Genomic DNA, 143,335 nt, shown 5'->3' with positions numbered 1-143,335 from the left:
AAAGGATTTCCAAACACAGAATTGCAGAATTGGAAGGGACTTTGAGGATTGTCTAGTCCAACACCCTGCAATCCAGGAATATGTAGCGGCCCTAAACATGGATCGAACTTGCAATCTTGGCAACATCAGCACCACAACCTAACCAACTAAGCTATGTGTGATGTCTTACAGACATTTTGATACATATATCATGAAAGCAGTAAAGACTGATCCACCAACCTTGGTCTGACCTCAGCCTTCATCCTGCCTTCTTACAACCAGTCCAGAGAATGGCACTGCCTGCAAGACTCTTTCTCCTTAGTCTCAGTGTTGCCCTTATGGAACTCAGCGGGGAGGGGAAGGGCATGTTGACAGAGAAATCCACCACCGCAAGAACCCAGTCTGCCCTGTTGGAGGGGGGTGGGATGAGCAGTGACTGGTGTATGCCCCAAGATTGGGCATTTGGAGAGTGGCAAGGGGGGGGGGTAAACTTTTGCTAGCCAAGGATCCCGCTAAGACAGTCCAGCTACATACTGCATCAGGCCTGATCTGAATTTTTCTGCTGTGCCAGCCTGGAGCTGGCACAGCAAAAAATTAATAATAATGGATTTCCTCCCTTCTGCCTTGTCCAGCACAAGTGGGGTTGGGAATGAGGGGGCTTCAGCTGTAGTGATGGTGCTGGCTCCACCTCTCAGTTAAGTCCTGCTGTTGCCTGCCAGGGTTTGGGTTGCTTTGTTCCTACATTACACATAAAGCGAAATTCAAATTCTGAGTCATGTGATAAGCACAATAATAAACCACAACTATTTATTTTATTCTATTTTAAAGGAGGAAAACTTGATCTTCCTAGCATCTTTAAAATTAGCGTGCCATTTATGAATGTGAGTTTTTATAGACTACAGTTCACTTTGTCAGATGCTGACATTGGCTGAATGATAGCAAGCATGTAAGAGCAGTTGCTGAGCAGTCACCATTCCCCCCCCCAACCCCAACCAGCTGCCCTTATACTGTATACTTTCTGTTGTTCGATCTATGTTAGCATCTGATTAAATGGACTCTATTAAAGCTCATGATTTTAAAATAAAATAGGTTAATCTTTACAATGCCAACAAGCATAACGTAAGGGCTGGTTTTCATCCTCATATGGCAACATCAAACTCCTTCCAAACAAAACTAAATTACATGTGAATTAAACCTAACAAAGGCATTTAAACCAAAGCACATATTGCTCACAAGGATACCTCATTTTCATTTTCAACATCACCACTTCAAGGGAACTCTTTAGGTCCACTTGATATCAATGATTCATATGCTATATATGTATTGTATTGTATTGTATTGTACTGCATTGCATTGCATTGCATTGCATTGCATTGCATTGTACTGTATTGTATTGTGTGTGGATTGATATACTGTAGATATATACATAGTCGCTTTGAGTTCTTGTTTTGTAAAAAAAAAGTGACTAAGTCCAAGAAATAGGATGATGATGTTGATGATGATGATATACAAGAGCTGTCAAATGTTGTACCACCCAATACGTGTTAGCACAATGTGTAGGATCATAATAAAGGACAGCCTCACTAAAGCCACCATTGGTCTAAAACAGGCTACAATGGTCTAAAGCAGCAGCAGGGGATGGGGAAAGAGGGTTAATAGTGCAGGAATAAGTGAGGTGTGGGTAAGAATGAATATATTCAGATCAGGGGCAGGGGGCCAATACAGTAAAGTATATTTGTATGCGGGAGATGCATATGAGCATGTGCACATATCCTCAACTATGCGCAGGTAGTTAGGAATATGCAAATATTAATAAATGCATTGAACTAATATATTTTCTACCTTGCAGCTGGTACTGCAGTTCTTACCCTATCTTTGTAGTGCTCTTTATTACCAGAGTAATAACAAGGTCAGTCACTGCAAGTTAATTCACTGAAGCTGAATATTAAGAGCAAAACTTACTCCTGTTCAAACAATGTATATTCTCTTCTCCAATTCAGTTGGTCAGAAAAGTCAGAAACTACCAGAAGTAAATTTGCATTGCTTCCCTTTGTTAATGTGAAAGGCATGGCAACAATACCAGTTGAGTTTGGTTGTTTGCCAGTCATTATCTTGGCCTGAAATATTAGTTTGGGAATGAATGTCTCTACCAGTTGCTAAGCTACGCAGAAGTATTCTGAGAAGAATTTTGCACACTGATTGAAGGAAAACGCCTCCTTCTGGGGTCCTTGATCGCAATGTGACTACATATTTCATGTTAATTTTGCAGAAGGGAAGTAATGGACTTGATCAGAGCGAGCAAAGAGTGACCTAAAAGATGTTCATGGGTTAAAATGGTAAAATTATTGTCTTCTGCTATGAAAAAGCCATCTGAGAACTGCAATTTTATACATGCTCATTTGGGAGTAAGTTGTACTGAACTCAGTGAAATTTACTTCTAACTAAATATTACATAGGTGAAGGCTGCAAAGCAGTGAATATTAGAGTGTCCCATGGGAGTACCTATGCCCAGATGTAAAACTGGATACTAATTACACTTGCTATAATTAGTATACTTGTTGTAAGACAAACCTTGGCACATAAGTGCTGGAGTAGCTTTCAACAGTGGCACTCTGGAGGGGAGTTGCTCTACTAGCTACGTACTTCAATGTGTGGCACGGAAAGCCTCAAGTAAATGATCAAAACTGAATGAATTGCAGTGTTCTCAGAGGAGGTATAGAAGGGGGGGGGGCTGAAATAAAAACTCAAAGATTATGTGTGGGAATCTATCACTCACGAGCAACTGCACATCGGATTCGGCAGCAGGGCAGGGGGAAAGAGGATTTAAACCTTTGACTCACTCCGTTTCTGCTCCAGATCAATTTTTCCATGCATCTGATTCTGCAGCAGGAAAGGAGGTTGTATTGATCAATATCACATCCTTGCACACACACGATTTACAATGTAAGCAACAAAAGTCCCATTAAAATGAATGGGATCTCTGTGTCTGTGTGTGTGTGTGTGTGCGCACGCACGCACGCACGCATGCAATGCAAATTGTTGGTGTTGGGTCCCCAATCTAGACTGGGGCCACAAAAGAGAGAAAATGGTTAAAGCCGTGTTTGCCAAAGCAATCTTCTAAGTATTCAGTCCCATTAAGGAACATCAACTGACTATATGACAGATTTCTAGCATTCCTTTATTTATTTTTTTAAAAGCAACATATACTAATTTTCTTTATAAAATAAAGCAGCGTACACACACACACACACACACACACACACAAATGTAAAATGCATAAAATATAGCAAACTACTCCAAATTACTAAAATCAATTGTATACAATAAAACCAAGAACATGATAAAATAATTCAGCATTGAAACAGGGATGCTGAACTTTAATCCATACTAAAAAGCTCAGCAAAATGAAAAGTTCTTTGCAGTCTGTCTGAAGCTTAAGATAGAATGAACCAGCCAGGCTTTCCTAGGGAGAGTCCTACAACTTGAGTATCATAATAGAAAAAAATCTGTATTGTGTCCAATGCATTATGCTTCTGTAGTGTTGTACAGGAGAAAGAGCTCCTTCATATATCTTACTGAAATATTAAGGGCTTTGCAGTTATGAACCAATATTTTGAATAGCATCTGGAAATGAGCTGGACATCAGTGCAAATAACATGGGAAGGCAACAGAAACAAAATAAAAAACGTCTCAGAAAATGGAAAAAAAAATATGAGAGAAAATATAGCAAATAGCAATGAGGTTCCCAAGGAAGACCTACATTTGCATCCACCCAGATTTGTCCTTTGAAGTCAAGCCTCCATGCAGCTTATATTTCCCAGGCAAAATGGCACCTTCTGGAGAAGGAACTACAACTCCCCACCCCCCACCCCAATGCAAGGGTGCAATGGGTCTCTTAAGGAAGATGTATGGATGAAGGCTACAACTACAGGGTCTGCTATCATGCTTTAGTGTTGAGTATTATCAAATCCACCTCCTTACATTGTCTGGTTGTAAGCTGAAGCAATAGGAGTGGCTGGGGAAACCCAGCCAGATCGGCGGGGTATAAATAATACACAAACCCAGCATAGAGCAGTGAGGGTCTATTACTAGAGGACATTCTATTTACCCAGGACTAGTGTGGAAGGAATTTGCCATCTGCTTCAGGGTCCATCCCTGAAATTTCACAGCTCCTCCCAAATGTTACCCACTCCAGAGTTTGAAAATCACTGTAACTTCAGCAACAGGATTGCTGTTTCTATATGATTGATTCCCACCCTGTTTTGGTGATATAGGACATAGGTTGGATGACATCAGAGGGGCATTTTACTTAGACAATTCCATACATCATACATTCTATAGATTATGCTTTTCTCTCCTTGTATTATATGATTACCTCCCTTTTCTGTGGTATAATGTATTTCCACATTTATTTCTTTAAACTTGGAGACATCACCTTGCTGACAAAGGTCCGTATAGTTAAAGCTATGGTTTTCCCAGTAGTGATGTATGGAAGTGAGGGCTGGACCATAAAGAAGGCTGATCGCCGAAGAATTGATGCTTTTGAATTATGGTGCTGGAGGAGACTCTTGAGAGTCCCATGGCCTGCAAGAAGATGAAACCTATCCATTCTGAAGGAAATCAGCCCTGAGTACTCACTGGAAGGACAGATCCTGAAGCTGAGGCTCCAATACTTTGGCCACCTCATGAGAAGGGAAGACTCATGGGAAAAGACCCTGATGTTGGGAAAGATTGAGGGCACAAGGAGAAGGGGACGACAGAGGACGAGATGGTTGGACAGTGTTCTTGAAGCTACCAGCATGAGTTTGACCAAACTGCGGGAGGCAGTGGAAGACAGGAGCGCCTGGCGTGCTCTGGTCCATGGGGTCACGAAGAGTCGGACACGACTAAACGACTAAACAACAACAACAACCTTTGGGTGACAAGTGACTAATAAGTTAAATTTAAAAAACTTACAATAACCAGCTCTGCCACCCATGAGAGCATCAGCAGTGACAAGTGAAGTAAACAGTGAATGAACTACCGGTAACTTTTTTGACCCTGTGGGATCACAATATGAAATCTGATACATCCAGAGACAAATAGTTTATGCACAGAACCTGGAAAATGAATTTTGCAGACACAAAGATTATCTGCTTCTTTGTGTCACAGATGATTTAAACATTATTCATGGGAATTCTTTTTATTTATTGTCTGCAGATACAACATGATTTATTGAAGCAAAGCGGACTATCATTTTGTTTTGCTTTTGCAGGACACATAGGATTTCCCTGCTTGTTAAAACTGATGAGAGAAAGACCACAAGATTCCATGAAACTGAATTTTAAAGAGCCGCTGAGAAACAGCACTTTACAGAGTTTGCCAAGAGCATCCCATGGATCAAAGCCATTAGATTAAGATACGTTTGTCCATCGGTTGTCACTATAATGAAAAGATGTATCATCAGCCAACAAATGGGGAGTTTAAAGTTGCTTGTGCAACAGGAGTCTTCTAACTTCAGGTTTGAGTATCAGTCTACAGAAAATAGTTCTTGACTGGAGATCGCTCATCCAAGAAGAAAAGCTTAACATTGTCTAGGCTGAGTTCCCAGATGATGAGATTTCCAGATCTTGAGATCTCTTTATCAATGGCAGCATTGATTCCAATGACATTTCAATTATGAATGGTGTTTTTATTTTATTTTTGCTATAATAATTTATTTGTTCCCATTTTTGTTCTATTATTCTTAGAATGATTTTAAAGAAAGAAATCATCTGGGTGATAAATTTAGCTAGTTAGGAAGTATGCATCTAATAATATACTTTTTTCCATAACACATGCAGCAGACTGGTAATTCTTGTCCAAAAATGTCACCTGTTTCTCGGACAGGGCCAAACTGTACATTAGGTTAAATGCACGATGAATACTTTTAATACTTTACCAGGATACGACTGTGTTCTCAAACTAGTCTAGCTTTTTACTCAGTAAGTGAGCAGTAACTCTGAACTCTAAGGATATGGGGTATGTTGATTTGGAAAATATTAAGCAAAAAACAAGATTGTGTGAACTTTTATGGCTCTTCTACAGCAAAGAAAATAAGAAATCTGCTTTCCTTTTCTTCATCTTTATAATTTTGATAAATTTGCAAATACTGGTTTAGTAAATATTGTCTAATGGATTCAGATATGTCTCACCTGCTTGGTGACTCCTGTAGGTCTGGTTGGGTTGGACATGCATGTGTGACCTGGCCCCCTACAACATTTTATTTTATTTTTAAATAAACTGTCTTCTCAGAAAACAAAAACAAAACAACCCATCAAATTGGCATGCAACAAAATATGCAATGCAATAAAACATCAAGTACCATGAAAACAACACAAAACAATCATAAAAAGACTGGCTGATCTTGAAAATCCGTAAAACAACAACAATCCCGCAATAGGCCTATCAGTATAAAAAAAGTATTCAAGAGACATCTGAAAATAAGTAGCAAGGATACCTGCTAGAAGAGTACTCTACAACGTGGAAACAACAAGACTAAATGAACAACTTCTGGTTGGAGCCAGATGGGCTTCTAAAACACAGAGGACAGCTATTAGCACTCCTCCGGATGATCTCAGTGGTTGAGCTGAGATATAAGGGCTTACGTCCTTAAGGTATCATTGATACAAGGTGTTCAGGGCTTTGTGTGTTAGTGCAAGAGCCTTGAACCTAGCCAGGTAGGACATAAGCAGGCTATGCAGATATCTTAGCAGAAGTGTCACTTGCCATCTGCCTTCATCAGTGGTCTAGTCACTGCATTCTGCACTAGCTGGAGCTTCTGGACCAGGCCAAAGGACAACTCCATACAGAGTGCACTGCAGAAACCTAGTCTTGAGATTAACAATGCAGGGATTACTCTGGCTGGGCTATCACAGTTCAGGAACATCCATAGCTGGCATAACACTCCTAAGCATTCCTAGTCACAAAGGTCCCCTGGGCTCTTCTCTGCCAGAACCTCTGCATTCAGGATTGCGACACGGCTTTTCTGGAACTCCCTCTTGACTGAGTTCAGGCAGCGCCCCCGTTGAACTTCAGCCACTTGACACAGACCTTTTGATTCTAATGGACATTTTAATGAGTTTTCTTTTTGACTACTATATGCTTTTTCTTATGCTCAGAAACTTTGGTGATTATTAGTTGGAATCCATCTGTCTCAGGAGATAATGGAAGAGTGTGATTTTGGGAGAGATGTCAAACCATTGGAGAGTTACAGCACCTGCTGTGGCTGTAGAGACTGATACAAAAGAAACATGTTTTGTTACAGCTTGGGTGGATGAAGGCACTGGTTTATGCTGATGCATGTGTACCTTGGTGTTTCCTCTTTTTGTGCTCCTCCCAGTGGTCGTTCCTCCTCTGGTCACTGCTGTGGATACATGACCTGATTGTCTCCAAGTGCTGTGCTCATCTGCAATGGATTCCCACACAGTGGGGATAACGTTATCAGCCTTCATGACACATTTGCAGACATCTTCGTAACAAAGAGTTGATCTGCCAGTGGGCCAGACAACAATACAATACCAGAAATATTCCAGCAAAAAGGGGGGGTGCCCTCACCTGCATTCTCAAAGTTAGGCTCTCCAAGGAGAGACATACTTTGGCATAGCCCTTTCAGGGACAACCCAATGGGGTTGGCCAGCCAGTGGTGGCCCACTGGGACACAGTATCTCTGTTTTTACGGTGATACCTATTGATATTGCAAGGACGCGGGTGGCATTGTGGGTTAAACCACATAGCCTAGGACTTGCCGATCAGAAGGTCAGCGGTTCGAATCCCTGTGACAGGGTGAGTTCCCGTTGCTCGGTCCAGGCTCCTGCCAACCCACCTGTTCGAAAGAACATCAAAGTGCAAGTAGATAAATAGGTACCACTCTGGTGGGAAGGTAAACAGTGTTTCCATGTGCTGCTCTGGTTCGCCAGAAGCGGCTTAGTCATGCTGGCCACATGACCCAGAAGCTGTACGCCGGCTCCCTCGGCCAATAAAGCGAGATGAGCGCCACAACCCCAGAGTCGGTCACGACTGGACCTAATGGTCAGGGGTCCCTTTACCTTTACCTTTTATTGATATTGCATTTAAACAAACAAACCAAAACTCTTGTACCAATTCTTGGCCCATTGCAAAGAACAGTTTTAAGGCAATTAGAGTTTTAGATAGTTTCAGGCCCTCATTCCCTTCCATTGCTATGATGACTATGGCTACAGAGCAAGCCTTGACCAGCACTGACCAGCACACGATAACCCATTTTGTGTGTGTATGTTTTGTTCTGTTTTAAAGTAACACTTCAGAAGACAGAAGCTGCTTTGTTGCCTTTTGACCTAAAGTGTCTCCTGACTCTTGAGCTTTCATAATCTATGGTAAATTTCCTGCCTACCTGCCACAGACATCTGATTGCTGCTTTTCCACACATCAGAAATGTAATGAAATTCCTGCCCTGAATAACTGACAATATGATGGTGGTGAAACAGAGGAAGAGAACAAGCTATTGTTGAGGCTGGAAGTGTCTGCAGCCAAGAATAACAAGGATCCCTCTGGTGCCACTTCTTTCATCAACATTCTTATTCCTTTCTATTGTATGCCACTGTGCCAGGAATGTATTATGAACTGAAAGCAACCAAATAACAAATATATATATGGAGAGAGAGAGAGCGCGCTCACCAACTCAAACTTCCAAATGTCAGGCGAAGCTTTCCTCTGATGACACATGTGAACAAAGAATAAAACAAGACACTCTATAACAATGTCTATATACTGCTCTCCCCCCCCCCACTTAAAAATGGTTTTCACCAAAGCATCTAACAATCTTAAAAGGTTTCATGTGTCAGCCTTTATACAAATGTAAAATTTAATTTCAAACTTCATTTAATCCTAAGAATCGATCGCAAGCTGCCATCACAAGCCTATTTCTCAGGGAGATATTAGCTTAGTAATGACCTTCCAACGCACAAGAAACTAAAGAGACTGTGAGAGCTTGTTTGATCTTCACCCAGACAGTCTGAGACAGAAAATTCCCATCCATTCTTAACAGAAACAAGAGCAGGCTTTTTTCTTCAGATGTATTTTAAAGCACAAAGCAGAGTTGATTAGGCCTTTCCACAGTTTCTCAAGTACTAGAAGTCAATAAATAACAGCAATCCATATTTGTTCCTAAAAGTGGAATGTTTAAGCTTTCAAGTTCAACTTATATAGCCAGCTAATTCACTTGTTCTGAATCTTTGAAGTGCACACTCTTGTGCCCAGCTGTCCTCTTTGCTGAATTGAACAGGGAAGCCATTAAGGTCAGGAAGCTCTCTGGTTGCACCAGAACACTGACAAGGAACTGTTGGATCATGGTGATTCTGTGTCTCTAACCATTACACTGGGGAAAGAAAGCATATTTTTGCTTTCCATTGGCTGAATTGCGGAACTTTTAACTGGCCCTAGACCTAACTGGCTCTGTTAAACATGGGTAAGAATTTCCTTGGCCAAATTAATAAAGAGCATGATAATGGCAAAGCTGACTCACCCACCTGTTGCTTTCAGGCGATGAAAGAAAGGATGAAGTCTCAAGCTGAAGAAGATGCTGTTGCTGGTTTATAAAAATGCCCAAGAACTACACATCTAGTGATAGGTAGGGTCTATATGCGATGCATCTTGTATTGCCTAAATTGTCCCTCTCAAAATAATGCAAAAATCCTTTTTTTTTTTTTCTAGTTTAGGGCATGCCTAGGTTAGCTAAGTAGAAAAGGCATGGCAGGGTTGACAGGCATGACATGGAAGGTAGAGAAAAAGCTAAGGAAGAAAAGCAGAGTAGGTAACTGGAAGGGGAACTGAAAGAGTTTGTAGGTGCTTTATGCCAGCACTGTATACCTGCTACGAGCTCTGCTTAGCAAGCAACCAGGTCTCTAGTTAGTCACAAAATCTTTAAAAACTTCCCAGCTCTGTCTGCTTATTCATATTTTTGTGGACAAGCTCTCTGCAAAGAAACCAAATGAAACAAGCCCCCGACTTTCAATAAACTGGGTGGGTACAAACATATAGACTGGTTTTGATTTATGCTCAGTAATACATGTTTGCATCTGTGTAGTGTCATACAGGACACTTGTGGTAGAAGCCACATCTCAGTGCTGGGGAAAAGGAAGCCAGACAGTGTGACTCTGTGTGTGAATGTAAGAGTGCTGGTTACAGTCACAGCCTATGTGAGTGCAAAAGCTTTCAGTGGGGCTTGCTTCCACGTAAGCGTACACAGGATTGCCATCACCCCACCACTGTCAGATTCTCAGCAGTTGTGCTTAACTTTGCAAAGAAGTCATTTTCATTTGTCCACGGCATCATTTGCAAAGATGGCAGCAACTGTTGAGGTGTGCACCAGGGTGAGGGGAGGACACAGAAGTAGCTTCTCTTTCTTCTTCAACTTGGACTACTGGTCACCATTATGTGCAGTTGAATTAAAATCAATGTGGCTTACTTTCCAGTAAACTTACATAGGGCAAAGGTCATACTCATGTACACAGCAATAAGACTCATTGGCATCCAATGGAAGTTACCTCCAAGTAAACATGTGCAGGGTTGCATGAGCCTCTATCATCACTAGAGAGACAGGAGATTTTGGGTGAGAAGGTTGGAGAGGGAGAAAGAAGAACAGAGTTTACCATGCATTGCAAAATCCCAAAACATGCAAGGAGTTCTTATGCAAATGAAGACACTTCCTTCACCTGCTGGAAAGAGTTACAGCTTATTATTTATAATTTATCTCGGCTACAGAAACTTCTAATAAAGTTTTTCATTTCATAGTCATGGAATGAACATGAAGCTACACAGGAGTCTAACAATTCCCAGGTGTACATTCAAAGTTCACAGGATATAAGAAGAGTGCAATTTTCTTGGTAGGCTTTTGTTAGCTTCCTTTCCATAGCCTCCATGCGAAAAGTGACTGACAAAAGAATGGAAAACTTGACAGCAGGGCAAAATATCTGATTTATTTATTTGCTGGTTCTTTGTTGAAACATGAATAGATTTGATAAAAGAGGAAACATTGCAGAAGACAAAAAGGCAGGTTTTATTTGATTTATACACCACCGTTCAACAGGTTCCCTGGGCATATTACAAAAGGATAAAAATTATAATAAAGCACAGCAATATAAATGAACCGTATCAAAGAAGTCAACACAATTAAAAAGAAACACCAAGCAGTAGAAGAGCATAAAACTAGGACTGTACATCAAATTTGGGGCTTGATCTATAACTTTGGAGTGGCCTTGATCTGACTCAACCTGGACTCAGGCCATGAACTCAATCTGAGGTCTTGCACAGTGTTTAATTAGGGTTTTAAACTGTAATTAAATATGTGGTCGAGGGAGCAGGGAAGAGATGCATGCAGGCAGAAGTAGATTCAGTCCTCATTCCTCCTTTCCTTGCCACCTGACCACCTTCCTTTTGACAGGGCTGGGTGGCTTTAAGTGGACCCAATTGAACCCAGGGATTCCCACACTGTCTCCAGCTGATTATCAGTTCAGCTGGGGATCCAGTATTTGGCTGGAGCCCAAGCACAGTCCAACTTAAAACCAGTCTGGGTCTAAGGTTATAAGGAAATAAGCTTTCTGAGCCACTGATCTTGAGAGAATAAAGTAAACAAAGAATGAAAGCATTATACATACTTATTGAAGATTCTGAAAGAAAAATCTGACCTCCAAAACATGCACACTGGAATATCGTGTCATACCAGTTACAAAAATTATGCCATTTATTTATTTGCAGATCCAGAAAAAAGTCTTGCTTTGCACTTAGTTATCATCTCAAAGATTAACAACTTTTTATATGTATACATTTATAAACTTTCATGAACCCATCCCTACTTTAGGTGCTGCTATGAGGTGGGTTTTTTTATGTTTAACCTTAGTATCTTCTAACACATCTAATTTCACAATGACTTGTTGTACAATGTCTTGTTTACAAACACAAACCACATTTTAAGAAGGTTTTTCACATGAGGACATTCAATCATAGGTTAATTTAATATGCTGTAAGCTATTTTCTTCAAGAAATGTGCGATAGATGGCAGATACTCAAACCTAGGGCCAGGAGAGGGCACCACCATCTGTGTTCTCGGACCTTTACAACATCATTACTGGCTCATAATGCTAGAGAAAAGAAGTTATGGGGCATCATGCACAGTGGCTAATATTTAGATATTACTCATATTGCCATTTAAAATGGTTCCTATGCATGCCAAGTCTAGCCTGAAGCAAGTTTTTATGATGTTGGTTATAAACTCCTGAAAAACTAGATTTATATTGGAAATGCTAACAATCTGAACTCATATTGGACACAGCTGCTGCTACTGCCAGACCTGCCAGTTATCCAAGTTTCACATAGAAATGACTTACTATTTGCAAGGAAGTCACAGGAATTTTAGAGACAGATGGTGGCTATTTATTGGGTTGGGTGGTTATTAAGTGCTACAACAACTATTAAATGCTACCTACTTCTGTTCAAACGGGGAACACAGGCTCAATTCTGAATTCGCACCATATTACTCTTCATATAACCCTGGGGCTTCTTAGCATGATTAAAGGAAACACAACCCTATAAAACATTAGCCTTACCATATCTCTGCAAGTCTCTTTGAAGAGACTATTCCATATATTTATCTTCTACATAAATGAATGAGAAAGGCTTGCATTTGCCATTTTAAGCAAAAAAAGAGGGGAATATATACTCCTTGTAACTACCGCTCAGGGATATATCTAAAACACACTTCTTAAATGTTCACAAATTGGCATGGGCTGTATGGATACATGGCTTGTAACTAGTAATGCCACAGTATTCCTGTGATCCTAGTACAATCACATTTTATTGGGGATGAATGACTCTTTCAATTTTGACTTCTCATTTTATCTATCATAGCTTCAAATTGCCCCATTTCTACACCACTGTATGAACTCAAAATTTTAAAAAAATCCTGAAAATGTGTGTGCCTTTCTGTGTGCATTTCCTCCTAACATATACATTTTTGCAACTGCAAATGCATCATATTTTTACTATTATTCTTAATTTCGTGCACACTTTCCCATAATATACATGCACATTCTTTGGTTGGAGAAATACAATAGAAAATTCAGACAACTGTGAATTTCAAAGGATAGCTGGGTTTCAGATTGTGCATTGGTTCAGGAAGTGCAAATTAGGTAGGTTGGCTTTCAGATGTGAACTGAATAAGTTCCTCTTCTATCCCTGCATTCTACTCAGCACTAGCAAGAGATGCAAAAGTTGAAGGAGAAAATTGCATTTTCCCAGGGTCAGCATATTGAGATTTAAGCAATGAGAAAATGTGATTTCCTTGCAGCAATAGCCTTTCCCTGGATAAGGGCAGCTGTCTTCTTTATGAGTCCCACCAGTGCCAGGATTTCCACTTGCACAATGGGGCTTTCCTCCTTCAATATGCACCCCCATGTCTGCCCCAAATCAGCCCCCAAGGGTTGAGGGAACTCTTAAAACAGGTTTAGGAGGCACATGGCAGAGGAGAGGGCGAGAATGCACAAGCAGAATTCCTTGCACTGATGGAATGTTTACCTTAGCACAATGCTGAATTACACCCATCATATTAAAAAGATGGTCTCGGCTGAGGTGCCAGGCAGTTCATGCATTCAAGTCATGTACTCATGCAGTGTGGAAAGTCTCTAGAAAAAAACCTTGTCCTTGGGGGGTGGAGGTGGGCATTCCCATGTTTACTCCCTGAGGCTAAGCCATGAAGAGTGAACAGTTAATACGGGATCCTACCACCCATTCAAGCCAATGGATGGTCAAGGATGGACTGAAGTTCCCAGCCATCTGGACTGGAAGGACCTGAAGTGGTGAGACAGTGTACACAATCCCCCAAATTAGAGCCATCTGGACCTGACCTAACACAGAGAACATATATCTTCTTATTCTCATTCTTATTAATCCCACATGTCTACAAGCCAGTGTTTTCTGCATTCTTTCACAATGGTGTTTCATTTCAGTTGAAAGATTTTACCTTTGCTGCTCCCGTTATAAATGAGCAAATGTCCTCTCCAACTCACAAAGAATCAATCAGGTTCTCTCCAAATGTCCCTTGAATTATCATTTTGGGAGATGGACATGGGAATCTGACAGCAGGTTCACATAAATCATAGATCGTTTGATTGTTTATGCTGCAGATCTCTGAAAACAGATCCACCTTTTCCAACCTCAGATCTAGAAACTATTCTAGCCCTATGTGCTGAATTTCCACAAACATCCAGTGTTGGCAGGGCTCCTTTAACCCAGCAGAAATTATTTGGATCTTGAAGATGTCAGTTCTACTTCTACTGACAGAATGGAAGATATTCACAAGCAAATATGGTATTCAAGCAAGCAGTTCTTGGCAATTGAAAATATCAGATATTGTCTTATTGCGCTTTTATAAATTCCTTTTCCATAAAGCTTCCAAATGACTGGATGGAAAAAAACAAGAACCCACTTTTGTTAATAGCATGGGAAAGAGGTCTTGAAATATCAAAGCTGCTAGTGAAACAATATATATTTTCCAGATATACTGCATCAAATGAGACAGGATGACTACAAAACCCAGGACATAAATGTGGGGCACCTTTGGGGTATATATGGAAAAATTCTGCTCCATTCTGTCATTAAAACTGAAGAATTATAGTTATCGCCGATATTAAAAAGAAAACTCTAGCAGTTTCAGTGGCTACAGAACTCCCACCCAGGTTTCTGCAGAAAGTTAGAAATATTTTACTACAAAGGTTTTATAGGGCATGCCTGGATGGGTCCCCTCATTCCTTTTTCAAATGAAATTGGGGAAAAAGAGAAGGGGGAAGAAATAGATAGCGCAGTGTGTTACTGGATATTATGACAGCCGGCAAAACAAGGGTCTTAGGGAAGAGTTGGTACATGCACCAAGGGAGATAGTTTGGGCAGCCAAAGATATGTTAGACAGAGTTAAATGTCCTGGTTTTGAATACATCTCAGCCAAACTGGAAGTGGTGATATGAATATTGTTATGCAGTTTTACTTTTTACTTTATTTACATTATTAATTATTCAACTGATTTGTCGTAAGTTTTTTATTCAGCTCGTGTACACCAGAGAGCAATGTAATATTGTGGTGAGCTACAAATTAGGAAGCCCTGGTTCAAATGGGATCTTTGCCATTGGCTTTTTTATGCTGCAATTCCATGCATGCCATCTCAAACAGAAGTAAGACCAACTGACTTCAGTGGTACTTATTATAAGTACAGTGGTACCTCGGGTTACAGACGCTTCAGGTTACAGACTCCGCTACCCACAAATAGTACCTCAGGTTAAGAACTTTGCTTCAGGATGAAAACAGAAAACACGCAGTGGCGGCAGTGGGAGGCCACATTAGCTAAAGTGGTGCTTCAGGTTATGAACAGTTTCAGGTTAAGAACGGACCTCCGGAACGAATTAAGTTCTTAACCCGAGGTACCACTGTTAATGTGTATACTGGATTGCAGTCTAAGGTACATATACTAACAAAGGAATCCTAAGGATAGAAAGCTGGCAGAACTTGCAGTGGCCGAACTTAAGCTGACATGTTACCCCTATTTCAAACTCTGTTCTGGAGCCAATGGCGGAGGAAGAGGAGTGGGGGGTGAACGCACCGCCCCCGGCAGCACGATCCCAGTGGGGTGCCATCGCGACTGCCCCTCTGCCCACGCTGGGTGCCCCACCCCCAAGATGTGCAGGCACCCCACCCCCCCTGCTCTCCGCCCCCCCCCCAGTGCCACTGACTAGAGCACTCTAAAAGGTGTTGCTCCAACACTATTTAGGGGGGAAATGACATTTCAGTTCCGCAGATGACCACAATGACATATTTTCAGTCTTAAACTTCATTTCCCTCATTTGTAATTGGGGACCCTCCAAACGGTGGTGATGCGGGTGGCGCTGTGGTCTAAACCACAGAGCTTAGGGCTTGCCAATCAGAAAGTCAGTGGTTCGAATCCCCGCGACAGGGTGAGCTCCCATTGCTCGGTCCCAGCTCCTGCCAACCTAGCAGTTAGAAAGCACGTCAAAGTGCAAGTAGATAAATAGGTACTGCTCCGGCGGGAAGGTAAACGGCGTTTCCGTGCGCTGCTCTGATTCGCCACATGACCCAGAAGCTGTCTGCGGACAAACGCCAGCTCCCTCGACCAGTAAAGCGAGATGAGTGCTGCAACCCCATAGTTGTCCGCGACTGGACTTAACAGTCAGGGGTCCCTTTATCTTTAAGCTTACCAAGGAATGTGGGCACCCATGTATATGGAATTAACTCATTTCTTATATTATGCTACTTTTTGCAAATGTAACAAATCCTGGCCAGTCTTAAGAGTCAAGGCTGCTTGAAACATTACTCATTTGACCCATGTAAAGGCACCATAAATAATTTCTTTGATGAAAAAAAAATGTCTATTTGCAAGTCAGACATTCTTTCTGGCTTGTTGATATTCCAAGTCTGACTGGCAAATAGACATGGATATAAATCCTGCCAGCATTTTGTTTATACCACTCCATACCGGCAGCATTCTTTTGCATAAAGGTAACAGAACAGCTAACAAGAAGAACTGGAAAATTTTGAAAGGTGGCACAACTATGGTATCCTAGCCTTTAGTCTGAAGGCTCATCACAATGTAAGCTTGCTGAAGCTAAGCAGGTCTGCACCTGATTGGGATATTGCCTGAGGAAACCTATACAGATGTGTGTGAGTCCCATGTGAGAAATGTGGGATGACAGTCACAACTGCAACCATGAGGAATGGGCAAGCAGTCTGTAACTTTCCCTCCCCTCCAAAATCAATGGGGCCCTTTGAACGTTTGTGTGTTCCTGTGGTTAGAGCAAATTTGGTAGCAGCAAATTGAAAATTTGTATTTTAAAAAAGGATGAGAGAGCCCCTCACCATTTAGGTAACTGATATTGCTAGTCTTATTTAGACCCAAGAATCATGGGACTGAACTAAAAATTCAGCAATTTCCAGCAACAGTGGTGGATCTTGGGGGTCTCAAATTTCAGCAGTGTCCAAAATTTGGCTCCCCTTCTGCCTTTCAGGCTCCATTGTAAATCGTTGTTGTGGCATCCTTGAGGCTCCACACCCAGTGCGACCAAACCAGTCGTGCTCCCCTAATCCACCTCTGCCAGCAGGAAAGCAGGCGGTCATGGAGACCAATTAGGGCTCTCACGTCTTCTTTGTAGCCTCATGCCAACTGGTGCCACTGTTACCTTTGCTATGGAGAGTTCTTCCTCTTGGGGAGGGGAATGCAGCTAGCAGAGGGCTTGGAGATGGGAGTCAAATTGAGGTAGGGGTAACAGACCTAATGAAGCCTTATGGGTTGCATAGGTACAGGTTTTGCTTCAGAAAGGATGGCAAATCCTAAATAACAGAGCCTAGCGGGAAGCAAGGGAAATTGGGCAAAGCAAAATTAAAAGGGTATAAGTGGAGGGCAGTGCAAGTTCACAGGGAGGGGAGAATTCATGAGAAGCTGAGGAGAATCTCTCACATCCTTTGCTTGTTAAAAAAAAAAGTTCTGAAAGGGGCCACTTCATGGAATCCAACTTCTTCCTCACCTGACCGAAGACCTAATTCCAAGCTTTTAACAATTAATCTGATGCTATCTTTATAAGAAGATTCGGCTATTAACAGGCTCAGGGAACTACAAGATCCTTCCCTGATAGATTAATAGACCAGGCAAGTTCAGACTTGTCCTAGTGGTAATACACATTCACTGAATCGAGTTGCCAATAAACATCTGGAGGCACTGATACTGTCTGGGGTTATGAGAAACATAAACCAGAAGTAAGCAGTAGTTAGTCACATGCATCTTGACCTATTAGAAACTGAAGCAACTTTGGCCACTGAAAGGCACAAATTTATAGAGGATTTTATGTAACTCTGACAACTTAATATATTCCTAACTCTACATGACAGGCCCTCCAAATACATATTAGAAACAGCTTCTCTTGACGCAATATTGTAGAAGAAAGAGTTAAAGCTAAGTTAGTTTCTTTAATCTGCAGGACATGACTACATAAGGATTTAATGTGAAGTACATATTAAATAAACAACCTTAGGTAATACAGCTTAATTTTAGAACTTCCCTCCGTGCTAAAGATGATGTTGAGACATTGCTTCTTCTCCAGAAGCCTCTTACAGTTTCTTTGTGGCTTGTTTCTTTCAAAGCCATAGCGGAGTGACTTTACCTTCCAGCACCACAAACTGAAACTGATCGTATTTAAAACTTTATATATTAAGAATGGAAAAAGCAGACAAAAGCAGCAGGCTTTTGAATCTACACATACTTTATAGAAGCTAATCCAGATGGTTCAAATTATCAAATGATGTAAATTGGTATAATCCTTAGTGGGATTGTTCTACTGAAAATGCACATTCTAAAACAGAACGAGCTTTCTATTGTAGATTATTATTTTTAAAAAAATGAAGATAAACTTATTGAAACCATACTGTCCTAAAATAGTCTGGCAGCTTACATTTACTGATAATTTATGATCATATACATTTTTTACTTAGGAACAGCGCATTCCTTTTTTTATTTCTGACTCTGGGAGTGACAGCTAGTATCCTATATAATACCTAGGACCTGGGCTCGTCTACTATATAAATTATACACTAGTATTAGACTGTAACGAATTGCTGTTGGAACATACTTGGCAGGAATGTATAATTAAATTTTATTGCCTTTGCTAAAAAGCATCTATACCTGATTTACAAACTCTTTAGATCACAGTTAAGGTTGGTTTATTTATTATAGGTTGCATATTTAAACTCTGTGTAGGATATAGTCCTATTTGGCCCACATGTATGAACATACTTTTGTTTTCATTAGTCTTTAACTGTGATTATTTCACAACTGTATATCCAATAATAAAAATGTAATAATATATTAATGCAATGCACATTGGTAAAACAGGAGCAGAGAGGGTGGCTGTTGGATTGCAAGTATCAAAATGTTGCCGTTTTGGTTTTAACATATTGTGCTCTGCCAGCACACAGCAGTTGCTTCTACTCGTACCCAATGTGGGACTTTGTTAACTTCACAGGCTGAATGAGTTTCTCTTTGTAACTGGGATCCCTGGGTGCCAGTCCTGTTCGCTACAGCTACTCCGCTGCTCCCAATAATTTCCTTGCATCCAAGATAATGAAAATATGTCATTCATTGCAATATTGTATTTATTTTGATGGTTCTGGAGTACTGCTTGCATGTACTGTATGCCTTATAAAGGTAAAGGGACCCCTGACTATTAGGTCCAGTTGTGACCGACTCTGGGGTTGCGGCGCTCATCTCGCATTATTGGCTGAGAGAGCCGGCGTACAGCTTCTGGGTCATGTGGCCAGCATGACTAAGCCGCTTCTGGCGAACCAGAGCAGTGCATGGAAATGCCGTTTACCTTCCCACCGGAGTGGTACCTATTTATCTACTTGCACTCTGACGTGCTTTTGAACTGCTAGGTTGGCAGGAGCTGGGACCGAATGACGGGAGCTCACCCCGTCGCGGGGATTCGAACCGCCGACCTTCTGATCGGCAAGTCCTAGGCCCTGTGGTTTAACCCACAGCACCACCCGTGTCCCTGTATGCCTTGTAGTAGCGAGTATATTGTGACGAACACATTTGTTGCACTCTGCTTGCCATATATTGTGTCTTTGTGTACTGGCTTGAACCCCTCTCCCCACCCCTATTTGTGTATGTTCCTATACAGCGGGTTCCTTATTTTTGTGCTTCAAGATTTTGTTTAAAGCAGACCTCACCAACCTGGTGTCATCTAGATGTTTTGGAATGACAACTCTCATCAGCATGTGACGACAGTTCCAGTCCAAAACATCTGGAGGGCACCAGGTTGGAGAGGCTGGTTTACAGAGTAATTAGTAGGACTGGACTCATACCCAGTGGAGCTTCAGACACTTGATTCAGAGGGAACTCAAATGAAATGATTCAGCCTGGCACTCAATCCTTTAATTCTCCTTTCTTACCCAAAATTACCTGGTGGCAGGTAGGGGGCTCCATTAGACCCTGGAACAGAGATGGGCAAAGCTGGAAGTTTTCTATGAGGCTTTGGAGCAGCATCTTCCGCTTCCTCTAATTAGCCTTAAGGTAAAGATAAAGGGACCTCTGACCATTAGGTCCAGTCGTGGCCGACTCTGGGGTTGCAGCGCTCATCTCGCTTGATTGGTCGAGGGAGCCGGCGTACAGCTTCTGGGTCATGTGGCAAGCATGACTGCGCCGCTTCTGACAAACCAGAGCAGTGCACGGAAACGCCATTTACCTTCCCGCCGGAGTGGTACCTATTTATCTACTTGCACTTTGACGTGCTTTCGAACTGCTAGGTTGGCAGCAGCAGGGACTGAGCAATGGGAGCTTACCCCATCGCAGGGATTCGAACCGCCAACCTTCTGATCGGCAAGTCCTAGGCTCTGTGGTTTAACCCACAGCGCCACCCGCGTCCCTTCTAACTAGCCTTACTAGTCAACAATTTTTCACTGGTCTTGCTGGCCAATCCAAGAACTGCAGTTGCCAGTGTCCCTGAAAAGAGCAATTCCACAATCTGTGACTTCTATTGTCACCTCAGCAATCTTAAGGGGCAATGATGGCCAACAAAGCAGTGAGGCGAGATTTCATACAAAGGGCCAAACTGTACTACATAGTCTGAGATTTGATCTTGGCTTAAATCAGGGCTTCCCGCCAGGGGGAACTCACAGGAACTCACTTCCGGCTCCTCTCAAGTTATGGGACCTCTCAGGTGAGCCCCATTGAACGAGGGAGGTGTTCATGGTGAGTTCCGGCATCTCTTTTTCTAGAAAATAGCACTGGCTTAAATACATTTTAGCAACTCCATAGCAAACCCAGAGTTTCTCACTTCAGACATTAACAGGGAACTCTGGATTGAACAAAGCAGGACTAGAATTGCCAAAGCTTAATTATTTACTTGTTTTACATCCTGCCTTTTCACCAAAGAGGTTATGGTGGTTTCCCTGGTTTCCCTAACCTCACAACAACTCTGTGAGGTAGATTAGTCTGACAGATAGTAACTGGCCCAAGGTCACCCAGGGAACTTCAGGACCCAAAGGAGAGCAAGGTTCACACACGCACACACCAATCCTAGTATGTGAAAAGAGCTGGGGAGCAGCAAAGACGGGTGAGGGCAGTGTGTGTTGGTGGAAAAGCTCACACAAAACCATAGTTTACCAAGTCAGCTTTGTTAAGCGCAAGAGAGCCCACTGAGCTGAACTTGACGTGGGGGGGGGGGGGACTTCTACCATGCCCCCTCCTTTTTCCTTTGCTTCGAAACATTCCCCCTGTTTGGTTAAGGAAGCTAAACCGAGTGGCCATTCTAACAGTTGATTTCTAAAAAGGAAGATGCGAGGGTACATGGAAGCTCCTAACCTCCGATGCGGGGAGGGTGGGATCGCGGAGGGAGAAAATGCACTCTGCCTACGCACAGAGACACAGCGCTCCTGTGCAGCTTCAGAAACCGCAGCAGCAGCAGTCAGCGGTGGAACCCTCGGCCCAACAACGCGCTGGCAAGAGCCTTATCATCCGCAGCTCTTTCCTCCTTTACAGCACCTGTTCTTACGCGGCCAGTTGGCAGCCGTCGAGAAAGAGGGAGCGCGCACAGGAGTCCAGCAGCTCGCTTGAACTTTGCACGACTTTTCGGTTGCTGGTGCTGCCGCCGCCGCCTGCTGAACAAGAGCGAACGTCACCCTGAGCCGCAGCCGGGCACGCCTGACTGACTGGCCGCTCCTGCCTGGGCTTCCTGCGCGCTCCTGCTGCTGCTGTTGCGGCGGCGGCCCTTCCTGCAGTGGCGGCGGGAGGCGGGGGGAGGATTCCTTCTCACCACAACCACCTTTTCCCGCCAGACCTGGAGAAGGAGGAGGAGGAGGAGGCGACAGCGGGGCAGGTTGGGGCCGCCAACTGCGAGTGGAGGGGAAGAAAGGAGGATCTTTGGATAGCTCGAAGGAGACTCCAGAACTGGCCTGTGATAAGACCATAGAAGGCTCTGTGAGGAGGAGAGTTGGCGCGAGAAGGGAGGGCGCGCAAGAATTCGGGGTGGAGCAGACCAAGACGCCGCGCGCGCGCTCGTGTGTGCGCGTGTGTGTGACAGAAAGTAGCTCTGAGGTTAAAAGAAAGAAAGAAAAAGGTTGCTTTTCAGGGGTCTCTCGCGTTTTTTTCAACTCCTTCCAAGCAAAACTTCTAGGGCGCAAAACTGAAACCAGGTGCTGCTCCTTGGGAAAGGCGAGCGGGGAGCCTGGAGTGAGTTTGCTCGCTCGCTCGCTCGCTTCCTCGCTTATCCTCCTTCTCTCCTCCCTCCCCCCTTCCCTGCCTGCCTGGGTCGTGGCTTGCTGCTCACTTTTATTTTCCTTTCCCACCCATTCCGAGCCTCCGCCCCCTCCCTCCTTCTCCTCAGGAGCGATGAGGGGGAATGGCAGAAACACGTGAAGGCGAGGAGAGAAAAAAACCCGGGACTCCCAGCCAGGGGGTGAAAGAAGCTGGCTCGCCTGGCAGCGTCGTGGCTGCTTAGTCGCGGGGAGAGAGAAAGAGAAGCCGAGAAGGTGGTGTGTGTGTGTGTGTGTGGTGTCCCCCTCCCCGCTTCCTTTCCTCCCAAAGGGAGCTCTTTTCCCCACCCCTTCCCCTCGGTTTCTTGGGTAGTTTCTTGTTCCCGAAGCTGACAGGTGCTCCTCCGATCCAGCAGTGCCTTCTGGCGCCCCCTTTTCTTCTTCTTCTTCTGCTTCCCCCAGCAACTATTTTCCAGGATTGTTGCGTCCTCCTTGGGAAGCTGATTTGTGAACCTTAGAAGAAGGAGGAAAAGAAGAAGAAGGGTGGGGGTTGAACCCTGGAGACGCGGAGGGGAAAAGGCTGCCGAGGGAGAGCAAAGTTTTGGATGGGATTATGTGGAAACTACCCCGCTCTTCTCGGCTGCTCGAGCAGGCTCAGTGCTGCTGCTGCTCCTTTCTCGCCAGCGCTGCAGGCTTCGCGGGCTGGTGGAGGTGGTGAAAAGGACCTGATCTCTCGGCAAGTGCCTGGCTTGCGTTGTGTGCCTGCGAAGAGCTTCAACCCCCCCAGCCTGCCAAATGCTCCTCTTCGGGTTCTTCTTGCTGACATCTGCCCTGGTCAGCCCAAGACAGGGAGCCCAAGGCGAGTCGAACCTCAGCAGCAAGTTCCAGTTCTCCAGCGCCAAGGAGCAAAACGGTAAGGAAACCCCCACATCACCCGAGATCTCTCTCTCTCTTTTGCGTGCGTGTTTTTGTTGTGTCTAGAGAGAAGGCATAATAAAAGTGTAGTTGCAGCGAGCAACACACGCTGGGGGAGAAGGAGGAGTCGCCGGGGCAGGGAGGTTTTTGTTGGTTTTTTGCATTCCCTTCTTCTTGCTGCTTCTGCAAAAAAGAAAAAAAGAGCCTCAGGGGTTGGGCTGTCGTGGAGCGGCTGGGTGACAACTTTTTAAAGGGCGCCTGTGTTTTCACGCTGGAAACAAGAAGCCCTCCCTACTGTTTCCAGCGAGGCTGTAAAGATCTCCTTTGAAACTCGCACACTGGGAGGGAAAACATCGCCCTATGCCAGAGTGAGCCTGGAAAGACTGAAGCCAAAATGAATGAGACTTGGCAGGTCTGACTTCACGGCGTGTTTGTCACTCCAGGAAACTTGTCAACCTCGTTAACTAGAGCAGGATAGGTAAAAAGGGCACCAATTAAGCGCTCGAGAAGATAGGGAACTTATTAACTCTTCCTCCCTCCCTTCCTCCCTCCTTGAAAGTGCTCTCTGTGAATTGGTTGGTGTGCCTGTTCTAATTACCTTTTTTTTTGCACACACACCCCAATATGCCTCTGTATAGTGTGGGTTACTGGAGAATGACCTCTCCCTTTGCACGTGCTGGAAACAAGCTAATCTGCTGCATAGGAAATGAGAGTAACTTTTTTAAGCTTTCAAGTGTACCTGAAATGTTTAGAAAACTCTCAAATGCAAGTTCCTCTGGGCTGGGGTTGAGCAGACCTGGAGAAAGGCTCCTTTCATAGAGAGGGGCAGCTTCAGTGTGTGTAATTTGCTTAGCCTCCGAACTCCATATGATTTACATTATTCAGATTTTTGAAGGCCTTCCCCCCTTGATCTTCTATTACAAAGCCATTTAAAGGAATACTTTGCAAACAGAAATGTTATATGCCATATGAAACCACACCACGAATGTAGGCTGCCTAAATTTAGGCTATTAAACACCCTGTTTTCCAGTGGTGTGTGCTAATGTAAGGGGAAAATGTTTTAGTAGTTTCCTTGCTAGCTAGAAAGATGTGATTTCATCAGGATGCAAACTAGCCAAACAGGCATCAGTAAGGAGGGCGGGGGGGGGGGGAGATCTTAAACTTGCAGTAGGAAAAAGTGAATGTAGTATTGAATGACATATCAGCTTTGAAGATGTCAGTGCAGACCAGTGAAAATCCCTTGTGTTCCTTGAACATTGGTCTTCCTCCATATATATTGCGTGAGGGATTTTTTGTTACAAAGTTAACAGAGAACCAAATAGTCCCCCACTGTTATATGAATTTGTAGAATGTGCCTTGCACTATTAAATTCAGCAAGAGGGATTCGTATTGCTGTTGGTTTCTAATGTGATGACATATGGCACCTGCATAGCGCTAGAGCTACTGATCAAAGAACAGCCCAGGGATCAGAGTGACTGCAGAGGGCCATGGGAATGTGATCAAAAGAGTCCGAAGCCCAACTCTACATCCACAGGAAACGGATCACACCAAGCTTTGTATTTGAAGCTAAGGAAAGCATCTACCTTTCATGACAATAGAGATTTCTTCACTTTCATTGCCCTCCAGTTCGTCTGTGGGGTGGAGGTTTCAGGGTTTCACAGGATTCTGTGATAACCAAAGAACAGAAAACCTATATTATACTGTGATTCTGCTAACCATTCCAGTGGGAACATTTCCTCAACAGCTTTAGCTTTGTGGAAGAATGAACATGGTGGCTGATGTTCCTTGTGGATTGCACTACCTCTGTAATCACATGGGATGTGGGCTGAAGAGATCAAAATTACCCTTTCATCCTTAGTTGGTTAAATGTGTAAACTGTATTTCCCCTAGGAGTTTGGTGATGAATACCTCCACATCTTGTCTTTTCTGCCGAAGGAGGCAATTTCAATAAGGTCCCTTAAAGATATATTTGTATGACAATATGCCTGAGTTTAATAATAACAACAATACTTTTATAATTTATACCCCGCCCATCTGGCTGGGTTTCCCCAGCCACTCTGGGCTGCTTACAGCACATATAAGAACATAGTAAAATGTTAAACATTAAAAAAATTCCCATTCCAGGGCTGTCTTCAGTTGTCTTCCAAAAGTTGTGTAGTTCTTTATCACCTTGACATCTGATGGGAGGGCATTCTACAGTGAGGGTGCCACTACTGAGAAGACCCTGTGCCTGGTACCCTGTAACTTCACTTCTCGCAGTGATGAAACTGCCAGAAGACCCTCAGAGCAGGACTTCAGAGTTTGGGCTGAGTGATGGGGGTGGAAATGCTCCTCCAGGTATACTGGGTCAGGGCCGTTTAGTGTTTCAAAGGTCAGCTCAACACTTTGAATTGTGCTCGGAAATGTACTGCGAGCCAATGTAGGTCTTTCAGGACCAGTGTTATATGATCTCGCTATTTGCCGTCTCAGGAGTCTCCCCAGCCCAACTAGCCAACACTTTGAATTGTGCTCGGAAACATACTGGGAGCCAGTGGAGATCCTTTAGGACCAGTGTTATATGATCCCAGTGGCTGTTCCCAGTCACCAGTCTAGCTGCCGCATTCTGGATTAGTTGTATTTTCCAAATCAGCTTCAAAGGTAGCCCCATGTAGAGTGCATTGCAGGAGTCCAAGCAGGAGATAACCAGAAAATGCACCACTCTGGTGAGACAGACAGCAGGCAGGTAGGGTCTCAGCCAGCATATCAGTTGGAGCAGGTAGATAGGTGCCCTGGACACAGAATTGACCTGTGCCTCTATGGACAACTGTGAGTACAAAATTACTCCCAGGCTGCACACCTGGTCCTTCAGGAGCACAGTTTCCGCATTCGTGACCAGGGAGTCTCTGACTCCCACCTGTCCCCTATCCCCCCCCAAAAAAAATCCATCCTCCAACTGCTTCCAAAAATTCACACAGGACATTTATTTGGGGATCACAGGGTGGTTTACAATATTAAAACACAAAAATGCACAACATAGTAACAGACAAATACAATACCCCCCTTTAAAAGAGGGGCATTGTTTAATTAACCAAAGGCCTAGAAGAAGAGGACTGTTTTTGCCTGGCACCTACATAAAGATATGTAACAAAGGTGACAGGCGAGCTTCTCTGGGGAGAGCATTCCACAAACATGGAGCCGCCACAGAAAAGGCCCAATCTCATGTTGCTGCTCTTGGGCGAGGCATACGATAAAAGGCCTCAGATGACGATTGAAGAGTCTGGGTTGGTTCGTATGTAAACTTGTAAGCAAAATAATAGAGAAATTACTAGAATAGTAGCACTTTCTATAGTATACTTCCTAGAGTTTTGATAGTTGTATTTTTTACTTCAGTACCCAAGTTCCACCTGGCATGGAATGAGGTATACTAGTGGCATCACTGGGTCTTAAGTGAACCTTAAGTAAATAAATGAACCACAAAACACCCCTTTTTGTAATTATACTGTCTTAAGTCTGTTTATATATCTGAACTGCAGGCTACGTTGATTTATAGTCTCTACTTTGGTAGTGCAGCATGGATTGTAATGTAAAAATTAGCCTAAACCTCCACTTAACGTTCTCATCACATTATTTATTATTTATTAACCCATTCATTCTGGTTGGACTATTTTAACTTACCATAATTAGAGTGAATTTTGCACCCTCCTGCGACTTAAAACTCTTTGTGCCTGTTAGATTAAGCTACCTGAAGCAAGTAAAACTGCTTGAAGTTGCCATTGTAATGTAGCTGTTCTCATGGCATTATTACATATACCGTCATAATAACAGTACAATCAAGGGTGTGTGTTTTTTTTTGGGGGGGGGGGTGTCTGCTAGCTTGATAGCATGTTTTACTTCGAAGCATGTTCTACTGAGTTCAATGGGATTCATTTCCAAGAAAGTGCGCATAGGATTGCAGTGTCAGTCTGATCCTAATTCTATACATTTGTTCTCTAAGGGAACATAGGATATTGCATTGTATCTGGTCAGATATTTGCCTATCCAGCCTAGTATGTGGACTGGCATTGAATTTTATGGTTTAGGGTTTCAAGTCTTTCACATCACCTGCTATCAGATACTTTTAACTGGAGATGCCAGAAATTGCCCTGGAGGCTTTTGAATGCGATGCATATGTTCTACCACTGCCTCCTAAATTGTGGCCACTGTCTATTACAGGGGTCAGCAAACTTACTGCGCCTTGGGCTGGTGTCTTGAGCATGTGCCCATACGCATGCACACACACTATTTCCGGTGCAGTTCTGGGTTGGAGGAGCACCGGAAATAGCTTATGCACATGTGCATGGGCCTCCTCTGACCCGGATGTGTATCAGAAATAATGCTTGCGCATGTGCACAAGCTATTTTCAGTGCTCCTTCGACCTGGAAGTGGGCAGCCGTGCAGCGTAGCGCCGGTAAGAGCGGGTGGCAGTAGTGGGCAGTGGGAGTCACCGCAGGCCGGATAAACGAGTCCCTCGGGCCTTATCCAGCCCACGAGCCTTAGTTTGGGGACCCCTGGTCTATTACATAACAATATATTATATGGTTCTTTAGACTAGCCATTACATCATGTCAACTGCTACAAGTCCCTCTGACTTTTAACCAGTGAAATGGCTGCAGTAAATGTTGCTCCAGATTTTCAAATTCTATTTTTGTTCTAAACTTTCTACCTGTATATTAAATAAGGGCACTTGAGTGCCTTTGAGGAATCAGGTCCTTGCTTCAAGTATCTAAATCATTACTGTAATATTACTTTCAAAGCCTTGCATTACACATAAAGAAAAATATTTTTCATAGCAACTTCCAAGTCTGGTGTTCTTCCCCTTCTCCCTCCATATAATTAGCTGTGTTATGAGAAGCATGCATTTTCCATTGCCTCCCAGGAATTCAAACTGATAGGTGTTTTGAGGTCAGTAAAGCTGGGTTTCCTTATAAAAGAAATACAGTATAGCTTTATTGTGGGAACCTTATCTTTTGCAACAAATGATGCACTAATTGGGAGCCACAAACAAGAAGAAAACATTTATGTGAAATTTTACATATCAGAACTTTTATTGCTTTCAGCTCAAACATTTTGATCATTCAGTTTCTGCTTAAAGTATCACAATATTGATAGGGAACTTCATGATTTTGAAATACAAATTTAAAATATCTGAAGTAAGTTATTCCTTAAATATCTTAAAAGAGAAGTCTGCCTGAGCAGGTCATCAGGTTTATAACCATTGTGCTGTTTCTGTTGCTACTGTTTAAATCATATCCATCATGAGAGATTCAAGTGTGAGGCTATAAATCAAACTAAATTGAGCAGTTGTAAGTTCCATTGATTCCAATAGAAGATCGCTAAACAGAATATTAACACTTCCGATAGAAACCAATAAGGCTTACATGTGGGTACCTTGGAATGGAACATGTCCTTGGTCACTAAGGGACTCTCTCCAGGTTAGAATGAATGAACGGATAAATGTGTTAAGAAGAGAGACTGGATTACTTAAAGCAGTTTATTTGATATTTTCACTGCCACTTCTTATCTTTGTCCTGCTTGGCAGGGGGTTGGACTCGATGGCCCTTGTGGTCTATTCCAACTCTATGATTCTATGATCCTCATACTGGGCAGAAAAATCATGACTATAGCCTAGAGGCCACACATACACATAATGCTAAACTATGGTTTAGTGTTGTGTGGACAAGTCAAAATGAAGCATTATGCTTGCACACTCTGCCTTCTGTTTCCACCCACACAACGAGAAGGAGGACTTCAGAAGAGATTGGTTTTACTTTTACAGGTTCCGGGGTAATGGTTAATGTAAACCAGCAATCCTGGTTTACAACAAACTGGTTAGTTCAACAAGCTTACTTCATAACTCATGCTTTGGAGCTGGCTTGTTATGAAACTTGCAAGAGTATTTTTTAAACTGGGGTCCCTGGTTTGAAATAGCAACCATGGATTTGTAAAAATGAAACTACTGTCAAGGTCCTCCTTTGCTTGGGTTCATTCTTGCTTGCCCATGTAATGCTAAACCATGATTCAACATTATTTGTGAACGTGGCCATTTTCTTTTCACTGAGTTATGAAAAAAATACCTAACAATTTCTACCCAGTAGGAAAGTACACAGGTATTTTGTATCATCCAGTCAAGTTTTTACGCATTCCTTTTCTTTTCTAAAAGAAATTTAAAACTAAATTAACAATGGTTAATAATCCGTACATGGAAAGTGTTCAGTGGAACACTTTGTTTCCTAGAACTGAACGAAAAGTTATTGGGCAAAAGTTTTTCTTTTTCTTGAAAATCCTCATTGCTCACATTTTCACTGCCTTTTGTTGCCTGTTTGTGATCCTGGCATTATTCTAACATTGTGTGCGATGCTGTTTTTCCCCCTACATTTTTTCTCAAATGCCAGCAGGAAACATTGTTGCAGCACTGATAATGATTGCAAACACCATCATTTGTAGCCCAAAGTCGTTACTTTGTTCTGTTGCATCTTCTTGACTCATCAAGAGAAAATGGTGTCAACCAGCAAGAGGGAGAACTATTGGCATGACAACAAGGCCACACAACATACATTTATAGCACTTGGAAAGCATTCCCCACCCCCAAAACTCCTGAAATTGTATTTTACTTCTCTGAGAACTACAGTTTCCAGCACCTTTAAGCTACAGTTCCCCAGATTCTTGGGTAGTGGGGGTAGGGAAACGTGCTTTCAGTATGTTTTTAATGTATGGTATATACACAGCCTAAGTGTAGCAAACACTTTAGCTCTGTTTTCAGTGCTCTCCCCTTAAAAAAAAAAAGTTCAAACAGCGTATAACATTTTTTTGTAATTCACAAGTTGGCTGATAAAGTTGGAGGCCATTTCAGCTGATCCCTAATTAATACATTAAAGTATGCATATCAGCAATGACTAGCTAGCTGTTCCTTCTGGATAGAGTAGAAATCTTGTTGAAAAGAGCTAGTGAACTTGGAGAGTAAGAATGAAAGTGTATCTCTCCGTTTAATGATAACTTTTTATACCTACATTGAGGTTAGTTGGTGAATGGTCACTGACTCTAGTATATCATCAAAAACTTCAAACCAGGGAAAGAGCAATGCATTCTTTGTTTATCATATCCATTCAAAGAAACGTAATGGAATAAAAATGTAAGGAATGTAGTTGTTGAAAGTTGAATGCTAACTAAGAGCACTATAAGCACTGTAAATCCACATCTTGCCAACAACGTCAGTGATTCATAGTGGGTGGCATGCTCCTCATTCTATGTTCATAAAGAGATTGGAATATGTCGTGTCAAAAGAAGAATAAATAGTGCAAAACTTAGGCTGCATACACACCACACTTTTAGAGCGCGACCCCCTAACAAACCACAGTGCTCAGGAGGGGAAATCTGCTTTGAATGTGCTTCAAAGGTACAGTTTGTATGCAGCCCTATAGTTCTCTTCATTCTTGCTTTTCTGACCAGCTCAATACATTTTGTTGCACCATCTATAAAATATTTTACAGGAGGTCGTGTTTTTACTTGGCTAAATCTACAGAAAATGCTTAGCGATGCAGTATATTGTTATACAAGGCAAATGTTAAATTCTTTATTAATTTGGCAGTCCGGTCAGTATTATTACTATAGTGAGTCACTGGTCTTACAAGAAAAGGGGCAGGGAGCCTCTAGGACCAGTAACTAGTGTGGCACACTCTAGATGTTGTTAGACTACAGCTCATATCCCTGACATATTTCTGGTGGTGGTGGAAGTTGTAATTCTACAGTTAATGAAGGGTATGATATTATTCAGAAATAATTCAGTAGCCACACCACAAAATGCATTTTTCACAAGGAGGAAGTAAATTGATACCTTGGGCTTGTTATTACTCCATTTTCTAGGGTGGCATTTTTAGAGGAGAGAGAAAGAGAGAGGAACTCTGGGAAAGGATAGAGTGAATCCTAGTTTTATAATCTGATTATATCATAATGGTTGCAGAGCATCAGGCTCCATCTTTCATTTCCCCAGCTTTGCTTTTAATTGGGATTATTTGCTTGCTCCAGATACTAAGTGTAGATATTATTATTATTATTTATTGAACTTATATACCGCCCTATACCTGGAGGTATAGATCCTGAGAAAGCATTTACCAGCAAAGTAACTGGCTCTGCTTCATCTGTCTCCACACCTTTGGAATTAGTGTTGACATTTCACAAGCAAAAGTAAACCTTCATTTTCCATTGTGTTTACTTCCCAGAACAGGTAAAATCATTGTCATGATTATTCTAGGGGAAGTTTTGTTGAAGACTGATCATAAACATCACATTGAAACACCATTAATAAACAAGGGCAATAAAAATGCTAATCTTTCATCATTGCAAATGCTTTCAATATCATCATTTGTGGACAATGAAGAGCCAGACTATATGTTGCACTACAGCCACATTTAACATTAATAATAATAATAATAATAATAATAATAATAATAATAATAATAATAAAAAAATTTATTTATACCCCACCCTCCCCAGCCAAAGCTGGGCTCAGGGCGGCTAACAACAATCAAAATAATCCAACATTCTAAAAACCTTTCATTATAAAAATTAATTGAAATCAAATTGATGGCAACCATTAAGCAAGATTCTGTGCAGATTGCCAGAGGAGGGGGTCAGGCTGCACCCTGACCAAAGGCCTGGTGGAACAGCTCTGTCTTACAGGCCCTGCGGAAAGATGTCAGGTCCTGCAGGGCCCTAGTCTCTTGTGACAGAGCGTTCCACCAGATTGGAGCCACAGCCGAGAAAGCCCTGGCTCTAGTTGAGGCCAGCCTAACCTCTCTGAGGCCTGGGACCTTCAGGATGTTTTTATTTGCAGACTGTAGGTTTCTCTGTGGGGCATACCAGGAGAGGCGGTCCCGTAGGTACGAGGGTCCAATAATTAGCCCAATAATCCCTCTTACTGCAAAGCATGTTCATGAATGTGCAATGTGTAGTCTCTAGATATATTTGTACAACACTTCCCCAAATGATCCTTTGTGGTTAAATCTCTCTGGCAGCTCTGTTTATGGACAGAGGACATGGAGGACCACATAGTTTCTTGGGATTAAAGTGTGACAAATGCAAGAGGGGATGGTGCGACCACATTTGAAATGCATCTTTTGTTTCTTGGTCATCAATAGTTTTAAGTGTGTACTTTGGTTAGGTACAATTATTCGGATGTACTAAAATAGTTTTGCTACACCCATATTCAGTAAGATCATGTTTAGAATCAAATCATTCATAGAAATTGCTTTTCTTAACTCTCTCCTAAGAAACAATGCATTCTACCAGTTTCTTGGCACACCTAACAAGACAGCTCTTGGGTGATCTCTTACACTGATGTAATTTCATTGAAGTCAAAAGAGAGAAGTTTATAATGTGAGTGTATTGTTTCCTAAATTAGTATGGATTGCATTCTCAGTGGCTTCAATCCAGTGAAGTCTGGGATATGAGCCGGGAAGGAGTGTACTGATTTTCGCTTCCTGGCAGCCTAACAAGTCTAATGAAATGCTGCTCTGGAGGCTTCTCTGACCTTTGGGTGGCTTTAACAGGGACTGCCATTAAATGGAGAGCTGAATCCCCCCATCCCACCTAACATGGGCATTTGAATTCCAGACATAGGATTTCAACGGAAAGTAGCCCCCAGTAGATATGATGAATTCTATGAATGACAAAGCACAGGAAATGTTTTGTGTGTGTTTCTGTATGGTGTTTTCATCTACAAAATACCAAAAACCATGTGCAAGCATTGTTCCAAACATTTCACCAGTGGTGGTGAATTTATATGAGGCCACTTCCATCAGGAAAGAGCTTGTTCAACTTGCTTGTGGTTATGGACCTCATTCAAACACTCTAAAACAAAATAAAAGGAATGGATGCAATAACTTCTTTATGGAAAAACTATAAAAAGTTGCAGGGTTGTGTAAACAAATTGGGTCATTTACTAGACGTTTAAGTGATGGATATGAAATCCAAACTCAAGAGTCTGGGTTATTTTACAGCTATCTTGATTATATTTCACCTGTAAAATGAGGCATGACATAATTTTCTTTTAGTCATTTTATTTAGATGAAGAGTGACAAACTGCATTATTATGAAATTGTGGTAATATTTCATTTCCCATTGTGCTAAAACGTAACTATTGTGGCAAACATATTAGTCATTTTCTTGAGGCTTTCTTTAACAGTTCTAAAGAGATAAATTATGGGAGGATTATGAATTCCAGGAAGAAAGGGGAGGGTTGACCCTAAACTGAAGCCTTGGTTTTGAGATGTGGATTATGATTCAGTAGACAGTAGCTATTCAGTTCATGGGATTCTCTTTGGAATGAGAATCACCTTTGATTAGAAGAAATTTCTTAGAATTGGAAGACCAAATATAGCACATACACAGTCATGTTCTAGAAGTCTGTTCAATTCTTCAGCCAGGCACCCGGGCCCCTGCAGTGATGGGGGTGGGGAGATTGATGCTCCTCTCATGCTATCCTGGCTGCGTTACCAGCGCTGGGCAGGACCACGACCAGGGGTGGCCCCACTAACTAATCAGTGACAGTAGGGGCCTGGCCATGGGGAATTTAAACCACGGCATGGCTGGGCCCCCCTCCTCTCTTGCCCTTCACTGTATCTCCTAAACCCACCCACCCTCTTTTTTAATGCTTTGCTATGACATGACTTTGCTATGGACAAATGTCAGCTGCCACATTGTTGGGGCCAGGTAGGAATTAATTCCACTTGACAAATTGGCACCATCCATTTGGTTTTTGCTTACCTTGTGACAACCGTCACAACTTTGTGAGGTTAGGCATTGGGTAAGTGTTTGAATGGAGGGGAGGTTGTAGCCTCCGCCTGCCCCTTCTCATTAAGGGTATCCTGTTAAAGGGATCCGGGGGTGTGGATTCTGTCTGATGCCCAAACATGGGCTAGGGCCATGCCCCAACCTCAACGGGGACCTCTCACAGTGCCCCTATTTGATGTAAGTCATAGGGCTCCCCCTATTGGTGGTTTACCCTTAGATTGACTCCCTGCAGACAGACAGGAGTCGAGATATAGCCTGGCTTCACCCAATGCCTAAACCAAACCACTCACATCTGTAACCAATAAATTTATGGCCTATTTGAACCCATAAACCTAATACTCATGTCTGTGTGTTTATTATCCACGAGGGGACTGTGGGTCACAGGGCCCTGGCATTCAAGCACTCAGACTTGCAATGATTAGTAGAAAAATTGTGTCAATAAGCTATTGAATATTTGATAATAGCGGTTGATTGACCTAGAGTTAAATGCTTTATCTCAGTGTTCTTCCCTTGTTTTTTACTTTAACGCTGTTGCCATTTGTGAACAGTCTTCTTTTAATACTATGGCAATTCGGCTGCCTTGCTTTCTATTCATGTGCCAGATTATAAAGCAGGGAAGGTACACCTGGAGCCTTCCAGATGTTCTGGGCTCCATTTCCAGCTGCAGTCTTCCACAGGTTTGCCATCACTGTCAAAGACTATTTTAATACCCTTCCTTGACTTTGTACCAGAACGATTCTCCTTCTGTGGGAACTTTATTCTCCTGAAATTATTGACCTGAAAAAAGTAGGCTGCATAAGTATTTGCTAAACTGGTGAACTAGTTAAACTGAAGCAATTTGTTTGCTTAATGAACACTAACTCAAAGAGTCATTAAAAGTGTCTGAAAACATATCCCCTTGACATCATCAGGAGTAAATAAGGATGTTAGTTGATGGAAAAGTAAACTGAAAATAGAGTAAAGGCCTTCCTGGGAAGCCTTAAAGAGCAAGGTTGGTGAGGAGTGGAGAGTTCTGTAAAGTTAAGCAGAATTGTGGCTGAAAATGACTGAAAGAACATTGTCATTTGTAGCACCCTAGGTCTCCTACCTTATCTGGCCACAACATGTATTAAATGTATTCAAGAATAAAGAGAGTATAATGAGAAATGTATTTGAATTCAGTGTTTAGTTTCTAGATTGGTATGTTGTAACACTGTAAATTAGTCAAGAGGGGAAAACAAGGCCTTGACAACAAGCAAAGTGAGGAATTTATTGTGCCTGCACAAAGTTGGAAAATAAGCCATTTATGACTGATGGCTTAGTAATATCAGAAAGCTGACATACAGAGTTACACTTTCTGAGAAAGCGAAGCAAAATCTCAAATGCTCGGAAAAAGTGTTATGCAATATGTTTTGGTTTTTGTAAAAAAGTTTTGCCTTGTAACACCCAACCACATCTAGAGAGTAATTATCAGGAAGCGGGGAAGGAGGAATCAAACATTTAGTCTCTAGGACAGTAAAAAGGTAAAGGTACCCCTGCCCGTACGGGCCAGTCTTGACAGACTCTAGGGTTGTGCGCCCATCTCACTTAAGAGGCCGGGGGCCAGCGCTGTCCAGAGACACTTCTGGGTCACGTGGCCAGCGTGACATCGCTGCTCTGGCGAGCCAGAGCCGCACACGGAAACGCCGTTTACCTTCCCGCTAGTAAGCGGTCCCTATTTATCTACTTGCACCCGGGGGTGCTTTCAAACTGCTGGGTTGGCAGGCGCTGGGACCGAGCAACGGGAGCGCACCCCGCTGCGGGGATTCGAACCGCCGACCTTTCGATCGGCAAGCCCTAGGCGCTGAGGCTTTTACCCACAGCGCCACCCGCGTCCCATCTCTAGGACAGTAGTAACCAACAATTAAATGAGAAATCTCATTTCTGGTACATTGACTTTTTTATCATGTTCCTTTGGCCCATGCTCTGTTATGCTCAGGCCATTTGGTTCCAGGATGCAGTGAATTGGGCTATTTGCAAATGGTGTGGTAGGATGGATTTTAAAAAACCAACACATTAGCTTTATTGGCGGAACATGATTTTTAGTATGATTTTTCTTAGTTTTCTTACTTAACAAACACACACAAAAAATTAACAAAAATGATAAAGTGATAGCATAAAGAAAAACATTCATAATTCCATAAATCCGTAAATTCTTGCAAGAAAACTTACACTACCGTAGTCTTAGTTCCCATTTACTTATCTTTCTCAATAGACTTCCATTTTCCTCAAAGCGGGGCTATCTTATCATTTTGTTATATTGCTTCTTTGACCATTTTCTCATTTCTTTTATTTTCTGAATGCTATACTTACAATCTTTCTTGTAATTTGTGAAAACCTAATTGAAGCATGTCCAGGTTTTGACTTGAGAACACAGTTTTTTAAAGATATTCTTTATAGGTTTCTCACTCCTTTTTTTAATTTTTAGTTTGGCTGTCTCCTAATTGTCTTTGCCATTTTTGCCAGTTCAAGATATTCAAATAATTTATCCTGCCATTCCTCTTTTGTTGGTCCTAATTCTCCTTTCCATTTCCTAGCAATTAATATTCTTGCTGCAGTTGAGATATATAAGAATATTCTCCTTTTTTCATTTGGGATATCTGAGTCTAAGATGCCCAAGAGGAAGGCTTCTGGTTTCTTTATGAAGGTTTGCTTGAACATTTTTTTCAGTTCCTCATAAACAATATCCCAAAAACTCTTACATTTTTTGTAGCCCCACCACATATGAAACAGTGTCCGATCTGCCTGTTTACACCTCCAGCAAATGTTAGATTTTGTTATATATATGTTGGCCAGTTTACTGGGAGTTATATACCACCTACAGAACTATCTTCACTAAATTTTCCTTTAGTGTATAACAGGCCATAAATTTCCATTCTTTATTCCATAATCTTTCCCATGCCAATAATTGGATATTTTTTACCAAAATCTTTTGCCCAGTTAATCATTACTTCTTTCACCTCTTCATCTTTTACCTCCCACTCTAAAAGAAGCCTGTACATTCTGGATATTACTCTTTTCTTATTTTGTATTAATTCTTTGTCTATTTTTTATTCTTCCGTTGCAAAACCCTTTTTCCTGTCTATCTTAAAAACCTAATTTAATTGATGATATTGTAGCCAGCCTGTTAGGAGATGGAATGTGATTTTTAGTCCTCCTGTTGTCTCTCTAATAGGCAATTTTGTTGGTTCGCCATGAAAGAAGCTGGCTTCAAAGTTTTTCGATATGTTTTCAAGGGTTCAGTGGAATCAGACAGGATGCTAATGGGGCAGATTTATGTTCCTTAGGAGGCATTATCAACAAACAAGGGGGAGCTGCCTTATGACCTTGATGTAGTTCCCCTTCTTACCTCAAGATAAGCAGAGCTTATAAGGCAGCTTCTATTCAACTTTCATAAACCTTGCGTTCAACTTTTGCCTTCCTAATGGGATGGACCCTACCTTTTCAGGCTTTGAAAGCCCACTGACTCCTTCACAGACTTGCAGTAGCAAAAAGAGAGAGAAGCTAATGCAGTTCTAGGTTGCATCAACAGTAGTGTCCAGATAAAGAGAAGTAATAGTATCACTCTATTCTGCTTTGAATGATATTGACAAGCTGGAACATCTGCAAAGGAGATTATGAACAGTCTGGAAACCAAGCCATATGAGGAACGGTTGAAGGAGTTTGGTAGTTTTCTCTGAGTGTTTTTGGAAAATGCATTAGGAAAATGTGCTGGCTTTAATGAAGATATTCCAAACTTGGATTTAGCCTAGGTAGCTCCTCTTCTATTGCTCACCTTCTTGTCTGCCATCTTCCTTCCTTCTTTTCCCTCCCTCCTTCCCTCCCTCCCTTTATTTTCCCAAACTTTCCAAACTCGCAGCTGGAGAAGGTGTAGCAAGGGGAAACTGCAGAAGCCAAGGGCTGTGTCTTAAAGTTTACAGTGAGGACTTTTTTTTAGTGTGGTTGAATGTCAACAGGAATTCTAGAAATTGTAGTTTTTATTAGTAAATGAGTCAGGAAGAATAGAAACTGCGTTTCCCAGAGTTTGCAATGCAGGCTTTGAGCATGCTCAAAAAACTTAATTGCAGAGTGAGAAACTGCTTAGAAAACAGTGCTCTGCTTAACTGTGGCACACGCTGATGTCTCCTAGTCACTGAGTCAGGAGGGAAAAAACCCGACATTTACCAGAGGTTGGGGTTATTTTTTGGTCTTTCAACATTTACCAGAGTTGATGTCATCCCCCAGCTTTAGCCTAAGCTGCTGTTTTCTCTCTCCCTGCTCCCCCCCCCACTCCAACTTGGTACGTGTCTGAAAGTGGAAAAGATGGTAGCAACAGGGCGGAGCAACTGGAATATGAGAACTTTGATAATGAGCCATTCTAAACTGTGGCAAAATATTTTATTGGTCTTGACTTGGCTCTTAATAATTGAAGGAATACCAAACCAGAATAGTTCATTTCCATTCCTCCATTTCCATTCTTCATCCCTAGTAATTGTGGGGACATAATATCTTTGTATCAGTTTCACTTTTCCTTTTTAAAAGCTCTCGCACAAATTTATTAAATTGCTTTTTGAATGCACTTTAACAAATAAATTTGGTTCTACGGAAACATCAGGAATTCATTTCAAAAACAGATCTGCCCACCTCTCTCTAGATCAGGGGTCTGCAACCTTTAAGACAAAAAGAGCCACTTGGACCCGTTTCCGAAGAAAAAAAACTGGGAGCCGCAAAACTCGTCATTATAAAAATAACTTTTTTGTCACTTTTTTTATTATTTCTTTGTTTGACCCCTCAGAATTACTCCTCCTCATAGAAATAAATGTTAAATTAACAAGTTACCTTTTTGTGTGTGTGTGTGTGTTCTTCACTCCCCTTCAAAACAGTGATCAGCGTACATGCCCCCTTTCAATGCAGTGACCAGCGTACATGCCCCTTACAATGCAGCGGGCGAGCGGGAAGGTGACGTGGGGACAGTGCGTGACTAACGCCGCACCGCCCCCATGTGACGCCACAGCCAGTACAGCGCCTGCCACAGTGGGGAGTGTCGGGGCGCACAATGCGCCTCCTCCCCTCGCTAGTATCCGCCCTGGAGCCGCGGCAAAGGTGTAAAAGAGCCACATGCGGCTCCGGAGCCACGGGTTGCAGACCCCTGCTCTAGATTATGGCTTGTATCATTCTCTAGTAATGTACAGTGGCTTACTTAGCACATCCATGCTAAACCATTGTTTAGCGATATGGGCATAAACAGGATAGAGCCACTGTGAGTCACATGCTTCTCCCTTCTTCTGTGTAGGCTGTGAAGCTGGCTTGTTTAACCAATCGGTTTGTTTTAAATCATGGTCTCTGGATTGTGCATAATAACAAGCCAATTTTTATAGAAAGTGAAACTAAGCTCCACTGTAATTTCACTTGTATTGCGTATGTGGGAGGAGAAGACCATGGTAGAGAGCAAAGAAGTCTGAGGCTCATAGAGGCTTCTTCCTGCTGATGCATGTAGCATTAAACCATGGTTTATAATTGCATGTAGCATTAAACCATGGTTTATCATTGCATACAAACATGGCCAGTGAAGGTCAGATATATCTCTAGTGGGCAAAGCTGCACTCCCACATAATAATTTACTGCAACTCAAGTATTAGAATTTCTGATCAACATGTTTTAAACAGTATGCTTACATTTTGTTAGAATTAAAGTGGCATGATATGAAAACACAAGTTGATAAAATACTAATCTGTGTGGATACGTTATAAATTTATTATTTTTGACCTTGTCTGCTTTCCCTTGCTTTTTCTGGCTTATTTTCAAGAGGGCATATGAGCACAAAAGAATGGCATGTATTTATATATTTGTAAATTCTCCCTTTCTTTCCACTTGCGAAACATGCACATTGACCTTTTATGGTCAGTATTGGAGTGTTCCCCTCTATATTTGTGGTGGTTACTGATGAAACCAGATCAAGTATGCTGTTTAATTTAATTTAATTGGTATTTTTTCATGAATGTAACATAAAATGTAAAAAAGACTAGGAGCAGTATTAAAATTTCTCCTGTTATCTTCCTTCCTGCTTGAATAGAGTTTGCTCTCACAACGAGCATATTCTAAAAATAAGGCTCTGGTTCTTTGTTGCTGCTTATTTGAGTTGAATCATTGTTTCTATTTCTAAAAATAGGATCTAGACAGAACTTGACTATATTTCTTCTCCTTTACAAATTGCATGGATACTTTTTCAGAAGTACAACTTTTGGTTTATTATGTTGTGTGTATCTGTACAGCAATATTTAAAAAATAGCTGTATTAGGAGCATTACTAACTTATGATAAAGATAAGAATTAGGTCTAATTAGTGGTTTTAGGGCTAATTTGCACACTAATGCCTACATATGAAGGCTGCTAAAAACAGTCCTCTGCGCTGACCTCTATATATGGCTATGTAAGAACTGGCAGCCTGGTGGTAAAATGGGAAGCTGGCAATATGTCAAACAGTATGCCAAGATGGTAAGTTCAAAACCCAGTTTGTCTCCCACCCTACCCCAGAATAAGAACATGAGACACTTAAGTTGAGTGAAGAGCTCAAAGCTTTATTAACACCATAACTGCAACTCATGCAGAAAAACATGGCCTGTTACCTCTGGAGGCCTCTTACCTCAGCCATCAACATTTCTGAAGAAACCCACCTGGCTCAGCCAGCCAAATTGAGAACTGCCTCTTCACAAGTGTGAACTGGGGAGGCACTGCTGGCCCATCCTGCTTGTGCTGCCTGATGTTTAATGAAGGGAATTAGGTGGCTCCCAAGGGTTAGTACCCTCCCACTTTCCTCAAGCTGGCTAGCAGTGGTACAGGTTGGTGACAGTCCTTCACTAACTACCTATTTCTTGGGTGCCTGCCATGGCACTCCAGTCAACCTTCTAACACCTAACTCCATGTCCTGCTACCTATGATCCAAAAGACCAGATTAACAAATGTCATCATATAATGCATGAGGCAGAAAAATAGGACCCCTGGTAGCTTATCAGGAGCTTGACAATTCCTTTTTAGCCTTCCCTAGGAACAACACAGCTGAAGCCCATACTGTCTGCAGCCCACAACTGATGAGGGAGAGGCAGCAACATGCCCAGTCATCACCTCCTTGACTGACAGACTGACACCATAATCTCCCCTCAGCATGATCCCCGTTCTGAGCTCAGGGAGTAGCTAATATGTTCTTATATGCAGGGACTGACATTTTGCCATAGTATTGAATTGCTCATGCTAAGCTACATTAAGTTTTGGGTTTAACAAACCACATTGGAATCCTTTTGACATCTTGTGTCAGCTGACTCTTAAGTGAGTTGGTAGCTGCAGTACCATTATCTTAAAATCTGCAGTACTGCAGCTGAAGTTCAACAGAGAACATGGATGAAATCTCGGCTGAAATCAAGATATACTATGTCTGCAGCATTCCCCTGCTCTACCCAGCTACTAACTGTTAAAAAAGAAGATAAAGTTGGTCTGGCATAACATGTTCTTGAGAAACCCATGCTGGTACTTTGTAATTTCAGCATTCTTTTCTGATTGCTGCACAACATCTTCCATATGGAAAGTTCTCTTTCCATTATGCTGCTTGTGTTTTATTGAGTGACAACAATGCAACTTTTCAAGAAAGTTGTTTTCTTTTATCATTGCTGTTTTACTGATTTGTTTAGCTGTCTAGTTTTGATCTTCTGTTGGTTGTATTATTATTATTTTGAATAATTTAATTAGAATTGGTTTATCAGCAGATGGTTTTAGCTTCCTTGAGAATCATTCATTGGGAAGATGGGATATACAGGCAACTGTCAGCTTAGGCTGGAGATACATTCCAGGGGTAGCGCTTAAAGCAAAAATCATGTAAAGTCAAAACACATTAGTTCCAAGGGTGGGTGGGATTGCCAAAGACCCCCCCCCCAAGATGCCTGCTCCCTTTTTATTTATTTATGTTTTTGCCAAGTGCATAAAGCTGAATGTGGATAAGCTGCAAATAACCTGTAGATAATTTAATGACTCAGTGAATATGTATTCAATTATATCTATTTTCTTCTTGTATTGGCCTTTATTTTGTACAAAGTTATTCTAAAAGGTAGACTGTATGTCATTAATTGAAATGGTTAAATACAGTGGTACCTCTAGTTACGAACTTAATTCATTCCGGAAGTCCGTTCTGAACCTGAAACTGTTCTTAACTAGAGGCGTGCTTTTGCTAATGGGGCTTCTTGCTGCCGCTGCGCTGCCGGCACATGATTTCTGTTCTCATCCTGGGGCAAAGTTCTCAACTCGAGGTAGGTCTTCCAGGTTAGCGGAGTTTGTAACCTGAAGCGTTTGTAACCAGAGGTGTCTGTAACTCGAGGTACCACTGTATATGTATTAGGCTACCAGGAATGTTTTGAGAAAACGTTAATTCTCCTTAATTGTAGAAGAGGAAGAGGAAGGCATGCCAACACATTTGTTCTGCAGCTTTAGGCAACTCTCAAAAGTAAAGTCTGTCATGCATTTAGATCAGCCTCTTTGCATTTGTGAATAGATAAAAAATAAAATAACACAGCAAATATTTCAAAGAATATAATTTTGTGGGTTTGGGTCAAGAAGTGAGGTATGTATTAAACACATGAAGCAGGCAATGTGACCCGGGCTAATTGCAAGCCAAGCCAACTAAACATGTGTTTGGCTGAATCTTACATTTCTAGCAGGATTCTTAAGTTGCTGTTGTAGCAGGAATAAGTTCAGTTGCTTTTATATCAAAGGATATAAAACAAATGCCCCCCCCCCATTTGTTTACATAGATTTGACAGTCTAGCAGTATTTTTGCAGAAGCTAGGAGTAATAATATTATAAAGAGAGCACTTGATTAAAGTTGTAAAATGCCTGTTTCCAGGGCATATAGCTAGGGATAAACTGATATTTCCCAATCCATTCCATTAGTGTTGTGTAGCTTTGCTCCATCCAGAATTCCGCTCTTGCCTGTCCTCCAGAATAATTTTTTTAAATTTTAAAATTAATTTTGTAGTTGGTGGATGCATAGTTTGCTCTCAGGTCAAGACTTTTCTTTTTTTCTGTTAGGTTATCTATGGATATGATATGATACCAAGATAAACTTTTCTTGAAGCATTTTAATATATGTGTGCTTTGGTGACCTATATGGAAGGGAAAACTGGTGAAGGAAAAATATAGCATATTGTGTATGTGCCAATTGCAAAACTAGCTAATTATATAACTAATCCTGCTGAGAAAATGCATTTGTATCTGTCTGTTAATAAATCAGTTACAGAGCCTGCTTGAAAAGGCAGTTAACTAGGTGAGAAGGCAGCAGGGATCTTAAAGGTTTCAAAAAGATAAAGGATTAGTGGGTGGCTAGCTGCAATTTGTATAAAAGGAAAGACTTTGCAGATATGCAGTGTTAGAGAGAACATATGATAATCCTTTAATTTACTAATGGCTGCTTTTCCTTTGCAACGGTAATAAAACAATGTGGGGATATTAAAATCGGATATAAAACAGACAGCCATGCTTAGTTTATACAAGTTCAAAGAAGTGACTCTGGGTATTTTCTGTGGTTCAATTATATTCACAAAATATGGCAATAGAGAGACAAATGCAGCATTAGCTGGAGGAAACATGATGTATCCTGTAACTGCTTCATCACTGTTCTTTGCCAGCATTCTCCCTGTAACAATCTCTAAAACTGGCCTGGTGGCGGTGGTGTGTGCATGTACATACAATGGAAGGTAACTTGAGCACGTCTTGAACCCTTCATAAGCCCCAAAGGCCCTGGAGGGGTGGAATTTGAAATGTATTAAATATATACATAGTGTGAATATTTGCAGCTTAAAAAAAATGCTTTGCTGTGTGAAGGACTGATTGATTCAGGTCCCAGACACTTATTGATGGAAAATACCTTAGTAATTTGGTAATACTTCCACTTCTCTTACAGCAATATTCTTTATGAAACATATTGGATTGAAGCCAATGTTGTATAAGCGTTCTGATTTCTCAATGGGACTTCCTCTTCCTCTCCTCCCATCTGCCTCCCCTGTGCTTTGCTTGGAAGAAAAAAACTTAAATCTCTTCTGGAGCATCCCCAACCCTCCCGACCAAATGTTGGGGGCACACAGGTGGCTACATGGGGGAGAAGAGGAAGGTCCTACTGTGTCAGTGGAGCTGCTCCACGTAAACATGGACACCAAAGGTTTTTCCAGGGAAGAGGGGAGGGGGAAGTGAGTACAAAGCCCAGAGTTCATTCACCAAATGTCAAAATGTGACAGAGCATATGCTTCATCCCATAAAAATAACTTATAATTTGTCAATGACAAGTGCTACTGGGACTGTGCTCATGTTGATGATGTTCCTGCATGCTGTTAAGGTTTCAGACACTGCAAATCCTTTGGGCAGACGGGCAGGTCACATTAGCTAGGAAACAACGATCATATGCATTTGGGCAGCAATAACAAGAAATGCACATGCGAAGTCCTCAAAGAAACATTTAGCTGCTAGATGTTAAAATCTAGGATACACAAGCATTCTCAGCAGCATGAGCTTTTTCCATGTACAGGATCAGCAAGGCAGGTGGTGAGAGTTGTGTCAGGGAGAATAGTTTTAGATTTGTTGGGTAAAATGGAATATTTTGGCATAAGCTGAGCCTATATAAAAGGGTAGGCTCAACATTAACCAAAATGGAATTAGGCCGTTGATGCCTTAATGTTAGCAAGAGTTGTAGAGCAGCTTGACCTTTGAAGAAAAGGAGCTGGGAAGCATCCAGTTTGGTATGAATCATCCCTAAGGATGAAGATTTATTTATAACATTTATATGTATGTCAGAGAAACTGATAAATTGCCTGTTAAAGGAGCAACACCAAACTCTTTTCACACTTGTAAGACAACATTATTTTAGTGTGGCAGCACCTACACTTTCAAAAACACGTGCCAGTTTATATCAGGCAGATACCTTTGCTATGTTCTTTTTGGCACCTGCCTAAAACATTTTTGTTTAGACAAGCCTATGCACACTCATAGACATTGACCTGCTTTAATTCCTTTTACTGCTGTTTTTAATGGCATTTTAGATGCTTGAAATTGTTTTAGCTGTTTTTATTGATAATTCTAATATTCTAATTATTTTAAACTGCTTAGATGTTTTCTTACCATTAAGTTCTACTTAACCTTTGTTAAATAAAATGAATATATATGGTCTTCATCAAAACACCACAGTTTACAACACAGAATATAATAAACAATATATGTCAATTCAAAACATAGTATCTATATGGTACAAACAAAACAATTATTTAAATACAAGTCATAATAATAAGTAATATGTAGTAATAAATAATATGCAATACATAATGAACATAATGAATCCATATGATGCTGCAATATCAACATTATACACAATGTCATCCCAGAAATAAGTTCCATAATGCTTGTAAAATACAAAGTCATAATTTATTACCTAATTTTCTTGGGTGCAAGATTAAAACATGATGCATATTTAACTACAGCAATGTCCTGAAAAATAAGGGAGGAAAATCAGCAAGAGGATACATAAAATACAGAAGCAGTGTACTTTCCTTTATAGTATACAAAGCTAGCTATTAACACCTGTCACCCTGGAAATGACAGGCCCTCCCATCTCTCACTTGGGAGGGTTCCTTTACTCTCCTAGGCACACCCTGAAAGATGTCCCCTTCCCCACCTCACAATGTCTTTCTACCATCTATCTGTCACTTTCCTATGGGCCCCCTAATGGCATCCCAGAAGAAGAGGCACTGAAGTAGCAATTCCCTGTGATGACTCCCCCTCAAGGTTACCCACTCCCCGGCATTGACCCATCACTGCCTGCAGCTTGCCCAGCTTCTCCCTTTCCATCCTGAAACACCCTGAGTGTGGGTAGAGACCAGTTTGCTTGCCTCTATGTAGGAGCACTCCTGCCAACCTAGCAGTTCAAAAGCACATCAAAGTGCAAGTAGATAAATAGGTACTGCTATGGCAGAGAGGTAAACGGCGTTTCCGTGTGCTGCTCTGGTTCGCCAGAAGTGGCTTAGTCATGCTGGCCACATGACCCGGAAGCTGTACGCCGGCTCCCTCGGCCAATAAATCAAGATGAGCGCCGCAATCCCAAAGTCGGCCACAACTGGACCTAATGGTCAGGGGTCCCTTTACCTTTACCCTTATGTAGGAGCAACTATTTAATACTGCCCCATGCACCAGATTACTAGCATGAATTAGAATAGAAAGTTAAGTGGTCATAGAAAATAGCTTCTGTTATAAAGGACAGTGAGTAAGGTGTCTGGCGTTTGTTTTGCTTGATAACCCAGCTAACACACCTTTCCCCTTGCTCCCAAGATTGTTCATTGTCATCGCTTACAGCTTACCTGGCTTCATCTCTCCCCATCCTGAATCACACCAGGTAGGGTCAAGCTGGCCTACCTCTGTGCAACAGCAGCTAATTAACACTGTTAGTGAACCAAGTAGCTGGTACATTTGTGCAAAGAAAAAAAATTCTTGCACCATGGATGTAAAATACTCTACTACATTCAAATGGAACTGTGGTGAAACTTGTCAGCACTATAGGGCATGATACTGGGTCAAAGGGCCCAAAGAGCTATAGCCAGAAAATGCATGTGACAAAGATATTTGGAGAGAGAGCAATTGTTAGTTCAAATGATAATGCTTGAAATATTTTGTGCTAGGATGGGAGATCTGGATATTCTGGACACAGTCCTTAAAGATAGGACAGAGATCTGTAAGCTGAGAGTAGCTTTGGTTGTCAAATAAGTAATAGAATTAAATAAACTAGAAATTTTAAGGTGTCCAGACTCCTTCACAGAATTTTGTGTGGTAGGTAATGCCAGGCCCAGAAAGTAAATAAGCGCTAAAAGAGTCTGCAAGTCTGTTGTGCAAACGGAACTGCAGCAATGAATGCAGACGTTGTGCACCTGTAATTCAAGTATAAAACCTACATTGGCAATATTGGTTTTACAAATGATTCATTCTCTTTCTGCATTTTATTAATGTTCAAAGATGCACACAAATAGCTTACAAGAGGCTCAAAGGCTATTAGTGTCATGGTTGAAAACACGATACAATTGAACACCAATTGCAAGAACAGCAGCTATGTTTGTGTCTGTAACGATTGCCAGTAGGTTTTTATAATTATTTTAGCACTACCTTAAAACTTGTGATACATAAATTCTGCTTTTTTTTGTTTATAGTTGGCATGTGTGGTATATCTTTGTATGTTAAATGTTACACAAAAACAAATATGAAACTGATTTTTTAAATAAATAAATAAATAAATAAATAAAGCAAGCTTATATCAACCCCTGAAGGAACTGAATTCTCAGTTTGCAGATAATGTATGTAACTTTTTAAATCAAAATAATTGCTCTGATAGTAATGAAACAATAGGAATTAACAGTGGTAATTCTTCATTAATAATATGTAGTTTTGCTTTTGAATAATGTATCTTGTTTAACAGAGGTGTGATTATAGTGTATTTAAAGTAATGGTGATTATGTTTTCATTTCTCAATTGACTTCAGTTCTCCCTATTTATTGCTCAGTTTCATTATCTGTCTTTTTAATGGTCCTAACAGTGTTGTTGCTTGGATGAGAATACACCAGTGAAATGCTGTATAATACATAATCTTTATAGCATAAATTACAACATGAAGTTATATGTAGCTGTATTTTATTTCATAACTGGGTTTGTTCTTAAGAACATTTATTAGTTGAAATTACTCTAACAATATTTCTTCTGAGCATTTTACAAAATGAGTAAAAGAAGCCACCCACATTTTTCAGTTAAGGCTGCAAAATACTTGCTTGTTGGGGAGAGAAAGAGAGAGAAATCAGTTTTTGGCTTTGAAACTATTATTGGGTTTTTCCTGGAGCTGGAAATAGGAAAGGCCTCTGAAAACTGAATGTTTTTGTCTTAAGAATGGAATTAAAAACAAATGAAGAGCTTACCCTTTCAGCTACTAACTTATTTTGATCACTTTGGTGTACTTAGGGAGCTGGAGAAATGGCTCTTTTCAGACATGAAACTCCCAAAGTCTCTGAGGTTGTCAAGAAAACTCTGAGTGTGTTAATTTTTGGAGGTGACATTGGTGCAGTATAATAGCCTTGGTAGCATAATATGATTATTTAGATCTCTCTGCACAGGGAAATTTTCTTTCCAACAATTATTGTACTCTATTGTGTAACAAAGAGCCTTGAAAGGTCTTTTTTTGTATTACAGTGGTACCTCAGGTTAACTTAATTCGTTCCAGAGATCCGTTCTTAACCTGAAACTGTTCTTAACCTGAAGCACCACTTTAGCTAACGGGGCATCCTGCTGCCGCTGCGCCACCGGAGCCTGATTTCTGTACTTATCCTGAAGCAAAGTTCTTAACCTGAAGCACTATTTCTGGGTTAGCGGAGTGTGTAACCTGAAGCATATGTAACCTGAAGCGTATGTAACCCGAGGTACCACTGTACTGTTGTGGCTAGGTCACATTCCTACATTTGGAATGTTAGATTGTTTAGTGTTTTGATTGCCCAGTGCTTTGCACTTGAAATAGAAAAGCATTTTTGTACATTTTAATGCTGAGTAATATTTTGATGATCTGCATCTTCAGCTTACATACTTCAGAGTCTGAGACTTTTCAGAACTATTTATGATATGTTAATATGTTGTAGCTGATATATAAACTTGAAAAAGCCGAAATTTCTGCAAGAAACATGGACAGTTGCTCCATCCCTGAAACAAAACGAAGACTGAGAAGAGGGTACTTTGTCATAGATGCAGTCCTACTAGGGTACATTTCCATCATCACTACCATAATGATTGCATAAGCATTGAGCCAATTGGGCCATACACCATATATTGTTCTTTCCCTACAAGTCTTCCTGCCCTTTCTCCTTTGGCTTCACTTTAGATTCACAAAATAACAAGGAGAATAAATCTATAAATTCTTTGCTCCATGTCTTATCCTTAGTCACTGGGAGAAGATTGTCTCCAAGTGGTCAGTGGGATGGGCAGCTCTTGAGCTTTCTTTACACTACCTCCAGGCTGCTTCTACCAAGCTGGAGATATTTGGCAAGTCACTGGTGCTACTAAGGCTGCAGCTGCAGGAATGCTACACTGGAGGGGTAAAAACAACCAAGGTTGAGGTGGCAGATGGGCAAGTTATGCTGGCTGGGGAGTGGCAGACATTTCAGGAACCTGCAGGGCCAGCAGCAGAGAGCACATTCCCTGTTAGGCAGCTTCAGGCAGCTGAACCAAAACACCCAGTTATGACCCAGGTACCCCCTGAGAATCCCATGACCTCAAGAGAAAGAGACTCACCATCTGATGCCACAGGAGATGTCTCCACTGATGGAGCAAGAACCTATGGCACTGGGATTGGCAATGGTGGGTCTTTCAGCCACCCCCAGTGGTGAGGCAATGGCAGACATGATGGGCCGGGGCTCACTCTCCTATACCAGAATCTGAGCTGAGGGAATGTAAAAATTCAGCCTTTGAATGGGAACCCTGCCCACTGTCTTTTCCCTGGATCTCAGGATCCATTCCAATCTTTTTCAATCTCCTTGAGCCTTGAAACAATAGCTCTAACACCAGGAACATCATTTTCTTTGTCTGAAGAAAGAACAGTAGGGGGTGGCTTCTTAGCAGGTGGATGTAAAATCTTCTCCTGCCCTTTGCTTGACTTTTGGGGGGGGGGGAAGCATTGCAAAACTAGGCATACCCAGAAGTCTGGGAGAAAGTTGAGAGAAAAACAAATTATTGAAGCGCAATCTCTCTAGACTGCAGCACTGCTTCAGGCAAGCTACTGCAATGCAGGACTCATACAGCAGAACAAATGTGCTAAAATCAAGCAGCAAAAATTCATTTAATTATTTCCCAAAAGTATCCCCACTAATCAACAACTGAAGTAATTTATTTCAAAAGCTGTGAAACATGAATCTATGTATAAATAATGCATCATTTATTTATTTTCCCAATCTACCCATTGATCAATCCAATTAATTAATTCAAAAGATATCAAATAGAAATGTATTCATTTATAAATATGCATTGATAGATTTATAAATATAAATTCATTTATTTCCCCAGCATACCCACTGATCAACTCAAGGAATGAAATGTAAATCCCCCCCCCCTTATAATCATAAATTCATTCTCTTGAATGCAATCTAGTGACTAGGGGAAGAAAGGAAGGGAAGCATGGAAGAGGCAGGCCCATGCAGCTCCAACTATGTTCCTGCACTTTCCAACAGTTGCACCAAGGTCCACAGTGCAGAGCCCACTAAGGGCCTCAAAATGGCCACACTATGTATCCTACCTCCCCAATGAGCTTGATGTGAAGAACATAAAACAAGAAGATTCCAGGCTCAACATGCCTCTGCAGACCATGGGGAAGGCAAAAGCCAAACCACTGGTTCATAAAATAAGGATCTCAATAACACTGTGCTGTGTAAGAATCAGCAATGCGGGGAGCACAAAAGCCAGAAACCAGTGTGTTGCCACACCTTAATGCTGGGCTTCTCTAAATACACAAAGCATCAGTGAAGGAAAGTGAGGAAGCACAGGCCAAGGCACAGGCCAAAGCTACCAAAATGTGATGCCGTGCTTTCCAGTGGTTGCACTGAGCAATAACACAGCATTCCTAGCGAGGTTGCTGTGAATCAGGAGGAAAACTGAGGAGGAGCAAGCCACCTCCAAGCCCATTAGCCAAAACCTACCATGTAGTCAGGAACCAAATGCCCCCTCCCCTCGGATGAAAGCTGCACAGGACTTTGTTTTTCATTGGGGTGGAACAGCTCCACCTCAAGCTAATGGTTTTGAACAAGGGCCCAGGAACATGAACTATCTCATATAATATGGTTCATGCCATTTAAATAATCAGTGCATTAGTTACACATTAAGAAACTTATGCAGTTGCTCATTCCCTTTAAACTGCTTGCTATCCATTTCAAAATGTGATAAGCCAATTCCTGGTTTTCCAAAATTCTCACTTTTTTTATCCTTCCTCACAACCCCCCTCCCAGAAACACCCACCCACCCTATATTGTTTTTTTAAAAAACAAAACAAAACAAAACAACTTCTTTGTTTATGTAATCTTTAGAGTCTGATGTCTGTTAAATAATTCTAGAATCCCCTTTTTAATGGGTGTGACTGAAGTTCGCCAGGAAGTGATTAAGATCACCAATGTTTGTGCTCAATGCGATGGTAGGCTTGCCTAGATCAAATTGCAAAGGATCAAACTTAGTCGTTGAAGTGCTTTTGCTTTGATTCAGACAGATTAGGTCTTGTTTAGGAAATATCTGTGAAAATGAAACTGGCCACAGTGACAAAGGAAAAGTCAGAAGATTGGATTTCAAAGTTAAAGGGTTTATATTATCATCGGGTGTCTCCTCCCATTTAAGCATTGGCAGCAGCATGAAACGTAAGTTCTCTCAATTTTTTGGAATTATTTAGGTAATCCGCTGATGTTGGTGTATTTCTGTTGTTAGTGTAATATTAGATTTGATTGATTGATTGTGGCAAGAGGTTGTATGACCCGTTTCCCACCAAGAAACTGGGCTATGGACTTTTAATGCCTTACATTTTTAAGATTCTATGAAACAAACCAGTTCAGTTGCATAGGACAGCTGTTATATATTTTGAAGATAATGTTTTTGAACGTTGCTTAACTCTCTGATCAGTCATGAAAAGCTTGGCCTTTGGTGTGGAGTGGAATAATGACAGTGTGTGTCACAATAGATTTTCTAACACCTGCATGGCCTTTTGAAATGGAGAATATGATCAAAGCTATCTAATCAAGGTTGAATGTGAAAGCAAACATTTGCCAGTTGTAATTCACCCCATTGGTTATTGCAACACCGCTTCTTCTTAACTTGGGTTTTCTCTTTTGGAAATTTTCTTGCAGTGCATTATGCCGGAGATGGCCCTAAGGACATCAAAATACCTAACATCTGAAAACAAAATTGTAACAAAACGTATCCATAAACTCAAATAAGAAAAAATCAGCAATTCAATAAACATAGGACATGTTAGTATTACAATGACACACACACATACACAAATACCAGAGCTAAATTTGGTCAATGATTAAATAAAAACAAATTTATACTCCTAATTCTTAGTCTTGCTGCACTCTAAGGTGCTATAAATACAATTCAAGAGTTTTATTGCCATGTTAGATGGTTCACAACTCGCTCCTTCATTTCACCTCCAAAGCATGATGGTCAGAGACCCCAAAAAAAAAGTGTTGGGGAGGGCAGTAACAAGTCTTTTTTCCCAGCCTCTTACATATTCCAACTGTTGGTATTGGCCTTACTGTTCATTCTTAATTCATTTTTATTATAGAACAAGGCAGCCCTGAAACTGAAACAAAGCTACTCTCTTTTATATCCTGAACATGTCAAGGCCTGGATAACTACCAAACTTCTTATAAAGCTACAATGATACAATATTAATATTGTATTTTTGTACTCTGTGTACTATAACTTAGTGAGTTCTTTGTGGAACTCAAAAGTTCTCATTCATAATATCCCTTGCACATTGTTTTGCGTGACTTTTGCTGGCTTATTTCTGTGTGAAACCTACTCTTATTCCCTTTTATTTTAAAGATAATTTGAACTGATGAAAACCTATGTACCAGGGGTCAGCAGCCTTTTTCAGCCATGGGGCAGTCCACCATCCCTCAGCCCATGTGGTGGACCGGACTATATTTTTTGGGGGGAAATGAATGAATTCCTGTGCTCCACAAATAACCCAGAGATGCATTTTAAATAAAAGCACACATTCTACTCATGTAAAAACACGCTGATTCCCGGACCGTCCGTGGACTGGATTGAGAAGGCGATTGGGCCACATCTGGCCCACAGGCCTTAGGTTGCCTCCCCTGCTATATACAGTACATTGAATTAAATTATTCTGGAACAGAGCTGAGCCTCCTATCACAGGCACACTTGTCTGACACTAAGCCTCATTGAACCACGTGCACAGTGAGACTTGTTTGAGTAAACTTGCATAAGAATTGCACAGCTCATCTTCGTTTAAAGCCTTGCTCAATTTTTGTTAGCTTTTTAAAGAGGAATAGAGTAGTGAAGAATAGCAGGGTATTCTGGCTGCTCCCTTACTAATCTGCACTGACCACAACATATCAACTATATTTTTTCTCCTCCCCCACATTCCCCACCACCAGAGACCTACCACATTCTGTTCAGTTTCTGATCTCCCCCGAAGTAACAGTGACTAAAAGTTCCTTAAATGACTTATTTAATCTCAGCAATAAATCAGAAATTCTCTGGATAAACATTACTGCTGAGCGCAGTTGGTGTTCTAAATCTTAAACTAGATTATATTCTCATCTAAATCTCCACTCTTTCCACCAATTCAAATAGTTTGCTCTTGTATTACGACCTCCTCCTGTAGTTCTTTTTTAGCTAGTAGTCTTCCTTTATCACATAAAATGAATCAATTTGTGTATCCATGCCGGGGGTTACCTGGCTGATTTTGAAACTTCTTGTAAACAAAGGAAACTCAGCCCAATAACCACCAGCATGCTAATAATAATTAATTTGTTGTGCACCAGTGAGTACTTTATTAGTGAAAAACACTCACTCAGCATTTTTGTAATGGAAAAAAGCCACTATGATATTCTTTTAGACCACTCCCCCATTTTTTTGAGGGTGCTATCACTGTTTCCATAATGTGTTGCCTAAGGAAACTGGCTAAGTCTGCCTAATGACAGGACTGGCCCCAGGGGCAGAGGAAGGGGTGTGTGGTGGGTGCAAGCCACCCCAGGGGTCACCACCGAGGGGGGGTGACAAAATGGCGGGCAGCACTCACCGCAGGGCTTGCAGTGCGCCCGAGCCATACATCTCTCCTGGGAGTAACATGGTGGCTTGCGCGCCCGCAGGCTCCCCACTGCCTCAAATGGTCCGCCCACTGTCTCCCCCTCAGCTGAAGGGCGGCTGAGTGGGAGGAGGCAGGCAGACATCTCAGAGGCCCCGTGGAACGTCCTGCTCTGGCTGGCCTTGCCCCTGGTCGTCCAGTCGGCTTGCTCCGCCACTGACTGGCCCTATCCTTGTTCCCTGATTTAGGCACTTTAGTGAAGCATCTTTCTGTAGCAAAGAAGCACCTAAACTGCTACTGGTGATGCAGTTTCAAGATCCAGTGTTGTGTAATGGTTTGAGTGTCAGACTAGGACTGGGGAGACCTTAGTTTAAATTCCGGTTCAACCAATGACCTTACTGGGTAATGGTAGTAATTAAGGCAGGGCAATATGGCTGTTAGGATGTTGTGACAGACTGAGGCTGGTGCAATCTGGGATCAGGAGGCTCCCTGAATGACTTTGGGCCACCCACTCTCTCAGCCTAACCTGCCTCATCATATTGTTGTGATGATAAAATATGATAGTTGTGAGAATCGTGTACTTGACCTCTTTGCTGGAAATGGAATTAGTAATATGCACTGCATTTTTATTGTTATTTTACTGTTTGCTCTGCTTGTGTTTGTGTTCACGCAGCAAGAAGTGTGAGAGAGTGAGATGCAGTTGCATAACTTGTCTTTAAGCATTAATTACTTGAACATAAAGCTCTTCTGGTCTTATAAAGGGTTACTGAAATGTTAGGCTTCTTTCCCCATCCAAACAGGCCAGCCATGTTATAGCTGTACCCAATAAAATGTGCTAGAGGGGAATGAAAAGATTCCACTTGATGTGTTTGACTTGATGAGAAGGATAAGCTGCACTGGGCAAAGCTAATGGCATGGTTCACAAAATGGCATATAAATGTGGTATCTAATTAGAAAGTGATGGTTTTCCTCTCCTTTTTGTGGTCTAGGGCATATGTTAATGAGTAGTATACTAAATGTGTCCTGCAGTTGAAATTACTGAGCAAAATCTCCTTCTAAAAATGTAGTTTCAGGTTATAGAGCGAACTGAAAAATGTGCAGGTCAAGAGCTGCCGGACTTGGGTATAAATCATATTGGCCGAAACTGAAATTACAACCTAGTTTAGAGTAGAATGTCTTGAGTAGTAATACGTTCAACTAAATGCTGAGTAATTGTGGATGTTAGTATTCACAGATCCAATTATTTGTTGCTTTGTCCTACAGTAATTTTTTTGTTCCAATTTTCAACAAATGTATCACTTTAGTTTGTCTAAATGCTGTTCTGTAAATGTTGAGTATCAAGGGCAACATGCAGTTTATAAAATGTATACCAAACATAGCTTGTTTCCCCTGTAGTGTAACAAATATTCCAAATTATTCTCTTCCAACGTGGGCTTGTAGTTACACTTTCATGTGCTAATATGACTGATGACTGGTTTGAATTTAGATTGCATTTGGAAGTTATTTTCTTTATGCTTGAAGACATTTTTGTGATTCTAAAAATGTTGTTTTAATTATGCTAGAGACATGTTTGAGTGAGGTAAGTGTTAAATCACACGTACCTCTGGAGACACCCACTCCCTGTTTTATGCATTGGCTGTGCTCATCCATATTCACAGAAACTTTGTCATATGTCTTGTTGGACTTAGTGTAATTGGACAGGTTTTTTCAAGTACCAGTGTTACTTGGTGGTTGTCAGCTTTTGACCAATTTCGCATATTTTTGGACTGATCATTTTAACATACAGGAAAGGAGTAAAGTAGCACACCATGATGACCCAGGACTGTTCCAAATGACTTGTTCTCTGACTCCTTTCCAAGTCCTTCCTAAAGTATGTTTTCTATGATTGAGGATTATGCTTCAATACTGGATTATTTGAGGGTTGATTCACATGTTGGATGTTTTTGGACATGTGAGAAACACTTTAAGCTTGACACCATACTGTTGAAGCTAGCTGTCTATCCCAGCATCTCCTCAAACAATATAAATTTGCTTCAAGCTTGGGAACAGATGACTGTTGTATACAGTGGTACCTCAGGTTACATACGCTTCAGGTTACATACGCTTCAGGTTACAGACTCCGCTAACCCAGAAATAGTGCTTCAGGTTAAGAACTTTGCTTCAAGATGAGAACAGAAATCGTGCTCTGACGGCACAGCAGCAGCAGGAGGCCCCATTAGCTAAAGTGGTGCTTCAGGTTAAGAACAGTTTCAGGTTAAGTACGGACCTCCAGAACGAATTAAGTACTTAACCCGAGATACCACTGTACAAGCAGGAACGGGCCCACCAGCCACAATCTTTTCCCTCCCAGTGACATACTGGCCTGTGCTCTTGAGAGGTGTCTATTTTCCTCTACGTTGTAGCATGGGGCTCTCAGCCTAGCACTGTAAAGGGGATGAATGTAGTGTTCTTGTATGTGTGTAGAATGTGTGTGGACTGCAGCCCTTGGAATGCTAGCATTGAATATAGCCTTTAACCTGAAAAGGTTGCCAACCCTTGTTATAAACAATTTGCACCACTTGGAAATTGTGGTTCACTTTTAGAGCCACAGTATATTTCCTCACCCCTGCTATAAACAAGATAAGCTCTCATGATATGACCTTGTTAAACCTGCTTTCCATAGCAGATGCTGGTTTTTAAAAACTATTTTGGTTTATTTCATTTTCTAGGCAGTCTCTTGCCCCATACCAAGAAAGAAGAATTGAGGCAGGGATACATATAAATGATACATATATTAAACATAACAAGGAAGACCTGAACCAAACCAAATGGAAATGTGGGCAGGTGTAACCTTGTGGTAGCAGGCGGAAAATCGCCTTCCTGCTTCTAGGCCACCCCACCCAATTCCCTCACCCAAGTTGTCGTGAAGAGAGGCAAAACCATCTTCCCATGAAGAGAAGCTGTAGGCATGTGAGCATCTACCATCACTGCTCAGCGTTTAGCAGGTGGCACCTGCCAGGCCCTGAAAGCACCATACTAAACAGCTCTATAAGCTGGTCATTAATACTAATATGGTCGGAACATTTTCCAAGAAATGCCAAAAGCACCAGTCTTGTACAACACCTAAAAAAGAAGTTATCTGACTTGTGGCCTATGTAGAAAAGTATACCTAGTAACTTAGTGAAAGAGACAGGGATTTATTCAGATGTAATTGACAATTGGCCCACAAGAGATGTTCAGATATATTTTTAAAGTATTTTATCTCCAAACACAAGAATCAAAATGTATGATTTCAAACACATGCATACAATAAAGTTTTAAAAATGGATATCAATATGTCAAAACTAACATCTTTGTTTGCATGTTGTTTTGTTATATTGGCATTATAAGCCATATGGAAACATTTTCTGCCTGAGTTGCTCATTTTGGGGTTGCCCATAGTGTATGAGGGGAGAAGAGAGAAGGAACACTGAATTATCAGGACTAAGCTCTATGGAAAGATTGATCAGATTAATGCATGCTTATTATGACCTTTTAGTAATCAGAGTTGCATGATGAGTATCTTACAGATTTGTTGGAAAAGTACTAAGAATGGCAAAATATTAAGAAATAGTCAGGCTTACAAAGAATTAAGTGCATCTATGAGAAAAAAATGCTTTCATTTACAGATCAAATACATAATTAGTTTAATGTAGGAAAAGGTCCCATTTCAGCAACTGTCATGTAATTAATCTTCTGAAAGTGTAAAATGACATGCTACATAATCTAAACTGACACTGGAAAATGAGAGGCTATATTCATACAGTGAAACTTTGGAAAAGTAGTATGCTAGCAAAGCTGTGCTGATGATTTTTTAAATCTCCAAATATTGTGGTTTACAAATATTTGATGCTAGGCACATTAAGCAGTTTATGTATATTGATCAGTGTTAAATTATGTACATGACTCTCTAGAACTTTTTATATGTGCTGTCGTCATTATCATCATTTACGTAGAAGATGAATCTATTTAAACGTATCTACTCTTCTTTCATGCTCATTTCAGCTAAATATATTGCTTTCAAAGTGAGAGGAGTGTGAAGAGTTGTGTAAGGGTATATTCTGCCAATGGTCTGTCTATGCTAGTCTCCCTGTGCATCTCAATAGGAAGAGTTATAAACAGGGACATAGGAGAAATCTGTTTAGTCCACATTTTAAAATCAACTGGCCTTATAAAAGGTAAAGGTACCCCTGCCCGTACGGGCCAGTCTTGACAGACTCTAGGGTTGTGCGCCCATCTCACTTAAGAGGCCGGGGGCCAGCGCTGTCCGGAGACACTTCCGGGTCACGTGGCCAGCGTGACATCGCTGCTCTGGCGAGCCAGAGCCGCACACGGAAACGCCGTTTACCTTCCCGCTAGGAAGCGGTCCCTATTTATCTACTTGCACCCGGGAGTGCTTTCGAACTGCTAGGTTGGCAGGCGCTGGGACCGAACAACGAGAGCGCACCCCGCCGCGGGGATTCGAACCGCCGACCTTTCGATCGGCAAGCCCTAGGTGCTGAGGCTTTTACCCACAGCGCCACCCGCGTCCCAATAGGAGGCGGACATAGGAGGACATAGGAGAAATCTGTTTAGTCCACATTTTAAAATCAACTGGCCTTATATGCCAGTCTTAAATTTATGTTCAGAATGCAGCTATCAGTGGGGTGACACACTTCTTTGAATTTTGCTATTTTATTTATTTAATTTGCAGACCACTTTATCTTTTGGCAACTCTCAAAGTAGTTTACAAATATCATAGAACATTACAAATAGAAAAAACAATTTCAATAAAATGATACAAACGGAGCAGCATAACACAGTTCCTAACACAAAGTAGAACTGTCGTTCACACTCATAGCTGTTATGCATACATTCTGACACAGTGACCTTCAAAATGTGTGTGTATTTAACCACTAATTGGATTTCAGGGAAATAAAATCTAAGTGAAGCTGATTGAAGAACATTTCTGTTCTCCCATGTTTAATGGGGCATGGTTGCAGCGACTACAGGTCTAAGAAGTTTTGTTTTGTCTACTTTGCAGAGTGGTCAGTGGTTCATTATAAAGTAACCTCAGACTTTGTAATTTCCTGTTGTTCATTTTGTTTAGCCTCGTAGCAGCAAATTTACGTTTGGCTCCATTACAAAGTATTAGCATATGAATTTGAGCAGGATAAGAGATAGGAAAAATAGTGTACTTTTTAATATTCAACAACTTTGTTGTAGGAATGTCAAGCATAGTGTGACAAAAAGATGTGACAAAAGGGTCAGCACTGTTTTATTTTTTTAATGTAGTTGAAAATGTTCAGAATGACATGCAGATGCTAACACATTCTGCTTACCTGTTCATTCATACAGCCAGGGTAATTATGGATGCTTATTAGAGGAGTGTTTGACTTTAGTCCGCATCAATGATTGTGACACTGAAACCAATGGTGGTAGCTAACCTAACAAAGAGTGTCTTGCTAGGTTTCACTATAAGAACTTGCTATAAATGTGCAATTAAAAATTTATGTAAATAAATGCACTTAGTTTCATTACTGGATCATTTTGCCAAACTGAAGTACAGTGGTATCTCTGGTTATGTACTTAATTCGTTCCGGAGGTCCATTCTTAACCTGAAACTGTTTTTAACCTGAAGCACCACTTTAGCTAATGGGGCCTCCTGCTGCTGCCGCGCCGCCAGAGCACGATTTCTGTTCTTATCCTGAAGCAAAGTTCTTAACCCGAGGTAATATTTCTGGGTTAGCGGAGTGTGTAACCTGAAGCGTATGAAACCTGAAGTGTATATAACCCGAGGTACCACTGTAGTAGCAAGACAGTGGTGGAAATCATAGAATCCAGAATTGTAGAGTTGGAATCTCAACACATGGTGCCCCATTCAATTTCAAACCATTTCAGACCCTGCTTAGCTTTGCAAATATGCTTGCAGTTGTTGTTGTTTTTTATATATAAAAAAACACTGCGCCAGTTGATATAATGATGTTGTCTTGAATAGGAGCTTGGACATTTGCACGTAGAAGGGCAATTTGACTCTCCAACATAAATGTTGCACTTATGGTAACTTGGTCTTATAATGAAATATTTGCACAGCCTTTGCAGTGAATGGAACATTTTAACATGGAACTCATCTTCCAGCTGTCAGCATCTGATGAATGTGTTTACAGTAGTTTCAGTGACTATGGCTTTTTGATCACAACAGCTGCAAACTACCCTTTCTTACCAGAGACCGACAATATGCAACATGTCTATCATTTTCTCAGACGGTACAATTCTGTCATCAAAATATGTTTTCCCCATCTGCGAGTGAGTGTAGATTTAATATGATGGATGGTGGCAGAAGTGTGTTTTGGTTATATTTTGGGGGTGGGAATCGGATGGTGTAGGAAATGGAAAGAAGAAGAAGGTGGCACTCCCAAGTGTTAAAGTTATAGTCTGCCATTCAGGAGCAAATTGCCTTGGGTGACTTATTACATCATAGCACTGAACAAGAAGTAACACAACACAGAGTCCTCTGGAACCTTAAAAACACCTTTTAAGACATGCCACAAGACGCTGTGATTTTGCAGCAGAAAACTAACACAGCTCCTACTTTAGATTTCTTTTTTAGTACGAGAGAGAGGAAAGTAGTTATTAGCACAGTATTAGTTATATGCCATTGTGATTCCCTTAACTGTCCTATAGTGTTAGATCTTAAGCTCATTATTTGGTTGTATATTTGGAGAAGAGGACAGATTAAGAACTTGAACGTTTTAAACTCTTGAGGGGTGTGTCTGTGAGAGAGGAAAAAATAAACAGAGATTTAAGCAATGTTTTACTTGAGAATTTTTCTTCTGTTCCTCATATAAAGCTCCATTTGATGAATTGCATTGTTTATGTCAATATAATTTAAAGGTCTGTTGATGAGCAAGTTGGTTCATGTGTTTGTTTCACAGTACAATTTTGCTTCGGAGAACAAAGCCTTTTATTGCCACCCCCATTTCTTCAGCACAGTTAGGTGTGTTTTTCTGCTGCTTATTTGAGTCTCTCTTCAAAGTAATTGCTTGTTCTGTGAACTACATTATACAGGGGAAAAGTCAAACTGAGTTTAAGCTCCCAAAATGGATATCAAAATGTCTGCACTCTGGCAGTTGTAGGCCACAGGCCAATATGCAGACCTTATATTGCAGTTAACAGCTTCCCAATGATATAAATATTGAGTGTTAGAAAATAGCAATAGGTTTTCTTTTCAGCTTTCACTTTTACCTTATTTAAAGGTGTTCATAAACTCAGCATAGAATAGTGGAGCTAGTAGAAAGTGTTGCTTTGCTTTTAAGTTTAAAGATAAGGTTCACCCCCCCATAAGACAAATAGATTTTAAAACTGCAACCTGCCAATTTTTTTAAAATTTCAGTCATTTATGTACTTAGATGGGAGTCCCATATTGAACTCTATGGGACTTCCTTCTAGTTAGACATGCATAGAATTAGGCTCTAAAAAGGCATAGGTTAACGGGGCCATTAATTTTATATAATTACAGATAGTGCTCAGAGTAGGTTGGTGTCAGTTCAAATTAGGTAAGTCTTGATTAGATATGTAGGAAAAAAGTGACATACTGTTCTACATCCGCTTAAAAGTACAGTGGTACCTTGGGTTAAGTACTTAATTCGTTCTGGAGGTCCGTTCTTAATCTGAAACTGTTCTTAACCTGAAGCACCACTTTAGCTAATGGGGCCTCCCGCTGCCACTGTGCCGCTGCCACACGATTTCTGTTCTCATCCTGAAGCAAAGTTCTTAACCCGAAGTATTATTTCTGGGTTAGCAGAGTCTGTAACCTGAAGCGTCTGTAACCCAAGGTACCACTGTACTGATCTCAGAAATATGTAACGGCATGAAACATCATTTTCATTATGGAAATAAAGGTATTTGATAAATAAAAAGCATTTTAGGAACTGAGAAGAAATTTGAAATGATTATTAATCAACTGGTAAAAGGATGCTATCGGAACTATATCAATCTATGTCAAAAATAGTTAATTGCATAGATTGGTCAAGACCCATATCCAGCTTTGCCTCCAAGGAGCTTAAGACGGCATACATGGTTCCTCCTCCTCATTTGATCCTCACAACAACCCTGTGCGGTAGGTTAGGCTGAGTGGTAGTGACTGGCTCAAGGTCAGCCAGTCAGCTTTCTGGCAGAGCGGGGATTTGAACCCTGGTCTCCCAGATCGTAGTCTGCATCAGAATCTATACTTAACTCTGAAAATGTGGGTAATTTGGATGGAGGTGTAGTTCAGAGCATGGCAAGCCATGGCATTTTAGCAGAGGACTGTTAGCTTTTAGAGGGGAAGATCATTCTGTCAAACCTGGCAATTGCCTGCATTGGGAATACAGATCTGTCTGGCTTGTAATGTCTGCATGTATAATTAATAACATATAATTGCCCTTAGTTCTTCTACAGCTTGGAATGAAAAATGAGATCCTGTACATGTGCAGAATGTGTTTTTAGTTTAATACTGTTTTTGTTTAATCCTTGGGCAAAGCTCAGAGGGAGCTAGCAAATGACCCCAAAGAGGTATTTTCGAAGGTCTAGACAACACAATTTCATTTAATGCAGAGCGTCATAAAAAGTTAAAAAACTCAAGGATAGGGAGAGAGATAACAGAGACATGAAAACCATTTTCAGAAGCTGTAAGGACTTTGGCTGATGTAACCATGACATTGATATACCTGTATCAATATTCACCAACTACTGGAATTCCAGAATCCAACCTGCACAAAAAAGCAAGACCAGAGCATATCCTTTTAACATGTTCAGAGCCCAATTCAACCTTGGATGGGAGACTCCTATAAAGTTCTGAGCTGTGCCATGCAAGGTGTCTAGAGATAAATATTGAACTTATACAGAATGATCAACCTAACCACCCTGTAACACAACATCCAAATTTATCCCTACCAGCTCAAACAGGAAATCACTTGGGCAGTTGGAAGATATCACGCCTGCAGGATCTCTTGTCTATTCTCTGGATTTGAATACAAATTACACACAATCAAAGCCAGACATTGTGCATCCTCAATATCTGCTGTGAAGGGTGAAAAATCATGATAAGTAAGACAGAATAAGTAATTCTGTTGATATTTATCAACAGAATGGTTGAGTCAGAGGTTTGAGGGGTAATTGCCTCTCTTTTTCCCAACAGGGTGAAAGATGAAATATTTAAATTGGGCTTGCTGTTCATTCAGCATTTAAATTCATTCAGGAATTAAAAGTCTTCCTTTATCCTTACCATGTCTACATTATTGGTCACTGTCAGCGTTGGCAGGGGGTATACAAGGAGGAAACCCATTTGTATACCTGCGTTGGCACACAGACATGATGCAGAAGCGCAGAAACTTGTGATATTTTCAGATGCAACAACTTCTCTCAGTTATTGATGGAGAATGTGAAAAAATGTAGACCTTTTCTGCACGGCACTTATAAAAACATTGAATACAGAAAAAATAATTCAGGGTTTACACATCTGTTCTTTCGTTTTCTATTCTCTCTGATCTCTTTCAAGATTAAAAAAAATATTTTCTTGAGAAGCAGGAATTAATGTACAAGCACACCCACATAGTTAAAATAGCTGTGCATTTTGGAACCAAGATACAGTCCCAAGAGCGTTCCATGTATGATTGTGTCTAAGGAATGTCAGAGGATTGATGCTTCTGTCTTGACAGGATTCACTTCAGCTTATTGTCTCTCATCTAGCAAATTACCAGATTTAAGCATTAGCTTAGCTCCTGAGCAGCCTGATTCACATAGCAAAGAGAAACAGAGTTGCACGTCATCAGCATATTGGTGATGTCTTAGTCCAAGCCTCCTGATGGCCTTGCAAAATGGCTTCATAAAGATGTTAAAGAACTTGGAAGACACAAGACTTTCCTGATGAGGTTCACATACATCCCTGAGGAGCACCCCACCACCATCACAAACCCTTCAAGAGCCAGAAGGGAGGGAAAAGGTAATGTCAGAGGCTGTCTTGAATCCATATACCTCAAAATGGCTACTAACTACACCAGTCCTGGGACTAGTATAGTTCCTCCAGCCATGACAAAGGGATGAATTTAAAAATAAAAACATGGAGAAGGGAGGGGAAAAACAGTCACACATTCAGCTGCAAAGAGCTAGCAAGTGGTCGTATCTCCACCATGGTTTTGCTCCCACCATTATCATAGGTTTGTTCTGCCGTTAGTACTACTAATAATTTGTTTGTATCTCTATAGGATGATCAGGATGTTATGCTAGGCTGCAGTCTATACTTATCTAGGAGTAGGTTCCATTAAATCAGACATGTATTGAATTACACTGTCAACTTTTTGCTGTCTGCTGGGATTGTAGCAGCTAGAATTTTGTAAAATACTGCAAGGAGGACAATATGTAGTATGGGCAGCTATGGGATTATGCAGCAGTGTCCAAAATTTGAAATTTGATTCATGTAAAGATGAATGGTGGGTGCTGAGCAGGTCTAATGAAAAATGTATTAATTTTTCCTAGCTAAAAGTTGGATGTGTGTAATAAGCATTTATTTCATATGATGTAAGAATGTATTGCTGTTTTGTCCCCTTCACCAATACCAAAAAGATAGGTCTATTTTGTTCTACACTGTGTAATCTGTGTAGATTTTGTTCACTATGTAGATTTTGTTCATAGGCATCCCTGATGCAACTCTCACGTAAACCTTTAAGGTCATCCAAGTGTCTTGGCATTCCTTTGGCTCAAGATAATACTGAGGGCCTTGTCACCAACTTGGGCAGTCATCTAGATTTATATTTGGGTGGGAAAATCCCACCTCCTCTTTGTAGGATTCCCTTTCTTGTCACTGAAACCACCTGAGCTCCTTAACTGTCAGCATCCCTACAGACTACTATATCCTCTCCATAAAATTTGAATACTTGGATTTAATTCAGCTGGGTTTACTAACTGGAGCCAGAGCTATAGCAGTAATTAGCTCTTAAAGGGTATTTTCCAGCATTTTGCAAACTGTGGACACAGGTTTAGCTCCTGTGTTTACTTTTCTCCTTGCATCCAATGTATGCAATTGAAATTAAATCTTGAGTTAGGTTACTGCCTTAATATCACATTACATACAACCTGTGTGTCCTTTTAAAATTGACCCTTGTTATCAGTTTTCTTTTAATTTACCATATATAGAATTGATACACTCCTTTGCTGAGGAGTATGCTTTGAGACTTTGAACAGACACAGGCCAGTTTTTGCAGCTGTGTTTTATGTGACATCTGGAATGCATCCACAGTACCAGCTGTAGTGTAAATGGAATAAAAGAAAACAATGGCAGATGAGAGGGATTCCAGTAAGTTGTGTCATCAAACTTATGAGGCTAGCCTAAACATTCAGGTATTGATAGGGAAATAGCTCTGTAGGCTGGAACTATTATTTTGCTAATTATTGTTTTAATAAATATCTTCAAGCCCAGGCAGATTGTGAACTCATGGGCAGTGTACATAGGAATTTCAGAAGAGTGGGTGATAGTTTCAATCTTCAATTAATTTTTCAAGCTTTCCTTTCTTCAGAGGTAAATAACCATTAAACTCACAGAGTTGAAAGGAATCTCTGTGGACACTTGCTTTATCTGGGACTACAACAGTTTACCTGACACTATTTTTGAGATGCTTCCTTGCCAAAGGCTCCCATAGCAGCCCACAGAACAATTCCAAAGCCAACTAAACTACAACAAAATAAATATGTAGTGTTATGAAGGCTGCGGTGGTGTTTTCCTCTTGTTGTGATGGGAGTTTCTGGTGGGAAAATGCCACTCCAAAGAGTTCAGGTTTGCATCTGCTCCACCGTTAATTGGTAATGTTTTAACTGTACAATGGTTATCTTGTAGCTGTATAATTCCCTACCTATCTAGACCTCTTGTACAAAATTTGTGGATGATAATCATAAGCAGTTAGTGAGTAATGTGTTTCAGTAACTTCAGCCAGCACACTCTAATAAGATCTTGTTCATGTTTCCCTTCATTCCACCCCTTTCAATTATGTGTTATTTAAAACATAGTAATGGCATCACACACAATCAACAAAAGGATGTGGTGCATGTTTGCTTGCATTCAGAAAAGCTGAGGGCAGGCAGGAGCAGCCGACACATTTGTTCACAATCTTGTTCCTTTCTCCCAGATCCTGAGAACATCTTATTAAACATATTTCATTTCTACATACATACACACTTCTACCCGCTGTAACCATCATTCTCAGATGTACAGATTATATAGTAGTTCCCTGCTTAGCAAAAGTCTTCTGTACTAAAACTGGGAAACATGTTTTGGGGCTAGTCATGACTCTCATGTTATGAAGATATCACTGTGTACTCAAGTTTGAGTTACAAATTGTCTCTACCCTCTGTAGGAATGAAAGACCAATTTTATGCTTGGTCATTAAGAGAATTTGGGTGGGAAGAGGCACACCCCCAAAGACCTGCTCTGACAAATTTGTATTGTGTTTTGTAATTGTTCACATCTGCTGTTACTTGGAAAATAGAGCTAGAGATGAATATAGCCATGACAACCTTCTGGTCTTGTTCTAGATACTTGTCAGCCTCCTCAGGTTGCACAAAATGAAATGCTTCCTGGAGGACTGAGGCCTACCATATTCTCCCTTAGATGCTTGTCGTTCCTGGCAATGAAATCAGTCAGGGCTGGATTTGCAGTATGAATATTGGCAGTGGTCAATGCATCATTAGATTTCTTTCTTCCTTCCTTCCTTCCTTCCTTCCTTTCTTCCGTCTTGCATCTACCGCTTTTTGTTTGTGATGCCACCAAACTGGTTTCCATGTAAAGTTGGGGTACTTAGAGAGAGAGGAGGGAGCTGTGTGCCTATGTGAAGGGGGTGGGAGAGAGATGCACTTGGGCAGAGTGTGTGTGGGGGGGGAGAGGTCTCTGTGTGTGGTCTGTGTGAGAAAGGTATGTGCGTCGGTCTGTGAAAATGAATGACTGAGAGGGTAGATGTTCTAAAGAGGGAGGGAAGGGTGTTTGGTCTGTGTGTGTGAGAGAGAAATGTAATAATGTATGGTCTGATCACTATGTAGGTGGCATTTTAGATACCAATTTTCTAGATAGTAGAAAAGGTAGGTAGAGCTAAGCTGCTAAAACCCTGAGCAGATGTTTAGGAGGAAATAGAATAGAGTATAACATTTCCTATCCTGTGTTTGGAGATGCTTTTGAAGCAGTGTTGTGTGCATGTTGGGAAGAACCAACAGTGTGAGCGAGGAATTTTAAAGGTTTTTGTGTGATCCTCAACTGTGCCATGCAGTTACTCCAAGTTAGGAATACCTCCAGGCAATGAAATTCTTTACCTTGGCACTTCCTGGTCCCGTCTCCTTGCAAGGAAGGTGGCCTTCCCCAGTGGAGAAGAAGTGTGTTTGGCCAAAGTCTGTGTATGGTGCAGTAGGATGAAGCTTCTCCAATCATCTAGAAGGCGGGCTGGGGTTTACTCCATACTAGTCAGTTTCCTATTAGGAACTGGGTGGTTTCCTCAAATAAGATTTTCTTTCATGATTGGGGTAGAAAGGGTGTTAGTTTGCCGGTTCCTGGTTTCCTAATATGCATTGCTTTACTTGCCTAGGTGCACATATAGGTGGATTATCTGTCTTTGCCAAGAGGAAATAGCACTTTGGAAGGGGCAAATGTTGATTAAATTATCAATGCCTTACTGTAGCCACCCAAGAGTCAGGCAGAGTAAAGAGCAAGGCAGCCTGCTGCTATGACTTATTTTATTATGTAGGCCTACAAACCTATGAGCCTGTCTGAGCATTAGTATATGCGTCAAGAGGCCCTAAGAGCTGTTGGCCTGGTAGGTACTAGGGATAAGGGTTGGGTTTGCTTTAAAAAAAACACACTTTGAAGTTACACACACACACAAACACACAACCCTCAAAAAAACCCAAAACAAAATACAGGCTGTATAAAATATGCTTGGGGAAGCTTTTTTTTTTTTTTAAAAAAAAGCTGCTTTTGGGTAGTGGTAATATTAAAATCTAAGAGCATTTTATTCATCTGCCTGTTGTACTGTTCCCTGCTCAGAGATATAGATACTCTAAACAGATCCTAAATTGACAACCAGGGAACTCAACAGCAAGTCATGTAGCAAGTTTTCAATTCAGATCAGGAGTTGGCTGTTTGAACCAAACAGTTTGAAATTGTTTGGAGAAAAATAAAACAATATATTTCAATAAAAACGGAAGGGTGAACTGCCTGAATAAGCAGTGATATTGATGCAATAAATAAATAAAGGAGCCATACTTCTCGTAAGAAAAGATTAATAATTATTAAAATATCCATGTTTATCCCTTCAACTGTAGCAAGGAAATCAAATCAGACAGGGCTCAGAATACCATGTGTGTATCTCCATATCTCGGTAGTTGCCTGTAAAATATGGATTTGTGTATATAAATGTCTAATATGCAATCTTTCTAAATCTCATGTAAGTGAAACAAAAATATCATGTAAGTGAAACAAAGTAACACTTTATCAAAAAGAATCCAAAAGTATCACCAGGAAGAGAATGGCTAGGCAATATGTGGGCTTTGACTCTCATGGCTAAATTGACAAGTACAAAAATATGGGTACTGATTTGAAAGTTTACAATTGATTGTTGTGGGGAAAATCGTTGCTTCAATAAAATGCCATTTTTCAAATATCCTAGGATACTCATAAATAAATATAGGTAAAGTACCACTGACAGTTAAGTCCAGTCACGAATGACTCTGGGGTTGTGGCGCTCATCTCGCTTTACTGGCCGAGGGAGTCGGCATACAGCTTCCAGGTCATATGGCCAACATGACTGTGCCACTTCTGGCAAACCAGAGCAGTGCACAGAAACACCATTTACCTTCCCGCCAGAGTGGTACCTATTTATCTACTTGCACTTATGCTTTCGAATTGCTAGGTTGGTAGGAGCAGGGACCAAGCAACGGGAGCTCACCCCGTCACAGGGATTTGAACTGCCGACCTTTTGATCGGCAAGCCCTAGGCTCTGTGGTTTAACTCATAGCGCCACCTGCTTTCATAAATATACAGTGTACTTATTTGTTTACAAAAGTATCTGTTAGAAATGATTTCTATTTTCTGTTTCCTATTTTACAAAAGAAATACAATAAACAGCAACAATAAAAACCTTTCTCTGCAATGATTGTGAAAGAGAGTAAAAGCAAATGGGGGCAAAAATAAAGTTTACAACTATGTTTACTGGAGCTTTCCCCTTATATTAGAGCCCAGGAGGTTATGTGTATTTTCATTTGGTTTTAATGCAAATACATTGTTTTATTTTTTAAAAAACTGCCATTAACAAACCTTTTGCTTGGGCAGCCTAGTTCCTGCCCCCAATTTATGATTCAGACAGAGTAGATTTGGCATCCAACACTTCATATTTCTTTCTTGACAGCAGTGCTTTGATGTATAGATAATACCTTGCTTTAATGTGGCATATTACAATCCCTTCTTGAAGCCTCCTACTTTAAACAGCTGTTATAGCTTTTTGCTCTCTGATTTTCATTTTATTTTTTAAAATAAAACTGACTTTGTGGTATTCTGGAAATAAAATGTTTGGTTTAGTTATGTACGCAACCTAATAATTGTTTCAGATCTGCTCTTAAATGTTTGGAAATGCTCGGGATTCTTTCATGCAGTGCCATGGTGGATTGTGTAAACAAAAGTAAGGTATAAAAGTTTATTTGATGCTTGTGCTCTAAGGGTGATTCAGTCCCTCCTTCCTCACCCACATCCTCTCCCATAATGATAAAAGGGTTGCATTCTGCTGCAGAAGGTTGGTAATCAAATACAAGAATGATGTGCAGCTACCTTGCTTGCTCTCTTTCTATAAATGCTACTTCTTGTTCTGTGCTTTATGGTTGCCACTGGCTGCAGTCACACAAGCCAAGTACTTGGGATTATGGTATGCTTCTCCCTAACAGGGCAGGATTCATAAGACAAAACTGATTCTTAGTTTAAGATAGACTCATCATCATCATCATCATCATCATTCTTTAATCTCTCTTCATCTTAATCAGGCTTCCTCAACCTCGGCCTTCCAGATGTTTTTGGCCTACAACTCCCATGATCCCTAGCTAGCAGGACCAGTGGTCAGGGATGATGGGAATTGTAGTCTCAAAAACATCTGGAAGGCCGAGGTTGAGGAAGCCTGATCTTAATGTTGCGGAGTGGATTACAACTATTAAAACTCTTACATTGAAAACAGCGTCAAACAATTTACAATCGCAGGAATCAGATGAATCCTAAAGATACACATCTCACCTGTCAAAAGCCAGGATAAAGAGGAGTGTGTGTTTCATTTTGTGATCCTGGGTGCAAACATCATTTTAAGCTATCCACTTTCTGGCTTGTTTAGCAATTCATGCAGAAGGAGGAACAATGGGGCTGCAAGCACTGGCAAAGTTTATTGCACAATTTATTATGCCAGTGCTCTTAACTTATTGTTATGTCAACACAGCCAGTACACATGAGAGAGAGGACCAAAACAATCCACTTCTGGTTGAATGTAGAGCTAAACTGTGTTCAGTTCATTATATTCTAAGTAAGCTTGTAAACAGCCACATTTCTGGTCACTGACAGTAATAACAAGTTGCTTCCAGAAAACAAGTTAAACTTTCCAAAAGTAGTAGCAGCAGCAGTTGTTACATGAGGACTATAAAAGACCTAACACTTCTATATAATATACCGGCAGGCTAGGGAAAACTGTGGGCTAGTATTTTCTGAGGATTTATTTGCAGCTCTAGTCTAGAATATGTCAGCATCAACTAATTGGTAACCAATCATTGTCTGGAATGGCAGAAGCAGCTTGTGAAGCTTGCACTGTTGCTGTATATATGTAGATGGCCACTTTTAATATGGACAAATGAGGCCTTTCCAGCTTTTCCACATTCATATTTAAAGTGACAACCCATAGCTGATTTGGAACACACATTGTTGAAATTTCAGGCAATTGTTTTATATTTGTACAGCTCTCTAGAGAGAAACAATGAAGCAGTCATTGATTTCAGAATTTGTGTGTCCTGTTACCGTAATCCCATTTGACAGATCTGTCATTAAAAACTAATTGAGATTAAAGCAGCTGGCATAAAGAAAATGTCAGCTGTAATGCAGGAAAGATGGTGAATTCTCTCCTTCCATTGATACAATAAAATGAATTACTGGTCAGTTAAACAAAATTGTTATAACTTATATACTAATAATGTTCTTCTTGCAGAAAATGCATTACAGTTGTTAAATAATAAGCAACATTAATAAACAGCTGTTGCATTGAGAACTAAGTACACTAAAATGATGCCAGTCATATGCAAACCCGTCTAGAATTATTGTATGGATTGTCTTGTTTCTATGGCATGCTTATTGCAGCACTCTCTCTAACACTACACAAATGAAAACTGAGAGAGACTGCCCTGTTTGTGAGCAGTTTGTCTTGGCAAACAGTAATGGAGCCAACAAGCAGAAAGTGACTGATAAAAATGGCTTTCTCAATATGACTCAATATGACAAAAGCAGATGACTCAATATGAGGAAAGGTGCAAGGAAAATGCCTGCCTGCATGTATGTATACAATGCTCAGGATAGCTTCCAGTAGGTCAAAAACACAACAACATTAAAAACAAAATGTAAAAAAATAATGATGAAGAGGGGCACAGCAGATAAAGTCAGTGTAGTCTGTACTAAAATACATACAAAACATGTATGGAGTATATTGCATTTGTATAACCTGGAGGACATTGGTCCCATTTTACAGATGTGGGCAAGTGATTAACCTAAAATCAGTCTTGAGAAATCACTAGCCTAGGGGGAGCATGAAAGAAAGCTGCTCTCCTTCACAGGACGGTGGGGTTGTGGACTGGCCCCGCACTCTCCCGCGTGTAGTGGGGGCATGACGAGCCCCCGGTGTCTTTGGGAGTCCCGGCCCGCGTCACACCTACAGCCAGCCAACTCGGCTGGCTGGGGTGTGTGGTTTGATGCCTTAGAGCGGAGGAGCAAAGTGGCTGTGTTTTCCTCTGATAGCTTTCATGTTTGCTTTTTCATTGCTAAGCCATGGTTGCTCTAGTTGTGTATAATGTGCCACATCACATGCACACAAAATGCCTAAATGTAGCAAATATTATGTATTATCTAAGGGGAAAGATTGTTGGGGAGCTTTGTGCTGAAATAGTTTTTCAAAAGAATAGTTTTTCAAAAGAATTTGGTTTGGAATCACCTTGAGCTATTACTTTATTGGAGGACTGTTATGAAACCCTGTTTTGATTGCCCTCCTTTTCTTTGAGGGAAAGCCAGAAAATAAGGTGAAAGTTGGCAACACATTTAAAAGTTACACATTTTAAGCTCATTTTGGTTAATTTTACTACCTGGAATCAAAAGGCAAGTTGTTTGTTTTTCTAGTAATAAGCATGATCTAAATCAAGGGGTTGTCAAAGGTGAGCCTCTGTAGCAAGTGAAAACACACTTTTTAGTTAAGGATATTTTTTAAAAAGTGTTTCCCTTCCATGTATTGTCCAGAGTTTGCTTCAGATTCAGAATAGGAAATGGAGACAATCTTATCATTGGCTTAGGAAGTCACACATTTGAGAAAGGGAAGTCACAGCAGAAGATCTGTCCACACAGGGGGCAACCAGGATCTTCTTTCCACTATTTCATTAAAAGTGGATGGAATGACAGCCAATGTGCCTCAGCCAATGTGTGCATGCGTATCTACTTAGAATGAAATCTGATTCTGGTCTTCCATATTACTTTTTAAAATTAAGTTGGTGCACTGAGGAAAACATTTATAGCGCTGAGATTTGAAATTATGCTCACATCATATTTGGATAGGGTATATCAGTGGCGTAGCGTGGGTTGTCAGCACCCAGGGCAAGGCAAGTAATTTGCGCCCCCCCCCCCGCTGCACTGTCCCTCCCCCAGATAGTCCCTCGCTCTCTCTCCGCATCGCACCGCACGCCTGGCACCCTCCCCTCCACAGTGGGCGGGGACCCGGCGGCTCGGATCGGATTCGCACAGCCAGCACTGCAGTGAGAGAGAGTGAGTGAGCCAGGTAGGGGCAGAGAGCTGCGAGTGCGAGTGCACCCCCCCCAGATGTTGCGCCCGGTGCGGCCGGCCCCCCTGCCCCCCCACGCTACGCCACTGGGGTATATGGCATAACATGTCTGTATCCGTGGCTAGGGCGATGTTAAAATTCTTGTTCATTATGGACTGCATTCTTCCATATAGAATTCTTCTACGGATAGACTTCTCAACAAATTATACAAACAGTTTCTATTTTGGAAATAAGGGAGAAAATCTGTTGTTTGCTGGTGGATGTGGGATAAATACTCTACACATGTTGTATCTATGTTTGGCTTGGCAGCCCAACACATCAGATAAAGTTTAATTGTACAGCATTGCACACTGATTGTAATGTGTGAAGATCTCTCATGTGGTCGTTGAATCTTTAACTGTGCCACAGTTTATCAACGCACACACAGAGCAGTGCAATGTGGTGGTAAAATTGCAGGTCATGACATAGAAATGGTTTGCCACATCCACATGAACTGTTTCTTAGGAACAGTACACAAATACTTTTCTTTGAATTAAGATAAGATAAGGAACATTCTTGTAATTCCTGACCATGCCTTGTAGGAGTTATTGTACGATGTAAAAATCCAAATCGTCACTTTTATACCACAAAACATAAATATTAGCCTGTGTTTTGCCATTTTTTAAAAAATTCCAGTTCAGAAATGCTCTAAAATACTTTAAAATGCATATTCATTAATATATCCACTTTCATACTGTGAAGTATCTTTTCCATCTTTTATTCTCACAAATTCAACCTTAGCTTCATACCAGGGTTGATATACTTTCAGGAGTTGTCACCATAATCCTCATAGAATTATAATGAGGATTATAATGATTATATAGGATGACAATGGCTGTTTGTCTTTCCAAATATGAGGCCTGTTCTTTCTGAAATAAATGGTGCCTAAGGGGGAAGAGACCTACTTTGAGATTGACATGACTATACTTGCCCAGTTAAGGTTTTCAGCTTTTGTTTACGATAGCAAGGCTTATCTAATTCTGTTACCTGACATGATTTTAGTTTTCTTTGCTTGGTTATGGAGCCAATGTGTAATAGTGCTTTAAAGAAATTCCAAAGTGGTTTCAGTGATATATGCTGTACCTACAAAAGTTCCCTTGTCACTTGTTCTGAAAATAAAAGCTGCTATTTGAATGGAAAGTAGGTTTTCTTTCAGTCTAGTAACCAGTAGAAATGGCACCACTGCATTTCCCCCCTCCATCTCAGGATTTATATTGGCATAATATATCTGCCTTTCAAATATTTCATTCCTTTCTTACCAGTATAATTTTATGCATGCTCGTTTAAAGTAAGGCCCACTGTTTTCAGCGGGGCTTATTGTCAGAGAAGTATGCATAAGATTGCATCATTAATCTTCAGTGTATCTCAAACTGAGTAATATTATTTGTATAGCTAGCTCTGTATTGTCCACACTGACTGCTAGTGACTCTCTAGGGTTTCAGACCCGGAGCTGCTGGTGATTGGACTTGTGACCTTCTGCATGCAAATCAGATGTGCCACCACTGCTCTAAGGCCCTTCCCCAAGCATACTTGGTGCTCACAAGTGTGTTGTGTTTGTCTGCTTGTTTACCAGTATATACACGTACAGGACAAGTGTTGAAATGCCGAAACCAGACACCTTAATTACATTAAAATAGGTCACTAAGATATCTGCTAGAACTCTAAGGATCATTTTTACAGGGTTGTCATATTTTGAAGAGCAAAAAAGAGGGCACATTTGCCGTTCTACTTTTAACAATGGATCACTATGATGACTCTCATTTTACATACCCATGAAAAAGAGGACATGTCCTGGAAAAAGAGGACATATGGCAACCCTAATTTTTTGTGCTGCTTTCAGGTTGAGAGGTGTTTTCTACCTAAAGAATCGGTTTTCTCAGCATGCACACAGATGGCCTTAAGCTAAACAACTAAAATAATATTGCCTATGAAGCAAAAACAGAGTACAAGGAGGAGATTCTTAATTTAGGTACCTCATTTGCTTTGTACCTGTCAAATTTGTCAAACATTTCTTCAGAAGATATTTAAGCTAATATTTCCACATTAAATACTGGCTCCAATTGCAATAGAATAACAGATTATATGAGCATTCTGGAAAACTCTTGATGGATTTGTGTTTACCTGTGTCTCAGACTTGTTCCTAATGGAATTGATGATGACATGCTGAACAACACACTTAATACCAGCTTTGCGCTACAATCCTGAAGTAATTTATTTCCACAGGGGCCTTAGTGGTTTATTTTCTTTTTCATATATCCACACTACTTCAGTGAAACTGAGGTTGGATCACACATGCAAATATGATCTGTTATTTATTTATTTAATTTCTATTTATTTACTAAGAACTTATATGCCCCCTTCACCAAAAGACCACAAAGTTGGATTACAACATAATAAACAGCAAAGGGCAGAACACAAGAACTTAAAAAAACAAAACAAAAACATTTTAGTAGAGCTCATAATAAAAGCAGCAGCATCAAACTATCCATAAATTACTCAGTCACAGTTTCCTTCTTCCAGCAGTCTGCTGGAAGACATGAATCTTCACCTGGTGCCAAAACAAAACAAAACAATGATGTGGCTAGGTACACCACAGTAGGGAGAACATTCCATAGAACTAGAACCACCACTAAAAAGGGCACCTATACTTTTCATCCTACTCAAGGGCCCTTAGTTGGGCTTCTCCACAGACCTTAAGGCATGGGGGAGGTTGGTACCAGAGCTCTAAGCATCAATGTAAGCATCTTCAATAGGCACAGAAAAATGGCAACCAGTGAAATTCTGTTAAAATGGAACTTGTATGTGTTTTGTCTAACTCCCATAACCCATAACTCCCATAATCTGTGGCCCCCACATTTTGCCCTAGTTGTAATTATACCAGAGTATCTTAAAGGGAAACCTTGCGTTGGCTTACTCAACACAATGAATTGCTGCTCACTGAGCTTTCTTTCTAAAGGCTCCTTCACATGTGGATGTAAATTCATCACTATTTGATGGCATGCCTGTATGAACAGGACCTTGATACTACTTAGGTTAACCAAGGATATATATGCAATAGTGACAGGTGAACTGCCCCAGGATCAGTTGAGATTGACACGAGTAATTACAACTAAAAGCAGAGAATGCTTAGGAAGAAGTTCTCATTTTCATTGAGACTTGTAAATTGGTTTTATAGTTGATGAGCCCCTATATTATCTTTAACTGGTGATGGTTGTTCATACAGGAGGGTGGTGTTCATGTGTGCATGTCTCCCTCTTTCCTTCTTCCTGGCACCTAGAGTCCTGTAAGAAAACATTCCTGGCACCAGAAGGTCTAGGAAGTGTAGCTTTTCCAGGGTACATGGCGTACGCAGAGGAGTTTTTCCTCTTTCCGTGCACACATTATTACAGGAGTTGCTTCAAAGCAGCTACAAGGTGGGGGAAATAATTCTTGTATTGGAGTCCACTTGGAGGCTTAGTATCTTTTCATTGCATTAGTTACCAAGTCTGTATTCTGAGCCAAGGAATTACAAAACTCAGCAGCATTCTTAATTTGCATCAGACAATTTTCATATGATGTGTTCCAAGAAATATTGCAGGTAGTTTGTGCAGGGGTCAACAAATCCTATATGCCTTTTCTCAATTAATGTTTCATTTCTGGAAAAATTAATACTAAATTAGTACTTAATACAGAAACAAGTTTAGCTTTATTAGTTTTCCTGAGTTTCACTTTAAGGTTTTAGCATTACTAATATACTTAAGTTGCATATAATCCTCTGTAAATGTGTTCAATGCCATACAAGTTCTAATGGTCAGGCTACACTCCTCACAATTATTTCTGATAACCCCAGATGGTTTCAAAACACCCAGATGTGTATTACCTGTGATGACAAGCCTGACCTATTATTCTATCATCCTGGATCAAGTTGTGGCCCGGGGCTAATTCACAGCCATAAGTATGCCATCAAAGCTATTGTAAGACTGTTCAATCATTGAGCTGGCAAAAGATGAATTTGATGCTGCATTTTTCTGACCAAGAGGTAAAGTAGCTCCTTGGATTTCTGACCTAGGAATGACTGCCTTTTTGTTATAGATTATCTGTAACCAAGTAACATAAATATGCTGACATGTTATGTCAGCTGAGGCAGATATATGAATCAGTAGAGATGTTGCTTTTTATTTCTCTCAGTGTAATTTTATGCTTCATGTTAACTAAAAAAATAAAATAATGAAAGGTAAGTAAAACTTTGCATTCTGGTATTGTCAAGTAGGAGTACGATAACCCTTTTTGAGAGAGTGCTGTGGTTAGAGATTGGAGGTTGACAATGTTATAACTAAATGCCAGAGTTAAGAATTCTTAAATTGACTATTCCTGATACCAATAACCACTGAAACAAATAATTACCGTTCCTGACACCAAGTATCACTGGATCAGCTCAGATGTAACAACCCCATTCTGTCTGATATATCTTGTTGGCCAGGAAGAAGCTATGTATCTGATCCTGATTTCATATCCTAAGGAACCCTAACATTATTGTGTCTTGCTGTGTAGGTCATACATAGGAAATTAAAATAGCTGTAGTATCATGGCCACAGACCAGGAATCCTCAGGTGCAAAGTCCAACAATTAAGGCAGCTGGAGATGGATCCATTCCCTAATCTGTCCCATGTAGAGCTGTGATAAGAAAGGATACCACTGAGACACCACTGAGACAACTTGCATGTTCTGTCTCAGCTGCAAGATCACTAACCGTGGTCCTGAAACCCTTACCTGGGTCTCTCTCCAAAGTGCTGATCCTGCTTTGCCTCACCACCCTGACTGCCTGGATCCTTAGGACTGTTGACCTTCTTGCTGCTTTGGCCATCACCCATCTGTAGTGGTGGGCATCTCCATGGAACAGAACAGCAGGTTGACATGGAAACAAATGTTCTCTCAAATAACCCAAATAACCTAAATTGCTTAGAATTTCTTCATACTACTAAATTATCTGAGTAGAGACAGAAAACATAATTTATTTGATGATCAGCACTGTTATCTGAATATTATAGTTTCTTTACCATGTAAATATTAGTATTTGCATTTATGTTTTCGGTAATATATCCCCATCTTTTAAGAAACAAAGGGAGAAGTTTTCTATTTCTGTCTATTTTATACATGGTAATGCCATCTTTAATTCTAAAAACAGTGGGACTTGTTCTGAGCATCCAGGAGAAATTTGGACTTAATTCTCAAGCAGCATCTTAAACCTATTTTGAAAGTGGGAAATTGATATGGTTTGGTGTCTACAAGTGAAAAGAAAAATTCAAAATCCCATTAAGTGCATCTAAAGTAGTTTTCTGGATCATCTTGTTCAGTGTATTCTTCATTTTACAAATCATTGATGCTTCTATTTTTTGTGTATTTCTTTTTGTTATAGGAGTACAAGAACCACAACATGAGAAGATTATTACAGTGTCTGCTAATGGAAGTATTCACAGCCCAAAGTTCCCATATACTTATCCCCGTAACACAGTACTGGTGTGGCGATTAGTAGCAGTTGAGGAGAATGTGTTGATACAGCTCACTTTTGATGAAAGGTTTGGGCTTGAGGACCCAGAAGATGACATATGCAAGTAAGTTACTATTGCTGAGTTCATATAAGCCTATTAGAAGTGGTGATGGATGGCGTACTACAAACTTTGCCCTCAACAATGGTCTGCCATTTCAAATTTTTAATTAGACCTCTGCACCCTGCATAGCGTCTACAAACCTTTATGTATATAAACCCAGGGCCATATTTCTTTTTTAAAAACCCAACACAATAATATCTGTTGGTATTTGTGGGTAACTTTCGATTCTACAGAGCATTGATATAACCTTCACAGTGGGGTTAAAATTGCTTACGTATACAATTATCATTTCTTGCAGAACGTGTGAAGTCAAAGAGTTAAATATGTTGTTAAGTACTTTGGGGAATAACCTGATTATTCAGCAGACCCACTGGTTTAATGAGATTACTCATCAGTGTTATTTCAGATAGCTGTGTACCATTAAAATTAAATTATTGCTGAGGAAATGATTAACACCTTTGAAAAAGTTCTGTAGTGCATCACATTACACAGTAGATACATAAAACCTCTGAATAGTTAAAAATTTAGATAACTGGAAGAGTGACTGAGATATAATTCAAATGACTGTGTGCTACAGACACAATGAATTCACGCCATCCATATTTTCAGATTATCCCTGATGCGAGAAAATGGGTTCTCCTGTATTGTTTACACACCTGCTTATAAGTAAATCTATAAATTGCTAAATGCCCTTTGGTGAAATATCCACAGCTTGTATATGAAAGAGACTTGCAACTGGGTGCAATTCTAAAAGAATTATATACATATCAATTCCATTTATATCAAGGTTACTAAATCATGCACCACCTTTAATGGATTTGTGCATATTGTACCTGAATCATTTAAACAGAAAAGGATGCAGATAAATATGGGTTAGTGTTTTCTTTCTTTCACGTACACTGTCTTAGGTTTAAATTAGTAAACCAGTGGTTAGGACTGAAATACGCTGTACAAATGCACTGCAATCGAAGACTCTGCATGCCTAATGTAATGGGGGAAAAGCTTAAAAATAATAGTAATCTGATTACACCTTTAATTCTCCACCCTGAAAGTCAGTCACTGCTCATATTTACAATGTGCATAAGCATAAAAACAGAGGGTACTGAGGCCCCTTGTGAGAGAAGGCATCTGTTTCATAGGGTAAGCACCTTATGAATAATTTGACAGTTTGCAGCTGGAGTTATGGGCTGCACTTATATAGATCTGGCATAATTCAAAATCCATTTAACATTGGTAGTACATATCATGAATTCATCTCAAAGGACACCTGTGCACAAAATCTCCACCCTAATACTGCACAGAAAAATTGGGAGGACCATTTCACTTAATTTTGGGGGAGAGGGGTATAATTCAACAGTTTCTTGTGAATGGGGCCCACTGTTTTTTCTTTCTTTCTTCCTTAGAAGTGTTCTTTCTTTTTTATTTAAGCGTCTTCTTTTTCTGTTGTGCTTCTGCTGCAAGTGACAGTAATAGCAACTGGGTTAGCAGTCTAACTGCCATTTTGCATTCACTGCTATGCCGCAAACCTCGATTTTGTTCTGGAGGCATTGCTTGTGAGTTGATGGGACATAATGTGGTGGCCACACATACACAGATGGTGCAGAATATCAAGTGAAAATTCTGCAAAATGGTCTTCTTGCTCCACTTCATTTCTGCATCATTCATTAGCTAGCTAGGGTGGAAAAAGTAGTCATTAATGCTTCCTTTCCCAATCAAATTGCAAAAGTGTGTTCTCATAATAGGGTAGGCCAGAAAAGGAGTGGAAAAACTGAAAGAAGGACAAATATAGATGCCCTTGATAGATCAGAAGTGGTTTATTCATTTTATTTACATTTATAGTCCACATTTACTCTAATGAGTTCAAAGTGCTCTTTATCTTCACAACAATCATAATTAAACTCTGAGCTGTTGACGAGCCCAAGATCACACAGTGAGCCTCTCGTTTGAGTGGACATTTCAACCTGGGGGTCCCCATTGGCTGCCCACGGCAGCATTCCCATATGCTTCTTGGAATTTAGTGAAAATATATTCCTATCAACTGTGAGTGAAAGTTCTTGGTTAATATAAAAATTATATAGGTTCTTGATCACTTGTCACCATGAGTCAAGATGGGCTTGAAGCAGGTGCACAGCACTTCTTTCTTCCGACTGAGCCACATTCAGTAAGACACAGAGCACACGATAGTCAAGGAAATTATTTCAGACTTTGAGTCTAGGAAAATTCCCCTCTTTGATGCTACTTCAAAGAGTGTTTTGTGGTCCTTAGCCAATTTTTGTAAAGACATGTAATAAAACCAAAGTTGGAAGATTGGTCCAGTGAATGACATCAGTATCCACAATAATATCTTTGATGTCTGTACAGTATGGAAGATTCCATTTTATTAAGTTTTTTCCCCTTTTTAAAATTTAAAATGCTGATAAACCTCTCCCATAGATTACGTTGGTCACTTTATAGAAGCACAATATAAAATCAGTCATATTGTAGTCACTGTAATCATCACATTCTTTTTGTAGGCTTGAATTTTCCCCTTCTAGTTCCAGGAGCATGCCTGAAACTCATTCATCGCAGTATTCACTGTCTTCAGTTTTCTTTTTCCGTAACTCTCCATGTGAGGAAAATGAGACTGAATGCAATTAAAAGTACAAGATATTTGGACAATTGACTAAGAAAAACATAATATATTTTGGAATTGATTATTGATTTGTGTGTTCCACTGAAAACAAGTGATACCTGGAAAAGATAACCTCAGCGAAAGAAATATGTTAGAATCATTGGGTAACCGAATCAATATATAGGAGAAGATGGCTGATAGAAAATGATGCAGGTGGACTGGCTTATAAAGGTTTTTCTACCAGTAAAAAGAGAGAGAGAGAGAGAGAGTTTAGCTTGTTTAACAATAGTACAAGCAGTGCTTTTTTCCACTATAAAAATAGGTGCCGGTATTCACCATGAAGTTGTTACAGTACGTACCACACTTTTTAACAACAAAAAAGAGGTGCCAGTACTGCATACCCTTGAGTACCCGCTCAAAAAAAATCACTGAGCACAAGGAATAAGTTCAATGTCTGGAGGTCAAGTGAATGGCTAGCAGCTAAGAGTAGTATTGGAGTAGACCAGTGGCTCAAATGCTCTGTGCCTTATGCTTATTTTGCTTGTGCAATGTTGCATTCAGCACTACTGCACTGGCCGTTGCAATAACGGTGCATGTTGTCTGATGGTTTTGCCTGTTTGCCCAGCAGAGGATGCCATTGCAGCTACCAGAGCTATATAATAATGGGGTCTAAGATGTGTAGAGAGTCTTGACTTTTAAAAAATGAGAAATTGCAGCATAAAGGAAATTAGAAAGCACTAATGTAGAAAATTCAGATGATGGAAAAGAGCTGCAGGAAAAATATTTGCATTGAGCATTCTGAATAACCTGTCGTTGGGAAAGAGAGAGCCATTTATTCCTGTTTCTGGCAGTCATGAAATGGTCATTTTAGAAATTACGTCACCTTATTACCAATTCATTTTAATAATTGGTTTATAAAATGACCAAGAGTGCTTCTGGAGCTGCTTCTCATCCTTGAATAGTGACACAAATATTTCAGACAGAAACAATAGCAACTACGTTACTTTCCTTTGAAGTATGCACTTACACAGTGGAAAGTTATTTGCTTAGCTATGGAGTTCATTGAATGAGTACTATGGAGTTGTGAGTTATGATAAACATAATAAATAGACTAAACATTGGGATATCTGAGGGCCCACTGTAGCAAAGGATTATAAAAAACATATGAGCTAAGCCTTTCATGCTGAATACATCAGTGTATATCTGAGAATCTTAACAAGATCTTAAATTGGAAAGCCAGAGTTCTCTCTTCTTGTTGACTGAGCAAAGTTAGTAACCCCTATCTATTATTTCCCACCTATTTTCCAGGGTGTGGCATCTTTTACATGCTTGTGAGACACAGCTTTCTGGAGTCCCTCTTAAGTTATCTCTCTTACGGTTGCACCACAAGCAGGAATAAGGAAGGATGAGGTAGATGGAGTCTACTTGGTGTTTTGCTAAGTATAAGCCATCTCAACCTCTGAGCGGTGCGAGACACCAGGGGTTCCAGGCACTTACATAGGGAATGTGTTTCATTTGGAATCAGATGCAGTGGAGACTGTGGTATCTTTATGATATATGGTTTATTTACACATATTTACAACCTTTACAGTGGAGGGATTCACAGCATTAACACCACAAGTGGTTCTTGCTTCTCCCATAGCCACAGCCTTCAAACAGGAATCAGGCATGGTTCTGTCTCCCAGCTGCACAGCCTGCTGCCTGCCAGCTGACCTTCTAGCTCACACAACTCAGCTCTGGCTTTGGCTTTCTAAGTACCAGGTGGTTGAGGGAGGTGGGCCCACTGTGGCACAGACCCACTTAACAACCCATACTTAGGCCATTACCTTACCAGGAAGCTAGTCTGGCTATTGCAGGAATCAAATCTGTAGGAATTCAGGAATTAGAAGAGGCCAAAGCATATAGCCTACTCCCCCCCCCCCCAAATCCACTCTTAACAATTTGTTAGGAGGCATTCGTCGTTACTGGACAATGAAGTCATATTTGCACCTCCTCTCTGTTACTTAAGAAAAATGGCTGTAAAGGAAAAGCCTTTGGTGAGCTACGTCATCAAGCTTTTTGAAAGTCTTCAGTAAAGGTAAAGGACCCCTGACAGTTAAGTTCAGTCGCAAATGACTCTGGGGTTGCAGCGCTCATCTTGCTTAATTGGCCAAGGGAGCTAATGTTTGTCCGCAGACAGTTTTTCCAGGTCATGTGGCCAGCATGACTAAGCCGCTTCTGGCGAAACCAAAGCAGTGCACAGAAATGCCGTTTACCTTCCCGCTGGAGTGGTACCCATTTATCTACTTGCACTTGATGTGCTTTTGAACTGCTAGGTTGGCAGGCGCAGGGACCGAGCAACAGGAGCTCACCCTGTCGCGGGGATTCGAGCTGCCGACCTTCTGATCAGCAATCCCTAGGCACAGTGGTTTAGGCCACAGCGCCACCCATGTCCCTTAAGTATGCAATATCAACTGGATAATCTCTCTATATATGCTTGTTTATACTCTCAAATAATTTTAATAGGTTAATAAGATAGGACTTACCCTTGCAGGAGGCATCCTAGCTGTGCTGCAGCAAGACCGGTTATTCTACGTGCTTCAGAATTCTATTATTTTCCCTGAACAGATGTTAAGCCAACCAACTTGGGATTTCCTGGCTCACCCTTAGATCAGTTTTTTTAATTAAAAAAATGGTATTGCATTAGCTACTTTCCTGTCCTGAGATATGGAGACTGATTTTAGGGACAATTTTTTTTTTGGGGGGGGGGGAATGTATCTCCAGACTGTCAATATTCATGCACATACAAAAACTTTAGATTTAAACAATTAAGGTGGATGCAAGCACTGTTACCATAGCACAACAAACCCATTTTAAAAAAAGAGAAGACTTTGGGCAGTTTAGAAAGTGAAAGTGAAATGCATTGAAACAGATGAATAACCAGAAAACATGTAAACGCACCACAAGCACATCAGGATGAATTCTCATTGTCATACTACTGCCCTGTAGAAAAAAATAAAAAAAAATCAGGAGAAATGTTCAGTAAAAACCATAGTGAGTTGAACCCCTATGTTAGCTTTGTGCAAGAAAATCAGGGTGAAAGCAGAATAAACAGTTCATGTGCAGCAGCCCTTAGAAGTACAGAAAGTTCAAATTTGACAACTATCTTTAAGAACTCTTGGGTGCTATCTGGACCCAGTGATTTGTTATTTTTTATAATTTGTCTCTCATCATCATTATTTGCCTCAGTTCCTCAAATCCCTTCTTGAGAAAGTTAAGTTGGGCTTCTGCAATCTCTGATTTCTCCCGTAGCACCCTTTTTTGTTTCCTGTATTTTGAAGGAGTAGATCCATGATTGGCTTTTCTAGGGAGGAATATTCAGCACAACACTATTATAATCATTCCATCGGTGCAAGCACTAGGGCTGGGTGATATATTGATATATCATCCAAAACTGGTTTGAAGTACATATCGTAATATTGGTTTCATGATTTTTGACCTGGCAATATATTGCATATCATAGTGTGTGTGTGTGTGTGTGTGTGTACATGTTTAGTTGAATCCCAAGTGCTTCTGTTTTTCTAAGCCAATCCTCTGGATTGGGAAATTCAGGTTTCTTGATCGAAATTGTACATCCCTACCAGACCTACAACTCTCCATTGCTGTGAATAAATAATCCCAGTAAAACTATCAAACCCATATGCTGTGGTAGCCTTTTCAACTATGGGCTCCGTTGCCTACATCTCATCTGTGGCAACTGCTGTATGTCCCAGGTGTGTAGGTGAAGAGCTAATTACACATCTGATAAAATGTATAAAAGTCATAATAGGAGATGCTCATAGCCAAGAGTGATGAAGGCGAATATTCTTTGCCTGAAGAAAAGATTAAGTGTTAACATACTGCCAGCTTTCAGTTACTGAAAAGGATTCCAGAGAGTGAGTGCCTTTATCCATGGATAAAAGAAAATAAAGCAATGATATTTAGAGTGCAGGATGTAGACATATATTAAGGATTAAAGAATGTGTCCTGATTACAATAGTAGTTTAGTAATACAATAAGATGCTCAAGGAGATTATTCACTTCTTTGAAGATTCCCAAAAAGTTAGGAAGGTATTTCTCAATGTATCCTGTCATGGGTCTCTGTTTGATTGTCTCCTAGACCCATCCAGCTCTAATTCTTTAATTTTGATTTTTATCTGGATTTTTAAAATGGAAAAAGGGCTGTTTCGTGTATTATATTCTCCATATGAAGTCTGCCAAAAACTGCTTTCATGTGGCAGTGCTCCATGTAGGGTTATAACATTTATTAGCCACTTACAGCATATGCTGTCTTGATTGATGTTTTATACCAGCAGCTACCAAGACATTTTATTAGATTTAGGGACCAACTATCCTGGGATTTGGAGAATACCATGTGTCTGCTTCGAAGTGGTGGTTCTCCCCCACCCCCTTGTATGATTCTGCTAGTCATATGCAGATAAAAGTAAGATTAGATTTGTATAGTATCTGCAGCAAAGGGTTAGTTTGAAAGCACAACCTAGGAATCAAAGGACAATGTTTTTGGTAGCTTCATATGTATAATACCTGATTAGAATGGATTACGTGAGTGCCAGTCCAATATTTAGATTGAGTTAATTCATCTAATATTTTGTTATATTTAATGAACTCTTCATAGAATGTCCATTTTAATGTGTGGGAATATTTAAACAATAAACTACTGCTTGATTGTAATGAAGCCTCAAAGTGTAGTAAGAGTATTACATATGCCTTTGAGAAATGATTTTCAAAGGATCTCATGTTGGGATTGTCATGAATGAAGTGGCCCTACAATGCCTAGGAAAAGATGAGGGGGTTTATAACCAACTTTCCATATACTGCTTTTTAAAGTTGTTTTTTTAAAAAAATATATAGTTTCAGACAGCCTCCTTCCATGTTGTTAGTGTTTAATCGCTGTATTCTGCTAACCTAGCAGTTCAAAAGCATACCAGTGCAAACAGATAAATAGGTACCACTGTGGCGGGAAGGTAAACGGCATTTCCATGTGCTCTGGCTTCCGTCACGGTGTTCCATTGTGCCAGAAACGGTTTAGTCATGTTGGCCACATGACTTGGAAAGCTGTCTGTGGGCAAACGCCGGCTCCCTCAGCCTGAAGCGACATGAACGCCACACCCGATCGTCACCTTTGACTGGATTTAACCGTCCAGGGGTCCTTTATCTTTTACCTTTACCTAATCAGTGTTCAAATTTCAAAAGAGTCCCTTTGATGTTTTTAGAATCTTCTGGATGAAGATGTTTAGTTTTGGGGTTAGATTTATTTGGTAGGTCCTATGAATCAAGTTGTACACAGAGGTTTCATACTTTGCAAGCTGTGTACCAGGTTTGAAGTGGTAACATACGTATAAAAAGTGGAAGATCATGCAGTTTCCCAAACTTGGATCTCCAGCTGTTTTCCCATCATCCCTGACCATTGGTTCTGCTAGCTAGGGAAGATAGGGGTTGTAGTCCAAAAACAGCTGGAGACTCAAGTTTGGAAACCCTGAGCAGGGCTTTTTTGCATCTGGAACTCCCTGGAACTCAGTTCCATCACCTCTCAGGTGGCCGTGAGTTCGGTACTCCCTGATAGATTGGAGATTGGGATTCTTGGGATTCTTGATGGTGAGCCCTAATGGGGTTCTGGGGAGGACACAGAAAATATTTCCTAAGTATCCAGGCCCCTACCTTTGTCATTAGTTAATTTTTTGTCCAGTCAATTTTGTGCTGATTTGTAATGCAGTCTTGATAACGTAATCAACTTTCCAATCCATAAACAAACAAGCAAAATTAAAAATGTCTATAAACAGAATTGAAACTTAAAGAAAAGATCACTTACATTTTCAGAAAGGTTAATTTTAGAGAAACGTTTTAGTGACCCGCTTACGTCACTGTCAATATTTAAAAGCTTGCTGCTCACAGCTGTGCCTTATTTATTTGAACAACTGTTCTCACAGCCAATGTAAGGTTAGCATCTAGGTCAGCAAGGATTATACTGTGATAGGCTGCAGTTCTGTACTTATTTACCTGAGAGCAAGTCCCTCTGAACGTAATAGGGTTCCCCCCCTTCTTTCTTTTTTTTAAAAATTGTATCCTGCTCTTCACCGTGTGGGTTTGGAAGCAGTGTACTTCTGAGTAGACATGAATAGGATTGTACTGTTAGTGTTTTATTTTTTTTTACAGTATCTGCAGGATCTCTATCTGCAGATCTGGTTTGGATAATGTTTTATATTTCTTAAAACACATCACTCGGGTGTTCTCTGTTGAACAGCCCATTCAAATGAAGTAAACTAGTTTTCAGTATCAAAATATTTTGCTAAATGAACCTAATCCAAACTGTATTGCTTCTAAAATTGTTTCATGTTACTTTTGCTGACTTTGTTTTTAATAGGGTTATTTTCCCTTTGAAATGACTGGTGCACTCTCAGATCTTGTTTCTGTCAAGAGGATTCTGGGGAAAATTAATGTTGATAGAGCATTTTCCTTCTTGGTTACTAAAAGTAGCATGAGTGCAGCAAAGGGACAAAAACCCACACTCTATTCTGGGTTATGTATTTTAGTTGTACCCTGCAAACCTGAACACGTAGGTCTGTAACCAAGAATTCAGGTGAATTCATAAATGGTGAAGAAAAGAGTTAAAAGCAAGCAGTTTCAAAGAAAGAGCCATAATAAAAGCACACTATGTATGGGCTCTAGGGACGCGGGTGGCGCTGTGGGTAAAACCTCAGCGCCTAGGACTTGCCGATCATATGGTCGGTGGTTCGAATCCCCGCGGCGGGGTGAGCTCCCGGCGTTCGGTCCCAGCTCCTGCCCACCTAGCAGTTCGAAAGCACTCTTAAGTGCAAGTAGATAAATACGTACCGCTTTATAGCGGGAAGGTAAACGGCGTTTCTGTGTGCTGTGCTGGTGCTGGCTCGCCACAGCAGCTTCGTCATGCTGGCCACATGACCCGGAAGTGTCTCCGGACAGCGCTGGCCCCTGGCCTCTTAAGTGAGATGGGCGCACAACCCTAGAGTTGGACACGACTGGCCCGTACGGGCAGGGGTACCTTTACCTTTACCTATGTATGGGCTCTAGGCACAATTTATGCACATATTGGGCACTATATATTCATTATCGTATAAATATCCTACCAATAGCAGATTTACCTCTAAAAGTAAGTTTGTTCTGCTGTTTAATTAGCATAAACAGCAGGCACCTAGTCCTAGAGACAGTTGTTTCCTGTCCCATTCCCAGGTCCCCCCCTTACTTTTCATTTCTTACAAACACTTCTCTTTTTTCCAATATTCAGCACTGCTTATCTAGTTGAATAGAACTATCATTGCTGTCTTCTTAATATAGTGACTATACTGGGGCAGGACTAGAATAATTTGGATGCTAGTAATGATGATCTTTCATAATGAAACATGAAGATATCCTTAACTAAAAGTTAATATGGAGTTGTTTGCTTTTCAGGGCCCCTGTTTGCACTGGAAATTTCCCCCATATGAATGTCTTTTAAAGGTTTATTTAATATGTGTCTGCATGGCATAAAGCCAGGAACTAGTTTAGTCATAAAAAAAAGTTCCAGTCTGGAATGTTAAATTTTGCACCAAATATTACGATATATTCAACATCAGATTTCAATAACAGCCTTCCCCCCAACCTGGTGCTTTCTGGATGTTTTGGGCCCAACTCCCATCAGCCCCAAGTAGCATGGCCAACAGCAGGGATAAATTATAATCCAAAACATTTGGAAGGCATGAGATTGAAGAAGACTAGGCACAATTCTCACTTTGGACATGAAAGTTCTTGGCCTCTGTCAGAAAGATGATGGATTTGACTGTCAGTGTGATTCAGCAGAGCCTTTTTATGCTCTTAACCCCCATTGCACGATTAATTAAATATTGATTTAATATATGGAATGTTTAGGACAGCTTATTTTGTGGTCATTTTCGGTACTTGTGGGTGCAAGAGTACACCATAGGGAGCTAAGAAGATGCAGTGGCATATTAGATTTCTGTGTTATTTTTCCTCTTAAACTCAGGTTAGGTAATCTAAGAAAATAACAGTAGCTAGATTTATTTGATTTTAAAATATTTTCTAAGGCTGCTATGCTACACCGTGCCATGGGGGCAGAATATTGTGTAAATAGAAAATCTGTTCAATAGGGAGTAAGGGTTTGGTGCTGTCGAATCATTTTTATTTTATTTCACAGAGAAGTCTGTATGAATTTATGCACATAATAAAATAATATTTAGAATGTCTAAACTCAAAACATGTCCTTCAGGTTGTCTCTGCATCTGTAAAAGCAAGATGGTGGTGGTGGTGGTTGGATGTTGCTGTTTATGTACCCGGTGCTTTGCAAGGTACATGTTGTTTTACATGGTACAGTGTTCTTGCTCTGAGGGGAATAGAGTCTAAAAGCATATACGTACAAGGAAACTACAGTAAACAGAAGAAAAATATGTGACTTTTTAAATTGACTTTGGCTTAGTTACAATGGAGTTGGGTATACGTGGTTGTTCAAAAGAGTTTCTGGGGTTCAGGGATTTGAAGGAAGTAAGATTTGTGGTTTCTGGGTGGCAGTTCCTTTCCATTAAAGACAGCCATAGAGAGGCAGGATACCTTTAGATGGCTGCTCCCTGGGAGCCAGTGTGGTGTAGTGGTTAAGACTCGTAATCTGGGGAACCGGGTTCGCACCTCCGCTCCTCCTCATGCAGCTGCTGGGTGACCTTGGGCTGGTCACACTTCTCTGAAGTCTTTCAGCCCCACTCACCTCACAGAGTGTTTGTTGTGGGGGAGGAAAGGAAAGGAGAATGTTAGCCGCTTTGAGACTCCTTCGGGTAGTGATAAAGCGGGATATCACATCCAAACTCTTCTTCTCTTCTGAATGGGTGTCTGGGCAGTTTTGGAGCTGATGAGGGCAAAGAAGCTGAACTTTAATTCAGATGAGAGACAGAGGTGTTGTACACTAGCAACCCAGAATAAGGGTGACATTATTGCCCCAAGCTTTCATGGATAGTACCTTTTTGCCTTTGGTGTAATGGAGTGAAGGAATTTGTCATTTGGAGCCGATTCCATCCTCACTATCTGGTACAGTGGTACCTCGGGTTACATACGCTTCAGGTTACAGACTCCACTACCCCAGAAATAGTACCTCGGGTTAAGAACTTTGCTTCAGGATGAGAACAGAAATTGTGCAGCGGTGGCAGCGGGAGGCCCCATTAGCTAAAGTGGTGCTTCAGGTTAAGAACAGTTTCAGGTTAAGAACGAACCTCCAGAACAAATTAAATACGTAACCAGAGGTACCACTGTATTGTATTTATGAATATCCCTCAACTTTAAATAGGTGGGGATAAAGAAACTGTGGCCCTCCATATATTGTTGGACTGCTGCTCTCATAATTCCTAACCAGGCAGTGTTGACTGAGGATGATGGTAGTTTGAATCCAATACCTTGAGGGCCACAGATTCCCTACCCTTCGCCTCAGTTTCCCACTTTCATTCCTTGTTTGTACTGGTGTTGGTCTCTCTCATGGCTTGTTAAGATTTAATCTTCCTTTTAATGCAGTAATGCAGGACATAACTAAAAGCTTCCCAAACCCTAAATCACATTTACCTTATACCTGCCTACTTCCTTGTTCCTGTTTATTGCAGTGCACTTTGATTGCTGGGTCTGCCAAGGATGCTCATCCAAAAGGAATTATTTGCCTCAGGTGACTGGCTAACTGGAAGGCTCTTTAAAAACGGGGGGGGGGAGGGGAGGTAATATTATGATGGTGTCATTGGTATTGAGGGCAATTCTCTACTTGGCAACTAGACAGAAATAACAAATAATACACTAACACTGCACAGATTATTTTTTTAAAAAAAGCTGAAATGTCAAACAGTTGCTTAAGGCTACAATTTTAAGTATATTTACTGGGAAGTAAATTGCTTTGAAATCGGTAGGACTTAATTCTGAGAAAACATGTGGATACAGAGGAGAGGGGGAGTGCAATAATTTAACAGTTGTTGGACCGTGGAAGACTCACTGGTAGGTTAGCAGATTGAAATGGTACAAACCAAGCTCTTTTAATATGAATAGAGAATGTGCTGAAACATTTCAATTTGAGATGACAAAATGAAGTGGAATTTTGAGTTCATATTTGGTGTTACATAATGTATTTACATACTTATGATTGGTTGATAATGAATCACATTCTGAAGGGCAGATTATTTGCATGAATGACTAACATAATAGTTTCTGCTAAATTAGTTTGGGTTTCATTTTAATTTCATTTATACAAAGACAGAGGAAACAAATTACGTGAACTGAGTAAATTAGATATTAAGGCAAATTACCCAGACTTGAACTATGTGAAAGTGAATTTAATTAAGGTAAATTTTATTAGTATGAATCTGATATGAAGTCCTCAGAGATTGTAGATAATGAAGCAGGGTGTTTTTAAAAGATCTGAATATTTGATTTTTAATAGTAAATTGGGATATCTTACCTTTAAAACATCACTGGTGTATAGTAGAGTTAGGAAACTAACTGATTCTAACTGCCATAATTGATGTCACTAGCAAGAAGACCCACCTGACATGTGTCATTTAATTTAATAGTGGGGAACCTGTGGCCCTCCATCTATGCTTGAACTCAACTCCCACCAACTGTAACTAGCTTAGTCAAGGATGATGGGTTTGTTGTTAAGCTTGTTCCTCACTAACCATAAGTTGTAGCTAATGTTTTCTGCTTGGTTACAGCTTATGGTTTAGGAAGTGAATGCTTAACTGCAATCCTGGATCAAACAATGTGCTAAGCTAAACCTTGGTTTGGTTGCTACATTGCACTGAACTAAAAGTACTGGGGAGGAACAAAGCAACTGTGGTGCCTTCTATGCATCCTTTTGGCAACTATTGTAGCCAAGCTGGTGCCAGAGGTAATGCTCTGTTTGGACCACATCAGCGAGGCCTTGTCATCTGAGCAGCCCAGGACCTCCATACACTCTGCCCAGTCTTGCATTTCAGGGAAGTTACTTTGGTGCTGCTAATGCAGCAGTTTGACTTCATCCCCAGAGGTGCACTCCATTATTTCTTGATACAGAGAGATGCCAACAACAACTGCTAAATGATTGGCTCTGTATTTCATTTCATTTCACTTTTAATTTTCATGCTGCCTTTCTATATTACTATATACAAGGCAGTTCTGATAGTACAGTCCTACACAAAGTATAGGTTGGACCATAATGTCTTTTTAGCTAAATATGTCTACTCAGAAGTAAATTCCATTGAAGTCCTAGTGAAGTGTGCCAGGAACAGCAACCTAGATGAAGTAGTTATATGGCCTTTTATTACACCAACTCTGTACTTTGAGGCAGAGTTTTCAAATTATTAAACTGGGATGAACCTAAATATAGTTTCTGTTCTATCTGAACATAGCTTTGGATGTAAACAATTCTATTATATGTGAGTTCCTGTGTTTTATATCCATTAGCTTCTTTTTAAGTTCATAGAAGGTTAATGATACACAATGCGTATTGAACTGCAAGCCAAGGTAAGCAGTCTGTCCCAACAGATTTAACAAATGAAAGCCATGTTTTAAAAAATGAAATAAATAAAATTCAAGGTTGGAGGAAAGTTTATATCTTAGGAAAGTACTTTTAATGGTTCATCATTTGATTTAAGTTTTATGAGACAGAGGAAGGTTCTTGAGAGACATTGAGGCATTTTTGATAATTTTCATGCTATGGAGAAATAGTTTCTTCTCAGGTGATCAGTCAAGCAAACCTATTCCTCGGCAGCAGCAACAAATACAATATAAGAAGCTCTCCTTATATTGTCTCTTTTAGCAGAAGGGGAAATAAAGTGATGAACTTGAAATTATTCTATAGCATAGTAGCAACCTCATACCTAACATTGTTTGGGAATTCTAAGAAACCAAAAAAATCAGTGCAGCTTTGAAAGGTTCGGTCCACCATCTTGATTCAAAATGATATCAAGTTAAATCCAAACATAGACAGAACCTGCTCTTTGAACTCAGGAAAATTCATTCAAAATTTGGCTACAATGCGTTGTGTCTAAATGCATAGTGAACGTACAAAGAAACAACTTTCCGAAATATGTACTAGACAATAACATATATTGATTGATGCACTCAACCCTGCATTCACTATACATTTTCATTATATAAAATAAGCTACAGGATAATGCAATAAAGAATTTACCACTTACTGCTGATTGACAAGTCTCTGTCTCTTGATTACTATGTTTTCTTTGACTACGTCTGTTGTTCTGACCAGTCATATCTAGCTTCTATGCTGTGCTTTAACCAGCATCACAGGGTTTCTGTAAACACCTGAGCACCTTTGCAATTTCACCTGATTCATGATCTTCCACAGCAGCTTAGATTTCAGTCAGCATGTGCAGTACAAGGAGAGTTGTGGTGGACATCTGATTCAGTTGGCAGGCTGTCAAAATACATTTAGCGAATGGGCAAAGTGCCACTTAATACTGTAAATGCATTTTCTTGTGAAATAGACAGTTCATGTCTTACATCATATCATTCAGTGTGTGCAGCACACTAACCACATTGAAGGGCAAAAATCTTGAAAACCTTACTGTGATATTTTTGCCCTTCAGTTGTTACTAAGGACATACATATGGATCAGAGTTTTAGTAAGGTTGTGCAATGTGGGTTTTCTAGGAATTATTCCTTGTCTGCTCCTCCAGTTGAGTCTTGAGGACCAATCAGGCTTGAATGGGTGGAGCTCATGGAAGGGTGCGATGGATACTTGTAGTATCCTAATTTTTGGAGGTGCCAGCTACCACAAGTAAAAGTTTTTTTTCTTTTAATTTTATTTTCATTCTCACTGTTAGTTACAGAGAGCACAACAGTCACTTTAATTTATGTACCACAGAGTTTAAAATAGAAATATTCAGCTGTATGGCTTGGTCATCTGTAGGAATGAGTTAGAGACCTGATTTGGTTTGCATTTAAATACAAATCTACCTGATTCACACTTTCCAAAACAATGAGAATCAAAACACAGCCATTCTTCAAACTTTGTACTTCTCTGAATTTTGCAGTATAGTTCTCCTGCCAAGTAACATGTACTATAAGGTATATGTTAGGGTAAAGTATGCATTAAAGTGCATATAATTGGCAAAAATAGCATGCACTTATTAGAAAACAGTTGCATTTAAGATATTAAAATGTGTAAATTAGGGGGAAATGCACTAAAATACTGATGAACTACTTTCATGAGGAATACACACAAACTCATGATGAAATATTGAGAACTGAACTTAAGTTTGGGAAAATGAGAAACTGAAGGAACCCAAAATTTACAAATTTACCAGGCCATTAAAAACATGATCCCTCCCCCTGCAAAATTCTGCAGTTCATGGTAGTTGTACCCCCAGGATGAAAAACTATCAAGAGTTCAAAAGCAGCTGCTTAGCATGCTTTTGTTTCATTGTTCTTAACTGATGGACACTCTGGGAGGCACTTTTGACAGGGTAGACCCAGTATCTTTTTTAGAGCTTTATTAAGGCAAAACCAGAAGCATAAATGTGCTTAATGGCAAAAAACACTGTGTTTATAATTTTTTAAAAAAACAGACTTGTTTGTAAAATATGAAAGAAAAATAAATCCTTTGTAAGTTCCCAAGAATAAGTCTGAGAAGTAGTCATTATAAGCCACTTAGTTATACATATACTGTATCATGTTGCTGTGAGAAACTCACATTTGATTAGCCAATAAAGCAGGTTTAGTAAATCCTTTAAATGCTGATTTGGACTGTGCAATACAATACCAGTGGGTATATTACAGGGATTACAAAGTCTCTGAAATGATCACCTGGGGACATGTGGGGTTCTCTTGTCAGTGATAGTTCATTTCACTTCGTGTGTCAGGTGTTCTGTCGTATCACTTTTCCATTTCCCTGGACTTTTATTGATTCAATGTGTGTTTGATCTCTACATGCTACTTTGAAAAGCAGATTTGCAATGAATAAAGAACAATAATTTACATGGATAATCAAAAACTATTTTTGCCAGTAGTGTTGTAAGTCAGGCAAAGACTAGCTCGTAAGCCAGTTTTGCATATTTAACAGTTCTCAACTTTTATTTTGCTTGACAATATACTTTGCTATCTTTTCTTATTTGAGTTATTCATGTTTTATGTCCTGTAATCTGTATTGTTGAAATTAATAGTGTTAATAGTATAATGAGAGGCACATTTGTCAGGCATAACATTAATCTATATTTACAATATTTTAGTTAACCACTATTTTCAAATCGATACATTCATTTTCTTGCAATTTTCAAAAGAAAACTTTTGCCAGACATCTGTAATATTTGAAGAAATATTACATTAACTTGCTAGGATTCAGAGTTCTCCTTTGTTCACGTAAAGGGTAGGGGTGATTTCCACCAGCTGTACCCCCTCTTCATAGCTAAAATGATTCCCAAGGATGTTCCAATATTCAGGAGTAGATTTTTGGCATATGTAGAAGGCACAAATGTGAACCCTATTCCATTTGTGGAATAAACGTGAGGACCAAAGCTACTGTGTCCTATGTATATAGGGAACAAAGGTGTGTTTTCAAGTCATTGTACCCCACCTTCTGTAGCCCTCAGAACTACCACTATTTTGAAAACACTGGTGTCGTTTATTAAATCAAAAATAATACTATTTAAAAAATTGAGTTTAAAAGATTTACTAAGTATTTCTGCTTCCTAGAACTCTGGGACGCAGCTCTTGTGCCTTCTTCTCACATTGCATCCTTTGCAAAATGCAAAGGGTGAGAAGGGCAAGTCTCTTGAAATTGCAGGGTGTGAGGCACAACTAATAATTGCTGATTGCTATTGCTCTTCATTCCACGTTAATTGCAATGGAACTAGGAACACAGGAAACTTCTTTATACCAAGCCAGACTATTGTCTATGTAGTCAATTCAGGTGGAGGTATTTCCAGTCCTACTACCTGAGATCCTTTTCCAGGTGGAGTTCTGTAAATTGAGCCTTGGACTTTGAGTATGCAAAGCATCTACTCGAACCATCCCCACATGCTGTGGCAGAATTCCTTTGTCTTATCTAATATTATTCCCAGCCCCATCCGAGTGGACAGGAGAACTGTTCTGCAAGTCTTTCCCCTCTCTTTGGAAGACAGAAAACACAAAAATGGAATCCTCAGTTTAGTTGCATTTGATTTATTCAGAGTTGTTTAAAAACAAAATTACAGCTTTGCTTACTAAGTTTTTAAAAATAACTCAAGGCAGTTTACAAAATACAAATATTAAAACAACCAAGAACAAATCAATTAAAAGAATCTAAGCTACAATCAGCAGAGGAAAAGATAAACTACAAACATAAGCAAAAACAAAACAAAAAAGCAAGAATAAATAACAGGGTAAATATCCATAATGCTAGCCATAACAAAAACAAGGCTAAACTAAAGACAGAAGCAAATTCAGTTTAACAGAGTCACCCAAAAGTGTCAGCATTTCATCTGGTACTAAAACTGTGTAGCAGTTGAGCACAAATCCTGTGGACAGCATTGCACATCTGGAGGATGCACATGTAGCAAGATTTCTAGTGTTGAAAGCAGGGCATGAGGTGACGCAATGAGGTGTCCCAAGCCATCTAAGGCCCTTTAATGGAAACCTGAAACAAGCAGGTAGCTAATGTAGAACAACAACAACAACAAATGGGCTGATGTGCTCTAACCCAACCAAGCAGCTCTAGCCAACGACTTGGCAGCAGAAATGTGTACAAGTTCCAAGTTTATGGGCACTTTTCAGTAGTGGACCCCACAGTAGCTAGGACCGCACAGTAATAAAGCATGGAGGTGATTAAAGCCTGTATGGTGATTAAAGCCAGTGTGGTGTAGTGGTTAAGAGCGGTAGTCTCGTAATCTGGGGAACCAGGTTCGCGTCTCCACTCCTCCACATGCAGCTGCTGGGTGACCTTGGGCCAGTCACACGTCTTTGAAGTCTCTCAGCCCCACTCACCTCACAGAGTGTTTGTTGTGGGGGAGGAAGGGAAAGGAGAATGTTAGCCACTTTGAGACTCCTTTGGTTAGTGATAAAGCGGGATATCAAATCCAAACTCTTCTTTTCTTCTGTATGACTCTGGTGAGATAAGATCCAACTTTCCCAGGAAAATGGAGTAGTGTGTTTTATTGTTAGCTTATGTATTTCTTCTTACGTAATTCTGTTGTATAAAGATTCTATAGAAAGTAAATCACCAAGTAAACAGTGTATATTTTTTCATTGTAGATATGACTTTGTAGAAGTTGAAGAGCCCAGCGATGGCACTATTTTAGGACGGTGGTGCGGCTCCACTACTGTTCCAGGAAAACAGATTTCCAAAGGAAACCAGATCAGAATACGATTCGTTTCTGATGAATATTTTCCTTCTGAACCTGGATTCTGTATCCATTATACTCTCCTCGTACCAGTAAGTATTTCCCGCCCCCTCTTGTATTTCTAGCTCTTAGACTTCCAAGATGTAATGATAAAGAAAAATAATAATAAGTGTAACAATACAACGTTATATGCTGTATAATGTTTCTTGTAATCCGCTTAGAAGTGCTTCTGCCTCAGGAATGGGGCAGAAGCTGGAGTAACTTTACAAGGAGGGACTTGAATGAAAGAACAACAACATTTGAGAACTGCTGTAAAGATAAAATTGTTAAGAACAGAGCAATCAAAAAATGGCAGGAGGAGGGAAAATGAATGGCAGGCAAACTACCTTTTCCTATCCGCCACTGGATTCATGTTAGCAGAGCAAAAAATTAGGTTGTGTGTGTGTGATGCTCTGCAGTCTAGGTTTTTAATTTTTTGAGAGCCAGTTTCACTGAAAGGGTGTAAACTACAGTATCTCCAGCCTGTCATACTATGCTCCCCATTCCAGGGAGAGCTATGAATCTTTCTCTAGGCATGGCTGTGGAACACATCCTCTTTGTTCTCTCCACCCTGTCCAAAGTCAGACCTCCAACAGTCGAGGGGAACTGGTGGTGGACCTTTCTATAGCTTCACATAGCAGGCATCTTACACTGGATCTCTGTTTCAGAGGGCAGACCCATCTCTCTCTGAGAGGATCTGATGGATCCTATGGCCTCTGGGATATGCACCCCACACAGGAACCGCAGAATTATGATTAAAGAGAGCTGAAGTGTGTTTGAAACATTTTTTTCATTTTAAATTTTTACAAACATTTTAGACAAAAGGAACAAAATTATTTCAAATTTAATTTGACTTTCCTCCTCTCCCTTCAGCGTTTATTTATTTCACATCTTTTTATTGCTGCATATCCAATTCAAATATATTTATACATTTTCCTTTATCCCCTTAATTATTCTTTACTGCACATGTTTATATAAATCCTGCTAATGTTTTAATTTGTTTACAATATGTCCTTAAATAATCAATAAGCTTTCCCCATTCTATTTTTAAAAGTCTTCTTGATTTCTTATTCTTCCAGTGAGTTTTGCCATTTCTGCATATTCCATTAATTTTAGTTGCCAATCTTCCTTAGTCGGAACTGTTTCTTCCTTCCATCTTTGGACATAAATCATTTGAGCAGCTGTGGTAGCATACATAAACAATCTCTCTCCCCCCCCCCCACCGGCTGTTCAATAGGTACATCCCCACCCATTATACCTAAAAGAAAAGTTTTCTCACAAAATGAATCTTTAACATTTTCTTCAACTCATTATAAAGTGTTTGAAACATATTTTGTGGTGGGTGTGTAAAAAAGTTAAAGAGTACTGGGAAATGATTTATGATGAGATGAAAAAAATGTTTAAAATAACTTCCCCAAAAAGCCCAGAGGCATTCTTGTTAGGATTAGTTCAGTCAGAAGTTCCCAAGTGTTAGAAAAACTTATTTATGTATGCAACAATAGTAGCTCTAGTTTTGTTAGCCCAAAAATGGAAAGTGAGGGAGGTCCCTTGTAAGGAGGACTGGCCACTTAAGATGATAGAATATACAGAACTAGCAGGTCTAATGTACAGAATAAGAGAGCAAGAAGAACATGTATTTAAAGAGGAGTGGGAATCTTTTGTTGAGTATGTGGACAACAACTGTACACAGTTGAAAATGCTGGCAGCATTAAGATAAATCTTACTGTTTAATTAATATTTGAGTGTTGTAGAATTGGAGAATTGACTAAAATGGTTATATTAAAATATGCAGGTGTAATAGACAAACAAAATGAACCGTGGAAGGGGAATGAGGGAAGTCATTGAATATATGGTATCATGTAAAATGTTTATTTTGAAATGTTAAACTGAAGTCAATAACATATTTTTTTTTAAAAAAGAAACATATTTTAATGAATTGTCCCTAACTGGTAAAACATCACTTCCTGCTTAAATTCTTGAAGATGAAAAGACAGAATAGATTGAGAGAAAATAGACTAAAGACAAACTAAGAAAAATGAAATTGAACAGTGTGCATTTTTATTTGTTATTGGAGACCACACACAGTGAAAAGAACATCTACCACCACTTTCAGAACTGGAATGTGTGGGTTTTTTTAAAAAAGAAAAGTATCTGCTATAATATTTTTAATTTTAGTAAACTGTTCTTGAAGAACAACTTCTAAGTCCATTAAGCATCTGAAGGATAATTGGTAAATCAGCCAACTTAGTGCAGACAAAAGGAAAATGAGCAGAGCAGAGGTCACTAAATTTTGGTCATTATTTTGCAACAATATTTCACTGCTTTCTCCTCTAAGCATTTACACTTATACGGAAACCCACCCGATCTAGTAACATTGACATTAATAATAATATTGTGAATAAATGAAAAATAGAAACATTTTGTTTTCTACCACAAGATCATCCTAGCATTTCATTGGTTATGCATTCCTGAAAACATCACTTCGAATATGAAGGTCTTTGGAAACAGTATTTTATATATTGACAAAAAATATGGTGACATATCACTCATCATTTTAAGTCTTGGGGTACATAATAGCATTAGTGTACATAGGTTCCCAGTAAAGGAAGTGACTTGCCAAAAAATTACGTTAAGAAAGTCTAGCCCAAGTCTCTTCGATACTGATATGATTTACATAGCAACAGTGTGCTATGTAAACAGACGTGATAAAAAATTCCAATTTGGGTCTGGGTAATATTCCTTCTAGTGACTTGTTTAGTTTAAATTATGTCAGTTACAAGCTTGGCATAGAACACCCAGTGTAGTAAAGTCTATTGTTACTTGGGTGGGGGGGGAGTGGGTGAATGGGACACTTGATGCCTGAAGTGCCATTAAGGAATGCATGACTGATTGCCAAAGGAGTTATTAATTATTCGGGGCACTGAGAACAAAGCAGCTCCAGTTGAAGCTGAAGTTGGGGGGCGGCTAGATCCCCCCCCCCAGTCTATCTTGGCACCTGGTAGTATGTCATTTGTCATTCAAGATCATGCCAAATTTTCTTTACAAGAAACTCACTTTACCCCTCTTGCATGGAAGCTGAGATGGAAGATGGAAATCCAAGAAGCTTCTGAATGACCACCCTAGTTTGAAATGTATTTTCTGAAATGTTTTGAGCTTTGTATATGTACCAGACATTCACTTAGAAAGATAGCAATTTGCGCTGGGTTGTTATTATTGGCTTAAGAAACATTTCTCAGCCTGAGGCAACAGGAGCTGTAGTTTAATGCAGATATTCAGTATAAAGCTAATTAGTCACTCCTTACTACTAGAACTTAAGGCAGTGGAACTGTCTTCTTTCTAAAAAGAAAATATTTGCCTTAAAGATATACACTTCTTCATTAAACAACTTTTATTTGCATTTTTATCAGTTTATATGCCATATGCCATTGCGAATTCTTTGTGAATTCATGTGATTTGCCAAGTCCAATAAACACAGACATGGTATATGCATTTTCCTCATGTTTTTTAAAAAGTTGATTAGATGTATCAGTCTGATATTATATAATATTTCTAGTCCAATTCACACACACACGGCTATTACCCAAGGGCAAAAGCTCTAATTAGTGCCGAAGGGAGCATCCCTTTCCATGACTAATAATAAACAAGGAAGGAATAAATTTGTTGGGATTATGGTTCACAAGCAAAGTGTTAAACCATCCCTCACTACTGTAATCCTAATGAAAATTGGGGGATGGGCTACTAGGAATTTTAAAAAGCATCCCTGATGTACTTTAGAGTTATGTGTTCAGTGCTCTGAGAGCAGGGATGTAAGCATAATAGAACATGTTAAATATTTGTTAAAATGGCTCTGAACATGGATATTTTTTATGTAGCTCTTGCAGACTTGTCTATGAAAATAGATTAATATTTCATAACATGTTTTTATATCACATTATAGATATTTCTTCTTATGGAACACTAGGGTGTTTTGAAAAAGCAAAAAAAGTGTTTAAACTCCAAGGAGATGTCTCAGCCAAGAATGTCTCTTCTGTTTGTTTCAGTAATTCCCTGATTATTCTTCATGAAATATGAATCAGTAGAAATTATTTTAATTGCTTAATTTACACAATTCGTTTTTGAACTGTAGTACTTTGTTGGCATGGAAATCTGTCATTTTTTTAGGAAGAAAACAATTGTGTTACTACAATATATTGAGAGGTATTTGTAAAAGTTGTAGTAACAAAATTGTTTTCTTCCTAGAAAAAAGGGGGTGGCTAATCTATGCCCCCACCAGCTGTTCCTGGGTTACATCTGCCATAATGCTATACCATTGGTCATAGTAGCTGGGGCTGATGGAATTTGGAGCCCAACAATACCTGGAAGGCCGCAGGTTAGTAACTACTTCTCTAGATAATATTAAATCAGCTGAGCTTTTGTGCTACCTGCTGTGATCAACAGGATCAAAATTTGTCAGTCTTAGCCCACCTCGTAGCAATTGTCACAACTTGGGGGGGGGGGATAAAGCATTGAGTTGGATTCTTAGCCTCTTGGTTACCCCACTAAAGGGATCCAGAAAGGGGTGTCTCTTTCTAGGAATCCACATGAGGACTGATGGGCCATAGTACCCTTCCAAATGGGATCCCAATGGGATTGCCCCAATTTGATGTATGTCATAGAGCAAGTGTCAGTCCAGGATTGACCCAGCCTTTTTTTTTATCAATCAGCCAGATACATTGATGCCACATACATTCCTAGTGTCTTTGCCAAAGCCTTCTTAAATCTGTAATCAATAATAAGGTAAAGGTAAAGGGACCCCTGACAATTAGGTCTAGTTGTGGCCGACTCTGGGGTTGCGGCGCTCATCTCGCTTTATTGGCCAAGGGAGCTGGCATACAGCTTCCAGGTCATGTGGCCAGCATGACTAAGCCGCTTCTGGTGAACCACAGCAGCACACAGAAACGCCATTTACCTTCCTGCCAGAGTGGTACCTATTTATCTACTTGCACTTTGATGTGCTTTCAAACTGCTAGGTTGGCAGGAGCAGGGACTGAGCAATGGGAGCTCACCCCATTGAGGGGATTCGAACCGCCGACCTTCTGATCAGCAAGTCCTAGGCTCTGTGGTTTAACCCACAGCACCACCCGCATCCCGTAATCAATAATAGTTGTGACCTATTTGATCCAATACTGATGTCCTGTCTCTTATTTCTTCCCCTGGCCTGGGTCTGCAAGGTAAACTGTATTGTTGTATCTTTAGTGTTACACGTAAAGATGCTCAGTTCCTCAGTGTATTTTGTGTGAGTTTTATAACTTTATTTTACTTTATGTACATTTACTTTTTTACTTCTTGTCCTTGATCAAGTTCTGTATATACTGCTAGACCATTCATTTTATGATTAATTTAATTATACACTTATTTTTTAAAGTCTTTAAGGCACTTCTGAAGTTGAAATACTTCTTTATTTAAAATACTTTTATAAGCCCCTTTAATAAAAAAAAATCAGTAGGTGGTTTGCATAAAATTAAAAGAAAAAATACCTTAAAGAAATAAATGGGTTCAGCTAACACAACAAGACCAGATATTGGGACTGATGAGGGAAGGAGTATGCCTTGAGGTATTCAGTGAAGGAGAAAGTTTTACTAGGCGACTCATTGCTTTATAAAATTTTACACATTACAGAACATGTTATGACCTGAATAGGGGGAAATGGCACTAGCATTAAAATCTCCAACTCTCTTGGAGCATATGCCTTAAAGGTCATTAGGAATAAGTCTGTGGGTACTGAATGTATAAGTATTTTTGTGGTCGAAAAAAAAGTTTTAACTTGAAAGCTGAGACAGAAGGATAACCAGAAGTAGATCAGTTAATTTTGTAAAGCAGTTGCCATTTGTTTTTGAGGGGTTTTTTAAGCCCTCACCCAGGTTATTTGTTTCTCATTTTGGTCATAATAATGCTAAGTTTGTTCAGAAAAGATGTGGTAATAATTCGTTTCTATTCCAGGCCAATCACTGTTCAACTTTACTGGCAAAAATAAGAACCAGCAGGGATAGTTCATTAAAACCTCAGAGCAGTATATAGTAAATAGTCTATAAAACCAACTGACTTGTTGGTTTAGGGGTCGCATTCTCACTTAGGTCATGAGAACTTTGGCTCAAATGTCATGCAAGGCCTGTCCCAATAGTGGTTAGATACAGATGCTTTCAAAAATCCAAAGAGTCTCCTACTGGCTTCCTTTGCCCCAAGAACAAGTAATTTTTATTGGGACAATACAGGGGTATATGGCGGCAGGCACTCTCTAGGCCTTGATGAAGCATCTTTTTTCCTGCCAGGGGTAGCAGTACAGCTACCAGTCTGAGAATACGTAGGGAGAAACAAACATTTGAGCTTGCTTCTCAGAACCTCAAAAAACAACTGTGAGAACAGAAGCCTAGGAAGCAAATGTGACCATGTACAATGGAGAGTGATTCAGTAGAGAAGGGAGTAGGTAACAGTATTGCTGTGTTGGCCAACTGTGGTATGTGAAAGACGTGTGAGTACTGCATATCCATAATTACATGTATAGTGTATGCATAAGCAGGGATGTGTGAGACAGTGAAGGGCCAATGGACAATCACACCAAAATGTGAATTAACACATCTAGTCTACTGAGGATCCAAAACTGTTTTAAACTATCTTAAAAATACATGTATGTTTTTAGAAGCAGTGTTTTAACGTGCCTCAGTGTAGGAGAGAGACGCATACTGGGTTGCATGGAAGTAGACCATAGGAGAAGAAATATCAACAACCTCAGATATGCAGATGACACAACCTTGATGGCAGAAAGTGAGGAGGAATTAAAGAACCTTTTAATGAGGGTGAAAGAGGAGAGCACAAAATATGGTCTGAAGCTCAACATAAAAAAAACGAAGATCATGGCCACTGGGCCCATCAGCTCCTGGCAAATAGAAGGGGAAGAAATGGAGGCAGTGAGAGATTTTACCTTCTTGGGCTCCATGATCACTGCAGATGGTGACAGCGGCCACGAAATTAAAAGACGCCTGCTCCTTGGGAGAAAGGCGATGGCAAACCGAGACAGCATCTTAAAAAGCAGAGACATCACCTTGCCAACAAAGGTCCGTATAGTGAAAGCCATGGTGTTCCCTGTAGTGATGTATGGAAGTGAAAGTTGGACCATAAAGAAGGCTGATCGCTGAAGAATTGATGCTTTTGAATTATGGTGCTGGAGGAAACTCTTGAGAGTCCCATGGACTGCAAGAAGATCAAACGCATCCATTCTTAAGGAAATTAGCCCTGAGTGCTCATTGGAAGGACAGATCGTGAAGCTGAGGCTCCAATACTTTGGCCACCTCATGAGAAGAGAAGACTCCCTGGAAAAGACCCTGATGTTGGGAAAGATGGAGGGCACAAGGAGAAGGGGATGACAGAGGACGAGATGGTTGGACAGTGTTCTCGAAGCTACAAACATGAGTCTGACCAAACTGCGGGAGGCAGTGAAAGACAGGAGTGCCTGGCGTGCTCTGGTCCGTCGGGTTATGCAGAGTCGGACACGACTAAACGACTAAACAACAAGACCATAGGAAGCCATATCACTAGGGGTGTACTACTATACTTAGGATTAAGTGCCAAACCACTAGAAACATTTGGCTTTTACAGCCTAATTGGGGGGGGGGCAGAAAAAGTCTTCTATGAACCATGATCAAGAATAGTTTCTGAATGAAAATATGTCATGACCCAGACCCTTATTGCTCAAGACTTCATAAATCGTTTTTCTTTTCCCGCCTAGGAAGGCAAACACAATGACATTCAAATTGATCTTTTAAGCAAAGTCCTTCGTGTGTTTCCTTTCAGACTTTTTCCCCAGATCCTTTTAAACTTCTTGTCCTTTCATGCTGTAAAGATAGCTGGAGAAGGCTAGGAGACTTGGGCTTTGCACCTTTTCTCCTGCTTTTACACAGTGGCTGATCGGAAGTCCCTTATCCTTGCCTAAGAGTTCCTGAATATTAGTGTTAATCTGCACTATGTTACATCATCCAGAACATTAATTCTGAGCTGGTTTTTTATTGTGTTCCAGTTAGTCTTTCAATTTTGTTAGTATAAGAAGAGTTTGGATTTGATATCCCGCCTTTCACTCCCTTTAAGGAATCTCAAAGCGGCTAACATTCTCCTTTCCCTTCCTCCCCCACAACAAACACTCTGTGAGGTGAGTGGGGCTGAGAGACTTCAAAGAAGTGTGACTGGCCCAAGGTCACCCAGCAGCTGCATGTGGAGGAGCAGAGACGTGAACCCGGTTCCCCAGTTTACGAGACTGGCACTCTTAACCACTACACCACACTTTGCTAGTTTAGATTAGCAAAATGGAAGAAATGGCCAATTTTAAAAATTTGTGAATAAAAGCTTTAATATTTATTACTGCTATATAAAGAATCTTTACAGAAGACAAGATAACTGACAAGGACTGTAAAATTCTAATAGACTTTGTTGAGCTCCAAAAAGATATGGCCAACAAAAATAGCAGCTAAAGCTCAAAATAAGTGTGAAATGGAGCAAGTTGGCACAGGAGATAGCTAAATGTTTTGATTGCATATGATTTACATATATGCTTTTTATGATACTAGAAATCCAGGTTATCCGTGTATTGGTAGTAGGTTCAAGGGAGGGAAAAAGAGAGGCTTGAGTGAAGAATTAACTTACAAAATTCATTTCCACTGCGTGCTCTGACTTCAGTTCCAAATATGGCTCTGAAAAAATATTAGACAAATTAATAGTAGATAATTGAAAGAGTGGATACAGAGAAACGCTCCTAAATCATACGTAACTCTGGGAACTTGTGATCAGCCAATGGAATTGGTAGGAGGAGAAGAGAGGGAGAATTTAATACATGGAATTCATTGTAATTTAGATTGCTTTTGGGGGGGAAACAGCAGGCAAACTTGTGGAAGATAGATCTAACAGTGGCTATGAACCATTTTGGTGAAACCTCAATGCACAGTAGCAGATGTTGAAACAAATGGAGGCTGTTCTTCCTTTCATGTGTTATGTACAATAGGCATATATATGGTTATCTGTCCTGGAAATGAAAGTCTTGAAGAGAGTTCCACTGGCTATGGAATTCCCTTTGACTAACTTCTACCACCAAGTAAATACATACCTTTTATCCTGGGCCTTTGGATGAAATCAGCTGATGCTCTTTAATGTTTCAGGGCTTTCCCCCCTTGCACTGCTGCACTATACTTTATTTATTTACCAAATAACAGACGGCCATTCATAACACAGAGTTACCTCAGGGTTGTTTCCAACAAACATATTCCATTCCTAAAGCAACAGTAACACACAATACAGTACTTGAAAACCAATCATTATTTAAAAAACAAAAACAAATAAAAGTGTGATTTCAAGAATCTCAGTAGTTCTAGAAAGTACACCAAAGATCACATATAGTTCATAAACTATTTGTCGCCTGCTCCCTGATACAGTTCTGTGAAGTGGATTTCACAAATAGATTTACGGTTAGAGCTGATTAATGCCTAACTCGACATATAGTGGCTGTCTTAGAAGGATGTGCCAAGTGCAATTAATTTTCAATTTTATGTTGAGATGAGTGTTCGGAGATGACTGCATCCTTCCTGTGGTATATGATACATTGATCACTCTCTCCCAGTGGCACTGCAAAGTAATCAGTTCACAAGCAGGCTGCTATGTGAAATCTGAGAAAGACAAACACGTTCTCAGACTCCAAGCACATTGCAGCTAGCCACTTACTTTTGGTTTAGCTTTGATAAAGTTTCCCACATTTTGATTCATATGAGTAGTTTTTTTAAAGCTCTTGAAAGGAAAGCATCCTTTAATTGTGGCTGACCACATCCCCATCATATAAGTACGCAAAGACTTTGTTACTACTGGGTACAGCTCATTTATAGCCTTCGAGGATAATAAAGTGGTATCTTGGATTGTTTGTTCTGGTAAGCTTTTAAATGTTCTCTGTGAAATAGAGATAAAGATTTATATTTATAAACTTTTCTGCCTCAACTGTATGCCCCCCCCCCCTCATAATACATACCTATGTTAGCTAAAGCTGTAGCCCAGGAATTAGCATCATGAAGACACCGTCTACAAAAGTTCTATACAAACCTCTGCATTCTTAATATACTTCCCTGAGACTGGTATAAAATGTGTTATTTTAAAAGCAAATGTCAAATTCTCCTTTGAACTTTTCATTTTAAAGCTTCCCAAAGTACTTAATGCAAAATAGATGCATTGAGTATTGGTTAATTGTCTTTATTTCTTCAAAATTTACAAAGTTTGTTAAAAAGGGAAGTCCTTGCTTGACCTCTCCTAATTTACTAGTCGATGAACATTTTAAAATGAAAAAGTTCTTCCTTCCACTGTGTTAATAAAATATGTTTAAAAAGAGAGAAAAACGCATCTTTATTTTATGAATTGGGATGTTGAAGTGTGTGCTACATTATTGAGGAGAATTATTGCGGCTTCACCCACTTTTCATGAAAACTGCTGCTAAGAACAAGCTTGACGACAACTGACTATTAAATACCAAATGGGTCAATAGACAGTAGTTTGGAGGAAAGTGGAAAGCACTTTGCACATGCTCATAAGTACTGCCCCCCATTCCAGAACTCAGTGCTGATGTTGAAAACAGATTTCTGAGCTGAGGTTTATTGAGCCTTAGCATAAATTAAGTCTAGGAAATGTTTGGGATGGAAGAACTTTTGCTATAGCAAGAAGGAGGGGCAGCTGTGAAAGAAAAAGAAAAATGTTTTCTGCTAGGAAAGTGAAAGGGAAGCATTGAATGGCTTGTTTATGTTGGGAAAAGAATTTATGTGTTAATGGTAATAGAGATGGGGCTGGTATCTAAAGATATGTTCTGGGCCTGAGATGTGCGTGTATAAATGGCATGTTTCCTGAGTGCAGTTGCTGCACATTTTATCCCGATGATTTGGCATTAATCCTGTTTTTTATTCCGTCCATACTTTGCTTCTTTATAATTGTTCTTATTTGAGCAAATAGTTGATGGCTTTACAGATACTTTAAGAAAGTACTTAATTTTAGTATTCCTTAGCTCCTTGGGTTGTTAGCCTTCTTACCAACAACATTGGTAACAAAATTCTCCTGCATGGGTTTGGACTGAGAGGTGATTGTCTAGATATGTTTCATTGCCTGAGCATAGACAGCTGGAGCTTTCTGCTTAGACACCAGCCCAGAATTTGTTTAAAATCTATTTATGAGGTTGACTCCACCATCTTAATGGGATGTGATTTACATGGCTATAACAGCCTGTTTACCCCCATTCCAAATGAAATAAGAATTTTGTGCTCAAATTGCATGTTAATTCTTGTATGCATAGATATATAATGATTTCTAATGAAAAAGAGGGTATCTGGCTTGGTTTATGAGATCACAATTTACTGGAACCTCTTTAGAACTTTGAGTGAACTGTACTCGACAGTGCCAAGGCTTGTTAGGATGCATTTTATAAGCATAGATTTCCTGCAGTTTCAACCTTGTCACAGATTTTATTTCTAGGTTATCCTTTCACTTTGTTACTTACAATAAGTGTGCATTTTCTGTAAAGGTCCTCCATATTCCATTATAAAAGCAGAGCATATATCCAGTCCTCCCTCCTCCCATCACTCTTACTTAAAAGGAATAGCATAAAGCAACTCCTTATTGTAAGCTTTTCTAAATGAAATGTTTCATTGAGTTGTGAGTATAAAAAAAAAAACCATTTTAAATAAATTATTCCAGGGCATTAGTGTGTCCAGCAATGTTGTTTCTGCCAGAAATGCCAGTTCTCCATCTTCTTAAATTATTTAACATACAGATTAATGCATAAAGCTTTGGCATAGCTAAATAGGGATATATATATATATATATATATATATATATATATATATATATATATATTTCATTAAGATGAACTTGGAAGACACTCCCCCTCCCACATGCTGCATTAATATTTCTTACTGTATAAAAGTACAGTAAGCGCTATAAACATTCCTAACTAACCATGCTGGAGTTAAGTGCTGGGTGAAAAGGCATCTTATCAGTTTTTAACTTGCTGTATATATTTGGCTTAGGAAAGTTGAGGCTTTTTTCTTTTTGAAGTTCAGAGACTAAAATATTTTGCATGTGTTGCTAGGACACACAAGGTAAACTTACATTCTCTAAGGAGGGTATGTGTGCGTCTGGAGCGGGAAAGAACAACTCACTGTAAATGAGAAATATTTGAATTTATATTGGCAAGAAAATAGCTAATATATGGCCATGTACTTACCAGAAGATAAGCAAAACTGTTTTGAAAGCAGTAATAATTCAGATATTATTAGCTGCAAATAGAAAATTGGGCTCTTTCATTAAAGAATCAAGATATATTTATTAAGTAATTAATTTTTGCAATTTACTGTTGAAGAACTTCTGGGTGATAAAAAGCTTAAATGAAAAACGGCAGGAAGCATCTTTGTTAATTCAGTCCTACAACACTGATATATTTCTTCAAGTCTATTTTCGGCCATGATCGCATCGATCTCTCTTCAATGAAGCCACTGAAATTTGACCTTAGGCAGCACTGCTTCCTATTTTTATCTTTTTTACACCAGTTTGTTTGTCAGTTTAAGAACTGCATATTACCACCTTACAGAGACATTAAATACATGCCTATTGAGAAGTGAGCTTCATTGAATTCAATGGGACTTGAATTCCCATAGCAGCCGGGATCACATAGATCAAATTCTCAGCATGCAGGATTATATGCTGAGAAACTCTTTTCGTACGCACTTTGCCAACATCTAGGTATGCTACTGAATGGTTCTTTCCGGATTGAAAAGCCAATTTTTACCATTATAAATATATTAAATTCATTTATTATTTGCTGCAGATAAAATATATTGGCATGATTTCACAGTAAAAATATCAACCATAAAACCTTTTTAAAAATCATATGTAAAAATAAATGAAATGAAATGAAATCCAGTACAGATACAGGCTGAGATAAAGTTCTCCACTTAACACTTGTTGAACAAGGAGGGTCTTCATTAGGTACCAAAAAGCAATAGAGTCCCCTCCTGTTTGAAATATAGCAAGGAGTTCCAAAGAGCAGGTGCTGCCACAATAAAGGCTCAGTTCATATATCATAAGGAGCTGACCTACTGTTGAGATGTCATCTGTAGAAGGCTGACTCCTGCAGAGTGTACTGATCAGCTGGGCGTATATGGGGCAAGACCATCTTTTAGATATCCTAGTCCCAAGCTTTGTAGGGCTTTGTGCACCTACACCTTGAACTTAACTCAGCAGCTAGTTGGCAGCCAGTACACTTCTTTCGGCAGTGGTATAACATAGGGGTAATTGTCTGTCCCAGTGAGCAATTGTGCCACTGTATTTTGCACTAGCTGCAGCTTCTAGGTCAACCCTGAGGGCAGCCCAACAGTGGAGTACATTGATCTACTCCAATGTGATGCTGTGCTAGTCCTCACTGGAGACTGCAGTGAATGTAAATATGGCATCAAGATTGTTAGGGAGGCAAGCAACTTTCCCCTCAAAGTGCCTTGTCAATGAGTCGCAGGGAGATCTAAAACTCCATTTTCTGGACTAAATGTTAAAACCCGAGCAATACAAAAAGTTCAGCTAGACAGCTACTTGAGTATGCAATAAAGGCAGAGGAGTGGGTCTTAGAGGTGTTACAAAACGAGTCATTTAATCATAGAATTGTAGAGTTGGATGGGACTATGAATGTCATTGAGTCCAGGCTCCTGCAATACAGGAATATTATCATGCTTGCATATCTTTGAAATAAGAAACTAAGTTTCCAAGATACATAGTTGCCTTGTCCTAATAATGTCTTCTAGCATAGTGGTGGTGTCTTCAATACGACTTACAGAATTGGTGGAGTAATGAATTATGTCCTTGTCCTTTGACTGTTTCATTAAAAGCTGCTAATGGCAGAATCTTTATTTGCTCTGAAGGGTTTTCCTGTACAAATAATCAAGACAATCTTTATTTTAATATTTTTGCTCCGTTTAGGTTTTCAGAGCATAGTTTTTATTGCCCTCAATGAAAGCACAAAGGTCTTGCAGGAAAAGGTTTTCTCTGCATTGAAGCCAACTATATTTTGATAGCTTCAAATGTGTGCAGGAAAATGCCGTATAAATAGCAGAACAGGAAATTCCACTTGATCCAATACTAATTGTCATTTTTGGCTTCACTATAAGGCAGCGGCAGACCTAAAGTATTTATACATGAGTTATAGTTTGCTCTCCTATTCCCATACAGTACTATGGCAGAGATAAAATATTCAGAACTATCTAGTATTTAAAGATGTTTTAAATGAATGTAAATAGATTTCTGGGTATATATTTTTATTGCATCCTGCCCTAATTGGCAAAATCAGGATGCCCTCTTGACTACTGCTTTATTTTCAGTTGCTCTCCTGTAGACTTTTCTATCACAGGCTTTGCCTCTTTTGCCCCCACAACATACTGAATTGACTCATCCAGTGAGCTTCTTCTCACTATGATCTTCACTATCTGTCTTCTCAATGATGACAATAACAGAGAATTGTGATCAGATATTTCCCAAACTGTAAAGTGAAACTTAAAGAAAGAAATCGGTCTCCTTCATGGGCAAGGCTGGATCATTGAAATTTAGGGGTGCCCACATAAGGCATGCATGTTTGTGTTTAAACAAATATTCAATATCTTCATAAAGGGACCCCTGCCCATTAGGTCCAGTCGTGACCGACTCTGGGGTTGTGGTGCTCATCTCGCTTTATTGGCCGAGGGAGCCGGCGTACAGCTTCCAGGTCATGTCGCCAGCATGACTAAGCTGCTTCTGGAGAACCAGAGCAGCACACAGAAATGCCGTTTACCTTCCTGCCGGAGCAGTACCTATTTATCTACTTGCACTTTGACGTGCTTTCGAACTGCTAGGTTGGCAGGAGCAGGGACCGAGCAACGGGAGCTCACCCCGTTGCAGGGATTCGAACCACCAACCTTCTGATTGGCAAGTCCTAGGCTCTGTGGTTTAACCCACAGCGCCACCCGCATCCCTTAATATCTTCATAGAGTTATGTGAAAATCCTTACAAAGCAATATTCTATATTTAAGAATCCTGAAAGCAGAAACTGGATTTTTTCCAAGGCTTAGTGCAGGTGAATCCTACCAGAATTCAGACATGGCATGTGTATTCTTCAACCTGGAGCTAGGGATTGAGATTTGGCCTTTAGTTGGGCTTGAGTTGGAGCTGGAAGTACAGAAATCAAACTGCCATTGACCAGGCAAAAATGGATGTCAGGCTCTAATGGTAGAAGTAGCAGTTCTTGTGATCCAGAACCATGCCTGTACCGATGGTTACTTCTGTTGGCAGTAAGAGATTTTGAACAGCCCTTTTGAAACTGGAATGGGGAATCTTGAATGCATATCATTCATAACTGTAGGAGCCATGAGCCACGGTTGCTTTCAATTGTTGGCATATTGCAATCTAGGTTTCTATTACTGAGAATATTGTCTCTCTTACTGCTGGTATTTTCATATAATTGCTCAACAAAATATATAGACCAATTCTGCTCACTCATCAAAACAGCTTTTACTAATGCTAAATACATGAGAAATGTATGTGTTGGCATTTTTGCAGGGATTAATTGCATGTAATGGAATTATGTTTTTCCTTCAAAGCCTCAGAGTGCCATTAACTCTAATTGTTTACTGACATACCATTTATCACTTTGTGTCAGTCTATTGAGTATATTTGCCAAAGTTGTACAATAGTTTGTTTTATAACCCAGCTTTGGTAAGAGTGAACTGTGTGGTGAAAATAAGAGGAAACTGTATGTAATAAGCAAAATAAATATGTTGCAATCTTATGCACATTTATCTAGGAGTAAGCCCCATTGAGAACAGTAAAATGCCCGAGAAAACATGGATATGATCAGACTAGTCCTAGATTATCACTATTTTTCACTTGACTTTGCATTTATTGACAGTATTTGTATGAAACACCCCCCCAACATATGTTGTCTGATTGCCTTGTAGAAATTTAAAGACCAAAATACAATATAGAACAATAAAAAAGCATAACAAATGTTATTTCTGGCAGATATATAACAAAACACAAGCCATAGAATGAAAAGCCCAGGAGTTTTTAAGGTGTTGGTGAATTATAAGGCTTCACCTGGGGACAAAAAAGATCATAAATATGGTTCTAGGCAAACTTCTCTAGGAAGGCTTTTCCAGAGATTAAAGGTATATTGGTCTCAACAGATATCATGGTGTGTGTGTGTGAGAGAGAGATTAACCTCTATCATTATATGCACCTAAGATGCTTGTTTTTCTCCTTACAACATCAGACAGAATCTGCCAGCCCAACAATATTACCACCTTCAGCTTTACCATTAGAGTTGCTAAACAATGCTGTTGCTGGATTTAGTACTGTGGAGGAACTTATCAAGTACCTTGAACCAGACAGATGGCAATTAGATTTGGAAGACCTGTACAGACCAACCTGGCAGCTCCTTGGAAAAGCATACATTCATGGAAGAAAATCTAGAGGTAAGCAGCGGATTTATCTCTTGTGCTTTGTTTTGGCATGCTAATGTTAATCTTTCGTTGGAATTTGCATGAAGTATTCTTTATTTGTATTGATTACAGTTGCAGAGTCCTTACCCAGCAGCTGATGCAAGTATTAAATTGCATGCAAGTATTAAATTGCTTTGTGGACTTTCTGGAACTACGTTTCTTTTACTCTTTTAACTGAGTGTTCTTGATTCACCAACATTTACTAGAGTGGGGGTTAAACAAATCAGCTCAATGTGATTGGGAAACTGGGCTATCCTCATATCAAATACCGGTGGACGAGCTAAAATATGTTTTGTATAGGCACAGCAGAGACTAGTTGTGATGATCACTCATAGCTTCTAGTCTAGTGTGATTGCTGTAGCAAGTAGAAAATAAGATGAAAAAGTGAGTATTTTGGAAAACAACAGGAGTGGTCCTTTAATGAACATAGTTCTGGCTCATTCAGAATGCCAGTGAATGTATTTGCATTCTTGCCCTTTCCTATGTAATCTGTAGTAGGTGATGGTCACTGCATGGCTTGTTGAAAACCATTTTGTGGTTGAGATCTAGTAGACTGCAATCCTGTACCCACATTGTGGCATAAGCTTCATTGAATTCAGTGGCACTTACTTCCACATATACTGTGATTGTGCTGTGAATGGACTAAAACCCCCTGTACTGTGATCCAGCTAGGCAACTCTTATGCTCCTAAATGCCAATTAAAGCTCTGTTGACTAGTGAAGCAATTAACCTTTCTGGGGGTAGAAAGGGAGAAAGGTAAAATAACAGCTGCATTAAACCTCATGGGCAGATTTATTTAGTGCTGCTCTTCTATCTTATCAAAACAACAGTGGGCAATTAAATTGTTTAACCAGTAGAGTTGAATTTTCATGTTAGAACCTGTTTTCTTACATGAGAGTGGTACTGAAAAAGAGTTTCCTTTCACTTCCCTTTGAATTTAGTTTCAGACTAAATCTGATTTAGCTGTTAGGCACTAACTGCTATAATTTACATGCATTTGATATTTAATGATAGGGAATAGGCAATATTCCTGCCCTCCTCATGCATGATCATGGAGGATAGTCAAGCATAACTATGAAAAATATAGGGTTTTGATAATTGCAAGGATATACTAAGACTGGATCTAGGCAGAATCTTTCAAGAACCTATTTCATTTGTTTGATTTGATCCCTAGAACACAGCATAGATGTCTGCCTCTGTCCTTTTTTGCTTGCAGCATGTAAAATGTAACTACAGTATCCTATGTGTGGACACGCGATAGGATTTATTAAGATTAGAATATTCATTTTCTGTTTATTTATTTATTAGGATTAGAATATTCATTTTCATCTTTCTAGTTTCCCCCCAATATATATATATTTTAAAACCTTAGATAAATCAAAATCCCATCATTGGATGGCATCTACACAAAACCAAATCCAGGAAAACTGTGAACACCCCACCCCAACAAAGAAAACACCATCAGCATAAAACTTTTTAATGAGTTTTAATTGGACACTAAATTAGAATTGCTGTTAAATAAAGACATACTGAGTATAGTCATATCCCTCTTAAAAGGACCACCCTCAGATTGCATTACGAGAGTATGCAACAGCCTAAGGCAGAAAATGTGTCCCATTGAGATGACATGGTATTTGCTGTAGACATTCATAATTGTTGCAGAAATGCAGTGTTTGGTTTTTAATACCATGTGATGCCCTTTTTAAAAATCTCACTAGAGTGGAAAATGTTATTTAACAGAAAATACAACTTCAGCTTTAAACATTATTGTTTGATATAGTAAATAATTTCATAGCAACTATTGTTGGCAGCAGTGAAAATAAACCTGGATGAATTATACTGGGTGTGTGCACCCATCTTTGTTGCAAATGCTGTAGATTTCATTAGTTCCTATTATCCAAGCAATGGATTATATTATGATGCTTCTGGCAGAAACCATAACAAGTTCAGGTCCATACAACATTGTGTTTCCCTAGTTGCGTGTTCAGACCCAGAGACCTCCCCACTAAATAAAGTCACACTTGACTCAAATTTTAGTTTTGGTTTTTGGCAGAATTTAGGCCACAACTTTCTTGATTACAGAAGGTGAGTGGTTGCATAGGCTCTGGTTCGACTAGCTCCCTGCACCCTTGCAGGCAGCGCTGACCCAGGGCACCAGCATAGGTCAGCCAAGGGTGAACACCTGGGTAGGCAAACAGCCGGGAACAGACTATGTTCACCACCCAGATGCCCCCCTGGGGGTTGACCAAACCAGTTGAGTCCTTGGATTCCTTTGACAGAATACCCTTCACATAGGGATGGTGAGACCATTCTCCCAACCCTATCACCTGAACCAGTGTCTATCCGCCACACGAGCACCACACTTGCCGCCAACCACTCACACCTGTAACCAATCCCTTAACCCCACTGACACTGAGCTCAGCCACAAATCATTCCCAATCACAGACAGATGAACCCCATCAAGCCTGTAAAGGGACGCATCATGGAAGGTAATGCCCAGGTGACGGATCACCCAAGGCCAGAACCTTGTTGGCCACTGTGCTCTGCACGCACCTCCAGGCCCTCTCGGTGGCAGCTGGGCATTGGCTACCTCACCACACACGTCGCTGCAACAGCTGCAACCAAAATATTTTGAGTCCAGGAAGAGCTGTCTTCAACTCTTCCAAGTCCTCCTATGTCTGCAGGGTCAGGCCGGGAGCTTCCGGCAAATCGTTCTCTCCCAGCTGCACTACCATCGCCGCAGGCATGCCTTCCACAGCCACCTTCGCCTGCACTGTCGGGAGAAAGGGGACAGAAGCCACTGTGAAAAGGAGGGCAGCGGCAGGCTCTGCAACCGGGAGCCCTCAGGGGCTGAAACCCTGTGGGGCAAGCCCTGCTAGCAAGAGGGAAAGGGAAAGGAAGGGAAAGGGGCCAACTTAAAAAGGGGGGAACAATAAAGAATGAAATAAATAATAGAAAGGTAAATTATAGAAAGTTAAAGAAAAGAAAGATGATGAAAAAATATCACCAAGACGATCCATCGAGGGTAAGTCTCTCTCTCGGTTGCACAGAGGACACGCTGTTTAGCTGTTCCGAATACACAAGCCGAAAGAGGAAGCTCTGGGCACGTGCATGGGTATATATAGGCCCCTCGATCCATTTGGACTGCACCCCATTGGCCAGATTGAACTCAACATCAAGGAACCTACCAATCAGGTGTTGTGGCTATCCAATCTTACCCACCCACAACACAGGAATCCGGTCTCCAGGTCTCACTGCAACACATGCCCTCTTTTAGGGAGGACACGATTTATAAAAGTTCACACAAATACTAATATCAAAATACCTTAATTCTAGCCTTAATAGAAAACCCCTTTCTCTTTCAGTTTGAATGGAATTAGGATAGGGACAGGAGGGATGGTTTTCTTTCAGATATTGCATGCTTTGTCTAATTCAAAAGTCAGCAATACTCCATGGAACTTGTAAGATAGATGCCCATGGATTCAGACTCTTTACATCCTTTAAATCCTATCAAGGTGGAAAGTCCTGTGCCCAGCCACAGATCAGTTGCTACCTCTTTATATCTGGAAGAATGCCATGGTCAAGCTGCACTAAGAGCACAATCCAGGATACCTGCTTTTGGAAGCCTCCTCCAATTGTCCCAGGAGGGTCTGCAACTATGGCTCTTACACTGCCAATGTTCCAGCAGCATAGGGGGCAAAAAGAAGGTTGTTGCAAGTGGGGATCATCAAGGGAAATGAGGCAAAGGAACAACTGCTTCCTTCTCTTCCCATCTTCTGCCCTGGTAGCAGAAGCCTGACAGAGTTTTGGATTTAGTGGTTCCTGTACCTTGAATTATAGTTTTTCTCTGCCCAGTGAGAATATCACCCCTTGGGGTATATTTCATGGTAAGAATAGCATATTCTTAAGAAGTCATCATGATACATACGTTTTTATTTTTCCTGTTTCTATTATTCTGGGAGTTGCGGAGCTCTTAAAGATCTATGACTTTTAGAAGTAGATTAGTAACTTGTTTTTCATTTAGCTACCATGTTTAATGAGGGAGGCAGTCCTTGACCCATTATGCAAGGAGGAAGTTTTCTGCCTTGGAATGAAAGCAAAATCCTGTAAAGGCAAATTCCCAGGCTTCATTGGAAAATAACTGGATAATCAGAAAGTTCTAATACAAACAAACATGCAACTGTTTCCTTCCCACACTTGTAATGAAATACAATATGCAGTAGGCTAGAATCCTGCATGGCAATAAAAGCACCATCATATAGAAGCTCTCTTGTGGATACCAACTGTTAGTTACAATTAACTTTTCATTTTTCATTTTTTCCTATTTTAAGGGCATTGCAAAAAAATAAACCTTATTGCAAATCTTACTAGTTTATTCTTACTAAAGCTTTTTCTGTGTGCCAAAGCTTTTATGTATTCCACTTGCAGAAATTTGTTTTTAGTAATTAGCGTTAGTGACAAACATTTTTATTTGAAGCCACCCAGTCTAAGCATTTCCCTGTTTGGGTTGGATTTGTTTTTCAGGTAATAGCTTTGATTCATGAAGTTACTTTGCCATTGCAAACAACCCTGTGTTCTTTCTGAGGTTTTTCTGAAACGTTCTTTTGACTACTGTGTCAAAGTTGATGAATGAATGGAAGCCCAGTTCAAAGGGTGTTTAAATTTCCAAATTATAATAGGTTTTGTAGCTCAGTTCACTTAATAGATCCATATAACCTTTTCTTTTGGTTAAGTAAACATTGTAAAGGAATACACACACACACACACACACACACACACACTTTTTCAACTAGCCTTATGCCCTACAATGTGTTAGAGCATAGTTTGAGCAAGACAGATATGGGAAAGGCAAAGAGGGATGCAGGAATTTTTTCACTTCAAAGTCTTGATTATACATTCACAATGTGAAACTGCTGGTAACCTATTCATGTAAAGTGTAGTATCATAGAAAGGTGCATATTGTATTATAATAATGTGCTTTGACAAGGTGATGACATCTGGTTTTCCAAATACAAATAGTATAATGCAGTCTGTATATTGGTTTAAGCTCTGTTAAGGTTATTACAATTTTGATAAAATGCATAGCCGAAAAAGCTTAGTTTAACGTTTAGAATATGACTAGCGATCTAATCAAAGTCATGCTGAATTATTAGAGTCAGACAGACAACTGTCAGCTAGATTAAAAGTGCAAAGTGGAAGGAAAGGAGGACCTTTTTCTGCCTCCCCACTTCCACCTACTCTCTGAAGACTGGAGAAGAGACCCTCTTAAGAATGTTAGAGGGTAGGCAGGGGAAAGACTAGACCATGGAGAAAATGAACATAATATTTTAGCTGCAGTTCATTCATTTTCAGCTTTGTATTCTTGTTATATAAAAAAGTGCCTAGACATTCCATTGTTGCGCCCATAACTTAGGTTGAAGGTGCCATTTAGCTCCTAGCTTTTGTATCTCTGTTTCTAACACTGGCCTCAAAGCTGCATGATTCAAGTAAAATCTTGAAACACTCAATGAGAGTGTCTAACCATTTTTAAATGGAAGGAAAGTTGTTTCCTAATTCTAAAAGTTGCAGTTGGCCCTTAGTAATTTGGAGGTTTCCATTCATCCCAGTAAAAGGCTTAACTACTTAGGCAGGTGAACATATACTCAATACTGTGTATTGTGACTTTATAGACCTTAAGACCTATAGAGCTTAACTTAGAAAAACATTTGTGTTACTAGAATTTAGACTTTATGAACTCTGCAATGTAAATCCACTAGTCCAGTAACTCAGTGAAAGGTTTGGCGGCATTGAGGACAGGTTGTTGTCTCCTAAAAACAGCTTGATGTTCTTCACTTGCAGCAGGTATTTTTATTGTTGAAACTTGATGAATAAGTGACAAAAATGTCTGCCTTTTTCAGTTGTAGATCTGAATCTTCTGAAGGAGGAGGTACGAATGTACAGCTGTACTCCACGCAACTACTCAGTGTCACTACGGGAAGAGCTGAAGCGAACAGACACCATCTTTTGGCCACTTTGCTTGCTGGTTAAACGTTGTGGTGGAAACTGTGGCTGCTGTCAGCATGCTTGCAGTGAGTGCCAGTGTGTCCCTACCAAGGTTACCAAAAAATACCATGAGGTATAGTGTTATTTCTTATTTTAAAATGTTTAAAATTTCACACACACACACACACACTAGCAGAATAATTTTATTAGGACAAATGTTTACATTGCAGCAGCTGAGATTTCAAGCCACAAACAACTCTTCAGAGAGGTTATAAAAAAAAGACCTCTCAGCACAGCTGTGGTATTAAGCCAGTGTCATCTCCATTTTTTCATGACCTTTAGGCAAGATATTGTCAACATGTACCCTTCTACTTTAGTGGGCTTTCATACTCCTCATCTCATTTGTTGCTGTTTGCTTGCTAGGAAGATAGCCAGAAAGTAAGTGGTGGTGACAACTGTTGCTGTTCATCCTTGCTGTTGTCACTGCTCATTTGCACATTCCTTCTAGGTGTGCAGAGAGTGGATGTGTAAACATGTGGCAACAGCAAACAGCAGCAGGGTAACACCTAACACCTCCTGCTGGGCCATGGGCCTTGGTGGATGTCCAGTCATGGTCACATTGTGCTTAACTTCAGGTTAAGCTTAAGCTTGTAGGTTGTTTCCATATTAAGATGGCATTGATGAAGCTTTTGCAGACTTGTGTGGATAAGAACTGTGCCTTACACAGCTTCAGTGGAACCTCGGGTTACGTGCCTTCCTCCTTACGAATGTTTCAGGTAATGAGCTCCGCTAACCCAGAAGTAGTTGCCTCTGGTTGCGAACTTTGCCCCGGGATCCAAGCGGATGTCACGCGCTGGTGTCGTGGCAGCAGCAGGAGGCCCCATTAGCGAAAGTGTGCCTCATATGAAGAATGGTTTCGGCTTAAGAACAGACCTCCGGAATGAATTAAGTTCGTAACCGGAGGTGCCACTGTATTGTAATTTTTGGCTTTGATAGAGAACTGCAAGAAGCAGTGAAGAAGCCTCACTGTTTGGGGAATGTGACATATATCAGAAGCATTCAGCAGACCCGCTTCTGTGAACAAGAGACATTCTCACCTTTAGAAGCAGCCTGTGTAACACCCATAGGTGACACACCATGTAACGGTTACCGCATGAGTTTGCGCAGGCAGCATGAGTTTGTCTGTTATGCACTGATGGCTTCCAGTTTACTAATAAGGAATAGATTCTTTCTGACAATGAAGGAACTTGATGGATTTTTAAAAGATTATATTGAACCCTCCTTTTGCAGGTCCTGCAGCTGAAGCCCAGGAGCGGCGTAAAAGGATTGCATAAATCTTTGACGGATGTACCTTTGGACCATCACGAGGAGTGTGACTGTGTATGTAAAGGGAATACAGAAGGATAAAAGGAACTTGGTGTGCTTCTTTTACAGCACGTTCACTCAGTGGCTGATTCTCTTCTGGGGCTTGTGCATTAATCTCCTTCTGTAATCTCAGTTGTCTGCTTTTGAGAATCTTCAGTGTTCAGGACTGACAGTTCTGGGGGAGAAAAAGAAAGAAGAAATCAAACTGAGATGTATGCCATATAACAGCAGTTACCTGAAGGCCCACTACTAAGGATGAACAGAAGGCTTCATTGAGGGATTTCTCTCCCACCCCAATTCTATACCTATGTCTATAGCTATATTTATATCTATATAGAGATATAGATATATAGATATAATATCATCTCTCTTACTCGTATTGAATTTAAAACGTTTAAGTTTTAGAAGTATAGGAAAAGACAGTGCTTAGGCAAGGCCTGGACTCTCCTGGTGGTCTTGCTTCTGCAAGTCTCTTACTTCTGGCTTACAGTTCAGAACATCTGGAATCTCTCTTAACTCGGCTCAGCAACTCCTGTACATTTCAAATCAAAGTGTTAATTGTCCTACAGACTGTCTTACTCTGAGTTAAACTCAATTTTTCACGGATGCAAGTCGAAAAGACTGGACACATTCTCTTGGTTTCTTCCAGTAAAGTGTCTGTTGTTTAGAAAACCTGAATGGTCAGTATAGGTGAGAAAAGAGGAAAGGGTCAGAAACCAAGAAGTGCCTTTATCCTTCTCACTATGACCTGCAAGTATTGCGTTTGTTTATATTTTTTATTGTGTACATTTTTATACTCTTTTTGACAGCATAACTATTTGCTTTTCTAATCTTGTTAAATATATCTATTTTTTGCCAAAGGTATTTAATATTCTTTTTTTATTATTATTGCAGCCTAGATAAACTGCTTTTTCATTTTGTAAGGCTTTGGGATCAGAGTTATAGAAAGGGGGAAGGAAGATAGAATTCTGTTTCTGCAGAGCAAGGAGCTAAAAGGTGCATTTGCACGTAAAAAGATAAACAAGACAGGTTAGTCTGAATTTACAGGTGTGTGTTACTAGCTCCATGATGCTGGGATAAAAAAAGTAAATATATTAGCTGTTAAAGCTCTCTTCATCATAACCTAGTGCCTCAATCCAAATAAGGAGGTATGTGCACAGAAACAAGGTTGCACATACATACATATCACATTTTGCATCAGGGGCAAGTGGCATAATTCTGATAAGCATCATAAGGCAGATGTTCCTTGTCCATACTGCATTATTTTCAATGGATTGGATATTTTTGTGCATTCGAACACGCATTCTGATGCAATAATTTATGCATAAATATCCTTTTTACATGTACTAGTGATGGATTACAATGTGGGTTTCTTCAAAACAGTCATAAATCCAAAACTGAGAGGCCCTAAGCAGATATATTCAGAGTGATGTCCAGTTCAATGGGACCACTTACTTCTTAGTAAACACTTCACTGTTAAATTAGAAGGTGAAAGATCTTGACAAGAGCACCACCACTGCTGTCATTTCAGTGTGTTCTTGCATACATAATAAAATGGGGTCATGAACAAGTCGCACATATTTATTGCTGCAGGTGTAAGGGTTTTTTTATGTTAAGAATGCCAGTTATTTCCTTGTAAAGGGCAGTGGGCTTCCAATATCTTAATGATGTAAAGTACAGTTTTGATAAAATGTGGTTTTGCTGATGTACAGTCTTTATGTAAACCAGCACATTTATCCCACCCTTTGCCCAACTAGGAAAAAGCAGTAAAATATTTTGCTTGTAAAATGCTTTAATACTGTCCAGTGTTCTGTGTTTTTGTGTATTGTTTTATGTATTTAATGATTCTACAAAGTAATGGTGCTCATTGGGAGACAGAAGAAATACTTCCCATATCCCTTAACAGTCCAATCTTCTGAACTTCCATATGCTTGTTAAAGAATAAAAATGGATATCGGAGTAACATTGTAGGAACAGAACAGCATTGTATGGTTCTCATGGAATTGTGGCCTAATACAGGGGCAGCCCCAGTGTGCTACCTCCATCTTTCCTGATCATTGGCCATGCTAGCAGAGTCTGATGGGAGTTGTAGTCCAACAAGATATGAAGGGCATCACATTGGCTAATGCTGTACTAATAAATCGGTATCAGATTAGCATTACAAAATTAAGACATAGCATGGTACTCTTAGAATCTTCATAATTGCACAAACATTTACTTTTGCTCCATGTGCTAGGTGAGCCTTCAGCTTAAAATAATGTTGTTTCCAAAGTTGATTGAATGCAAAGGAGTTTATGCCACAGATTTCACCCATTCCCTGTACTTATACAAAGTACTCATTTAGATATTTACCAATGGTACAAATTCCTAAATGGAAACATACAGAAGGTTGTTGTTGTTGCTGCTGCTGCTGCTTTTATAGTTTATTGTTGCATCTTAATTTTAGCCTCTGTGAAATTAAAACTTTTCAAGAAGACAAAACATCAAGTAGAAATCTTTAGTATTTTATAGTTTTGGGCCCTTAAATGTTTGACTTTTTAGGGTGCATACAAAACCACCTCCCCCCAATCTCCATGCATGATATTGTTGTGTAATGAGTTCTATTTTCCTGCTTACCTTTTTGCTGGTGACAAAATATATCTGGCTTGGAAACAGGCATGGACTTTGGCCCTTTGCTCCATGGGCTTCAGCTTAAAAAAAAAAAAAAAGTTTCCCCCCAAAGCTGATGGAATAAAAGGGTTTCATGCAGTAAATTTTAGCCATTCCCTATACTTATAAGAAGTATTCACCCACACTCCTGGCTTATTACCCCTAGAAAGTTGCCCATATTGAAATGCAGCCCAAGAAGTGAAAAGAGTTCCTGTGTTCAGATGCTAACTGTGTGGAGTGCAGGTTATTTGGTCTTTGTGGTAATCACATATCTAGCCTTCCTCTCTGAGTGATGTTTTGTATTAGAATTAGCTAGAATCTGGTAGTCATTCTTTTCTTGATATGTTTTGCAGACCTCAGTATTTTCACTCTTTTTCGTTCTGTACTCATTATTTTAGGAGGGCTGAACATTTGTCCAAAAAAAGGATGAATGCAGATCAACAGTGGGCTCTTGGTTCAATATATTTACATCTCCATGCAGCTATAAGGTGCCTTTGTCAAAACGTAGAATTCACCCAAATCAGAAATCTGGAGCACATGTTAGTAATGCCAGTGGAGTTTGGAGGGTTATTTTAAAGAAAAAAGAAAGATGTGGTCCAGATGCTGTTCCCATTAATGATGTGTTGTTTAGGATTGACGAGTTGTGCTTTCATTGTTCCAGTGGCCTGTGATGAATTGTTTGATAATTTAAATCATCCCAGTGTCAATATGCAAGTAATATATATGATTTAGCTTTAAAATATCATGGGAAACTATTCCCAGAATTGATGAGTAACAAACCAGCTGATATGGAGAAATATGATACTGAAATGTTTTGAAATATGTGTAGGAGATTGTTGTTGCTCTGTTTTCTGCACCAAGATGAATGCATGGCCATCACAGTGAGCTTTCAGCATTCCTATCTTCAAAACCTATGCCAATTATCAAAATATGATTGTGCAAACCATCATAGACAGATTATATGAAGGCACAATTACAGTGCAATTAATTGCATGTTTATGTGAAAGCAAGTACCAATGTGTTCAGGAAGGTTTACTGCTTTCATTCCCAAAACATTAAGCTACAATGATATTTATATTGGTTAAATACTTGGTTAAAATCCTGAGCACACGTTTACCTAAGGGTAAATTCTATGTAATTTAATGAGTTTTACTTCTGAGTAGACTTGTATAGGATTCAGTTGTTAGAGAACTTAAATCCACACCTTGCTTAAAGGCATTAAAATGAAGGGAGCAGTTCAGTTTTACTGACTTCACTGGAGCTAGACTTGTACCCATTCATTTTGAATATATATTTTAAAAAGTGAATGGCAGTTAAGTATTAAAGATTCTTTTAAAAATGATGTTTAGGTATTAAATGCTGCTATGCATGCAAATGTACCAATTCTACTGGATCGGCAAAAGATTTGTCTGCAGTTTTGAAGACCTGCAATGATATAACTGCCTGCAATACAGTGAAACATTTCTGCAGCATCATCACAATTTCACATTTGGTAATTAACAATTTATTCAAGTGCCCTATCTATTTAGTAAAGTTGATAGACTTCTTTGGGAATGTCATTGTGAAAAGAAGAGTGGAGTTCTAAAATGAGATTATTTCTTCTAAAAATGCTACTTTGTGATCTCCGAGATAGCATAGAAGACAACTTTATATACCCTTTGAATGGATTAAACATTTTTCCCTTGAGAACATCTACATTTTTAGCTTATCTTTGAGGTCTCATCTCTTATTGTCCTTGTACTTGTGCCCTCCCTTTCGTTCCATAATCATGAAGGCCACAGCATACAGCTTTTCCCATGGTTTGAGAAAACTACAAAAATGAGAAAGAAACAATTATTCTTGCACTGTATCTGTTGTTTATGAAAGGCACTAAAACTTAACTGTATCAAAATATTCCATACTGCATTCTCAGGAGAGTAGTTAAAGCAGTCCAGTAATTAAATGCTGCTTATTCCACTTTTTTAGGAAGGAGATTTCAAAAACTTGCCAATTACGTATTCAGGATTGAGTATCAGCATGTGTGCAAAACATGGTACGGTGTAAAGCAGCATGTCCTGAATCCCTGGCCTACCTAGCAGCAAGTCAATATGTCAAGACAAAAGTCCAAGTCTTGGGGTCAAGCCACACAAGCAAAGTCCAGAGGTCAGGAAACACAGTCCATGGTCAATCCAAGTAGCCAAGTCAGAAGTTCAGCAGATACAGTACAGAGCCAAACCTAATCCCTTAGAGGTCCAGGAGCATCCAAGCCAAAGTCCATTAACACAACACCTCAGCTCTGCTTCCCTTTTGTACCTTGCCTTGGGGATTCCAGCATCTGGGCTTGATGAGATATGTGACCCTCACCTGTTCCAAGCCTCCTCCAGCTGAGGAATCCCACCTCTCCTCCTAGAGCTAGCGAGGTCCACCTGGCTAGCTAGAGAGCTGGACTGTGGACCTTTGCCTGCCTCAGCCTCCTAGAGTGCCACTCTCACTGCTCCCTACACCTCAGAGTCCGCTGTGGGGACAGGGATGCCACTAGTTCTGCTGATGGGTCCTGCTTCTCTGGTTCCTGTGCACTGACCTCCACCCCCTCACCAACATCCATCACCCCGTGAGTCTTTCCTTTGCCATCCCCTGCTTGCTCTGGTGTTTCCCAGTCCTAGCTACACCCCTCACCGGGAACCTCTTCCTCATCCCTGTTGTGCTGCCAGTTCATGACACAACATATTTAGCACCATAGTACTTAGCTTTATTTGAAATATTTTTTTGGGGGGTGGGGGGAATTGCTCAAATGTAAATCAATTATCTACATTAGCAATACATAAGCTTAACAGCCAGTGAATGCAGAATTGCAAGAGAAAGCTCTTAGAACAGTTATCAGGTAAGAACAACTTTTTGAATCGGTCAACAATGTTGCAAGTGATCTGCACACTCTTGAATATTTATTTACTTGCCTAAAATGAATTTGCAGCTGTATGTCATGAAATAAATAAACTTTAAGGGGTTATGAATTAGTACTGGAAATTATTTTCTTTCTTTTTTGTTCCTTAACTGGGGAGGGGGGCGACGACAGAATTTGAGTATTCAGTTACCTGGTAATGTTTGTGATCTGATAGCTGCAGAAGGGTTTTCTTCAGTTTTGCTTGCAATATCCTTCTGTTCTGTGTATCTGCTTTGTTAATCATTACTCTAGAGTTAAAACTTAAAGATAAGAATGTGAGATTACAGGGCAGCCACATGATAGTAAAAGACCTGTGCCTAGAAAAATAATCCTTTGTGAAATCACACCTTTATTTTTCAACCTGGCTCAGGTTTCTAGAAGGAAAGATAGTATTTGAACTGTTGCCAATGACTTCCATGCAATTCTGCTCCGAAATGGAAAATGAGAAGACAGAAAACAAAGAAAATATAGGGTGCAATTCAAAACAGTGTTAATCAATTGGATTTTTATTTACTTCAAAAAGTAAGTATTGCACACATATCAGATCAGATACTTTATTCGGCTATAAGCCCACAAGGTAAAACCAATCAATAAATAAAATAGCATTTTACATTCTAAAATATGGATTGCACACTTAGTCTTTTGGTTTTCATTCAGAAGTCAGGAGTTGGAGCTTATGATGGTTTGGGAAATGGTAACCAGTTAGCTGAATTTTCATAATTATCAACATGCTACTCACAGAAATGATCATTGGAAGAATGATTTGATGTACAGTAGGATAGTCCAGTTTGTCATGAGCAAAATCTATGGTTCATGAAGATCAATGACAGAATTGCATTGATTTAATGTACCTTTAAGTAAAGGTAAAGGGACCCCTGACCATTAATGCGTCATAAAAACAGTATTTATCAATGTATGTTTTATTCATTTATTTCATGAAATACACTGCTTGATTGTAAAAATCCTAAAGCGTCTTACAAAAACAATAAAGCAATCAAATAAGAAATAAGAAATATTAACAACAATGAGATTTTGAAAAAGTTAAAATAACAATTGGACAACAATAAACATTTCCATTATTTTTTAAAATCATCATCATCATCATTGAATTTATATACCACCCTATACCAGGAAGTCTCAGGGCGGTTCACAGAAAAGATCAACATAAAAACCACAATATATATAACCAAAATAAAAACAACAACCCAATGACATCTGTGTAGGTATATCTAAACACTTGCATTGCAAAGAGTGTAGCAAAGGTGTCTGTATAATTTCAATAGTTGGGGAGTTCCAAAGTGAAGGTGCTGCCATGCTAAAAGACTGAGTTCTTACAAATGCAGAACGGGTATTTTGTGGCACCTGTATCCACTTTGCCAATCAAAGCAGTCAAGTGGGCATATATGTGGGAAATCTTGTAGGTAAACTGGCCCCGTTGTTAAGGGCTTTATATACTAATAGTAATGCCTTGGACTTGGCATGGTAGAAGATCGGTGATCGGCAGCCAGTGCATATCTCTTGAGCACAGGCCTCAATCCTGTCAACAATCATGCCTTCAGTACTAACTGCAACTTCCAGATCCAATGCAAGGGAAGCTCCACATAGAGCACATTGTACTAATCCAGTCTTGAGGAAACCAATGCATGAACTACTGCGGCCAAGCTTTCCTGGTTCAGTAATTGCCATACCTGTCAAACCAATTGCTGTTGGTCAAAAGCATGTCTAGCCACTGAGGTTATCTAAGGCTCCAGTGTCAGAGCTGGATACAGAAACACCAGCACACTGCAAACCTTGTCCCTTAGGGGGAGTGCAGCCCCTTTCAGGGTAGGCAGTTGACCAATTTCTTAGACAGGGGAATTACTCACCCACAGGGTCGCTGTCTTTCCAGGATTCAAGCTCAGCTTGTTTTTCCTCATCCATCTCACCACTGCATCCAAGCTATGGCCCAGGGACTGCACAGCCTCTCCTGATTCAGAAGTTATGGAGAAAGAGAACTGAGTGTCATCAGAATCCTGATGGCAGCTTGCCTCCAAACTCTTAATGACTACTCCCAGTGGCTTCATGTAGATATTAATCAGCACTGGAGATAAGATAGCATATGAGTTTTCTGGGCCAATGGATATCGGTTTTGTAACAGAGCTTAACTGAAGCCTACATGGATTAGCTTGGGCTGCTTGACTTTTGGAGTGATGTAAAAGTTCACGTCAAGGGTCCAGTCCCAAAACACCCATGATAAACTAGGCCAGAGTTGTGTGGAGTAAAAAGCCTTTCTGTTTTCCTAATATTACTACTGTTGACATTGTAATAGAATTAGGGAGCATTTTCTTTTTAACCTAAAATGAGCATGCCTAGCGTTCTGGTTGAATATTATTTGTCTACATTCATATTTTACAGTATGTTAGAATACTTGAGCTTCGGGTCCTGCTGGTTTTCTTCTTCTCTGAGCCTGGACTTGGGCTTACCAATTCATGCTTGTAGTTTATGGTGTATCTGTACATGGAACTAAGACTCTGATCTATAATGATCAAAGTCTGCAATTCTTGCTTTATATGTAATTGTAGCTACTGCTGCATGGGCGTTTTGTAAACTTGTAACATGAAACACTTTTCTTAATTGAACTGTTCTTATCAGTTTAATATTTGGTGCATTTTCTACTTAGAAAGCTGCTTATTAAATTGATTCTTTGAACACTAAGGGAACCCAGGAGCTCATTTCACCCCCCCCCCTCATCACAGACAAAACAGAGTACGAAAGAGAAAACCAAACTGCAGATATTACTTCTCCTAAAGAAAAGAGGGGGAAATGATTCTTCAAGGGAACATGCTGATAGATTGGCTTAGTTGTTTGTGATAGTTACACGGGGACCTGTGGAATGCTGCACATCGCTGGAGCCTTATGCCATAAAATGCTTCCCTAAGTAGAGGCTTTGGGGAGGCTACAAGGCTGTACATTCCCTTAAGTGAAACATAATAAAAATTAAAAATAACAGAGACAGAAGGGAGGTGTGGAATACCAGGGGAAGAGAAGGCTGGAAGGGCAGAAGAGCTAATTAGGATTAACACAAACCAGGCTAGAAAAGATCCCATGAAGACTAAGGTGTTATTTGTATCAGGAATTTACCTTGGAGGGAAAGAAGGACACTGAAACACCATGCTTGGGTATACTGTTAAGATGAAAGTTAATCACTGCAGGTGATGAGCGTAAAGGTCCACAGTGTGCAAAAAGGGTACGATGGGCAACTTTCAGCTGTCAGGATGGGAAATCTGTGGCACTCTAGATGTTGTCAACTCCCACCAGCCCCAGGCTGCATGGCCAATGATTGGGGATGATGGAAGTTCAACAACATCTGGAAGGCCACCACCATTTGCCTTGCTGCCGCCACTGCATTCTTAGTGCCTGAAGCAATTTCAGTTCCATTCCCTGAAGAAAGACTAAATAGTCTCTTCAGGTTCATCACCTGCAAATGTCATGAGTGTGAGAAAGCTGTAGAGTGTGCTGTATTATTAGGTACAATAATATGTACACTCTACAAGAATATTGGAAAAACAGGGATGCTTCAAGATAACAGCTCCAAACTTCAAGGTGGCCCCATTAAACTAAGCCAGAGTACATGGCTATATCTAACATATAACATGAACTAAAGTAATATTATATTTTGTTACAAACACTACAAACACTGGTTGTCTCAAAAATATTTCCTAGCCTGTAGTCTCAGCTAAGAGCCCATTAATTTGGGACTTGCTCAGAGCTGTTGTCCTGAAACCATTTACTCTGGGTTAATTTAATGGGGCTACCTTGGGTAAATGGTTTGAAGATTACAGCTGCTACCTTGATTCTTAATTGGCAGTAAATCCCATTTGTTTCCATGGAATTGACTTTTAAGTACGTGTGCTTAAGATCACAGTCAAAGAAAGTCATTCTGTCTTTCAATGTATTATATCTCTTGGTGATTATTAGTGAAGAATGAACAATGAAAAACCACCTGTAATCTAATTGCTATAAATGATATAGTTCTTACAACACCTGGTCGCTTTTTTTGGCCTAGAAAGTAAAGATTACCAAAGCAAATCCATAAATCCAACAAGCATTAACTCAAGGTTTGGGCATGGCTTTGATCTGTCAAACCCCACCTATGTTGCTTCTCTTTATAACAAAATATATATTGTGAAAAGTAGAATAGCTTGTGAAACAAAAGGGAGGGGGAGAAATTACTGTAAAGCCATGATGGATGGTCAACGGCTGTGGCCAGCCATCTCTTCTAATGTGTTTGGTCCTCATTCCATTCGAATAGCATTCATGCTTCAACAAAAGTCCTGAAAGGCGTGTTAAAATATCCGCTAAAGATATTTGGACTTGTTTAGAAATGCACTTATCTCTAGCAGTGTATACTGTATCAAGTTACGTAAGCAGAGCATGTTTGCATTTCTCTCCAGATTTTAGAGTACAGTCGTACCTTGGAAGATGAACAGAATCCATTCCGGAAGTCCATTTGACTTCCAAAACGTTTGGAAATCAAAGCACAACTTCTGATTGGCTACAGGAAGCTCCTGCAGCCAATCAGAAGCTGCAGAAGCCCCGTCGGACGTGTAGCTTCCAAAAATAGTTCTCAAACCAGAACAGTTACTTCCAGGTTTGCAGCATTTGGGAGCCAAAACATCCAGAACTAAAACCAAGGTACGATTGTACTTGCATCTGCTTCTTCATGTGGATAGGGCATATGTTGTTAACTTTGCTGTCTGGTCTTTGACCAAAAATAAAGATTGATTGATTGATTGATTGTTAAAATGTTAACAATTCTGGCCTTTTTTACCTGGTCAGATCTCATCTGGAATATCTCCCCCCAGATCTGAACAAACTGTAACATGGGCAGAGGGTAGTGTCAGCAATGATGAGGGGTCTGCTAGCCAGGTCATAGGAGGAAATTTTGAAGGAGTTTCGCGGGGTTCTTCTTGAACAAAATATTAGTCACCTTAAATTAATTCAAATAGCCATATTTAAGCACTATATGTGATGGAAGGGATTAGATAAAGGATTAGGTTTACTTCATGTAGTTCCAGAGAATAAGACCTGAACCACATGGGTTTAAATTATGAGGTGGTTTCATCTAAGCCTTAGGGAGAACATCCTAATAGTATGAGCTATTCAACTTTGGAACAAGAGGTGGCAAATTCACTTTCATTGCAGGTTTTTAGAAGAAGGCTGGATGGCTGCAATATAGTAGCAGTCGTTTTTTTGGAAATAGGACTAGATGGTCTTTGAGCTCCCCTCCATCTCTATGACTGTATTTCTGAAGCAAAATCAATCCATTAGGAATTCTCCATGGTTCAAATTTTCATTCCAGGGTTGGGCAATTACCTTAAGAAAATGGCAAAAAAGCAGCAGTTTTTGATATGATTGTACTATCAGAAATAAGAGTATTCTTTTTGTGTGGTGTTTCAACAAAGCATAAAGATGTGATGATGACCATGATCATACTCATGAAGAAACAGAATTGGATAAATGTCATGTACTCAATGTGTGCAAGTCTGATTGCACACTGGAATCATATAATGAACTGAAACTTTTTATAGACTCTCAAATCACTAGAAGCAAAAGAGAATCTGAAACTACTGGCATTACAAATATTCCCCTGCATCTTCTCCTTGTGAATTACTTACCAGAAATGTGCTAGAGGGAATGATAGACTGCTGGTTGAATGACTTTCCTAGAAATGTTTGTGCATGTTGGTTCTTGCTGGTCACTTCAGTGCATTTTTTCAGCTTTTGCCACAAATGGAGGTTGTGCCCCAGAATTTTCTGCAACTTTACATGGATCTAGGATGCATTGTCTTTTTCATAGGGTGCACCCACCTTGGGTAGAATTCCTCCTGTTTACTGTTTATTAGATGTCTTACCCACATCATAAGGTCCCTGAGTAGGTTGCAACAATATAAAAGGAAAAGGAAAAGGTACCCCTGGCCGTTAGGTCCAGTCGCGGACGACTCTGGAGTTGCGCACTCATCTCGCTCTATAGGCCGAGGGAGCTGGTGTTTGTCCGCAGAAAGCTTCTGGGTCATGTGGCCAGCATGACTAAGCCACTTCTGGCGAACCGGAGCAGCGCATGGAAATGCTGTTTACCTTCCTGCCGGAGCGGTACCTATTTATCTACTTGCACTTTGACGTGCTTTCAAACTGCTAGATGGGCAGGAGCTAGGACTGAACAACGGGAGCTCACCCTGTTGCAGGGATTCGAACCACGGACCTTCTGATCAGCAAGTGCTAGGCTCTGTGGTTTAGACCACAGCACCACCCACGTCCCTCTAATATAAAAGTACAATATTAAAATCAGTTCTGTTTTCCAGTTGACCGTCTGTATGCTAGAGTTCTTGCAGGGATAATATAATGTTTTGAAGGCAGTTCTCATAGAAAGTGATAGTAAGCTGATCTCAGCAGAAGGAAGGTACAGTTTACTTCTCCCTTTGAATTTTACACATCAATTATAAATCAACAGCTACTTCCACCTGAAAGTTGCTCCTGGGCAAGATTTAAGTAATTATTATTTTTTTAAAATGGAATGATTGGAATGTCTTTCCTGCTTTTAACTAAAGCTAAATTACAGGCAACAAAGCTAGCTTATTGAAATGGCATTCTTGGGTATATATTTTTTGGTAATAAATTCAATCAACATTGACCCAGGAAGATTGCGACATCTTCAACTAATGATGCAAGGTCTTTGGGAAACTGGGGGGGGGGGGGGGAGAGAAATACAAGGTGGCTGTGAGTGGAATCTATGCTGCAGGGTTGTTTTAAACATTCATTTCAGATTAACAATCCCAAATGCTGCTACACACAAATGTATAAACATTAAAGTGAAATATCATGCAGGCCTAAAGTTCTGGGCTACGACTCCTATAAGAAGATGCCTTCCATAAGGTAAGTTACTAAACATTATAAATAAAGATTCTATAAATTGTGGGATTTACTCTCATGTAATGTAATGATGGTCACCAAATTAGATAACTTTAAAAAGCAGATTAGGCTAATTCATGGAGGATAGGGCTATCAGTGGCCACTAGCCATAAAGGCTACATTCTCCCTCTATTTTCAGAGACAATATGACTCTGAATACCAGTTTCTGGGAAACCCAGGTACGGTGAGTGCTGTGGCACTCAAATACAGCTTGCCTGCTTCCCATAGGCATCTGATTGGTTTGATTTACAATGTCCCCTGCATAGCCACTACTAGTCTCCTTGTCATCACCGGGCTGCTATTTTATTAATATACAGTAACTATAAAACAAAATGTGAAACACAAGATGAATAATTAAATATAACCATAAAATAATTAGACAACTTTCAGCTGCAGCAAGTTAAAATTCCTATTAACTCTACTTTAACAGGGACACGGGTGGCGCAGTGGGTTAAACCACAGAGCCTAGGACTTGCCGATCAGAAGGTCGGCAGTTCAAATCCCCGCAGTGGGGTGAGCTCCCATTTCCTGGTCTCTGCTCCTGCCAACCTAGCAGTTTGAAAGCACGTCAAAGTGCAAGTAGTGCAATCCTGATGGAAACAGGGAAATTTACTCATCCCTGCCAAAGAAATCAATGGCCAATAACTCAATCTCACGGGAAACATGTTGGAAGTGTGGCACCCTGCCATATTTTATGACAGATAAAATCCTGATGGAAACAGGGAGAAGTTGGGCGATAAGAAATACGGTAATGTGGGCTGTAGGTAATATTCAAATATGCAATGTCAAGATTATAAGAGGTGGGGAAGGCGATTGATACAGGACATGTCACTGAAAACAGCAAACCTGATGTCAAACCTCTACAGTAGTTGCATAATTACAATGATATCCAGGGTTCTCCTGAATAGTTTATGGCTGCCGACCAGTTCTTATATTATGTCAGTGACACAAGAGCATCTTTTCTACAGAATTTGTTTATTTTTAACTGTCTTTATATAGCTGCCCCATAACTAGACTTCCCTGGTAGCTCCCAAAACCAAACGAACATTAAACTTACAGAATAAAACAATAAAAAACTGTAACAAATTAATTAAAATGTGATGCTCAATTAAAATACAGCTTTAAAATGTAAATTTAAAGGGGGACACCTAGTTTTCCACACTGTTCTGGTAATGGATGAAACCTGAGAACATATGGAAGGACTAAGTGAGAGGATTACTTCCCACACTGGTGCTAACCTGGGTCTTAGAAATGAGATACTAGGTTCATCTCCAGTTTTACAAAAACTGTTTTGTTTTTTTGAGCTTGGTGCTCAATTAAGCATGTTCATGACTCTCACAAATATTCTACTTCATAGGCGCTCAGGGGTTAAAACATGGTAGTAATGCAAATTTTGATTAGCTTGTATTTATTTCAGAATTGAAAGAAGGAAAAAGAGAGGTTCTTAGATGAAAGCATCAGTAAGAACTGAAGGGGCATGTTTCAGATGAAGGCAGATTTCATCTCAGAAATGCACTCTTTGTTGCTTAGCCAAAGATGGCAGAAGCACTTTGTAAACAAACAGTTTTATATCAAAGGAGCCATGCCATATAATATGCCCGTGTAGAACAAAAAGCTATAACTAGAAAGCTGATAATAAATGGGTGCCTGAAATTTGCTGGTTTTTTTTTTAAAAAAAAATGCAAAGTCTAGACTTCAAAACTATGCATGTATTCATTCAGGCAGGTTATTAGAGGCCACAATGCCTCAGAAGTTGGCAGTTGCTCACAAACTATTCTAAAAATATCGCTGTCGTCAAACTTTCTTTTCTTTTGACTATGCATCTACTGAAGCAATACAGGCACTTATAATAATTAACACACCATTGTTGTACATAATTCAAACCCAAACTATTTTCTGTTGCTAACAAAAGAGAACAGCATTGCTTTTTCTTCCTTTATTGTGTTGCTGTGCTAGAGTTGCTTCTAACATGACCATTTCCTACATCATGTTTCAAGCAACTAACTGGCAGCTAAGGTCTGCTGGTTATGATACTATTTTCTGAACAGACGGAACTCTGTGCAGAAGAAGTGTGTTTATGGCAGTGTGTGACGTGATGAATTCTACTGTGAAATGCAAGCTTTTTCAGCACGAATATCTCTATGACATGGTTAACAATGCAATTGAGTAACATGCACGTTACTGCTGGTCCCTTCCAACTCTACAATTCCATTATTCTTAAAGTGGTCTAAGTGTTTCAAATGTATTGCGTGGATGTGACCTCTATCCTACCTCCTATTTATAATATATTGATAGTGCTCCTGAAGGGTTTTGCTCCCCTGAAATGGATTAGGCTTGGAATAAACCTTTTTTCTAGTACCTGGAGTTTTCCCCACACACACCCTGCAAGAAATGTAAAGTCTTGCAAAGTGGTGTAAGGACAAAGTTCTGAACATCATCCGGAGTCATTTTAATGCCATGTAATTGATTTTTACCTGTTTATATTAACCATAGAGATCTGTACTGGAGGCCCCTCTCCATGTGATCAGCAAACAAGTAAAAGCCCTGAGGGAGAAGCAAAATGGCACCTGAAGGCTATGCTCACCTACATCTATTTTTAACCACCTGTGTCACCAGTTTGCACAGACAACTTGGGTGTGAAATGGTCCCCATTTGTATATATGGTTCATGTACACAATTGGAACCAGAGTCCTGGTGGCATGGAGAAACCCTACATAAAGCAGTTGTATGTTTGCAGGCTCCCTTTTACAATAAATAAAGAATGGATAACATAATCAGTGGGCCTATTAGCGGGGGGGGGGGGATACATGGCCAGCCCACATGAACCCACCTTCCTTCAGGTTTACTGAATGGACAGGAAGGTCTCACAGGAATCCTCCAAACAACCTACTTGAAGCAGGCTTCCATAGTCCAGGATCCTAATTGCCCCCCAAAAGAGGTCAGCCTAAAGCAATACCCTTTGTGCTCACATAACAGGGACCCCAGTAGGCCAGCACAAACATTGCAGCATAGTGACTGTATTTTCAATATGGGACTACTTGCTGATGGGTGCTATGAGAATGGAAATCCAAATTGGATGGAGACATGTAGGTAGTAATGATCCAATACGGGGCAGATTCAGTATGGTGAGGATGCGCTATTAAGAATGAAATAGCCAATTCAGAACCATGTAGCGTATTTGATTCTGGTTTCTTGTATACAAGTTTGCCCAAAGCATCCTGGACAGAAGGGATAAGACTGGATAAGCCTTGCACAGAACACTGACTGGTCTTAAAACTTTAGACTACAGGTTGCTTCCAGATAAGCTGAAGATGAAAAGCTGTGAATTCTCAGTCGACCAAGACAAGGATCAAAATGTCAAAATCTATAGGAAGATAATGATTGATTGCCTGAGTTTATTTCCCTAGCTGTAAAAAAAGAACCAGGAGGGCTTTCCCTGCTTTGTAGCACCATTGGAGGAAAAGGAAAAAAATCTTAAAACCATCCATTTACTAGATTATCTTCAAACTTCAGAAACTTGAAAGCAAGCGGTATGGGAAATGCAGTTCAGCCTTCTGACTTCAGCCTGCAAAATAGATGGGAAATTCAATACCTCAATAGTATTAACTGTTGTATTTACAGCTGCTGCTGCTGCTGCTGCCCACATGAAGAAATCTTTCCCAAGGGCAGAGATCAAAGGTACTGCCACAATGTGACATGGTACTGGACTACACTATAACAATTTTACAGATTGTTCTGAATGGGGGTGGGGGTTGCATGACATAAACTGCAGGTGTTCCTAAGCAAGGGCCGCAAGATCAAACCATTTAAGAAATGCCGGATTAGATTTCAAATTAGCCACTTCACATAAGCAGCAGTTTCATTTTGCACCTTCTGTGTACTACAAGTAAATGGATATTTAGAATCCACACTTTTACAGGGATGTAACTGCCCCCACAGAGTGCTTTCATATAAAATGAATGTTTTTAGTGTTTGATGGCAGAGATATCAAATGCTTTATGCAGCCAATTAAAATTAGCCATCATTTGTAATTTGCTTCTCTCTCCCCCCCGCCTCTCTCTCTCGCTTTTTGAAGCGGTTCCAAGTTGTCTTCCACTTGAAGGTTTTAAATTCTCCAAGCTTTAAAACAAAAAAGAGTATTAGCTATGAGATCTTTAAGAACAGATTTGGTTGATGCAGATTAGAACAATTCTGCTGGCGCCAGTGAAGGATTGATGATTAATGCACCATCCATTGTACTATGAAATTGCAATTAACCTTGAGCTAAGCATTTGTGGGTATGTTGGCAGAATAGTGCAGGTCCTTTCCACACAATATTAGATTGCAGTTAATGCATGTGTGAATTATACACAGTCTTCAAGTCTTCCTTTAGGCTTGCACTTTTGATTTGCAAAAGGGATGGAAAGTGGTGGAAAGTGGTGACTGGTATCCAACAAGCCATGCTTAATTGTAAGAACATGCTCTACATGCATTTTCACTAGTGTGTTATAGTTATTAGTGTTCCCAAGTGTCCAGAACACTGCACATGCGTTATCTACCTGCAATCCTTAAAACAACTCTGTAAGTTAAGTCAGTTGTGATGGTGGTAGGGACAACGGAGACCAAGGCTGAAAGAAAGAAGCTTGATGAAAGCCATTTGGCGAGTTGAAATCTGAACTGGGATTGATGCCTCTGCAAAACAGTTGTTACACGGAGGCATGGATCCCTTGCAGTGGTGGCTGATAGACCAAGTGGGATGGCCTATGGCCAAGGGGTCAAGTGAGTGTGTGTTGCACTTCCAGTCTGCCCCAACTGACTTGATTAGATGAAAAAAACATCCTTTTATTGTTCCTGTTCCCACCTCTTGCTCTAAAGCTCAGGTGGCTCTGTGGCAAATTCAAAATCTCATGACATTTCAGGCAGTTTAAGCCTGAAGATTTCTTATTGTGTAACTGTCTTCTCTCTGACTTCCTTGGGTGGGTGGTAAGGATGTTGACATGGGGAGATTCAGGGCTTTTTGCAGCTGGAACTCACTGGAACTCAGTTCTGGCACCTCAGGTGAGTACAATTGCCATTAAAAGAAAACAAGGGAGGTATTTAAGTTGAATTCCAGCATCTCTTTTTCTAGAAAAATAGCTCTGGGGAGATTAGATACTTTCCCAAACACACACCTTAACAGTACTCTTGTGAATATTGTTTGGTATATCGTTGCGCAGACATGGCAGGCATGTATTGGTATTTTTTATTATTTTTTAAAAAATGTGTTTAATGAGCAGCACCTCTGTGGAATTATATGCCAGGCATGAGTGATGCCTCTGTGATAATTATTCCTCAATGGAGGTTAATGGGGAATATCCAACTCTCAGAATCACTTAAGGAGCTAAAATTTGAAATCAATTCTAGTCTTGTCCAATTAGTTACCATAGGGTTAAAAGCTGTGCCACACAACTGAGATGAGAGCCAGGCACCACTCTGAATGATAAATGTTTGGAATTCCTTGACTGCTTAAATGCAAAGGCATGCAATGAGTCCAACCAAAATAAATGGTCATTCAAGAGAAAGGCACGACCACGGCAAACCAGAAACCAAGGCATAGAGTTAAAATATTTTTCATCTCCATTTGAGAAATGTCAAACGCTAATGCCCTAGGACGATACTGAATTTGTTAACTTTAAAGATTCCAAATTATGTAAATGAGCCCAAGTTCCATAGAGGAAACGGGGTACAGGGAATGTGCAATTCTAGAATGTATGAAAGCTGTTTGTGGTTTTGTGTAGAATGGGAAGAAGAGCACGTTCCCTCTCATCCTCTTCCCCAAACCTTCCCAACCAGCTGGAACTAAGAGAATCTGGTAGATTGAGGGAGAGACTATGGTGGCAACCTTTTCCTCTGAGTGAATAGCTTCTGGTTATCAGGAGGTCATGGAAGACGTTCTAACCAGGATCCAATTAAAGCAATGGCTGTGGTCAGGTATTTGGGCAATAAAACAAACATAAACTCCACCTCCAACATGCCCATGTACACTGGCTACTTAGATCATATAATAAAAGAGTTGGAAGGGATCCTAAGGGTCATCTAGTCCAACTCCCTGCAATGCAGGAATCCCGCCCACATTCATCCCTGGGTGGGCTTGAACTACCAACCTTCTGGTTAACATCCAGATGCACTTGCCCATTGTGACACCTGAGGAAGGTGATTGTCTTCTAAAGTGCATTCAACTGACTGTCTTCCCACCCATGCTCACTCAAACATACTTAAAACTACCTCCAGACTTTTGTGCTAATTGCACAAACATCCCAATAGCAGCTGGTGCCCTCAGGGATGTTGGGGGGGGGGGGACGTGTGTGTGTGCCCACCCCATCCTGTGCATGTTCAAGGATATACCTGAAGATAGGAAATGCCTCAGGGCCATACAGGGCAAGGGGAGAAATTCAATAAAGTTTGCATTTAACGATGAAGTTACCAAATCTGCACTTTCTGAAACAATACAAGGATCTTCAAAATCCACACTTCCCCAGATTTGGAAATGCTATTCTTCAGCCAAGCAATAAAAAAATCCATATACTAGGGTAAAGTGTGCGTATGAAAGCATACAGCAGTGAAAAAGCATACAAAAATGCATTATGTTGAGTGAAATTGCTTGGCAAAAATATGTCTGTTAGGAAAATGTATATAAAATGCATATATTAGAAGAGATTTATGGTAGAATGCTGATGATTTTTTGTGAGGAAATTCCCCCCCCCCCCAAGTCACAAACTGGACATGTAGAGAACCAAATTTAAGACTGGAAAAATCAGAAACTGAGAGAAACCAGTATGGACATCTTTGTCATCCGTTACCCACTTGTTTCTCTTTGAGATATCCAACCAGGTAGGAAGATGTTGTGTGAGATGATTCCCAGGGCTAAAATTGGTCCACATGACCTTCTGGCACCACAACTGCTCTTCCAGGCCCTGAAAGCTTCTCCCTGGTATCCATGTGCTGAATTGAGAATGTCCATAGAGGGACATAGCTTGCATTCAGCTCCACATGGTCACAATCAGGCTTCTTGTATGCCAAGCAAGCATTTGTGTGAGTTCAAATAAATGCTTGTAGGCACCCCCTTCAGATGTCCACTGTCCATGCATGGACATTGGGTGTGGGGCCAGAACCAGGAGCTATGACCCCACTTTGCCTATTTGTTATTAGTCCTATGTGTGGATGAGAATTTTCTGAACAGGGTTTGCATCACCTCAAAATGCATAACACAGATTGCTTTAAGCAAATTCACGTCTAAGTCTTTTAGCACCTGGATGGGTTATGCAACAGGTCTTTTTGCTTAAACAATTGGATTTTGATACAGCTTATAAAAATGCTGCTTGAAAGTCATGCGGTATGATTTTACAACAGTCGGTCAATGCTGCTGCTTTAGTACAAACCAGCCCTTTCACTCCTTTCATTCTCGCGCTCCTTACTCTACAGCCAAAGTGTTTGTCCTTCTGGGATTGCTGCTGAAGCAATTGTATTCAAACCATGAGAAAATTCTCTGCTGCCCTCTTTAGAAAAACGAGCCAGGACGTGGCTCTGTCTGGTCAATTCCCTTTTGGGACCAGGAACAGTTGTTGCAGGTGGTGTCTCTTTTCATCTGCACAACCCATACTTTAGAAGCCTAGATAAAGATTTTGGCTTTATGCGTCTCTCATCTGTAAGCGTAAAAATTGCACTTGGATGCCTTACCAGCCACACCCCTAAAAGACTCCTGAGGTTTGGGTTTCTGCTGTGTACATCATTCACCATGCAGCTGTTGGGCCATTTCCTTTGAAAACCACACATAAATGTTTAGCAGCTTTGAGGCCTACTTAAAATGTCTTGCTGCAGCCCTGATGAGTCAAAACAGTGGCTAGTTGTTTCGAGCCCTAAGTAATTGGAAATATAGACTATGCCTTTGCCTCAGATATCAAGACACAACAGAGCAGACAGAGCCAAGAAAGAAACAGGCAAACGCCGTGATCCTCACATGGAAGAGAAAGAGAGAACCACATATTTGCCATTTCTGCATTGCTATGACAAGAATAAAACACTGGTAATAGACTGCCTCTAATGTCCCTGGGCCTATTTATGAATTCACAGCAGCTTTTGAGGTTAAAAATGACTCATGCAGATATGGAAATAGAGTAACAGAGAAGTCTGACTTGTATAGGTGAAAGTTGAAAAATGCTGGCTGCCTTCTCTTGATCCTCCCAGTGCTGTAAAACCACATCCTCAAGCATATTTCCATATTACATTTGGAAGCCCCTGCATCCTGCATGGAAGAATGCAGGCTTGGTGTCTCTGCTCTTACAGTGCTGGTTGCCTTTAAGGTGGCACAAGTTCCTTACATCGCCTTCAGCACTAACAGGTAATCAGCTTAGACCAGAGTGGAGAACCTTTTGCAGCCTGAACCACATTCCCTTCTAGGCAGCCACTTCACAATGGCAGGCAGGGCCAGAGGCTAAAGTGAGTGCACCTATGAATGCAAATGTTACATTTGCATAGTAGACTAGTGTGTATAAACACATTGGAGGAGCAAGAGGCACCATCAAAGCTCAAGGACACATTCCAGCCAGGCAAAAACATCCACTGTTCAAAGCAGGGCTTGAGATGCATGTGGCTTGGGGGTAGAGCTAGAAAGAGAGGCCTGGGTGGTCACAGTCTGTGCCTGGAACTGAGATTCCCCACCTGTGACTAAGACATAACCATTTTTCCTGTGCACATTATTCACTTAACTTGGTTTTGAACTGCTGAACATTGTTTTGGTTAAAATATTTTGGGTCGACTAGTGAATTGGACAATGTTTGGCGGCAACCTTTGACTGGGTGTTTGAGAAGACTGTATGGTGACTTTGCACAATCCAAACCACGGTGGCCTAACACTTCCCAGGCTCCATTGAAAGCAGGGAGATTTAGGCAGCGGTCCTAGACCTGCTTTCCTGGGGATAAGGCCTACTGAATTCTATCCAGCATACTTCTCATGATTGCACTGTTCAGTTCTTGCCATTGGAGGACAGTTTCCTTCTTCGTGTTCTTGAACAGCTCTTCTTCATTTCCTTCAGGCTTGTGCTGGAGAAATTTGTAGTCTGTGCTCACTGTTTCCATTGGGGTTGCATAAAATATGACCCTGAAAGTTGTGACTTTCCCTTTGTAGGAGTATTCCTGAGCCCCCGCCCCCTGCCAACCATGAGATAATGCAACATCACAAAATCTGAGTCTTCCATGGTTTTACAAAGCTGCGATAAATGAACATTCCTTGTTGCTAATTGGGGTGAAACAATATACCGTAGTATGCAAAACCTGATCAACCAATTTGAGGCTTGTAGCATAAGGTTTTTTGTCTGCCTAATATATACAGTATAGATCATATAGATCATGTATGGTTTTGCTTCCCA

The 143,335-nt window shown here is 40.1% G+C and overlaps 1 protein-coding gene and 2 long non-coding RNA genes across 4 annotated transcripts; 1 reads left to right on the top strand and 2 right to left on the bottom strand.

Annotated features, from left to right (window-relative positions):
- The first annotated feature begins 21,717 nt into the window (after nucleotides 1-21,717).
- Nucleotides 21,718-123,233, top strand: PDGFC (platelet derived growth factor C). Its single transcript, XM_083457529.1, has 6 exons — nucleotides 21,718-23,188; nucleotides 78,346-78,541; nucleotides 97,404-97,584; nucleotides 113,862-114,063; nucleotides 119,988-120,205; nucleotides 121,363-123,233. Exons 1-6 carry the CDS (start codon nucleotides 23,071-23,073, stop codon nucleotides 121,477-121,479), a joined length of 1,032 nt encoding a protein of 343 aa, XP_083313655.1. The 5' UTR covers nucleotides 21,718-23,070; the 3' UTR covers nucleotides 121,480-123,233.
- LOC310685445 lies at nucleotides 75,309-91,822 on the bottom strand. 2 transcript variants are annotated; one of them, XR_014515267.1, is made up of 3 exons: nucleotides 91,636-91,822; nucleotides 77,700-77,916; nucleotides 75,309-75,498 (listed from the first exon to the last, which is right to left on the bottom strand). It is a non-coding gene; the product is annotated as an uncharacterized lncRNA (long non-coding RNA). The 2 variants fall into 2 exon arrangements; XR_014515268.1 differs by lacking the exon at nucleotides 75,309-75,498 and adding an exon at nucleotides 75,797-76,585.
- Nucleotides 123,234-124,137: 904 nt separating the features above from the next.
- Nucleotides 124,138-129,724, bottom strand: LOC310685489. The gene is made up of 2 exons (XR_014515323.1): nucleotides 128,872-129,724; nucleotides 124,138-127,266 (listed from the first exon to the last, which is right to left on the bottom strand). It is a non-coding gene; the product is annotated as an uncharacterized lncRNA (long non-coding RNA).
- Nucleotides 129,725-143,335: the final 13,611 nt, after the last annotated feature.

The sequence above is a fragment of the Podarcis tiliguerta genome (assembly GCF_965153285.1).
Source record: "Podarcis tiliguerta genome assembly, chromosome: 9".
NCBI lineage: Eukaryota > Metazoa > Chordata > Lepidosauria > Squamata > Lacertidae > Podarcis > Podarcis tiliguerta.
Note: the sequence above shows the minus strand (reverse complement) of the source record. Positions and strands in the feature narration are given on the sequence as shown.

Bases quoted from the DNA above. Each gene is read 5' to 3' on its own strand.
- PDGFC (XM_083457529.1), top strand. From the start codon at position 23,071: ATGCTCCTCTTCGGGTTCTTCTTGCTGACATCTGCCCTGGTCAGCCCA. The intron at 114,064-119,987 runs GTAAGCAGCGGA...TGCCTTTTTCAG, and splicing joins TCATGGAAGAAAATCTAGAG to TTGTAGATCTGAATCTTCTG. The intron at 120,206-121,362 runs GTATAGTGTTAT...CTCCTTTTGCAG, and splicing joins TTACCAAAAAATACCATGAG to GTCCTGCAGCTGAAGCCCAG.